The 104515-nt window shown below is 49.5% G+C and overlaps 1 protein-coding gene across 12 annotated transcripts; it reads right to left on the bottom strand.

Annotated features, from left to right (window-relative positions):
- Positions 1–4594: 4594 nt before the first annotated feature.
- On the bottom strand, positions 4595–92019 carry NLRC5 (NLR family CARD domain containing 5). 12 transcript variants are annotated; one of them, XM_045442838.1, is made up of 50 exons: positions 91903–92019; positions 66225–66341; positions 64856–65397; positions 62896–63202; positions 62022–62081; positions 57961–58029; positions 55203–56877; positions 54105–54188; positions 53875–53958; positions 52421–52504; positions 52211–52300; positions 51405–51464; positions 49599–49664; positions 49065–49148; positions 47185–47268; positions 46136–46225; positions 43999–44067; positions 43147–43215; positions 41676–41759; positions 41163–41246; positions 39558–39647; positions 38762–38806; positions 37712–37801; positions 36711–36794; positions 32387–32470; positions 29923–30012; positions 29673–29735; positions 27096–27179; positions 25374–25457; positions 24636–24725; positions 24248–24313; positions 22561–22644; positions 22397–22480; positions 19001–19087; positions 18428–18505; positions 17544–17627; positions 17134–17217; positions 15308–15391; positions 14598–14681; positions 12796–12879; positions 11271–11354; positions 10783–10866; positions 10399–10482; positions 10176–10253; positions 9370–9453; positions 9213–9284; positions 8854–8937; positions 6880–6963; positions 6493–6576; positions 4595–5666 (listed from the first exon to the last, which is right to left on the bottom strand). In XM_045442838.1, the coding sequence occupies exons 4-50, from the start codon at positions 63188–63190 to the stop codon at positions 5555–5557; spliced, it is 5604 nt and encodes a 1867-aa protein (XP_045298794.1). In that variant the 5' UTR covers positions 63191–63202; positions 64856–65397; positions 66225–66341; positions 91903–92019; the 3' UTR covers positions 4595–5554. The 12 variants fall into 12 exon arrangements, with proteins under 12 accessions (XP_045298794.1, XP_045298782.1, XP_045298784.1 ...); XM_045442826.1 differs by lacking the exon at positions 11271–11354 and having other exon boundaries at positions 27096–27182; positions 57949–58029; positions 61989–62081; positions 91903–92018; XM_045442828.1 differs by lacking the exon at positions 11271–11354 and having other exon boundaries at positions 57949–58029; positions 61989–62081; positions 91903–92018.
- Between the last annotated feature and the right edge of the window lie 12496 nt (positions 92020–104515).

The following is a 104515-nucleotide window of genomic DNA, read 5'->3' as shown; positions in this document are numbered from 1 at the left end:
GCCGCTCTAGGTATTGCCTGGTGCGATCACTCAGTTCTCTGGGCCTCAGTTTCCTCCTCTGTAAAATGTAAGGGTAGACTTGTATCTCCTTCTGGGGATGCTTGTGGGAATTCAGTGAGACCCTTATGTGGCTAGCACAGTACCAAGCACGCTTAGACACCAGGGCTGGTGCATTGTTCTGGCTATTTTTAGGTCCCAGGGCTGTGGTCACTATAATGCAGGGATGCCCCCTTCTCCGGTCAGGATGCCCGGGCTCCCCTGCCCTTTCAGTCAGCCCCAGACACCTCCATCGGACCCAACCTTACACTGAAATATTTGTGTGGGGGTGGGGAACCACAGAAGCAGCTGGGGAAACCGATGCTTCTGTCCTAGGAACTCAACCTGGGGACCCCAGTTGGATTGTTCTCAAGTGAAAGCTCCTTTTTTTGGTGGCCTCCTCCTTAGGGGAAAGGTCACTTTCTGGGCAGCCAGGGCAGGGCTGGAGTTTGTGTGGGATGAACGACAAGGTATGGTTTCCAAGGCCCGGGGTCAGGGAGGACGCCAGCTCTGGAAGCTGGGAGACACATGGGGTAGGGGCGGAGTGCTTCATCAGGGTGGCTGCGGCGGGAGGGCGGACCGGAGGATCAGCTGTCCCCAGAATTTCCTGAGACCAGCCCTGGGAGGAGCTTTACCAAAACAGCCACTGTCAGGTCTTTTCCAGGAAGCTCTGGATGTGTCCAGAGGGTGTGTCCAGCTCTGGGCGTGTCCAGCTCTGGCTGGGGTCACCGCCCTCTGGCCTGGCCTTGGCCATGGGAGGGGGTTGGGAGCACAAGGTAGACTGCACAGCCCTCCAGACTGGGGTGGGGGTCGTGGCGGGGGGTGCTCTCTGAGGAACACACAGACCTGTAGACCAGTTAAATCCCCAGCCAGGACCACCTCAACTTCCTGCTTGTTCCACGACTGGAATTGAAACCCCATTGAATACTCCCCGTGTGACCTTGGCAAGTCTCGTTCCTCTCTGGGCTTCCATTTTCTCCTTTGTAAAACAGGGTAGCTTGTTGCTGAGATTACGGCCTTGGGTCTGGAGGACGTCATGGATGGTGGAAATCCTACAGGACAATAACCAGGCAAGGCAGGTGACAGAGGGTTCAAAACCCTCCCCGAGGGAGAGTTAACCATCAGGTCACCTTTGCAGCACTTGTGAAAGTAGGTCTTTGTGCCTTGTCTCAGTTTGCTCATCCTTTCACCGTACAGATGGGGAAACTGGGGCTGCACCTGTGGAACTGAGTCACAAAATTGGGAAGTGGTTAAGGGAGTGGATCCTAGGAGCTTTCATCTCAAGGGAAAAAGCCATTTTTTTCTTTCTCAGTTTTCTTTGGTAACTATGTGAGATCCTGGATGTTAAATAAACTTATTGTGTTGATCGTTTCACAATGTATGCAAGTCCTTAGCCTACATGTTCGCACTCATACAGTGCTGTGGGACAGTTGTATCTCACTGAATCCCTCACTTGGGGAAAAAGTCATGAAACGTAGGTTTGATTCCCGGTGCTACCACTTACTAGCTATGTGCCTTTGGACAAGTCAGGAAAAATCTCTGGGTCTCAGTGTCCTCATCTGGAAAGAGAGGGCCCTTGGGACAAAAGAAGGGATCCAGGTATAAAGTCTTGTCTTGCCTTCCACACCCACAGCTGCACGTTAGCATTGCCTGGGGAGCTTTCTAAATAATGTGTGTGTGTGTGTGTGTGTGTGTGTGTGTGTGTGTGTGTGTGTTTTAAGGTGTATTTATTTATTTTGAGAGAGAGAGAGAGAGAGAGGTAGAGAGAAAGGGAGAGAACCCCAAGCAGGCTCCACGCTGAGAGCACGGAGCCAGATCGGGGGCTCGAACCCATGAACCGTGAGATCATGGTCTGAGCTGAAACCAAGAGTTGGATGTTCAACTGACTGAGTCACCCAGCTGCCCCTAAATACTATACTCTGTTTTTTTAAAAAGACATTTTAGGGGAGACTGGGGGCCCAATCGGTTGAGGCTCTGACTCTTGGTTTTGGCTGAGGCCATGATCTTGTAGTTCATGGGTTCGAGCCCTGTATCGGGCTCCACACTGACAGTGGGGATTCTCTCTCTCTCTCTCTCTCTCTCTCTGTCCCTCCCCTGCTTATACTGTTTTTCTCTCAAAACAAATAAATATTTAAAAAGGCATTTAAAAAAAGTTCCCCAAGTGATTCTAATGCACAGACAGGGTTGAGACCCACTCACTGGCAGATAGCCTTGCAAAGCTGAGTGTGGTCCAGCAGTATAGACATCACGTGGGGGCTCTTAGAAATGCAGCATCCTAGGCCCTGCCCAACACCTGCTGAACCAGAATCTGCTTGTTAACAAGATCCCCAGATGATTCGACGCACATTACAGTTTCTGTCACTGTGGTTTTATAGTTCAAGAAGCAGTGGCCCGGACAGTGGATTTCAGACGTGTGTGTTTGGGGCCAGGATGGAAGGGGCAACTGGGGAGGATTTGCGGCCTGTGGGGATAGGAAGGGAGATTCCGTGACGCCCATCAGAAAGGTGGATGTTCAATCTGTAAAACCATAGGACAGAGGCCAAGTGACAAAGTAGCAAAATGAGCTTCTCCCAGCCTTGCGGACAGACGAGAGTACCTACCAGCCGGCTCACATTCTTGGGGAGAAAATTCACGTACAGAAATCAGGAGCGAGCGCCATGTTCATTACCCTGCTCACTTGGCCACAGCCTCACTTTTCTTTGAATTGTATTTGTTTCATGCGTCTATTTAAACAGCTTACTTTTCGGAGGAAGGGGGCAGGGAGACTGGACCTCATCGGTGTTGGGTAGAAAAACAGTCCAGGCCTCCAGCAAGCAGGTGGCTGCCGAGGAAGATTAATAAAAGGAACGAGGTGCCTGCACACCGCCTGTAGCGGGCCCAGCCAGTTCTGCAGTGCCCAACACACGGTTTATCTCAGGGCAGCTGCTGAAAGTTTCTTGGGGTTTAGAACTTGGCCAGAGCTGAAAGGGAGAGAAGAAGGAAAACGTAAAACGAATAAGCAGCAAATGAAGAGCATCCCTGAGCTCCGGGCTCTCCTGGTGTGCATTTCATCTGGCCTGGAGCTTCTGGTTGGTGCCCTGTTCCTTCCTCAGCCATGACTTCCTGGGAAAGTCACCTTCAGGCTTTGAGGGACTCATACTCCAGTTTTGAGCACAGAGAGAGGACAGTACAAGCACCCCTCCCCCGCTTGGTATGAAGGATCCAGAGTCAACTTGGCATCATTTCCCAGGGAGGAGAGATAGCATTTGGGGTTCCAGTTTTCTGGGGAAACTTGTTAGAGCCTCTGCCTGCCCATCCCCTCCCCCATGACCAGGATCATGGCCCCATTCGGTGCCAGGTGTGCCCTGACCCTAGCCCGATAAGAGTGTCCTCGTGTGGGGTGTGGGTGCTTGGCACTTGGCCGGAGGACTTTCTCCTCGTGCTTGGCCGGGGACCGGAGACAACATGGAGAGCGGCAAAGGTCAGGACTGAGCCACCCAGATGAACCACTAGTAGGCAGAGTATCCCAGGATCCTAGGCCAGGTGGGACAGGCCCCTAGCATCACCTCTTCACTTCATTCTAGGTCCAATAGGAAGTAATCTCAGGAATCACCAGTGGGCCAACCTGCCCTCTAGTGGTGCTAAGCTGTAACTGCACCCTGTCTGCCCGCTTTTCACAATGGGGTGCAGCTCTGGGGGAAGGCGCCCTGTGATCAATTTGTTCAGCCCACAGGCAGGTGATGGAGAGTGGGTGCTATTCTCCTGTCATTTCAAGCATCTCTTCACCTCGTATATATTCAACCCTAAAAGGAGAAGGGAAATAGCAATAAACCATTACCCACTGCCTATTAGGGATTTTGTATACCATGCTTCCTGGGTGCCTCCAAAGGTCCTGGGTGTTGGGGGGCGGGGGTGGTTACTAACCCTTGTCCAGAAATAGTTCTTGTCTTCAAAGACCAGCAGCAAGGAGTCAAGTCACAGTCCATTCCATGCCCACCTGACTTCCAAAGCCATGTTCTTAATGTTCCACCCACCAGTGGGCCCCTCTAGGCCAGGAGATTCTAGGCTCTCACAAGGACTGCCAGGCAAGCCCCAAAAGGGAGGGGTGATACATCAGAGAGTGGTGGGGACTGTGGCAAACTGGGAGGTGTGTGTCATATCCAAAGGGCATGGTCATATGACTCCTCGGATTACTCTTGAGTGAGAATGTGGGACCAACACCTAACAAAAGTTGAAAATCTAGATTTTCATGTAAAAGTTCCCAATTTTAAATACTGACAATTGATTCTGAAAAGAGTTTAAATATAATGCAGGTCCAACAAAGAATGTTTCTAACACTTCGAGCTTCTATAATACCCGCATAGTACAGCTGAGTCAGGAAAAGAGAAGGCAACTTGCCCACGAGCCTGTGACCATATGGAGACAGAGTCTGGAGTTAAGCCCATGTCTCCTGACTCCCAGGCCAGTGCTCCTCTCAGTTCATCTCTCTGTCGTCTGTCCTACTCTCCAGTCCCTGGGGCAGGGGGTGAACCACTTCTGACCTTGGTGAGTTACCAGGATACATCAGACTCAGGGTAGAGGCTGTTAACACAATCCATATTTATTGGTCAAATTTGGCTTACAGTGTAGCAGGGCCATCCTTGGAAGCAACAAGAATATTTCGTAGCACGTGCAGCCCCTGGGAACTCACCCGGATCCTGCTGAGGTAGTGACTGGACCCAGTGGCCTTGCCTGATTATCTTGGTAGTGCCTATCCCCACACCCTTAGACCTGGCTTCTTCCCTTACATAGGTCAGAGTAGGCCTGTCCATTCCCACGGACTGTACCTAGCCCTGGGCCCAAAGTCCTTGGAAGCCAGTGTTTAAGAGGAGGGAGTCATCCCATTCACAAATGGGAAAACTGAGGCTTGAGGCGGGAGGGGACTCATCCAAAAGCCTCAGGGCTGAGTCCCTGGCTTGGTTCTCAGGCCACTGGGCTGATCAGTGCTTGGACACCTCTCCCCATCCCCAGTTCTGGGTGGAGGACATTCCCTAGCTTAGATGCTCTGGAAATGCAATATATAAATACATACTTGCCTTTAAAAAGTAATAAATTAGATTTTGTACCAGTCTGAGGGTATCCTGCCAGCACATATCCTACGATATGAGCAGCTAGCACATGCCATCTATGAGCCACAAATCATATGTCCTGCCACGTGTGGTGCTAGGACCCATGACACTGACCCCGAGGCCACACCGCAAGCTCTATGCAACGCTGCATAGAATTCTGCCACGGGCGACCTGTGTCACCCATCACATCACGACACTCTCATTGTGCGACATGTCCCTGACTGCTCATGAATATCACATGTGATGCAGGGTAGTCTATTGGCCACACCAGGCTTTGGGCCCTTCTTGAAGACTGTAGCAAGACAAATAGGCCCCGTCCTCCTAGGGCAGCATACAGGGGGACCCAGCTGCGGCTCTTTTCCCGAGCCCTCAGTCCTGGTGGGTGGAAGCTGGCTTCACTTGGCTGTATTCGAAGTACCTTGAGGGGGCCATCAAGTACCCCAAGGGGCTTTCGGCTGCTTGTCAAAGAAAGCGAAGTCCAGCCTGGGCTCCTGCCTCTGCAGACGCTGCACCGTGTCGGGGGGAATGGGGTTGTTCCAGAGGCTGCAGGGCACAGAGGCAGGCACTCAGGTCTAGGAGTTGCTCACTCATTCTCTTGTCTCCATCCCCCGTTTGATCCACAGATGGGGAGACCCAAGCCCACGAGGGGGAGAGCCATGCCCAGGGCTACCTGGCAGAGGCAGGTATTAGACGAGCACGGCCACCCTCGGGAGAGGGTGTCCTCCACACCCACCTCCCGACTTCTCCCACTCGGTCTCCATCTCTGGGCGCTAGCGATCCCAGCCGGGGCCATGCTCTTATGACACATTTGGGCGAAGAGGGAAAAACTATCTTCTTCAAGACACTCTACTTCCATCATTTGAAACTGTCATAAGATATCGATTTCCATAGCACAAGACACTTCACTACCATTTACTAGAAATTCAAAACGTCAACTATATAAATGATGTCCCTTAGTGGCAATGCCCTTGTGCAGTGCACAGCCTCTAAAACTGTACGTGGTGGCTCTGATTATATAATTTTAAGTGCTTACTACGTGCTAGGCATTGTGCTCCGTGCTTCATATAATCGTCTAGTCCTCCTAGAAACTTTCTGAGGTAGATACTATCGTTGACCCCATTTTACAGATGGGGAAAACTGAGGTGAAGAGAGGTTGAATTCCTGACACAAAGTTGCATAACTGGCAAATGGCAGAGCAGGGATTTGATCGAGGTCTGCTTGCTGTCTAATTCCTGGTGGAGTGATGCAATCCCCTCTGATAATCCCCAGCCCGGGTCTTGCCCCCGCCCACAGGGAGTCAGTCCCCTTACATTGTAGAGGTTGATGTGGCCTCCCACCCACCATCCCTGCCCCTGTGAGCCCTTGTTACCGAATGACTTGGATGCCAGACCCTTGCGCCAACCCTTCAGCCAAGAGCCAGGCTCCACAAGCTGTGATCCGATTCTTCTCCAGGCTTCCCAATAGATAGCAGAGAGAAGGGAAAGAGAGAAACTGGCATGAGTGTGGGGGATGGGCTTCCCTATATGCCCCCACCCCAGGCCCAACGGAACCCAACAGACAACAGTGCAGCGGGAAAGCCAAAGGCAGGGACCCAGGGAGAGTGAAAGTCGGCACGGGCTTGGAGCAGAGTGTGCAACGCAGTGAGGGCTTCCTTGCAGGCAGGGGCCTGACCCAGTGGCCTCTCAGCTTTCCCCAGGATGCAGGTTCCCCTTCGCTCCCTCCCCTCCTTCTGGTTTCCCAGGAGGTCCCCTCATACTCCATTCTCTTCAGCCGGCCCATCTGCGGCAGGACCCGGGCCAGCTCGGCAGCCGCCTCGTCCCCGAGCACATTCCAGGACAACCTGCAGGGTAGGGGACCTAAGGTCAGTGGCAGGAGAACAGGGAGGCCGAGGGGTAGAGACAAGGCGTCAGGTGGGGAGGCCTGGTGGCCCACGATGGGGGGGGGCTGTCACGCAGGTGCCAGAAAGGCCAAGATGGAGTGCTTGTGTGGCCTCCCCCAAAGACTTCGGAGCGCAGGTAGTCCCTTCCACTCCTGAACCCCGTTTTCCAACTGGTCATCCCTCAAGACCCCAGACGGCTCAGGAGCTGGCTGTGCAGACAACTCAGAGCACACGGTCTGCAGCAATAATGCCAGGGTCCAAACCTCCACCACGCAGGTGCCTCTATCATAATTTTTGCTCTATCCATGCACCTCCTGTATTCTATTTTTTTTTTTTATTATTATTTTTGGGACAGAGAGAGACAGAGCATGAACGGGGGAGGGGCAGAGAGAGAGGGAGACACAGAATCGGAAACAGGCTCCAGGCTCTGAGCCATCAGCCCAGAGCCTGACGCGGGGCTCGAACTCCCGGACCGCGAGATCGTGACCTGGCTGAAGTCGGCCGCCCAACCGACTGCGCCACCCAGGCGCCCCCCCTGTATTCTATTTTTGTGTGATATTTTTCTTAAAGCAGTCCTCACCCCCACCCTGCTTTTTTTACTTCAAGAAATTAATCTTAGGGAATGGTTATCACCACCATCAATGGAAAACCTGTGTTCACAACCCTAAATAGGAGGTAGTTATGGGGCGTCTGGGTGGCTCAGTCGGTGAAGTGTCCAACTTCGGCTCAGGTCATGATCTCACAGTTCACGAGTTCGAGCCCCACATCGGTCTCTGTGCTGACAGCTCAGAGCCTGAAGCCTGTTCAGACTCTGTGACTCCCTCTCTCTCTGCCCCTCCCTGCTCATTCTCTCTCTTTCTCTATCAAAAATAAACAGTATAAATAAAATAAAAGGAAGGTAGTTATAAGGAAAAACCCAGTGCAGACAACAGTATTAACTTCCAGCTGGAACCTAGGTTCTTTTTGAGGGTGATGAGCCTGTGGCCTGCCCCCTGCTGGTTAAAAAGGGAGAATCATGAAGAGAAACTGAAGCAGAGAAAATTCCAACACTGGGAAATTTACTCTCCGGCACGGAAATATTTCAAGACCATGACAATGAGGCTAACTGGCTAATCTCTGATTTATCTTTGGTATGAAGTATCTGCTCCGTGGTCACATACAATATTTCTTGACTCATTAAGTAAAAAAATAAATAAATAAGGGAGAATGCCTTAGCACTGATCTGACACTTTGTCTTTGGTGTCATGTAATGAGAAGGATTAAAACCTTTACGATGCAAACCTAAAATCGTCTTAGAATCACTTGTGTCCTGTATTTCAGGAGACAGCATTTTCTCCCATTGTGTGGTCAGGGTCCCAGGCTAGTCCTGGCAGTGTAGTGCTCCCCAAGGTCGGGGCGCCTCTGATTGCCAAGAGCAAGGTGCACATGGCCCGCGGGCAGGTCAGGGGCATGCTGGTTTGGGCCATTCTTCACTACGAACCCGTGGTTTGTAAATGAAGGCCCTGTAAACCGGGTGAGGTGTTCTATCCAGCCGCCTCCCAAAGGGAAGGTCAGGGGCAAAGAGCCTTTAGAGAGGAGCCAGCCTCCCTCCCTGCCCCACCCAGCCCCACCCCCACCATTCCAGAGGTGGGGAAATGGGCAAGAGAGGCTGAATGAATTTGCCCAACATCACTCACAGCCCACATGTTGAAACTTCCTCCAGAAGAGGCTTAAGCAAGAATGGCCTTCCCCGTTTATAGACGGGGACCGGCCAGGGAGGGAGGGGCCAGCTCTAGGCTGTACAGTGACTGGCAGGCAGGCCAAGCTCCCGATGCCTGCTTTTCCCAGCTTAGGCTTCTTGCAAGCACTCACAGAATTTCTTCCAGGGCCGGGCAGAGAAGCAGGCTGGCAGCGAGGGGCTTGGCAGTGTGGTCGTCAATATCACATGAAACCAGGCTGGGGACAGAGAAGGGGATGGGATGGAGGGTGTCTGAGTCGGGGGCACCTCCAGCCAGCCCGCCTCTGCCCACCTTGCAATCAGAACGGGAGGGAGAGGAGTGGCCAGGGTGCGGGGCAGGGTGGGAGTCTTAGGAAGGTGCCCCTTTTTGCTCCAGACTCTCCTACACCTGAGGCCCCTGTCACTTCAAAGGCCTTCCCAGGTGCCAGAGAAGGGTTCCCCCCACCCCGTCCCAGCCCCCCTCCCCCCCAGGTAGTCAGGAGAGGCTACTTACTCTATCCGCCTGAGCAGTGGGAGCCCCTGACAGAATTGTGGGATCCCCCTGGCCAGACTGTTCTCTGCCAAGCTGTAGGGCAGGGAGACACCTGTGAGAGGAGTCCCCAGATCTCCCTGGCCTGTCCCTCTGCCCAGGCTCCGTGGTCCCTACTCACCTGACCTCTTCCACATATGGGCACCCATCCAAGGCCTGGCTCAGGCTCAGCGCCCCCTCTGGGCCCAGACGGCTAGATGGCAGGCTGGAGAAAGGGGAGGAGGTGAGTGGAGTGTGGGGGACCGGTGTGGGAATTGGGAACCTTCCCAGATCCCCCACACTCAGCATTGTTTCAGGCCGCACCATCAGACCTTACATGGTCTCTGGGTGCCTGCCACGCCCCGACCGCCTCCCCATCCACACAGGACCTGGGTGGGTATTAAGGGCCCTGGCTTTGGGGTCTGAGATCCCAAGTTCAAGGCCTGGCTCTTTCTTGTGTAAGTAAGGTAAGCTCTCCATGCCTCTCTTGGCTTTAGTTCCCTTGCCTGGAAAATGGAACAACTAGAAACCGCGGCCGCGGGGCTGCTGTGAGGCTCAAACGAGACCGTGGGCACGAACTGGGGTTTTTCTCCTGAGTCACCCTTTGCCGACGCGCCCTCACTCACCCTCACAGACTGGCTCAGAGCTGAGCCTATTACACTTCTTTTGCAGATGAGGAAACCGAGACTCAGAAGGGGTAGTGGCTAGGCCAAGGGCCAGTAAGGGGCTGGTGGCGACCCGGGACTAGGCCAGGTCTCCTGACAGCCCTGCCCCGGACTCCAGAGCCAGGCGAGGAGCGGGCAGGGTGGGGACAAGCAGCCCCAGTACATGTACCACAGTCTGACCTAAGGCAGGGCAGCTGGGCCAGTGGGGGCCTTGGTCCCCCACTGCTCCCAGGGAACCCCTCCCTGCTAGCCCTGCACCAGCCCCAGGCAGAGGGACACTCACTGCAGGATTCTCAGGTGTTGAGGCAGTCCCTGGGCCAGCCCCAGGGCTGTGGCATCCCCCAGGGCATTGCAGCCAAGCCTACAAGAGGAGAGGGAGGAGTCTGAGCAGGGGGCTGGTCTGCTCCGGACCCGTGCACTGCCCTGTGCCCACGTGGGGGACACAAAGGCCAGGAGGGCGGTGGGGACGCAGAGGGCAGAGGGCAGCCACTGGCACTCATACTCACATCAGCTGCTCCAAGTGCCTGCAAAGGGCGAGAGATTCTGCCAACTGCGCTCCCCCAGCTGGGCCAATGCCATTTCCTGAGAGGCTGAGGGCGGGGCAGGCGTTAGGCTCTTGGACACCCCATGGTCCCCCACCTGCTTAGGGCCCCAAGAGCCAGCATCCCTGCCACACACCTTCCCAGCCTGATGGGGGCAGAAAGGACCAGAGAGGAACGGGGCCTGGGCCAACTAAAGGTCCCAAAGCTGGCAGGGCCAGGAGGCCACCCAGCCCCACCACTTGCACACTGAGGTCTGGGGGAGGAATGTCAGCCCGAGGCGGGGGCCAGTGTCCACCCCGGCCGTGGTGTGGCCACTGAGGGGCCCTGTCAGCAGGACCAGCCACTCACTCTATCTTCCTGAGCTCCGGCAGCCACGGTAGGACGGCAGCTAAGAGCTGGGCACCGGTGTCTCCAATCTGGTTGTGGCTCAAGCTTGGAGAGAGAACAGGAGATGATCTGGAACCAGCAGCCTGCCACCCATGTCATTTTGTCCGTGCCCCCACCCCCTCCCAGAACAGAAGAGGAGGCTGAAGTCTGGAGAGAGGCCTCAGCTCACACCGAGGGAGTCCCCTCACTCTGTGTTGGGTGAGGACTTCAAACCCCTGTCTTCTGTTTAGAATGTTCTCCCTGATGTCTGACCTGAATCCCTCTTGCTGCAATCCACACTCGCATCCTATCTCGGGGTCTCCTGGTGGTCTTGGCCTGGGGTCATGCAGTGGGGAAGTGGGTGAAGGTCATGGGACTAAGCAGGGAAGCGTGCTCTCAGGGAGCCCCTTGCTTTTATCATCTGACCCTGCCAAAGTTGTCTTGGGTTGGGGGAGGGACAGGCAACTCATTCCAGCTCCTCCAAGCTGGTGGCAGCCCTGAGAGCCACGGAAAGGGGGTGGCAGCCGACATCACAAACACCGTTCCTGCTCAGACTGGAGAAGCAGAGGCCTTAGTGGGGAGCAGAGGCCTTTGCAGGTGCGGCGCTAAGAACTCTACAGTTTACAAAGCTTTTACACATCCAGGGGCGCCTGGATGGCTCAGTCGGTTAAACAGCTGACTTCAGCTCAGGTCATGATTTCACGGTTCGTGAGTTCGAGCCCCACATCAGGCTCTGCACTGACAGCTCAGAGCCTGGAGCCTGCTTTGGATTCTGTCTCCCTCTCTCTCTGCCCCTCCTCCACTCATGCTCTGTCTGTCTCAGAAATAAACAAAACATTTAAAAAAACCCAAACAAACACAAAGCTTTTACATAACCAGGAACCCATGTGCCCGTCACTAAACCTCAGGGGTTGGGGAGGGGGACAGGCGAGGTGGGCATGACTGTACCCAAAGTCCGGATGAGAAAACAGAGGACCAGGGAGGGGCCATGACTGGCCAAAGTCTCCTAGTGACTCCCAGGCAAAGTGGAAATGAAAGCCTGGAGCCCCCCGCTCCTGGAAGCAGTGGCCACATTCTCTGGTTGGGTCAAGCTTTGCCTCAGCCTCTGTACCAGGGATCTCCAGCCGGCTGAATGCCAAGTTCACGTGGGCTCTGCAATTCAGGCAAATCATTTCTCTAGGGCATAGGTGCTCTAATCTATGCAAATGCTGGGCTTTTCTATAAAGCCAGTTTATTGTCTTTTCTGCACCCTGACCTTGCCCTGCCTCCATGAGGGGGGAGAAACAAAACGAAACAAAACAGCTGAGGCAAACTGTCTTGGCCCCATGTTGAGTCTTTGAAGATTGTTTTGTTTTCTTTCATTTCACCAAATCAACTTCAGTGAAGTGCCTTTCTAGAAATTAATTTTGGATGGAATGACCTAGTCTCATCTGATATGCTTCCAGAACTCTCTGACCGTGCATTTACCACCCACTCCATACCGCTAGCATCGGGGGTGGGGACTTGGGTGAAAACAAAGCAGTGTTTTGTGCTGTTACTGGGGTTTGTTCTTAGCCACCACATTTCATATTTTGAAAAAAATCACATGAAAAGGAAGTGTTATATCTGTTAATCAAGGTGGCCAGGGGTCCAAGGCGAGAATGTCAAAGTCACCAGATCTGAGTCTAGACCCTCATTACTCAACGTGTGTGGTCTGTGGCCCCCAGACTTGGTATTACTTGGGGGCTTGTCACACTGGGTGAATTTGTGCACATTAAGGGTCGTTCCGGGACTTGGGCCCGACCCCTTCAGGTCACTTCCGTAGCCAGGAGGAAGCTGGTGGCATCCAAAGGCAAGAGGAGTGGGCACCAACCTGGGAGGGCAGCGATGTCCCCAGCAGAGGAGCCACAGAGGGTCCTCAGGAAGTCCCCCTGGTGCTTCCCTGGGTGGGTGGTCCCAGTGGAACTGGGGAGCATGCCCTCCCACTCATTCCCTCGGGCTCACTTGGTCACTCACCGGAGGCTCTGCAGGAGGGTCATGTGTCTCAGTCTTTGAGTGAGCTCGGCCAGGATGGAGCCGCCCAGGGGGAGATGGCTGAGGCTGGAAGAGAAGAGGCCAGAGGAGGGCTTGGTATGGCTGGGGTTGGGTCCCAGGGGCAGACTGAGGCCCTGTCCGGTCTGGGGGCTTGAGGCCTTGGTGCTAAGCAATGCCCAGGGACGCCCAAGATAGCCACTTACATCCACAGCGAGTCAACACGTTGTACAAAACGAAACTGCCTGGGAAATCCAAAGGCCATTTCTCTGCGTGGATTAAGGCCATCCAGGCAGCAGTTCTATGTTCCAAATCACACTGGACCCAGACTGTTGACCAGGAATCAGAGCAACTACTGTATACTAGCATACTATTACTGAGCCCATACTAGAGGCTAAGCACTGAGCTCAGGGCCGTCCTGAGAGGTGGAACTCTTATCACCCCCATTTTACAGATGAGGCGCACTGAGGCTCAGAGCATTAGAAAACTTGTTCAAGGCCACACACAGAAAGTAGAAGCCCTGGGAACAGAAGCCAAGGCTACAGGACTCCCATTCCTGGACCCCAACTACCTCTTACCCATGGGATCACACTCCTTAAGGCCCCCTGTCTGGGCAGGAGAGAGGAATAATAATAATAATAATAGTCAATACTTGTAGGGTGTGAACTCTGTGCCAGGCTCTAAGGACTTAATACGTATTATCTCATTTAATCGTTATAACAACCCACGGAGGTAGGTACAGCTGTTATCTCCAAAGTCAAGATGGAGAGAAAAGCACAGAGAAGTTAAGTAATTTGCCCGAGCTCACACAGTCAGAGGTGGAAGCAGGAGGTGTCCTGGGTTGCCTAGATTTATCTTTGTGCTTTGCAAATTTCCCTATGCTACGTCGTGGTGTTGAGCTCTTTTTGTTGATTTTAAGGGGCATTCTCTGTGCCTCCCAGACTTGAATGCCTGTTTCCGTCCCCAGAAGAGGGAAGTTCTCAGCTATCATTTGTTCAGATAAAACTTCTGCCCCTGTCTCCCCACTCTTCTTCTTCTGGGATTCCTATGATCCAGAGACTGTTTCCTTTTATGGAGTCACTAAGGTCTCTAAGTCTCTCTTTGTGATCTAAGAATTTCCTCTCCCTCTTTTTTTCAGCTTCATTGTCCCCCATAATTTTATCTCCTGTGTCACCTACTCTCCTGCTTCTTCAATCCTCATTGTGACTGTATCCATTCAGTTTTGCCTCTCAGTTGTAGCATTTTTTATTTCAGCCCGGCTGGTTTTTGGGTCTTTGATCTCCACAGCAAGGGTTTCTCTGGTGTCTGGCTTGCCTGGATTTGAGGGGGTCTCCAGGATGCGGGACTTTCAGCTCTGGGCAAACCGGGACAGGCGGGTCACCCTACCGAGACTTGAACCCAGGTGGGGTGGCTCCTAACCAGGGTCCGTGCCTCTAATCACTTGGCCACGGATGGACAGGTGGAAGACATCAGCTGGAGAGCTCAAGGAGAGCTGCCTGTCAGGGAGGAGACCCTGGGAAATGACAGATCTGAAACCGGAAGAGGTGTCTGGGCAGTGAGGATCCATCCCCTTTGTGGCGTGGGTCAGTTTGAGCGAGTATCTATTTCCAGCGACCAAGCACTTTGATGGCACTCAGAGCCAGGCGGGGAGGTAAAAGGGAGGGCATTCGGCTCACCTGCATCCATCCAGGGATTTCACAGTTTGTGTTCGCAGGAGATGGAGAGGTTCCTGGCCATGCTCCCGATTCCTCCCCACCTTCCCCCCTTAACCATTCACCACCACTTACTCCAGCCTCTTCAGCCAGCACTTGCCCTCGAGGACCCCCATCAGCACTCTGGTGCCCTCCTCGCCAAATTGATTGTTGGACAAGCTGGAAGGGACCGGGTACGAGGTGAGTGTTAGATGAGCCCCCTGGCTCCTGGAGCTGTCTCATCAGCCCCCTCCGTCTCTCAGTGCCCCCCCTGGAGGGCAGCTCTGGGTCTGCAGATCCTAGACCACCGTCTTTGTCCAGGCCCCGCCAGGGCACTGCTGGCTCTAAGGGCCAGACACGGCCATCACGGCTGACCCAGCTGAGAAAGGATGCCTTGGATGAGGGCTGCAAAAGGGGAAGCCGGGGACAAGGGACACACACGCACACACACACGCACACATACAGTGATCCCTTCCACCCCGGAGCCCTCACTGTACCCTGGTACCCACAGCCACCCCAGGCAGAGAAAGAGGATGACCCCCATTTTACATTTGACATGAGACAGTCCAAGCCCAGAGAGGCACAGTTATTTATTTGTCCAGGGTCACCCTGAGTGAGTGGTAAGTTGGGACCAAGGAGACAGTGCTCAGCTCCCCCAGGCCACACTCAGGGTTGCTGGGCTTCATCGGGGAGCAAAGTGATAGGTGGAGTCCCCCACCCACCTTATCAGAGCCTCAACTGTCCTCACCACCCTCATCTGGGTCACCCCTTCCCCCCACCTCCCAACTCCCAGCTCCGAGACTCACTCCAGCTCCTCTAGGTGGAGGCAGTGGCTCAGACCGGATGTCAGGTGGGCCAGGCCCTCGGACCTCACACAGCTGCAGGTCAGCCTGTGGGGGTCAAAGGGCAGCAGGTCAGGTAGGGGCTGTGGGTCTTGAGAACCCCGAATGCCGGTAGCAGAGAGTAAGGAGGAGGGGTGGGGCGGGGGGAAGGGGACCTCCTTCCCTTCATAAACCTCCCTGCCACGGAATCATTAAGCTGAGGTATAGCTTGGAGGCAGGAGCATGGACTAGTTGAGCATTTCCCTAAACCGTATTCAGGTAGCAGCTTCACAATGTGAGCCACGAAGTCTAGCTAGCTACTATCTTTGACCATGAGCTCTGCCTCTTTAGTTCAACAGCAAAAGCGAGTAGCAAGTACTAGAGAGGTGTTAAAGATGTCCTGGCACCAAACAGACACTTTCTCCTTGATGCAATCAGTTGGATTCAAAGAGAAGGAAAAGTTAGAAAAGCTCCATTTTGCAACCATCGTACTGATACTTGACCCAGGCAAGAATTATCAATGGAGGTTGAAATCTGTAGATTTCAGATGGAAATGTGAGGAAGGGCAGGATGTTTACACAGTCTTCAAGTATCGCCCTACAAGATACAGGTTAATTAGAAAGGGGAAAACAGGGGCGCCTGGGTGGCGCAGTCGGTTGAGCGTCCGACTTCAGCCAGGTCACGATCTCGCGGTCCGTGAGTTCGAGCCCCGCGTCGGGCTCTGGGCTGATGGCTCGGAGCCTGGAGCCTGTTTCCGATTCTGTGTCTCCCTCTCTCTCTGCCCCTCCCCCGTTCATGCTCTGTCTCTCTCTGTCCCAAAAATAAATAAACGTTGAAAAAAAAAAAAAAGAAAAGAAAGAAAGAAAGAGGAAAACAGTCGCCTTGCAAGGGAAGAAACCTGGCAGACACCAACTTAACCAGGTGATCCCAGTTACCCGTCACCAGTCAGGGGACAAAGAGACAACATGTGCCTCCAGGGAAAAAACGCAACATCACCTCTGTGATATTTCTGTTCCACGCGCAGAACGTAAATCTGAACATGAGGAAACATCAAAGCCAAACGGAAGGACGTTTTACAAAATCACTGGCACGTAAATGTCATGACAATATCATGCGCAACAAAGAAGGCCTAAGGACCCTTCCAGATTGTCAACTAGTGTTGGCAAATAACAACTAAGTGCAGTGTGTGATCCTCGGTGAAATCCAGGACTAGGAAAAAAATGCAACAAACAACATTAGGGGGACATTTGGCAAAATGGGCACAAAAACGGTAGTTCTGATAACAAGCATGTGCCAATGTTACATTTCCTGCATTTTACACTTTTACTGGGTCATGGGAGAGCATGTTCTTGTTCTTAGGAGATTCCCCGAAATAGTAAGGGGGGGAAGGGGCAGGTTTATGCAACCGCTTCCAAATGGCTCAGAAGAAAGAGAGAGGGAGAGAGGAGAAGAGCAGAGAGGAGGGATGAGGAAGGAGGGAGGAAGGGAAAAAGAGCAAAGGTGAAAAAATATTGACAAGGGGTGAATTTGGGAAAATGGTATATGGAACCGCTTCTCGGTCTTTTATTAGTTTGCTATTATTTCAAATAGGAAAGAAAAAGAAAAAGAAAGTATTGGAAAGGAAATCATTCTCTGCCATACGGCCATGTGGATGACCACACACCTTGACTTTCCAGCGCCACGGAGTGGTCCCAGCCCCCAGGGTGGGGGGCGCAGAGTTAGTTCCTCTGAGCCCAGGGCTGGGGAGGGCGGGAAGTGCGGGGGCAGAGCAAGGGGGTGCAAGGGGGCGCGTGAACATCTTGTCTGCATACCGGAATGTCTTCAGCTCAGAGAGGGACGGCAGGAGGCTCTGCAGCAGCAGGGAGCTGGTGTCGCAGAGGTTCACCTGGGACAAGCTGAAAAGGCGCAAGCATATTCTGGAGGATTTCAGGTGGGATGCTCCTCAGGGAACATCCATCACATAGAGATGGGGAGGCCAAGAGGGGGAAAAGAGCCACCCAAGAGTTCCCAGTGGGGGCACCTAAGCCACCCTGGAGCTCTCCTCAACTGGCCAAGTATGATTCTCTCCTGCTTGGGGAAGCAAGAAGGCCACGGAAAGCAGTGCTGCCCCAGGCTCTGCTCCTCCCCATCACAGACTGGCCAGCCTCTCCCGTGTGGCCTGGACTGGGTACGGGGGTGACCAGAGACCTCGGGACCCTAGGAGGTGTTTCAGGGTTCTGACCTGAGCTGCCGCAGCCTGGCACATGTCTCCATCAGCTGCCAGACAAGAAGATTGTGGTGGGTCCCAAGGTCACAATGAGCCAACCTGGAGGTAGATAGGGAGGCAGCAGTTTCTGAACACCTGGGTTACTACTGGGGACTCAGTCCCTGCCTACATGGAGCTTACCTTTTAGGGATAAATAAATACTAATGAAATAAAGTCCCACAACTTTCTATTCATTTATGGGACGTGCTATGAAGGAGAGGTCCAGATGGGGCAGCTGGTATGGCTGTGCAGGTTGTGCACCGCACAAGGGGACCCAGCCAAGAAGGTGAGCTGGGGCCGAGTTCCAGCTATGATCTATTTCCCAGAATGTACACATGCAAGGCTGTGCATTCACCTAAAAGGGGTGATGTTTTAGTTTCCAAAGTGTGCTGCATGGATTCGGGGTGCTGTGAATCCAAGCATCTGTAGGAGTGGATCACGGGAGAACCTGATTCTTTCTGGGGGTTCAGAGGGGCCTTCCTGAAGCAGTGGTGTTTAAGCTGAGACCTGGAGAATGGGCGGGGGGCGGGTAGCCAGGTGAATAAGAAGGAAGAGGGTAGGGGGAGAGAGAACATTCTGGTCCAGGAACAGCCTGTGCAAAGGCCCTGAGGTCAAAGGGAGCAAGGTGGTGTTGGAGGAAGTGAAAGATGGTGGGGGTGACTGGAGCTGAGACTAAGATCTGGGGTGGGGATGGAGAGCATGGAGAGGCAGGTTGGGCCGGCTTTCACTGGCCACCTAGACACTTTGGACATCAAAGGACTCTGAGCGACGCATGAGAAATATTGATCAGAAGCAGCAGGTGCCCCCACCCCTACCCCACCGCCGGCTACTCGTCTGGGGGTCCAGGTACTAGGTCCCACCTGAGGGCCACGGCCTCTGGGTTCTCCTGGCGGGGAAACTCCAGCTGGAGACAGAGTTGCTGCTGGGCCTCGGCAATGCTGAGGAGGGAAGGGGTAGCCAGCGTGAGGGCTGCAGCTGTCTCCCATGGAGGCTGAGCTCCGGACTGAGGCTGCCAATCGACTGACTCTAAGCTCCCAGACCCGGTAGGGACCAGACTCGGGGCAGCGGGACCCCACAGCCTCTGCTCTTAGCTGCCCTGTGTCATCTCTGTGGCCTCCGGTCATAGAGCCACACTGCGCGTTACTGTCATCCAGGGGCCGCTACCAGGCAAGCGGCACGGCCTCTTGGCCGTGCACCCCCGAGATCCAACAGCTCTGTGCATCCGCGGCTGCCTTCCTCTTTCTGGCACGGTGGCCTCATTACTGCATAAGTCACGACACGTGTGTGTAGCCCCTGCCATCTTGGGGATCCAGAGAATTTGCTAGTGACAGAGCTGTTAGCTCACAGGCCAAGAGACCGATGTCTAGGGTAGGGACGGTCCCACCAGTCTTGAAAAGATGAAGCATTCAGAGCGGCCTCCTCCCTCGACTCACCTGATTTCCGTGATGTTGCCTGAGGCCTGGGTGCAAACTTCCAGCAGGGCGAGGACCCCGGCTTTGCCTACCCATGGTTCCTCCACCCTGTCACAGAAGCAGAAGGAGATGAAGGTCCCCCAGGCTGAGCAGGGGAGGGCGTGGGAGGAGGGCCAAGGAGGCTTTTTGGTTTGACTTATTTAAAAACTATAAAATTACACAACCACGCACAAACATAAAACAGGAAATTAACATCATCCTTGTTCCGACAGTTACTGTAACAATCCTAACAGAAAATATTCTTTTTTAAACAATAGCTTTAGACTTAAGGAAAGGCCTATATAGCATTATGTGGCAAAGATAAGGAAATAAAATTGTATATAAAACATCCCAATTTGTATTTAAAAAAAAGAAGGGGTGCCTGGGAGGCTCAGTTGGTTAAGCATCTGACTTCGGCTCAGGTCACAATCTTGAGGTTCATGAATTCGAGACCAACGTCGGGCTCTGTGCTGACAGCTCAGAGCCTGGAGCCTGCTTCTGATTCTATCTCTGTCTCTGTCTCTGTCTCTCTCAAAAACAAATAAACATTAAAAAAATGTTTTTATGTTTATTCATTTTTTTTTGAAAGACAGAGAGAGACAGAGCACAAGCAGGGGTGGGGCAGAGAGAGAGGGGGCGGGGGACACAGAATCTGAAGCAGGCTCCAGGCTCTGAGCTGTCAGCACAGAGTCCGACATGGGGATCGAACTCACGAACTCCGAGATCATGACCTGACCCGAAGTTGGATGCTCAACCGACTGAGCCACCCAGGCGCCCCAAAATAAATAAACATTTAGGAAAAAAATTTAACAAGGAAAAATATGAGAGGGGAGAAAACATGGAGAGAAACAGAGAGACAGAGATACAAGAAAAATATATTAAATGCTAAAGCTGGTTGTTTAGACGGTAGAATTCTCACAAATGGTTTTTCCCCTTTTTCCTTAGTTTCCAATATTTTCCAGACTTTCTACAATGTGCATGCACTAATTTAGAAGCAGAAAAAAAAAAAAAGAGTTGTTTAAGATATTTCTGCTTTTGAAGTTATGTTGAATTTTTTTTTTTCAAAGTACTATTTTCTTATGTTCATCTGGATTTTCCACAAATCTCTACGAGTATGTGTTATTTTTAGGGAACGGAAAGTTTTCATTTAAAGCATTATTTTGGGTGCTCCAGCAATTCTGGGTATATACCCAAAAGAATTGAAAGCAGAGATACAAAGAGAGATTTGTACACTCAGGTTCACAGTGACTAATACAGTCACTGTATTGGCCACAGTCACTGTGGCCAAAGGGTGGAACAGCCCAGGTGTCCACGGACGGATGAATGGATAGATAAACAAGATGTGGTGTGTCCCTACAATGGAACGTCAGCCAGCCTTTTAAAGGAAGGAAATTAATGGGGAGCCTGGGTGGCTCTGTCAGTTGAGAGTCCTACTTCAGCTCAGGTCATGATCTCGCGGTTCGCGAGTTAGAGCCCCGCGTCGGGCTCTGTGCTGACAGCTCAGGGTCTGGAGCCTGCTTCGGATTCTGCGTCTCCCTCTCTCTCTGGCCCCCACCCCCACTCACGCTGTCTCTCTCTCTCTCTCCCTCAAAAATAAACATTAACACATTTTTTTAAATCAAATAAAAGGAAGAAAAGTCTGACATGTGCTACAACATGGATGAACCCTGAGGATCCTGTGCTGAGTGAAATCAGCCAGTCACAAAAAAGACAAATACTGTACAATTCCACTTATAGGAGGGACCTAGAGCAGTCAAATCCATAGATTCAGAAGGTAGAATGGTAGTTGCCAGGGGCTGGGGAAGGGGGAAATGGGGATTTGTTCAAGGGGCATGAAATTGCCGTTTTTCAACCAAAGAGGTGCGGTTGAACAACAACGTGAACGTACTTAACACTCCTGAACTGTACCCTTAAAAATGGTTAAGATGGTAAATTTCACGTTATGCGTATTGTACCGTAATTAAACAAGGATGTTATTTCGGGGGAACAACCAGACTCACACGCCTCATGACTGGCTGTGCTGAGAGGTGCACAGCACTGGCCACAAAGGAAGTTTTTTGGACACAAAAATGCAACTGAATCTCACGGAGCCTCTTCTGATGTAACTCCCATTCCAGGAAAGTCAGGGATTTAGAGGAACAAACACAGTGACGTCACAGAGCCGGCAAGGGAGTCTATAGCACACGGCTGGTTTTGTCCGCAGGTCACTGGCATAAAAGAGGAAAGTGGGGAAGGGGATACAGATTAAGAGTCCTAAGAGCCCCCCCATGCCATCACGGACCTTGCCTGGATCCTGGGTCCAACGAGCCAGCTGCCCCATTTGGGGACGATGGGAATTTTCAGACCGGATTGGGTAATCACGACACTAGGAACTGCCACGGACTTTCCTGGGTGTCCTAATTCAACCGTGATTATGTACAAAATGTCCTCATATTTAAAGATCCATGGTGAAATACTTAGGAGTAATATATATTTTTTTAACGTTTATTTATTTTTGGGACAGAGAGAGACAGAGCATGAACGGGGGAGGGGCAGAGAGAGAGGGAGACACAGAATCGGAAACAGGCTCCAGGCTCTGAGCCATCAGCCCAGAGCCCGACGCGGGGCTCGAACTCACGGACCGCGAGATCGTGACCTGAGCTGAAGTCGGACGCTTAACCGACTGAGCCACCCAGGCGCCCCAGGAGTAATATTTTATGGGATCTATGGCTTATTTGGAAACACTGTAGCCAGAAAAACAAAACTAAGATATGAAACAAATATAGAGAACCCTGAACATCTGTCAAGCCCAGGTGATAAGAACATGGGTCTTCAAAATTAGTCTACTTTTTAGTATCCTCAATGCTTTTCTGAAAGTTTTAAAATGATCATAGCAAACATGCACACATGGTATTTGTTATATATTATTATTTTTAAAATGTTTAATGTTTATTTATTTTTGGGAGAGAGAGAACGAGTGCGAGCAGGGGAGGGGCAGAGAGAGAGGGAGACGCAGAATCCGAAGCGGGCTCCAGGCTCCGAGCCGTCAGCACAGAACCCCACGCGGGGCCTCGACCACGAGATCGTGACCTGAGCCGAAATCGGATGCCTAACCAACTGAGCCACCCCGGCACCCTGTTATATATTATTTTTGACCTCAGCTGGGTGTCCTTGGGGGTTTCCTTTTTTTCTTATGTTTCGAAGCATAGGCCCCACCTCGAGGAGGGCGGCTTCTCTGTGTGCTAAGGGGGTTTCTGGGACCACTGTCAGGATCCAAGTGGTGGGGTTTGGGTGCAGGAAATGCCTGGGGCCACAATCCCGGGGGGCCCATCCTCCAGTAGCCACCCTGACCCCATTCACGCCACAGCCCCCTCCCAGGGCCACAGAGGAAGACAATACCTGAGACTGAACAGTCCCACGGGCCACCTCACCAGACTCAGGAGAACAGTCAGCTGCTTCAGGCCCAGGCAGCACTGGGTCAGCCTGGGGACAGAGGTCCATTACTGGGGTGGCTCTCACAGGGAGTCCCTGTCCCTTCACCTCCCTTGTGCCGGGTCACTCACGTGAGCGCTGTCGGCTTCAGGGCCTGGTTCAGGCCGGTGGCCAGTGTGGGCACATGCTCTGGCCTGAAACTGCACTGGCTCAGCCTGAGGGCAGAGGGGAAGGGGCAGAGCCCAGGTGAGGCCTGTGGGAACTGCTGTCCTGCTTCCTCCTGTCTGCCCCAGGGTCTATCGGGAGCCCCACCCTGAGTGCAAAGGCCTGGAAGCCAGGCCTCAGAACAAAGGGGCAGTTCTTGCTCTGGGAGCTTCCCGTCTCCTGGGAGAGGTCACCACCCCCACCCTGACCCCGCCAAGAAGGGGCCAGGAGTGTCACTCATTGAGCCCTGACTATATGCCAAGCCGTGTGCCCGCTTCTGGGTACACCGGGTAAGCTCGCCTTACGTGCAGTATCTCGCGGAATTCCAAGCACATCGTTTACAGGCAAAGAAACCAACTAACCCGGGGCGCACAGCTGGTGAGCGGTGAGGGCAGAATCGGGTTGCAGTCTGGGTCAGCCTGACTCCAGACCCCAAGCCTACCTACCGCCGCAGCCCTACTCCCCAGTACGGCTTTACTCCGGGCTCCCTTGGAGGGAGGAGGCCTGGGACTCTGGGGGGGGGGGGGGGAGGGCCCACCCTCCTGGCACTCTGGCCCTGGGTGGCCCAGGGCAGTTCACTCCCAAGGGACAACAACGAGGCTTCCACGAGAGGCTGACATCAGCTGCACGTTAAAGGACAGGGGGAACTTTATCTCAGAAACCACAGGGAAGAGAGTGTCAGGCTGAGTGCCCCGTGGGAAGGAGGCTTCAGCGGGCCATGTGTGCTCTGAACAAGGAGTGAAGGTCCCGTGGGCTGAATGTGTGGGTGCATGTGTGTGTGTGTGTGTGTGTGTGTGTGTGTGGTGTGAGTGTGGTGTATATGTGTGTGATATTGGGGGGCGAGGAGGAACACAGTAGGAAGTGGCAGCTAGATCAGACTGTGAGGAAAAGGCCAAGCTGAACAACTTGAAACCTATTCTGGGGACACTGGGAGCCACCAAAGGGCTTGGCACGATGGAAAGGGCACAGTCCGATGTGTGCTGGGAGATCCCTCTGGCTGCTGGGAAGTGAATGGATTGGGGGAGGCCTGGCCAGAGGACGTGGACCGGTTCAGAGGCCATGATCACAGCTGAAGAAAGACATGTAGGGGAAGTGACCCAAGACAGTGGTGGTGAGGCCGAGAGGGAGTGAGCCCAAGGCTACTGGTGGGTAATAACAACTGATACGGCACTCGCGGGCCAGGCCCTTTCCGAGCACTTTACGCTTATCAACTCATCTAATCCTCATAATAACCCCAAGGGTCTGTCTTACTATTATTCCCATCTTACAGATGAGGGACTGAAACAGAGAGGTTAAGTCACGTGTTCAAGGTCACCTGGCTGGGATTTACCCTCAGGTGGCTCCAGAGTCTGAGCTCTTAACCACGATACTCAGAAGCTTCCGGACTTAAGACATGGCTAAGAGGCGCAAATACAACGCGAAGGCCTGGCCGCAAGGACTGGAGGTGTGGGGGGCCTGGGGGCAGATCTGGGGGAGGCAAACCTAAGCCGTGAGCATGACGCTGGGTGTCTGAGGGAGGAAAGGGCCCAGCGAAGGAGGCACGGAGGCTGCTACGGGGTCAGCCTCTTCTTCCCCATTCCCTCCCCTTTATCCTCACCCCAGACCAGGAATTACCGTAATGTCTTCCCGGCCTCCTCTTGTCGGGAGAAGTGGATCCAGAAGCTTTGCTCAGAGCCCAGGCTGCAGAGAGAAGGGTGTGGGAGGCCCAGCATCCTGAGACCCAGACACCAGGGGGTACACCAGGGAAGGGGGCTGGGCCCTCAGGGGGAAGGCAGACCAGAGGAGACCCCCAACCCACTCTGTGAGGGACACTGAAGCCCGGCCTTCTCCATCCTGTGACCTCCCTGGTCCCTATGTCACGCAGGCCTCAGAGGATGGAAACTATGATCCCCCATTCAGTGAATGCTGAAAGGGGCACAAGTTGCCCCAAGTCAGACAGAGGGCTGCTAAGCGTGGGACCTTTGCTTCTCCCCCGCATCAGCAAGTGGCACCAATCTCTTACTTCACGGAGGCCTCCCGGACGCGTGGGCAGGAGGGGAGAGTCTTCACCAGGCACAGAGCACCTTCCACGGAGACGCTGTTGTGACTCAGACTGGAAGAGGAATGAGGCTCAGGATGGGGGCGCACCTCAGGGCAGCCCTGCCCGGCCCCCCTGTCTCCTCTCTTCCAGCTGTCATCTCTGGGAGGAGAGTCCTCAATGTCCAGATGCAGACTCTGAGGTCCAGAGAGAGGCCAGAGGGGCACTATCCCTGGCGGGTCAGACACCGGGCCCTGAGTCCTCAGGAGTTGGGGCTGACACAGGGTCCTTGTGGTCTGAGACAGGGCTGATGAGGCCAGGCCGGCAGCTCCAGCCCCAGGGGCTCAGGGAAACCCAGAGCCCAGCTCAGCTGCCTAGCGACCTGCTGTGTCTGGCCACCACTCTGTGAGTCACTGGGGTATCGGCTGAGAGTGTGGGTGACTTCCTAGGGGCCCTCCCTGCTGTGGGAACATCTCCAAATCTGTGTCCCGTAGACTTAGTCAAGGGGAGCTGCAGGGACAGGATGGACCAGAGCCAGGACAGCTGGTGTCCTGCATCAGCTGGTTAGAGACAAACTGTCACTTCCCTGTCCCAAAGTCAGCTTGGGTCACCACGCTTTAGTTATAGCTTCTCCTGGATGCCTGGTGGGGGCTCTGCCTATGGTGGGCAATGAGGGAGAGAGGGGCGGGTATGGGGCTGTCCCCCAGGCTGCTCATCACTTACTCAAGAGAAGCGGAGATGGGCAACTGAGGCAGACATTCCAGTAGGCACTGGAGCCCGTCATCACCCAGCAGGTTTGCTGAGAGGCTGCGAGAGAGGCAGGAAGAAGTCGGTGGTGGTCAGACGCGCCCCCTCGGCCGGGGCCTTTCTCTTCATGGTTACTATCACTGCTACCCACCCCACACAGGACTGCTTCCGTGCCAAGGTCACCATCATGCTGTTGCTGTGGCGGGACAGCACCATGCCCACCTCCATCGCACCATAATCTCTGGCACCCCCTGCACAATCGCCCAGCACACAACAGCTCCTGCAATGCCCACTACCGCCCTCTGACCAGCACCGCAGGCTAGGGTCACCTCACCTACTGGGGCCCCTGGGCCTCCAGCAGGCTCCCCGGAGTTAGAGAAAAACGAACTTGCCTTTACTGTGCCCTTGGCCCACATCAGTTGAGAAACACAACTTTTGCACAAGAGTAAATTCAGGAAAAAGAAAGATGTTTGGAGGCTGCGTTTACCCAGGAGATTTCTTCTTTTAATTCGGGAATGTAATATCGGAAATTACACTTGAATACTTTATTTGCTCTCACTGAAGCCTCCTATGGTTTTAGCTACGGTTGCAGGAACAGTATGATCAGCAGGCCTGGAATATCCGATTCTTGTCTTGCATCTTTGAACTCATTTTGTCCCTGATGATGACTCTTTTGAGGCTTGTCTTTTTCGGAGAGACTTTAAAAATTAAAACTCGGTGTGTCTCATAAAGCCACTTGATAAAGTAATCTTTGCAATTAGAAAAATTTCCCTCCACAATGAAAAACAGGAAAACTCAAAGCTGTACTGCTGATTTACCTAATATGTGATTTCCACCGGCCCCATTTCTCTTGGCCACATCACAATAGGAATTTAAAGTGTGTGTGTGTGTGTGTGTGTGTGTGTGTGTGCGTGCGCGCACGCACACGTGCTTTTAGACAGCTCTCTTTATGTCCCACTGGTCCTAAGCTGGACGCCTAGCCGTTGTGAGCAAAGACTGCATCATCCTAGCTATGTGACCTTGGCAAGTCCTTAAATCCTCCCTGAACCTCAGTTCTCTCATCTATAAAATAGGGGACAATAGCACCTAGGGTTTGGGGAGGGCAAAAAGAATATGTAAAGCACTTAGCACAGTGGAGAGAGTGCTCAGGAGGTGTTACCGATTTTAATTTTTCTACCCATCTGGGGGTTGTGCTACTTGGGCACCCAAGACAGGTCATACAGGTGCCACCTCTCAACAATATAAGGGCCCATGAGGCCTCACCCCAGCTGGCTCCCGGACCCTCCTCAGGCTGAGCCATCTGGTACCTTTAACCACTTGCCAGGCAGACCAAAGGATCCTTCGTTTTGGTTCCCATCTGCCAGCAGAACTCCAGTGTCTTATCATCATGAGGCCAAGGGGCTCTTACAGCCCTGTTCTGAAGAGCTCCCCAAATTAGATCAAGGGGCGCAAGCTGAACTAGCTCCACCATGGCAAGAGTAGGGGGTGGAAGAGATAAATGGGTACAGGGAAATTTTATGAACGTGACCCAGGATGTGTCCCAGGCATCCCTGATAGCTGGCCCTGAGAGGTGTTGAGTGCATGAACACACACACACACACACACACACACACACACACACACACACACACACAGTTTTATTGCCACCCAGGCACGTGCTCCCATGCTCCTCTCCCTCCTCCCCCATCCCCCACTTACTCCAGCTGGTTGAGGTCCTCGCATTTGCTCAGCAACCAACACAGCGGCTCCACATGCTCCCGACTGAGGGCACAGTCCGTGAACCTGCTGGAGGAGGGGGAGCAAGCCTGAGGAGGGGGGCACTGAGCCGCTCACATCTGCTCTGCCCTGACTCATCCTGGGTGTGGCCTCTGAGTTCCCACGGGGCCTCACCCAAGGTTGGATTCTCTGGAACTGTCCATCATCCACCACTTCCGCCTGGCTCCCAGCAGAGCTCACCTGGCGCCCACAGGCTCCCTCTGGGGAGGTGGCTGTCGGAGCGTGGTCCCTGACCAACCACACCCGCAATGCTTGGGAACTTGTCCAGATGCAAATTCTAGGAAACCAGCCCAGACCCACTGAACCAGAAATTGTAGAGGCAAGGATCTCCCGGTGGCTCTGATTCAACCTCAAGTTGGAGAACTACAGCTCTTGGGGTCCTGTTAATGACCAGATGTGCAGGGTGGGGCGGAGGAGAAGTGGGGGGGGGGGGGAACGTCTGCTCTTGCCTTTGATATTGGAATTAAGGTGAAAAGAACTCAGAGGTACAAACTCCCAGTTATTGAAATAAATAAGAATAAATAAGTCAAGAGGATGAAAAGTACGGCATAGGGAATATAGTTAGTAATGTTGTAATAATGTTGTATGGTGACAGATGGTGACCGTACTTATCACGGGGAGGACTGCCTAATGTACAGAGTCATTGAATCCCTAGGTTGTACACCTGAAACTAATACAACACTGTAGGTCAACTATACTTTAATTAAAAAATGAATAAATAAATAATGAGGCTACACAAAAAGGTAAATGAGGGATCTGTAACCAGCCAGCAGCTTAAAAAAAAAAAACCAAAAAAAAAAAAAAAAAAAAAGAAAAAGAAAAGAAAAGGAGGAAGCATCTTAAAACGAGAAAGTACCTAAAATCAATATCTCAAATTTTTATCACTGGTCCTGCCCTTCATGATCTTTTCCCTGTTCCTAAATTCCTTATTACAGTAGTATTCACTTCCAATTTTTAAATCAGCTCATTCTTTTGACTAGACGCATTTATTATAAAAGGAAACCCTGTTATCATTCACTCAAATGGAAACATTACACGTGGTGCCACAAACAGACCATAAGCACAAGAATGCATGAAATGAGAGCAAAATAGCATCATTAAATTTGAGCCAGAATTTCCTGGACAAGGGCTCTCTCTCTCTCTCTTATTAAAAAGGGGGCTCAGCAAACATTAGAGTCAGGCCACCGCCCAAGCTCGACTTCCTCTTGGCCTTAATCACGTCGGGAGTCGAAAAGGGAATAGTGACCTCACTGAGGGGCTCAGTGATGATGAACTACTCTGCCAGCTGCCCCGCCCCCTAGAAAACCATCCCATCCTGTCTCTGTTCTACATTTTGGAAACCGCTGACTTAGAAGCTATCAAGGCATTCTAGAAGTCAGGGTCGTGTTGGGCTAGATCAGGATGTGGAAAACTACGGCCCAAGGCCACCTGCGTCTTGCAAGCTAAGAATAATGTTTCCGTTTGCAAATCGTTGAGTAAAAAAACCAAAAGAAGAATATTTCCTGACACAAAATACACGAGATGCAAGTCTCAGGGTCTGTAAACGATAGAGGAGTTTTCTGGCACGCAGGCATGTGCCCTGGTTTACATATTGTCTCCGCTGCTTTCAAGCTACAAAGGCAGGGTCAAGTAGCTGTCGCAGAGATTGTGTGGCCTGCAGAAACCCAAAGTCTTTACCATCTTAACTTTTTACAGGAAAAATCTGTCCATCGCTGGGCTAGGAGCACTGCAGACCTTCTCGGGTTCGAATCCCGACTGCCCCCTACTGCCAACTGACCACAGCTGTGAGGCTTACAGGGCAGTAATGTGCAAAAGGCAATAGAATGGCACCCTGCAGATATTCAACGTATCTTGATTCTTCTATTTATTGTCACTTCACGAGTGGGGAGGCTGGGGCCCACAGGAGAAGGGTCCGGTCCAAGATCTCTCAGTGAGCCAGTGGCATCAGCTACCAGAAACATGATTTCTGCACTTGAAGGCTGTCCTCTTGCCTCGTCATCCTGCCTCCGGTGCAGCACCTCCTCCCTCTTACCCAGGCAACCACAGAGCACTGGTCCAGGAGTCAGCAGGGGAAGGACACTGGCATCTGTAAATACTTCACGCTTTACACACTGTCTCAGTTAATCCTTGCAAACATCCTGGCAGTTCCTTTGCAGCTGCGGAAGCTGGGCATCACAGAGGTTAAGGAGCTTGCCCATGGCACCAGGCCCTGTGGAGCTGCGATTTAAAGCCTGGTGGGCAGGTTAGGAAGTACTTTTCCTTGGACCAGGCCCCTGAGCTCTGGTGTAGTCTGACAGGTACTCCTTATTTGCCTTTGATAAAGCTTGGTCCTCTCTGGCCCTCTGCTTCTCTATGTCAGAGGAAACAAGCCTCCTTGCAGGGGCCTTTCAAGGGGATGCTCTACAGTTGGCAATCTGTATCCAGTTCTGGGCATCCAGGAGGCAGGTCTTCTTGTCCCCAATACCTACCGACTGCCAGGGCACAATTCCAGGGACTTACCCACAGTACTCGCCTTTCTGCTCCTCGCTAGACCTGAAGTGCAGGGTTGTGTGATACAGGGACCTGGAACGGACAGCACCTGAGTCAGCCACCCTTGGCTACAGCCTCAGGGGGCCTCCTGGGGCAGGCTTCCTTCAGAAGCCAAGCCTCTGACTTGGCTTTTACTGTCTCCATCCAACCCCCACACACCTACCAGACCCTAGGCACAACCCTCCAAGACGAGACCCAGTTGTCCTAGGGCAATGCCCACCTGAGATCCACCTTCTGAACCTGCGGGCACAGGCTGAAGAGGTCGGCCAGCAGGAGGGGGCTCCTTGGGGACAGCCTTGTCTCACTCAGCCTGGGAAGGAAAGGAGTGGGACCATAGGTGAGCAAGTAGGAGCCAAGCGAGAGCAGACAAGGAACCTGGATGGGCTGGAGGGGAAAGAGAAAAAAAGGATGGGGAGGGCTGGCGGGCCAGCAAGGCGATAAGGAAGAAGGCACGGCCTCAAGAGGGACAAATAGGAGCTTAGAGTCAAGGAGACTTGGGTTTGAGCCCCAGTTCTGCTTATCGTCTGTGTGTCCTTGGACGCATCACTTAACCTCTCTAAGCATCAGCTTCCTTCCCTAGAAAAAAGGACTACTCATAGACCTTCTTCTAGGGTGTCGTGAGGGCCTCATCCTATCAAGCTTGTGCACTGCCTGGCACGACACCCAGGCTTGTTTTCTTATTATATTGTTTCTTCCCTCAAGCATGGACCAAACAGGCCAGTCCTGCTGACAGGGAGTGGGAGGCGCTAGGCCCTTCGAGTCGTTTCTCACTGATTTGGGGCTAGATAATTTGTTGGTGTTGGGGGCTGTCCCGTGGGGTGTTTAGCAGCATCCCAGACCTCTATTCGCTAAACACCATTCGTAGCTCCCCCTCTCACCGCCTGCCTCCCTCTGCCATGACCAACGGAAATATCTCCGTTGCCATATATTCCTGATGGGCAAAATCACCCCTGGCTGTGAACCCCAGAAAGTGAGATGAGCCTTTCAGAAAGTGAGATGGCTCCATCTTGCCCTCAGAGGCATCCTTGGTGCTTCCATTTCCCTTGCCCCACAAACTCTCTATCAACTTGTCGCGTCTGTTCCATTCTCAAGTTCTACCCTGGATCTGCCTACTTCTGCCCTGGCCCCCAATCCCCAGCCCGCACCATCTCCGACCCTGTACAGCCTCTCCCTGCTCTCACTTCCACTCTTGTCCTCTAATCCCTTCTCAACCCAGCAGCCAGACTGAACTTTTGAAAACACACATCATTCCTCTGCCTTTCAAGCCCCCTTGGACACAAACCCCCAAGCTCCTCCCCATGGTTCCCAGGCCCTGTGTTGACCGGTCCAGGTCCCTCTCTCTACCTCCCGTCTGGCAACTCTCCCTGCCTGCCCCAGGGTGCTGGCCGCATTGCCCTTCTGGCTGATCCTTGAGCCCACCAAGCTTAATCTTGCCTCAGGGTCTCACATGTGCTCTTCCCTCTACTTGGAATGCTGTTCCCTTCTCTTCACAAGCCCGAATAGTCCCTTTTGTCCTTCAGGCCTAACCTTAGCATCCCTTCTTGGAGGTATTCCCTGACCACCCTCACCGTTGTAGACACTCTTGACCACGTTACCTAGAAAAATACCTCATCACTGTCTGAATTTGTGTTAAGTGCTTTTACTTGCTTATTGTCCAGCTCCCTCTACTACAAGGTAAGCAAGCTCCAAGAAGACAAGGACCTAGCCTTTCTTTCCCCCTCTTTGCTGTGTCTCCAGCCCTCCAAACAGTGCCTGGCCCACTATGGATTGAGTAATACAAAGCGTGAGCCCTGGTGAGGGACAAGCTGGCCACCTCATTCCAAAGACGGATGAGAGCTGGGGCCGATGCTGTGTGACTTGGGCATGGAGAGGTCTCTCTCTGGTCCGGAGTCTCCCACCTGTTCATGTCAGCCTGCCACTTTTTGTGTCCAAAGGAGCCCTTCCCATTGTGGGTGCCGTGGGTTGAGCCGCCTCTGGAGTGTCACACGTCTCCTCCTTCCCGTCCCTACAGGACTCAGGGATAAGCAAGATCCTGATGTGAAGCAAACCGTCTCAGGCATCCCAGAGAGCCTTGGCGTTAGTACTTATGTTGCTGTTATTAATGGTATGATTTAATTTCCTGTTGTATTTTTCCATCTCAGCTGCAGCTGCCTTCCCCCCTGCTAGAAGAGTATTTAAAGTAAATCCTTTTTAAATTCTAACCAGTCTGAGCCAAAATTAGAAAGTGGAGTTTTAAATACTTTCGAGAATGCTGCTTAAGTTACCCTTTTACGGAGTTAGATGGTGACCTTTAAACATGGGTGGGTGACATATATACAACCCACATCTGTGAAGTCCCTTTCTAGGAGTTGGTGACCTTTTTGTGGGCGAGACATACAAGAGCCCATTTGTCACAGACTTTCCGTTCTTCAAGGCGCCTGTAGAAGAAGGCGTCTGGTTTGAGTCCCGACCCTGCAGGAGGGGTCGGGGAATATTAGTCCCATTTGTCAGATGAGGAACGGCAGGCCCAGAGTGGTCAAATAACTCCCCCGCCCCACCAAGGTTAGCAGGGTATTAGTGACGAGCTCCCGGTTGTGGCAGATAAAATGAAAGAGCCCAAGAGAAGGAGCGGCAGGCAAGGAGGGGGATGGCTTTGGAACCCAAGCCCTCAGGCCAGGCCAGGGCAACGGGGAAACCAGTCTTACTGCAGCAGGCTTAGCTGGGGGAGCCGGGGCAAGTGGTTCAGCAGGGTCTCCAGGCTCTGGTCACTCAGGACCTCACAGGACAACCTGTGAAACAAAGCATCTGAATGAGATGGGGAACTGTGGGGAAAGCTAGGAGCACTCCCTCACAGCCAGAGCCTTCCGGAGAGGGGTTCCCCAACGCGCTCCCTCCAAACGCTGGGCCCTTGAGGTATCATTGAGGCGGGAGGAAAAGGAAAGTCACAGAAGTTTGGGAAATGCTGGCTAAGCCAAATTCAATAGTTTCCTTTGCTGCAGGACGTCTCAGAGTTTGAATATGCTGCCGTGCATCGTGAATTTCCATGGAGCTCTAACGCTTTCTCCCACATGTTGTGGACTAGCGGGATTATTATTTCGAGGGCCATGAAGATTGGTGCTCGGCGGAAGACACGTGTTAAGAAGAGAATGCCCCCTTAACCCGTGGTAAAATAATAGTGGAAGGTCAGGCCTGCAGCACGTCGGCAAAGGATCTGAGATGCCTGGGTCTCTGTCTGTCAAAACCGGACCGAACAGCTGATCATTGTCAGGATAATTTGTCGCCACCAGGTCCCCTTAGGGGAAATGCTAGATACCCACCCTTCGGGGTCTGCTCTGGCTACAGGACTCGGGCAAGCAGGGTGTCTAAGCGCCCTGGGATTTACATAGCCTCCCCAGGTCTATGTCTGTCCCTTCTCTCCTCTGTCCCTGTTCCTTTGTGCCCTGCAGACTGCTGTTTCCTCTCACTGGGCCCTCCAGGGGCCTGGCCCAAGCCGCTGCATTATTTGCTGGTTGGGAGCTACCGTGGGAGAGGCAGCCTCTGATTCTGGAGCTGGAGCCTCAGGGCCGAACCTCTGCCAGGGTCCAGGCACCTCTACACCCTCTGTCCCAGGATGGGGCCAAGGGCTCCAAGCATTGGCAGAATAGGGGGTCTTCACAAAAGGCGGGTCCATCTGCAACCCCTGCCCCCCCACCCCTACACACACACATGGTTTCTCACCAGGCCCCAAATACATGGTGTTGTGGCTTCTGGTTGGACCAATGTGGACTTTACACACTTTTTTTTTTTTTAGGCAATAGAAATGTTACCCATCACAACACCTCACATGGAATACTGAAATGTTCACAAAGTAGATGTAAGGTGGTAGAATCTGGGGAGGGGGCCAGAACCCATCACCTTCCCTGGCATCCAAATTGCTGGAGTTGGGCATTAAGGACCTTGATAACAATATTCTCATACGTGGTCCCAGCACTCTACAGCTGGCAAAGCGCTTTCATGCTATAATCTCATTTTTCCAGCCACAGCTGGGGGGGGGGGGGAGTGCTTAGACCCTCATCTGTGCTCAGACCACTGCCTGAGATAGTTTACATTGTCTCCCACTATGGCGGGTGAGCCGCAGCAGGCAGTGATGTTCAGCCACACTTTGCTCCCTCCAGGGCTTGGTCCGGTGTCTGGTATACAGCAGGTGCTTAACAGTGAAATAATGGAAGGGTGCTTTTTGCAGTACTGGCCGCAGTGCTATAAAAAACACCACCAGCAGCAGCCTGGATGTCTGTCTAGACTCTAGACAGGGGTGGTTGAATCACCTGTGGCATATCCAAACTGTGGAGGGTTAATATTAAAAGGCATAAGTGTAGGGGCGCCTGGGTGGCGCAGTCGGTTAAGCGTCTGACTTCAGCCAGGTCACGATCTCGCGGTCCGTGAGTTCGAGCCCCGCGTCGGGCTCTGGGCTGATGGCTCGGAGCCTGGAGCCTGTTTCCGATTCTGTGTCTCCCTCTCTCTCTGCCCCTCCCCCGTTCATGCTCTGTCTCTCTCTGTCCCAAAAATAAATGAACGTTGAAAAAAAAATTGAAAAAAAAAAAAGGCATAAGTGTAAAAAATAAAAGGTACAGATATACAAACGCATTAGAAACGCATAAAAACGCATTAGAAACAATCAGGATGATTAAAAATTCATGGGCTACTCCATGATTTTAATATGTCATATAGTAATGTTAATATTTCAGGTCTGATAATGGTTTTGTGGTTATACAAAAAAATAAACAGTACTCACTTTTCAGTTTCGCATACTAAAATAACTACAGATGCAGTCGTAAGGTGTCTGGGAATCACTTCGAAATAACGTCTGTGTACACGTGTGTGTTGGGGCCGTGACGTGATAATTATTGAGGCAGGTGGAAGGGACTGAGGGCCCACTACAATATTCGCTCTACTTTTTTTTTTGAGAGAGAGAGAGGGCGCTAGTGAGTGAGGGGCAGAGGGGGGTTGGGGAGAGAGAGAGAGAGAGAGAGAGAGAGAGAGAGAGAGAGAGAGAGAAGGAGAGAGAGAATCCCATGAGGGGCAGAGGAGGTGGCTGGAGAGACAAAGAGAAGCGGGGCTCACCAAAAGCAGGGAGGGAACTTACCCGATACAGGGCTCAAACTGTCAAACTGTGAGATCATGACCTGAGCCGAAGTCAGATACTTAACAACTGAGCCACCCAGGTGTCCCTTATTCATTCTATTTTTATATATGTTTGAAAGTCCCCATTACAGAAGTGTGTGTGTGTGTGTGTGTGTGTTTAATAAAAAAGTAACTTCACAGTAGGGAAATCAGACAAATGGTATCTCGGCCAGGCGGTCAAGGTCAACATCAACAGTGCTAAGTCAAGTCCATAGCATGCACCTCTGAGACGCGACGAGAAGGATGCTTCACTTCTGTGGTCTTCTTCCCCCCAAACCCATAACCCCAGTTCATCCGTGAGAAAAACATCAGACAAAACCAAATTGAGGGGCATTTCACAAACCATGTCACCAGTACTCCTCAAGGCTGTCAAAGTCATGAAAAATGAAGACTAAGAAACTGTCACAGACCAGATAGACTAAGGACATTGACTAACTGCACTGTGGGATCTTGGACAGGATTCTGGATCAGAGAAAGGGCCTTCGTAGAAAACTGGTCACATCCCAATCAAGCCTGGGGTGCAGTTAATAGTCCTGTAGCAAGGTTGATTTCTCAGTTGTGACAAATGTACCATGACAAGTGATATAAACAGCAGGGGCAGTGGGTGGAGGAATTCTCTGGACCAGCTTTGCAACTCTTCTGGAAATCAAGTCTTAAGCTATTCTAAAATAAATGGTTTATTAAAATGTTTACTGTCGGGGCGCCTGGGTGGCTCAGTCGGTTGAGTGACCGACTTCGGTTCAGGTCATAATCTCACAGTTCGTGAGTTTGAGCCCCGTGTCGAACTGACCACTCAGAGCCTGGAGCCTGCTTCAGATTCTGTGTCTCCCTCTCTCTCTGCCCCCACTCATGCTCTGTCTCTCTCTGTCTCAGAAATAAATAAACATTAAAAAAATTTTTTTTAAACAGTTTACTGGCTCCATATTCCAGGAAAGTCACGAGACAAAAGCTCGTCGCAGAGACGTTACACGGTAAGATCCTGTGTTGGTTAACAATGTCAAAACCCCCTTGTTCTGTGTCCATAAGCATTTGCACACGGAGAAAGGCATGGAAAGACGGATACCAGGTGATGAACATGGATGAGCCTGCTGCGAGGGTCAGAGATGGGGGTGGGAAAGTAGGAACAGAGACCATAGTGAGTGGGAGAATCATGTCAGTGAAGCTGTCGAAGGCAGTGGGTCTGTGACCGCAGATAGGTAAAAACGGAACATGTACACGGATGAGGAGTGGAGGGTCCCGGGGACAAAGGACAGCACTGACTAGATGAGGAGAGGGGCATATTTAGGTGAGGCAGGCTTGTCTTGGATTTCTTTACTTTAAGGTAATTACTGTCAGAAGATGACAACGATGAGGACCAAAGGAAAGGCCGAGCATCTCTGCAGATGACAAAGCTGAGGCACAGGGAGTTAGAGCCATTTGCCCATAGTCACCCGGCCTGGAGGTGGCTGGGCCGGGACTCCTTTGATTCTAAGGTCCAGTCTCTGGTCACAGACCCCAGTGTTCTGGGGTGGGTGAGCTGCTAACCGGGAGAGGGAGGCCCAGAGGAGGGGCCTTCAGAGGTGATCTGCTTTAGCCATGGAGGCAGCCCGGGGGGTGGTCAGGGCTCCAGGGATGGAGGGAGCAGATCGGGGCTCCCAGGAGCCCGGGGTTGAGCAGATGGGGAAAGGGGAACAGCCTCTCCCAGGAGGAGGGGCAAGGTGCCCTGTGGGACACAAGGAGCCCTCCACCAATAGGTCAGGGGCGGGCAGGGCTACAGGGTCTGGTGGGAAGGGACCAGCAAGGACTCACCTCTAGCCAGGATACCCCCACCCCCACCCACGGGGCAGATGCCCACATGGTGTCCTCTAGGGCTGCGTCCTCCTTACTTACTTGACTTCCAGAGGCCCAGGGCACTTCTCCAGAGTCTCACAGAGGTGGGTGAGGCTCAAGGGCTCCAGCAGACACTGCCGGAGGCTGAAAGGGAGCAGTGGGCGGGGCAGGGCGTCAGAGAGGACCCAGGGCCCTTCTGCAGCCCCAGGGCCCTCCCCTTCTTCCTCTGCCCCTCCTCCTCCACCTCTAGGCTGCAGGACCCTTCCCTTTCAGGGCATGCTCTGCATTCCAAGTGTCCCCTATAGCCCGATCCCCACCACTCAGACAGTGACAGTAAAGGACCCCAAGTGCCTAGCTGTACTTGCTCAGTTCCAAGGCCTCCCCACTGCCACTGCTCTTGCCTGAGTCCAGGCCACCACTGTCACTTGCCTAGACCACTTTAACACCCTCGAACTCCCCTCTGGCCTCCATGTAATCCTTCTCCACCTGCCAGTATCTTATCTCTTAAATGCAAATCTGACCATGCCTCTCAGGAGCTTAAGTCCCCTGTGGCTCCCTATTACTCTTAGGCTAAAAGCAAAAAGCCTTTTCCATGGCCTCACTTGCCTTCGCTCACCTCCACTTGCCCTGTATATGTCCCAGCCACACTGACATGCTGCCCAAGAACCAAGCTTTCCCTCCTCAGGGCTTTTGCCCAAGTTGACCCATCTGCCTGGGACACCCCTCCCCACTCTTCCGCTGGATAACCCTGTTTGGGCCCCAGCTGAGGTGGCTCTCTTCCTAGGTGAGGAAAGCAAGGGCCAGAGAGGGGAGGGGCCCAGCCATGGTCACACAGCGCCCTAAGGCAGAGCTGGGAAGTCTTCTGAGAAAACAACGTGGTGTCTTTTCTCAAGGGAGAAGTCTGGGCCCAGCAGCCCCCCTCACCAGCCTTCATACTGGCCCTCTTTCTCTTCCCTCAAACTCCCTCTCCCCCAGCCCTAGCTCCCTTTAGCCTTTCCTCACTCCCCGACCCTTCACCCCTATCATGGTTACCCCCAAATAAGAAGTGGGTAAGACAGTACCAGACGCTCCTGGGGATGCAGCGCTGATCAAACGCGGAGAACCGGGCTCCCGCTGGGAACTCTGGCAAAGGTCCACCAGCCAACTGATCCCTTGGGGTGGGGAGACCGTTTTGAGAGGGAAGTTCAAATCGTGCACATTGGAAGAAAGACTCAGAAGTCAGGGCTGCAGGGGGCCTAGGGACAACCAAGGCCCTCACTGCACAGATGGGGAAACTGAGGCCCATGAAAGGGAGACCAGAGTGAGAAAAGCCAGCAGCTTACACATGGTCCAGGTGGCAGCACCTGACTAGGTCAGGGGGAGCCAGGAGGGAGCCCCTCCTCTCTCTGATCCCCAGTGCGGCATTCACGGACTTCACCTTCCTGTGCCTCCATTCTTTAGGCTTCAAGAACCCAGAGTCCCCAGAAACGGAGACCTGGGCCCAGGATGTACGACCACCCGGGCCTTGGGCCACTCTAGCTTCAGACGGCCCAGCTGGTCTGGCAATGCTTTCCCCTGACATCTTAGCTGGGAACACCTTCTGCCCAGCTGCTGGGCCCACATCAGGCCGTCCTGGGGCTTGCCAACCTCCCACAAGAGCCCAGGGTGCCCGGCCCCACTAGGGGGCAGCCAGAAATATCTGCGCAGAACCAACTGTCGTTCCTTGTTTACTGCAAAGGTGGGGAGACTTTGTCGAGCACCAATGGTTCTTGGCTTCTCAAATGCCATACTCACACAAGGTCAGAAGTCTGCAGAAATCTGCCAAATGTCTCCAGGGACGAAGCCTCGCTGCCCTCCCTCCCCCTCGGCAGCCCTGAGCCAACGCCTGCTCTGGGCTGTAACACCACCACTGTGGCCTCCCTCCCCAACTGCACTGCCTCCTTCCAAGAGAGACCTCAGCGGCCGATGACCACAAACCTATTGACACAGGGGTACATGCGCAGGAGTGGTGCCACATCTGCGTGGGTTACTCTAGGGCTAAAGGCATGGGGCTGGGGTGGGGGGCACCCGGAGGAAATGGGGACCGGGGGGAGAGGGGAGCCCACACTACCCCTGGAGCTCTCCCTCCTCACCTGCCTCTTCTGTCACCTCTCAGGACGACGTGCTGGCTCTCAGAGCTGCAGAGAGAGAGGAGGCATCAGTCTGACTGAGACCAGGTGGCCTGGTCAAGGAGCGCCTGGAGAGCGGTCCACTTTCTCAGCAAATACAACGATACGTATACTAAGCATAACTACACTGATTAGGGCACATCCAAGGTGCAGCACTGACATGATTCCCTTTTATTCTCACAGTGCCGCTGTGAGGGAAGGAGGGATTCTTACCTCTCTTTGATAGATGAGGGAACAGGTATGGAGAGGCTCAGCGACGTGCTCAAATCTGCACAGCATGTAAGTGGTGAGCCTGGATTTGCACCTGATCTGTCTGTGCTCACACCTCCCGCTCTTGGAAGGGGAAAGGGGAGGACTGGGCAGACCTCACTGAAATCACGGCTCCTCTGCATGGCCTGGCTGGGTGACTTCCCTCCTATTTTTTCATCAGCTCCAGAGACCCCATGAGTGAGCGCTCAATGGCCACCAGGGAGCTCCCAGTTTCCGTAAAAGTCTCCCAGGATAATCCAGAGAGTGAGCAAGGGAGAGCTGATGGATTGTGTCCCATGGCAAATTTGAAGAGATGTGAGAGTCCCAGGGCGACATTCATTCATCCGTCCGTTCACTCATTCTGCAGACATCTAGCACATGCCCACTGGACCTGGGACAAGGCAGGGCCCCGAGGAAGCTGCACCGTGATTGTGACAGACAAGGAAGTGCGGTGGGAGCTGATGGCCTGTGCGGTCAGAGGGTGGATTGGGGGTCCCAGAGGCACACTCACTTGACTTCCAGGTGGAAAAGCCACTGCAGAGTTGAGAAGCACTGGGTCAAAATGAACACCGAATCCAGGGACAAGCCGTTCTCACTGAGGCTGGAGAATCATAGGGGTGACGTTAACAGAGCTCACCCAAGACTCAAAACCTCCCCGTTTGTGGTGAGAACCCAGGGCAGGGGAGAGCTGTCCCTGAGTCCAGACGACAGAGCTCACTGAACCCCAAATGGTCGGAGGGTGACTCTTCTAACTCCCTATTGTACAGATGGGGAAACTGAGGCCCAGAGAGCAGCAAGGTCTTGCCCAAGGTTATGAGACATGTCAGTGACAAAGCTGAGAATACAAGTCTGGTTCCCTGGGTCTGTGATAAATCTGGGGAGTGCTTTCAGGCCGGAGTTGTGCCTCAATTTCCCCACCTGGTAAAAGAAGGGCGGTGCCCAGTGCCAAATGAAAATGCAGGGGTTCCTGTTCAAAAGGCAGGAGCAAAGCTTTTCCTTTCTTTTGGGTCTGTCAACCTGTCACGGTGTTTTTTTATCTGCCGTTTAACGTCGCACTCCTCTGGCATGGGTACTGGTAGGTGAGTGCGGATTCTCATGGGTCTGGGGTCAGAGTATTTCACAGTACGGAGGAGGTCACGTGGAAATTTGCCCCCATCTACATATAATTTGCCTGCAGTGGTGAGGCCTACCTCCCCACCCACATGCAGGCCCAGAATAGGAACAGAGGCCACCCCTTCTTCCCAGATCCCACAGCAAGACCGCAGGGAGGGCCCTCAGGCCACAGCACTCATTCTAAAGTTGTAGACAAAACCAGAGCCAGCCCCTCTTATAGTTTAGGTGTTAACTGGGAACCAGGGGCCCAGAGAGGTGAGGTAACTTGCCTCAGGTCACACAGAGAACTAATAGTTGTGAGCTCTCCCCAGGGGCTCCTCTCACTGTAGCCCAGAAGAGCTCAGGAGGAGGAGATGGGTATGTGGGAGCCTAAAACACAGGGGTCTTTTAGCATCCAGAAACTCTAGTCTGTTGCAGGCAAAGTCCTGGGGCTCCTGGCCTCTTTCTAGGGCATCCCTCCCATACTGAACATCTTCCCTCTTTCTGCTCTCCAGCTTCCCTGGGCACCCTGCTTGGGTATCCTGTCTGCCACAAATCCTCCCTGCCTACCAGCTTGTTCCCTATCAACAGCCCCTCCCTACACCCCAAGGCCAGCATGGTCGCCAGTCATTAGGCTAACTAATCATTAGGTGACACTTCAGCCATGCTTGACCAGGTGACCTGGGCCTCCCAGAGAGGCTGTGCAGAGACACAAAGACAGGTTCAAGAAACAGAACCTTAAGTCAGCAGCTGGATCACTGAGTCACAGAGGCCAGTCTCTGTTAATGAGAATCACAGCGTAAGTACCCTTTTTGAGCACTTACCATGTGCCACGGACTGGACTAGGTTATTGACTTGCATTTTCTGATTTAATCTTTACAATAACACAGGAGGGAATGAGACGGGACACAGAACACACCCCCCCACACACACTCTCTCTCTCTCTTTCTCTCTCTCTCTCTCCCTCCCTCTCTCCTTCTGATGAGGACAAGCCTCAAGAGGCTTTGCCTAGTTAGCTACTCACTTCAAGGACTGTAGAGTGCCCAACCCTGGGAGCAGCTGAGCCAGCTGGGCCGCGCCTTCGTCCCCCAGAGCGTTGCCTGAGAAGCTGGGAGGGCAGAGGGGAGAAGAGGTTAATGCAGGATCGGATTGGGGCTGGTAGGAGCTTTGTCTCTCCACTCTGGTCACTCAGTCACTTAGCTTCTCCTGAAACTGGGACACCACCCTGAGCTGCCAGGCCGGATCTCAGAAGGTCCCACACGGGTCAGCCGCAGTTTCCCCCAGGGCTCCTATCCTGAGGTCTGTGATGCTGGGGAGTCAAGAATGGACTTCAGAGGGGGTCGTATGTGGGGACCTGTATTTTAGGGGGAAGGGGTAACCCCTCGCCAGATTCTCTAAGGGGTTCCTGATTGCAGGAAGGAAAGACTGCCGATCTGAATCTTAAAGAAAACAAAACCCAGCACGCTGACACCCACTGCCTGATGGGCCCCTCGGGCCCCTCCCCCCGCCCACCCACCTTCCAACAGCAAGCACTCACTCAAGGTGACTGAGGCGACAGCTTCCTCCCAGTGCCCTGCAGAGCTGTGCTAGGTGCTTGGCTTGCAAGCCACAGTGTGTCAGCCTGCAGAGGGGGAAGCACAGCCCTGCGGTGTCTGCCTCTTTGAACAGAGGTGACAGTGGCCACCACCCCCACACACATAGGAGAGGCTTTCAGGAGAGGGACGGGGACGCATCTGGGATCCAGACAGAGGGACCAACGCACACCACACACATCAGACATGCCACACATGCGGCATCTGCCGCATGAGGCAGTAGAAAGCCAGAGACAGAGACACAGGGAGGCAAGCAGACTAAGTCGGAGAGACACTAAGATGAGAGACAGAGGAAACAGATGCAGAGATACACGTGCACATGCACCTACACACCCATGCACATGCAGGCATGTGCACATACACATGCATACACATGCACTCACACACATGCATGTACACACACACATGCACATGTGCACATGTATGCACACGCACACATGTATGCACACACGCATACACATGCACGCACATGCACAAGTATGCACATACACACACAAACATGTGCGTGCACGCACATGCACTCACACGCACATGCATACACATGCACACACACGCGCACACATGCATTTACACACGCACACACACGTACACACGCATGCATGTGTGCGCACACATGCATGCGCTCACGTATATGCATGCACACACATGCACACACGCACACACATGCGCACACGCATATGCATGCACATGCAGATGCATGTAAAAACATGCACGTGCACACACACGCACGCGCACACACGTGCATACACATGCACATGCATGCACACACGTACACACATGCACATGCACACACATGCACACACATGCACAAACATGCACACACATGTGCATGCACACACATGCGCACACATATGCACACATGCACGTGCATGCACACACACGCATATGCATGCACACACACATATGCAGGTGCACATATACACACAGTGCCAGGAGAGGACAGACAGACAATGAAAGAAAAGGCAGCAAAGACAGAGAAACAGGAAATAGAAGAGAAACAAGAAGCAATAGAGACAGGGAGAATCAGATGGACCTAGAATAAGAGAGAAGTCCAGAAGAATATTGACAGGAGCCCTGTGGGGGCTGAGCTAAGTCCCAGGATGAGGAAGGAAGGAGCCACATGTCCCCATTCTCTCCATCCAGAGTCCCCGCAACTCATCAGCTGCTGGAGGTCAGGGGAGCTAAGAGGAGTGGGGGCTCCCAGGGAGGGAAGGTAACTGAGGGGCTGCCTCGTGAGCCCTGGGTGGGATGGACTGGGCAGGGGAGGTGGGAGGCAGGGAAGCCAGGCCACAACTCCTGGATACAACAGGTCGTGTCTTCCAGGGAGCACCTGAGGCCAGAGGCCTGGGGACAGGCTTCGAGCGGAGGAAGGGATGAGCCTTGAGACACAGCCAGGCCTGCAGGCCAGCACCGTACCTGATCCTTGTGGAGTGCGGGGGCAGCTCACAGGGCATCTGCCGCATAAGGCTGTCATGGAGTGCAGCCCTGGAGGGACACACACCAAGGCCAGGTTGAGCAAACTCCTCAGCCACTATCTCCAAGCCCACCCTCAGCCTCACCTCCCGCCATTCAGTCTCTACACGAGGCCCGGGGACAGCCAGACCTCGGTTCCACTTGGGCTTCTTGGCTTCCAGGCTGCGTGGCATGGGACAAATCACGTAGCCTTTCACTGGGACAACGCATGTGAACTGCCTGAATGTGCTGCTTGCTGCATGCACATCATAGTAAGTGCTCAGCTAACCTTGGCTGTTAGTATCATTAATCTCAACAACATCATTAGTGCCTTCAGAGATGTCAGTCTAGAGCTCAGACCTTACATAAGACATTGTAGGAGACACTGAGGGGCCAAGAGCTGAGTCTCTGCCCATATGTTGGGCTGGGATAATCCAGGCACCTTGTAGGCGGTAAACTTCCTCTAAGGGGTCCTCATGCCAGAGGGAGCCAGAAGTTCTGACCAAAATCAGAGCTATAGACCAAGAAATCCGCAGTCCTTGGGTTTAGGCTGAAGGACCCCAGGCTCTGGTGCTCTGCTGTGTGGCTATCCCATCCCCACCCCAGTACACCATTCTGTGTCACGGGGCAAAGGGGAGGCAGTCTGTCCTTTGACACTCCCTCTCAGGGCTGCCTCCCTTGCTGAGTCTGTTGGCTTCTTAATCCTTCGTGAATCTGTCAAGGTTCCCTGGCAGCTGAGTGATGTTGTCCAGCTGTGGAGGCCAGGGAGGATCCGGCCCTGGCTAAGGATGTGGCCAGGGTGAGGCTGGGCCCTACCTCTCCTGGATCCCTCCCTGTTCCTCCTGCTTCGGGGCAAACGTGAGGACCACGGTTTTGTGCAGCAGGCTGCAGAGAGAAGAGAGGAAGGAGACAAGAGGCTTACAGGGGGTCCTTGTGTCATTTTATAACCTCGCCTGGAGGGACCTAGAAGGTGTCACCTCCCGCCTGTAGCTGCAGCTACTTGCTGTCACTTCCTGAGTTTCTGGGCTCCTGAAGGCTTTCTACAACAGAGATTTTGCAAACTGATTAAGCCCCATTTCCTGACAAGTCCTTCAAAGAAAGCCTCAGTTCTGCTTTCTCTCTGGTGTGGGCCTCAGGTTGAAACCCTCCTCCCTCTGCTATGTTTTCAGAGCATGCTCTGTCGAGGGCACTCACCCCAGCACAGCGGGGTCACTGTCAGGTCCGGGACAGGCACCGACAGTCCACCCGAGGCTGTAACTTACAGCAGGAGCATCCCTAACCTCAGCTGTATAAACTACAAGCTAAATACACATTTCTCATTGCAGAGGTCATACTTCTTCTGAGTGGAGAACTTACAAACTTTAGTAAAGTAGGAAAGAAATAAAGAAAACCACCAACCATCTTTTCTACCTATCAATGACTGCTGATAATACTTGGGATTATCAGTGGGAGACCACTGATAATACTGGGAGTTCTCCAAGTCTTTTGTTTTTTTGTTTGTCTGTTTTATTATTTTTTTTAAGTTTATTTATTTTGAGAGCGCAAGCAGGGGAGGGACAGAGAGAAAGAGAGAGAAAGAGAGAGAGAGAGAGAGACAGAGAGAGAGAATCCCAAGCAGGCTCCACATTGTCAGCTCAGAGCCTGACACAGGGCTCAAACCCATAAACCATGAGATCGTGACGTGAGCTGAAACCAAGAGTCAGACGCTTAACCCACTAAGCCACCCAGGAGCCCCCCCTTTTTTATATGCAATTAATGTTCCTTCTTTTTTGCCTTTTTTTAAAAAATGAGATTAACTTACAGATTCTCTTTTGAAAGTTCAGTTTTTAAAGGCACAGGTGAAGCCAAGGTGACAAAATGTTGATAATTATTGGTGGGAGCTGGGGTGTTCAGGCACCATTCCTTCTACCTTTTGAGTATGTTTGAAAAGCCTTACTGTAAAAGCAATGAATCAAAATTTTTGTTTATTTAATATGCCACAGTCAGCTCTCCATGCTATAATTGTACCTATACCACTATTTTTCATTGAGTTTTTCTCTCTGAAGATAACTTAGTTTACTTATCTAATATTCAACTGTTACACATTTAAAGTACGTTCATTTTTTCCTACATAACCAATGCTGAGGTGAACATCCCTGCATCTAAATGTGTTTGTACCAGCAGCATGATTTCTTTACTATAAATTTCTAGCAATAAAGAGCGTCATTCGGAATGAGCTAAGGATCCCTTATCAGATCATTATATACAGTGAACCAAGGTCTCTTAATCTCTCGTTTGGGTTAATTGGCGTCTCTCTCCTCCTCAAAGGAGGGACCACCCTACTCAGTGAAGAGCCCTTCTGGGTGGGGACTGTGTTGACTGTGTTAGCATCTGTTCTCAGCTCCTAAGACTGAATACTGAGACTTACAGAAATAAGGTTGGGCCCTGTCTTGGGTCAAGTTCCCTAGAAGCAGAGCCTGAGCCTATGAATGGGGCAGTGGCTCAAGTGTCACCTGATGATCACTTGTGTGCGTGATGTACTAAGGGCCTGCTCTCAGGAGGAACTGGGAAGGGAAGGGAAGCAGAACAGAGCAAGTCCTCAGCCTGATCCCACAGGGAGCTCTGGAGCATGAATGGCACCAAAAGTTTGTCCCACCTGAGGCCAGAGGGCTGGAGAGTGATATCTCTGCCTCTGTCATTGGCCACTCCTGGTTGGGGGAATTGGGAGGGTTACCTCCCAGGCATCGCTGGCTCCTATCAGCCCAGGATAGTTTCCCGGAGAAGTTATAAGCTGTGAGTAGCCAACACCCAGAGGAGCTGGGAAAAGAGCGTTTAGGCGCGGCAGCACATTCTACAGGTCCCAAAGGCCTGGGACCAGAAAGAATTCTAAGGACTGAGAGAGGATGATGGGAGAGTCCCAGAGCTCTAGGCTGGAGGTAGGAGTGGGTAACAGTGGTCCACTGGGAGTTCCTACCTGATGTGTAACTCTGCGAGGGTCTGGCACATGCTCACTGCGCTCAGGACACCATACACCCCATCCACAGACAGCCCGTTGTCGCTGAGGCTGTGGAGAGGAGGGATAAGGTGGCAATCAGCCGGCAGCCGACGTCCTCAGCCCTAGACCGCTCTGGTCCCCTCCTCCTGGCACAGTAGGCTTGCTGACTGCCACCCTTGGGATGTCCCGGGTCCTTAACCAGGGTGTCTCAAAGGATTCTGGCCCATGTGGATGAGCCAAGAGATGCCTGAGCCCCCTGCCCCACTCAGAGAACAAGATTCTACAGCTTGAGCGATAAGCACTGACTCACTGTTTTCACTTCTCTGGGCCTGTTTCCTGGTCTGTAAATAACCACCATTTTAATCCCATGTTACAAGTGGAGAAACGGAGGCCCAGAGACATTAAATTCTGTTAAAGCTACTAAGCGACAGAGCCAGGAATGAAATCCAAAGCCGAGGCCCCAAACCACTGTTTCCCAACCTCAACCTTTCACCCACTTTTAACCCACACTTGGGCTAAGACCCCAACACATCCCAGCCAAACACCACCCTATGCCATACCACGTAACACCACAGCATACCAACAGCCTACTACTCGTTCTGTCCACCCCACAGCCCCAACAACCCACCCCTTTCCCTCAGCACCATACCCCCACCCAACACACCTCTCCCCACTCCAGTACCCCACCGCCCATTCACCCGGTGCAGTACCCCACCCCACCCCACCCCACCCCATCCCACCCCAGGGCTGTCGTAAGGACAAAGTGAATGCAAGCCACTGATATACAAGGAACACGGTCTACACAGGCAAGGAGTTTTAAGAACTGGAACGAAGACAGTGGCTCATGCCAGACAAAGGCAAGTCGAGGCCAAACCACTCCAGTTTTGCTGGTACTGGGGAGAGAGTAGGCGTGGCCAGTGCGGCAGACCTACGTCTGGTGACTGTGGGCACACGGACCCGGGTGGGAGGGACCAGCAGGGGCTCTCCGGGGCCCTCCCTGCTACCCCACGGTGAGGCGGGCAACTCACTCCAGATTCCTGGTGATGTCCAGCTGGGCTGCAGCCTCTGCCATCAGCCGACAGCCTTCATTGTCCAGCTGGTTCCCTGAGAGGCTGAGACAGAGGGGCCTGATGCTCTGTGCTGCTAAGGCGGGGTCCCCCCAGCCTCTGCATGCACGCCGTCCCTCCTTGACTTCAGCCAAAGCATCACTCTGATAAGTGAGCCTTAATAATAATGGGTGCTGCAAGACTGTGCACTACATGTGCAGCATCATCCCAGCTACTTCTACGATTATTGGGTATTTAATCCTCATAACAACCCTGTGAAGCAGGCCCCATTATTGTCCTCAACTTACTAAGCAGCAAACCAAGGTACAGAGTGGTTAAAACACCTCCTGAAAGGGGGACCTGGGATTTGAACCCAGGCAGCCTGATTCCAAGGCCTCGCCCTCAGCTCTTTCTTTACGCTTCAATCGGCAAAACTGCTTCTTGTGATAAACTCCTTAGTCATACCGGCATCAGATCTACTCTGGGGATCAGGGAAGTTTCCCTGATGTTTGAACGACTTGCTTGAAAAAACCAGGAGCTCGGTAGGTAAGGGGTGGGCGAGAGATGGGGGAAAGGTGATCCCGGTACTGGGCACAACTCATTCAAAGGCCCTGTGGCGTAGTACACAGGAGGACCTGACAGGAGGACAGTGTGTCAGGATCGATGATTTCAGTGGCAGGGCAGGGTCAGCTGGGGCTCGGGGTGTTGGAGGCAGCGTTCCGGATCACACAGGATTTTAGCATCCGGGCTTTATCCTGAGCAGTGGGAGGGAGTGAAGGGGGCAGGCAGCAGTGGAGTGCAGTTCACTCTCTACCCGGTGGAGGTGGCCAGTGTGGAAGCAGGGGACCCAGTGAGGAGGCTGATGGGGTCATCCAGGTGAGGAATGAGAGCGGTTCAGACTGGAGAGGTGGATGAGAAGAGGGTGGTTTTGAGAGCTATGTGAGGGGTAGGTGGACTTGGCATGGACTGGTTATGGGGGGAGGGGAAGGGAGCTGAGAGGTGTTTGGTCTGTGTAGCCAGGTGGGTGATGGGGTCACACTGCAGGTGAGAGCACCGGGGGAGGGGCAAGCTTGGTGACGGCCAGGTGGGTGGAAGCATGCGAGTTTGGTAAAAACACCTAATCCTGTCTTGGTTCTCCCAGTAGGACCAAGTCAAGGCTCAGGCTTTGGTCACCAAGGCCCTCACCTGTCCATCTTTCCCTGGGGTGGGGCCACTCACCTCAAAACACATTATGGCATTCCATCACTCCACCCTCGTGCCCGTTTGATTTCCTGGAATGGTCTTGGCAGGGGTCCTCTCCGGATGACACAACAGGACCTCTACCAATCCCCAAGCCCTACTCTCAAGGAGCTGGACATGAATGGAATTTCTCCAGCCCCAAAGGAGAAGGTGGTCTCACTCTACTCTGGGTGAGGGAAGACAGGGTGAGGGCACCTGAGAGTTGTGGTCCAGAAGACAGGTGCGATGAGGCTTCTGCTCTGCAGGTCTCGATGACACTGGTTATGGGGACGAGGCCGGTGGGAGTCATTGTCTGAGCTTGAACCCTGGCCTGGACTCTTCCTAGCTGTGTGACCTTGTGCAAACTTACCTCTGTGTGGTTTAACTTCCTCTCCTATGAAATGTGTGTAGTAAACAGCACTTACATCAAGGAGATGGGGAGATTAAATACGAGGATGTTTATAAAAAAGCCTGGCCCAGGGCAAATGCTAAATAGTGGTAGCTGTTATGATATTTGCGTCCCCCAAATTCTTCATGAGGCAACACGCCCTTCCTCACACCATGCTCACACACACAGTAGAGGCCCTTCAGACCCTGCCCTGCCCACCACCCTTCTCCGCCCCAGAACTTCCCATGATACTCACTCCACTTTGTCCAGGTGGGGGCCTTCCTGGAGCTGGGCTATGAGTTCCTGCACGTCATGGACCCTGAGCTGACACTGCTGAAGCCTGAGGTCAGGGTGGAGGCAGAGGGGCTCAGGGCAAGAAGCTACACCATGCCTCCTCCGGCTCCAAGGACCACTGCCAGGTGTGGGAGCCAGGAGGCAGACAGACCTGGGGTCTCATCCTGGCCCTGCTTCTTGGTAGCTGGGAAATCTTGGACAAAGTACTTAACCTCAGTCTCCTCCTCTATAAAATGGGAAGAATAAAGCATACTTTGCAGGGTTTTCAAATGAATTACAATGAGGTAATGGATATAAAATACTACAGTGCCCAGCAAGGGCTCATCTGTTGTTATAACAGATGCTCCTTGTTCAAGCCGGGATGGGTTATTCATGTGCTTTCTCTGCTCCATGCCTTTATCCTTTATCCTCCTTGCCCCTGCTACGCCTCTCCTGGGAAGGCACCTCCTTTCATATTATATCCCTCCCCTTAAGGCAATGGAGCCCACAGAGGTACCTGAGTGCCAGGCTTCTGCTCTGAGCCTCTTTCCTCTGGCTGGCATTTCCCTGTAGGTCTGATGCCCTGCAAAGAGCAAATCCAACACTGGCCTTGGCTTAAGAGTCTAAGACCTGATGAGCCAAACCTCTTATTTTAGGTTCTAGGGGCTGAAGACCCTGCAGCATGACCCAAAGTGAATGAGTAACAAAGACAGTTGTTTGAAGGTGCTGAAGGTGTTATTCAGCAGAGCAAGGAGAGCAAAAGGTCGGAGGTCAAATAGGCTTTATTCAAATTCTGGCTCTGCCTTATATATAGCAGTGTGGCCTTGGGCAAGTCACTTCACCTATCTGAGCTTCCACTGTTCTTTTCCAAAATGGGACGACAATATCTAACACAGAGTGATTGAAGGATTAAATGAGATGATGCACGGTCAAGTGCCCCGCATAAGCACAAAATTGAAGCTTAGTAAAAAGAAGCTGCTATTTCAATGTTGAAGCTTTCCATTTGTATATGTGCTACCTGTAGTTCAGAAGGTTGGAAGCATGGACTGTGTGTGGGTCCAGGTTGTGGGGGCCAGGGCACACCCAGGCTCTCTCTCACTGGGCCAGGGGAGGGTTGGAGGCTGCCGAGAAGCTGGAACATTATTAGCTACGTTTTCACAGACCTCTAGATTGGCATTGTCCAAAAGAACTTAACACGATGATGAGGATGTTTTATATCTGTGCCACCCGCTGCGGGAGACACTAGCCTCCCATGGTCATTGAGTACCTGAAATGCGGCTAATGTGACTGATAAATTCAAAGGTTCACTTTACTTCATTTTAATTAATATACATCTGAATCACCACATGTGGCTAGTGGCTACCATATTGGGCATCACAGCTATACAGTTGGAGGAGAAAAAGACATTGGTCCTACCAGATCATTGTATGGGCGAGGAAAGTGAAGCTCAGAGAAAAGACTTGCCCAAGGACATAAAACATCATCTGTCTGTGTGTCTCAGCCAGGGAGGGGTATGAGGAAGCCTAGTTGCAATGTTCTTTCATGGAAAGGCAATTTCCCTTTCTTCACCCATGCAGGATTAGCCAAGCTGGAATCCACGCACAGCTGGAATAGCCAGCACCTGAGTGTCACCTGGATGTCAGTAGTATTTTAAGGACATTAAATGCGTTAATTCATTCAATCCTCAGAGTAACTCTGAGATGTAGGTATCATTGTCTTCTCTTTTTAAAATTTTTTAATTTATTAATTTATTATTTGTTTATTTATTTTGAGAGAGAGAGAGAGAGCACACAAAAGCATGGGGGAGGGACAGAGGGAGACAGAGAGAGAGAGAGAGAGAGAGAGAGAGAGAGAGAGAGAGAGAATCTTAAGCAGGCTCCACACTCTGTGTGGAGCCCGACATGGGGCTTGATCCCATGACCCTGGGATCATGACCTGAGCAGAAATCAAGAGGCAGACACTCAAGTGACTGAACTACCCAGGCCCCTTTTTTTTTTTAGATGGAAGAGTTTTCCAGAGTGTTCTCCACATACTAATGCCAACCTAACAGTATATTCATGCCTTCCCTAAGGGCCTGCCTTGCTCTGAGACTTCTGGGGATGCTCCCTCATCACAGGGGCCAGATGTGGTCCAGATATGCTAGAGGAAGTTAAAGTTCTTTGCCAACTCTGAGAAGTAAGTCATTTCTCAGGGCAGCCATAGCAAGAAGCAGCCCCACATTCCAACTCTTCATGTGCTCTCTTGCCCACCTTTCCCTGCAACTGCTTGACTCCAGACTGCTCTTAAGAATGAGCCCAGACTCACTCCCTTTCTACGTTCTTACCCTTGAAGTTCTGCAGCTGTCTTCGTGGGCGGGGAAAGAAGGAAGATGAGGTCCGCCTCCCTGCAAGAGTCAGACACCGAGCCATGAAACCAGTGGACTGGAAACCAGCACAATACCCCCTGCCTGCACACCCCTTGCTGTTCCAAACATCTAGAAAAAGTTGATTTTGTAATCAACAGAGAAACAACTGGCAAAAGTGCCCCAAATCAGAAATTAAAATTGTGACTATGCTGTTGCTTGATGAATACTTAAAGAGTGTTTTTAAAAGTCAGGAAAGCAATTTTTACAGAGATGACTTTTTTTTTTTCCAGAGAAGACTTTTAAAAATTAGGAATGCAAAGAGTTTTTATGGGAGTTACAGTATTTTAGGTTTGCATGGCACTTAACCTACTCCATAATCCAAACAGGTATCCCTAGTTCAGCACCATGGAGAGCAACATGCGGCTAATTATCCCTTGGGCTAGGCCTATGCTTCCTAGATCTGTTGATCCATTCCTTCAACCATCTGTCCATCCATTCATCTATCCGTCCATTATTCTACTCATTCAACCATCCGTCCATCCGTCCTTCCGTCCATCCATCCATCCATCCATCCATCCATCCATCCATCCATCCTTCTATCCATCCACTATATACTGAGTACCAGGTGCCATATCTGAACTAGGCTCTGGAGATACTGATATGAATAAAACAAATTCAGGTGCCCACACATGTAGGTCTTGCAGACTAGGTGCTCCTTTTCCCACCCACTACCTTCCCCTCCCCTTTTCTCAAGACCCTGAGGCCCAGATTCCATTCCTGCTCACCTGACCTGCAGCATCCTGACAGCAGGGCTTGTGATTGCTACCTTTGTCAAGCAGAGTAAGGTTGACATGGAGACACTGTTGCGGCTCAGGCTGCAAGATTGTGGCAAGGGTGTCAGGAGTGAACCCTATATCCCATGGGCTCCTGAAGAGACTTTCTTCGCTCTCCAGGGAGGAGGGTGACTCAGGCAAAGGGGTGGGAAGACTGCTTACTCAAGCTTCTGGAGCCGTGGCAAACGAAGAAGCACCTCCACAATGTTCAGCAACACCCCATCCTTGAGCTGGTTGTCCTGAAAACTGCAGGGAGACCAAGGCCCAGTCCCTCAGCCATGGAGTTGGGGGATTTCGGAGCCCCAGTTGACAGGTGATATGGCTGCCCTTATGCAGGAGACACAAGTCATAGGCCCACAAGGTGTTGGTGGCCTGCTCCACAGTATCCAGTAAGCCCAGCTAAGTGGAAAGGCCCTCTGCCAGCCTCACTTCTGTCCCTATTCAGCCCCAAAGGGGAGCTCCTGCCTAGGCTCAAGAGATCCAGATAATGGGGCTGTGAAGGCCTCATGAAGCGGAATGAGGACACCCAGCACCCTGCTCTCAGGGCTATGTCTGGGATGTGCCTGAGGCTGGAGTTTATTAGGGCCTCTCGGCTCCTAGGTGATGAGCAGAGTCTAGACTGGATAAAGGAGATGCTGCCTCCAACCCCAGCTCTGGCCTTGACCCCTAGTCCGAGCACATTCTTTCCAGGCTCACATTCTCCATCTGTCAAATGGAGTCCACAACCCAGCCTTGCCTGAGTTCCTAGCTGGAGGGACAGAAGTGTGAGGGTACCTTTGTGCATGATTGCCCTGGTCAGCGCAAAGGTTTGGAAATGTGAATTGTTAACGCTGTTTTTCCTGATTATTGAGAGTGACCTTAATCTTTTCTCCTATCACCTAGTGATCCCACATAAAGGCACTCAGCTGTGGGGAATAGGAGCTGAGGTCCTACACTCCACTCAACAACCAGTACAACCTAGTGCCAGGCTGCATCTCTCTGGATGAAGGGATGCCTTTTCTAAGTCTCATAAAGGTGCCATATAAGCTAGTGATGGTTCTGCCAATGAACTGCTGAGAAGGTTCCCTGGCTCCACCCCTCTCAGGCTACTCATCACAAACACAGGGCAGGAGTATATTTGTGCTCATGTGCTTAGTTAGTGTGTAACTGCATCTAAGTGTGTATGTGGATCTAAGTGTGCATGCATGTGTGCACACCTATGAATGTGCAGGTCAGGAGAGCAGGAGAGCGCAAGTGTGAATACATAGGTGCACGAGTGTGAAGGTATGTGTGTGTTTCATGCACTTACTTGTATCCACAGTGCCCAACACCTGCCTACACGCTGCTATCCCTTCTCTCAGGGTCACGGAAAGAGGGCCTCAAAATTCAAGCTCCTTAAAGATGGAGCAAAATATTAGATGAGGGAAGCAGTGCTCTAGGGTCTTTGGGAGCCTTGTGTTTGGATCCAGCCCCACACAGTTCTTGGATCTATGCCTCCCCTTTCCGGGTCCCATTGAAAAACAACTGGCCAGATCCTGATGGAATATGCAGGATTCATCACAGGCTCCAGGGGGTGCACAGGGACCTGGGAAGTGACTTGTCCCCATAGCCAGCAGGTCTTCCTGGAGATCACTCACCTGACCTCTTCCAGCTGTGGACAGAGGGGCAAAGCCTGCACCAGGCGGCCGATGCCTTGGGCAGTGATCTTACTTCCCGCTAACCTACAGGATAAGCAAAGAGGGTGGGAAGGAACAGAGATGGGAAAGGGGGTAGGCCAGGAATCTGCCCTGTGCAGGGTTGAAGGGAGAGGGGAGAGTTCCAGGCATCTCTGGCTGAGGATTCCTCTTGGACCCAAGCCCTGGCTCACCCCAGCTTCTTCAGGCTCCCCATTGTCGGCAGGCTCCGGGAGAGGGCTTCTGCAAAGGCGTCCCCACACTTCCTGCTCTTAAAGCTGCCACAGGAAGAGGCAAGATGGCAGAGGATCAGCGCGGAACAGGGCTTAGAGGCCATCACCCACCCCCTCCTCTGACGGATGGAACTGAATACAGTTATGTTAATAGTGGTAGCAGTAGTTGCTGTTCGTAGTAGTAATAAATACATATTATGGCAGACACTGCTAACTGTCCATTGACACCCATTCTCCACTGATAGAGCTCCAATTGGGAACGTGGTTTCCCAGTCAGAGATGGCATTTCCAGCCTCCCTTGCAGCCCAGGGTGGCTATATGACTATGTTGTCACCACTGGAATGTGAGTGGAAAGAATGTGCTCTGTGTCCACGTGTGTGGGCTTTAATACACTGGGTGTATCGAGTATATGCTCCCCTTCCCTTCCCCTAAGCCAGAACACGGATATGCCCATGACCCAGCTTTGACCATGCAGATTCAGACGCCCAAGGAGATGATGGAGAGACAGTGGGAGGGATCTGGGTCCCTGCAGGACCACACAGAGCTGAGCCATCTCACCGACCTGGACCACTGACCTCTGGGTCTCCCGTGGCAGCGAAACAAAATTCAACATTATTTAACCCACTGTATTCGGGGGGGAAGGGTTCTCTGTTATGAGCCTCACCTTTTCTCCAGCTACTACTACACATACTGAGCCTCCACCATGAGCCAGGCACTGGCTAAGGAGGGTCTTCCCCGTATTCTCTTACCCCCTCTCCCAACCACCCCACGCAGTTGGTATTACCACGAATTCATTTTAGGGAGGAAGAAACTCAGGCCGAGAGGTTAAGTAGCCTGCCAGAAGTCAAACCACTTCTGGACGCGGAGGCTCCAGCTCACGGCTGAGAGGGAGGGGGAGACTAAAAGCCTAGCAACCTCAGCAAAAGGAGGGCCAACTGGACCCTAAGGTCTTGGCGAGGCATGGAGCTTCCCCACCGGCTCTCAGGCTAAGCGGTAGTTCAGACTATCTGTTCTGATGTTTGAGATTCGTACCCAGCCTCCCTCAGCAAAACAGCTCACCTGAGATTCTCTACCTGCTTACAGCCTGCCAGGGCCTCAGGGCAGTGGGGCTCCAGGGGGCAGCCTTCAAAATCCAGCTGGATGGGGGCATTCCTGTGCCCCAGGATGTTGTTCAGGGAAGCCAGGTCAGCATAGGTCAGTGGGAAATTGTGGAAGGACAGGTGACAGGGGAGGCTTTGGGCCACGAGGCTGGCCAGCTCAGGCTCCTGGGTCTCACCCACGCAGTGACAGAGTGCCACAACCTTCGGTCCCGTGAGTCTGCGGGTGGCCAACTTCCTCAAGGCCTGCATCACCTCAGCCTGCCTGGCACCCACCCACACCTCGTCCCTCTGTGCCACGTGGCTGAGGAAGGGACAGCAGGCACGGGATGCCAGCCCAGCCAGGAAGGTGGGGAGGTGGTCTAAGAGGCCCAGTCTGGCTTTGGTCCGCAGCACCCAGCGAGAACTGAGGGTGACATAGTGGGCAAGTGCATTTTTGTCCACCTCGGGGCTGGCCATCAGGTGCAAGGCGGCAAAAAACTCCTGCAGGCTGAGGTGGGTGAAGGCATAGCCTGTCTCCTGGTGCCCAGGGCCTGTGCAGATGCAGAAGGAGGTCAACAAGCCGAGGGCAGCCCCAAAGGCCATCATGGGGGGAGGGATGTCTCCTACAGAGAAGATGACCTTCCCGGTCTCCAGACCCCTCAGGGCCACCTCGCTGAGGCCCAGCAGGGACTCGGGAAGCAGGTGCCCACGGGGGCCGAGGGTAGATACCATCTGCACATAGTTCTGAGTCACGGTGGGCAGAAGGGCCGCAGATTGGCCTGGACAGCTGCTTGGGAGCAGATGGTAGAGGCAGAGGCAGGTGACTTGGCATACCGCGGGCACCGCGCACATGCTCTGGAGATGTCTGTTTTCCCTCAGCTCTGCCAGGGCTGCCTCCTGCCACAGCTGGTTACTGAAGAAGCGGCCCACGTACTCCTCCACCCGCGGCCTGTCAAAGCCCCACATGTGGACCATGGCCGCCTCTGTGGGCAGACAGTCGGGCAGCTTCCCTGGACGGGAGGTGGCCAATACCCAGCAGCCAGGCAGGAGGGTCCCTTTGCAGAGTCCGGAGAAGAGGGCAAGGGCTGGACTTGGGGCCTCAGGACCTGCAGTGTCCTTGCTGGAATGGGGGTAGAGGGCCTGGTCCAGTCCGTCAAAGATCAGCAGGACTCCCTTAGCATTCTTCTCCAGGTACTGGAAGACCAAGTCGGGGCCTGCCTCGGGGCTCAGGTACAGATCAAAAAGAAGCTGGGGCAGCGTCAGGAACTCTGTGATCAGGTTGAGCTGGCGGAATTCAAAAAGGAACAGGGCCTGGAAGCGGTCCAGCTGGCCGTCAGCCCACTTCTGGCAGAGCCGGTGGGCCAGTGTGGTCTTGCCCATGCCCGCCTTCCCCAGGAGCACCGTCACCCTCGGGCCCTTGTCGGCCTTGGTGTTGAAGAGGTCCAGGATGCTCGCCTCAGTGCCATCTTCTGCCTTGGGGTCCCCCAGGATGGCCCCCTCCTGAGTGTTGAAGGGTGCTGTGGCCCGGCTCCACTGCAGGATTGGCGGGATATAGGCCTGGTGGAAGGCAAGGGGTTGCCCTGGCCGGCGCGTCCTGCTGCCATAGCGCTGCTGGGCAGAACTCCTCAGCAGCTGCAGGTACCTCTTGGCCAGCTCTGCAAGGGGCAGGGAGAGGCATGAAGGCTGGAGCCCCCCACCCCCAGGTCCCCTCACCCCAGTACCGGCAGTTGGGAGCCTGTGGCCTCAGCTGTGTATATATAGGTGTGGGAGGGCTGGCAAGAGCGCACAGGGGCTGTTGTACCAACCAAATCCCTAGAAGGAACTGGTTCTACAGAAGCACAGGTTCTGTAGAATGGCCTTTGGGCCATTTAAATAGGGAAGTCCGACCGGGGAAGCATAGATCGTGGTTCCCTTTGTTCTGCAACAGTATACGTGTAAAGCTTTCAATGAGATGGGGAGGAAAAGTGGAGCACTCCCTTTGCAGCATCTTCTTGGAACAGACTGTGTATCTCAGTAGCCCATTCCTCTCCCTAATATTTCGGGGCTGCAATGCCCAGGGGTGAGCACTAATAACCTGTAGGCCCAAGCGCTGACCAGTCGGAATTGGAGCTGGGCCCTTACTGCACGAGGTACTAACTTTTTAATTGCTGGATCACTGGGAGATCTTGGGTGGCCCAGGGGAAGGACTGGAGCCACTGCCAGGGGATACTGGGGACAACTGGTTGAGAATTAGGACCCTTCTGGACAACTGGTGGAGAAAAGAGAGCAGTTCTGTCTTTTCCACTCCCTCTGGCCTAGCTGGTCCTCAGCCGTCCCCAGGCCTTGCGGTGGTGCTGGGGTCTCCCTGGTATCCCGCCTATGTCTAAACTGGCCACTGAGGGTCCAGGTCTGAGGTCATGCTGGTCACCTCCCTGAGGTTCCCTCAATCCTGAGGAAATGGTGTCCCCGTAAGAGCCCAGATGATGAAGCTGCAATCTACTGGGGGTGCTTCAAGCTCCTTCAGCTGCACCATCTCTGGAGAAGGCCCTGTGGCCTCCTGTGGGGGAGGTCCTCCTTGCCAGACCCAGCCTCTCCTCTGCCCACCCAACACCTCCAGTCCATATCTACCAGAAGCTTGGAAAACAAGAGTCACCGGGCCCTTGGAGGCTTGTCAACAGGGCACAGAGTCCAGGATCTGTGCCCTAGCCCCAAGGTAATCCAATCCTTACATCTGGGTCTCTCCTCACCTTCGTACCCACCTAGCTGCTGCTTCCTACACTGCTTCGGGCGGGGTGAGGACCCACAGCTCTGATGAGGCCGCTTGAGGCCTGGAAAGAATGAAAGAAGGGTAAGGGATGACATTTGGGAGCCTGGGCTAAGGGGGCACCAAGCACCTTTGGGGAGCTCCAGTCCACAAATACGTAGCAGGCAGACAAGTGTCTCCACACCCAGGGACTGAGCGACGGGCAAAGGCTGCATCAACGCCAGCTTCTCTTTGCAGAAGTGGGTCTCAGGCCTGTGTTAGAGGCCTGGAGGCTCTGGGCTGGGGATCTCCCAGGCTGCAGGGAGCTGGGCCCACAGCCAGCAGCCTTGGGAACACGTGGCCCCAAGCACTGCATGGCTTGGGAAAGACCCAGGTCTGTCGAGGCCACTGCTGGTTAGAAAAGTGGAGTTTCCAATGGGCCAGGCCTGTGCCCTCTCTCTTGTGCCCGTGTGTTTTATCGCCCTCATTTCACATCTTCCACATTTGGTTTAATGCTTCCCTTAATGGTTTCACGAATTCTTGTCGGTTATGGATTGTCAACAGTCACTTTAATGCCTTTCTAAAGAGGTTGGGAAAGGAAGAAAGGGAGAAGGAAAACAAGAAGGAAAGGGAGCGAGAATGGAGGGGAGGAAGAAGGGAAAGAGGACTTAGGGAAGAATTTGAAGAAGTAATGTGGGATATTCCTACAGCCAGGCATTAGTGACCAATCAGAGCAAGCCTGACAGGTCCCTTGCATTGCCAGGTGTTAACTTAAAATTTTTTTATTATTTATTTATTTCAAAAGATTTTCTTTATTTGTTTATATTTGAGAGAGAGAGAGAGAGAGAGAGAGAGCGCTCATGCATGCACAAGAGTGCAGGAGAGGGACAGAGAGAGAGAAAAAAATCTTAATCAGGCTCCACGCTCAGTGTGCAGGTGCTGAATCCCACGACCGTGAGATCATGACCTGAGCCAAAATCAAGAGTGGGACACTAAAAAAAAAAAAAAAAAAAAAAAAAAAAAGAAGAGTTGGACCCTCAATGACCGAGCCACCCAGGCACTCCTTGGTTGACTTTTTATAGGTGCTGGCTTACAGGAGACTCGGGGATCCCAAAGAGGAACTGGAACCTGTTTGAAAGTATTTCAATATTCCAATAAGTCCTCTATTTAAAAAAATGTTTATATATTTATTTTGAGAAAGACAGAGCGTGTGCCTGTAAGTGGGGGAGGGGCAGAGAGATGGAGAGACAGAATCCCAAGCAGGTTCCACGCCATCAATGCAGAGCCCGATGCGGGGCCTGATCCCATGACTGTGAGATCATGACCTGAGCTGAAATCAAGAGTCAGACACATAATCGACTGAGCCACCCAGGCTCCCCAAGTTCTCTATTAATAAGGGACTCACTGGCTAAATATCAATCAGGCTTGGCCATAGCCATGTGATAGTTATGCCAGTTCAATGATTTAAGCCAGAAGGGACAGGGACCAGGACAAATAGTTTTGATCTGCTGGGGAGCTGGGATTATGGAGTGGCTGTTCTGTTAAAGCCTGTTGATGTTAATGCCAAGCACAGCTATAAGTACAAAGCCCATACTTCTACAGAAATAAAAGGCATCTAAATTGGAAAGGAAGAAGTAAAATCTGTTTATGGATGAGAAGATCTTATATGTAGAAAGCCTTAAAAACTCCACAAAAAAGTTTTTTAGAATAAATGAATTCAGCAAAGTAGCCGGATACAAAGTCATCACACAAAAATGAGTTGCATTTCTACACATAATGAACCACCTAAAAAGGAAATTACAAAAGCATCAAAAGAATAAAATGGTTAAGAATTAACCACCAACAGGTGGAAAACCTGTACGATGAAAAGTAGAAAACATTGTTGAAAGAAATTAAAGAAGGCATAAATAAATGGAAATATATCCTAGGCTCATTGGAAGACTATTCTTAAGATGGCAATCTTACCCCAAATGATCTATAGATTCAGTGAAATTCCCATCAAATCCCAATAACCTTTTCTGCAGAAATAGGAAAACCTATCCTAAAATTCATATGGAATCTCAAGGGACCCCAAATAGCCAAAACACTCCTGAAAAAAGAAGAACCTTGTTGGAGGACTCACATTTCCTGATTTCAAAACTTACAAGCAAGCTACGCAATCAAAACAGTGTGGCACTGGCATATAAACAGACATGACAGTCCAGAAATAAACCTTCACTTATATGGTCACATACTTTTTGACAAGGGTGCCACGTCCATTTAATGGGGAAAGGACAATCTTTCCAACAAACGGTGCTGGGGAAACTTGACATCCACATGCAAAACAATGAAGTTGGACCCTTACCTAACATCCTATACAAAAATTAACTCAAAGCGGATCAAGGACTGACATATAAGGTCTCAAGCAATAAAACTCTTAGAAGAAAACATAAAACAAAAGCTTCACGACATTGGATTTGGCAATGATTTCTCAGATATGGCACTGAGGCACAGGTAACACAAGAAAAAAACAGACAAACCAGGCTTCATGAAAGTGAAAAACATTTTGTGCATCAAAAGACACTATCCACAGAGTAAAAAGAGAACCTACAGAATGAAAGGTATCTGTGAAACCTGTATCTGAAAAGGGATTAACATTGAGAATATATAGAGACCCCCTAAACTCAACAACAACAAAACAAACAAGGCAATTAAAACCACGGAACAAAGAACTTGAAGAGACTGGTCTACAAAGACGACACACAAATGGCCGACATCACCAATCGTTAGGGAAATGGAAATCAAAACTACCGTGAGATGGGTACCGCCTCACACTCATCACAATAGCTACTATAAAAAACAAACAAACCAGGAAACCACAAGGGTCGGCAAGGATGTGGAGAAATTGGAACCCCTGTGTACTGTCGGTGGGCATGCAAAATGGTGTTGCCAATGTGGAAACAGTGTGGAAGTTCCTCAAAGTATTCAAAATAGAGTTACCATATGACCCTGGATTCTGAACATATACTCAGAAAGAACCGAAAGCAGGATTTTGAAGAAATATTTGTTTACCCATGTTCACAACAGCATTATTCACAATGGCCCAACTGTGGAAGCAAGCCTAGTGTTTACCAGTGGTTGGATGGGTAAGTCAAGTGTGGTACACACATACAATGGAATGTTATTCAGCCTTACAAAGGAAGGAAATTCTGCCACAACATGTAGGAGGAACCTTGAGAACATTATGCTAAGTGAAATGAGCCAGTCACAAAATGATTCCATTTACAAGAGGTACTTAGAGTAGTGAAAATCATAAAGACAGAGAGTAAAAGGGCCCAGGGGCTGGAGAAGAGGGGAATGGGGAGTTAGTGTTTAATGGGGATAGAGTATCAGTTTTCCAAGACAGAAAGAGTTCTGGAGATGGGTGGTGGAGACGGTCCCACAATAATGAGAGTGTACTTAATACCACTGAACTGTGTGCTTAAAAATGGTTAAGATAGAAGTTTTATGTTATGTGCAATTTACCACAGTTTAAAAAAAAATGAACATAAAGGTTTGGAGAATAGAGTGAATAAATCCTGAGGTGGTCACCATTTAACCACTGACCCCCCCCCCCACCACCCCTGCCGCACTCCATCAAAAAATCAGTCAGAGGTTCCAGGGTGTGGACAGTGGTCCGTGGGTCAGTGTCATGCCCAAGGTATCTAAATGAGGAGGAGGCCTGAGTCTGTGGGTTTGGAATATGAGGCCCTGAGGCTTAGAGACAGGGAAGTGAGAACACACTTCCCCTAGTGAAACGAGACATGATTCTGGCAGGTGCCCAGGAGCTGTCAACTTCAGACTCTCTCGGGAGGCTCCAGCTTAGATCCCCTGGGAACAGGTTATATCAGAACAGGCCAAGGCCTTAACAGGTGCAGAGGGAGAGGAGGCGGGACTAGGAGCCACGGGGAGGGGCGGGGATACAGGCAAATGTGTTAGAGGGTGGAGGAGGCTGGTTTAAGGGAAGCAGCTGGCTGGCCACCACCATCCTCCTCCGGGTTTGAGGTGGGGACTTAGCATGCTTACCACCCCCTCCTGCTCCACAACTCCAGCTCTCACCGTGGTGGAGCTGAGATTCAGGTTGGCTTTCTTCACCAGTTTCCAGCTGGCTGGGGAACCCTGAAAGAGAAGGGGAGAGTGCCACATGGTCTAGGGATGCAGCGGGATGCCCTAGGACCAGCTCTCAGGGCTCATCCCTCAGGGCAGGTCCCCAGCAGGGGAGCAATAAAGTGGACGCTCCACAACCTGTGGGGGACACAACTGGTGAAGGCAGTTGCCGGCAGAAATGTGTACGTATGTGCAGGTCTGTGCACGGATAGGTATGGGCTTATGCTTGCATGTATGCATGTTTGTGCACAGGTGTGTGTGATCATACACCTGCATGCGCACTGTGAACCCCCCTGCATATCCTACGCTCTGCCGTGTGCTAAGTTCTTCTATGAGTTCTCACTTCCTCCCCAGGAACATTGTTGGCCCTCAATGTTTTGTTTCCGCACGACGCTGTGTAAGTAGAAGGTGCTAAGAAACACCCACAGAACTGAACAGCGTTCAATGCACCTGCCCACCCGTAGAGGTCAAAGGGCTCTCCCCACAACTGCTCCTGACCGTGCTGAAGAAAGAAACGTCTTGAGAGTTATGGGCTATTTGCAATTTCTTGCTTGAAAGTAGGTACTGGTCCTTTCTCTCCTTGCATCCAGCCTTTCTAGGCAACTGGGGTGAAGCAGAGTGGAAGAAGGGATCTTCCAGGTCCCCAGCTGATATGGTGAAAATAGGGAATTTACTCTGGAAAGTGCTCAGAAACATAGAATTTTGTTCCTGGCTTGACCATGTCGTCTTTGTGTAACTTGGGTGGGTCCCAGCCTTCCCCTGGCCTCCCTGGCTCCCATGGCAGGGGGCTGGCTGGCTGCTTTGTGCCTCTTATGTCTGCCCTTACCGTCTCCATGGCCCCAAGTGCTCAGCAGTGGCACCTCCAGGTCCAGCGGCACGTCAAGTTCCATGCACACACAGTGGATGAACGCCTGCCAAGTGGCCTGACCTTGAGTGTACAGTCTGTTGAGCTGTAGCATGACACCCTGCGTGGCATCCTCGGCCTTGTTCCTGGAGCTCAGGTCCATCTTGGGGAGGAAGAACTTCACCTTGGCATTTAGCCATTGTGGGTCTTTGCTGAGCAGCCTCACAAGCAAGCTCCACAGGTTCTTGGTGCCCAGCTGGAGGCTAACGGGGTCCATGAGGAGCTGGCCCTGCAGGGATAGGGTAGGCAGGTGAACTGTGGAGCAGATAAGTTGGGGCAGAGGTGAGCTGGGGGGCAGGTGAGTTGGAGGACAGGTGAGCGGGGGTGGGGGGGCAGGTGAGTTGGAGGACAGGTGAGCGGGGGTGAGGGGGCAGGTGAGTTGGAGGACAGGTGAGCGGGGGTGGGGGGGCAGGTGAGTTGGAGGACAGGTGAGCGGGGGTGGGGGGCAGGTGAGTTGGAGGACAGGTGAGCGGGGGTGGGGGGAACGGGTGAGTTGGAGGACAGGTGAGCGGGGGTGGGGGGGCAGGTGAGTTGGAGGACAGGTGAGCAGGGGTGGGGGGGCAGGTGAGTTGGAGGACAGGTGAGCTGGGAGACAGGTGAATAGGAGGACAATTCAGCCGGAAGGAAGCCAAAGAGGGTAGTCAAGAACCACCTCCCATATCTGGGGGGCAGTAAATAGGCAGACAAGTGGCTTCTTTATGGAGCCTCAATGCCTGTGCCCAGGGATTGGTCCCAGAGAACGGTTTGCTTCTTTTCCTCATCCCCCAATTATCTGTGCCTGTGTCCTGGCTCTGCAATGGGCCAGTTTATCTCCTGCAGATGGTTCCCGAGGATGCTTTAGTTTTTCTTGTTTCCATGGACCTGTTTGTGCTGCTCTCTGTCTGAGCTAAGCTCATGGCAGAGACAACTAGTTGTCCTCCAAAATCTGTTCTTCCCTTCTTCCTTAGGACCAGAACCCCTGAATATTTCCTGGTCATCTGGAATAGACTTTATTTCCCAGCCTCCCTTGCATTTAGAATTAGCCATCTTACTAAGTTTTGGCCAATGGGATATAGATGGAAGTGTTGTACATCTTTCTCTGTTTCCTCCTATTGGTTGGAATGTCAGCATGATGGCTGAACTTTGGGCAGCCATATTGGATCATGAGGCGGAAGCCAGTGCAGAGAAGGTATAAGGTAAGCCTTTCCACCCGTCCTGAATTTCTCTTACATGACAAGGAAATACATGTCTATTTAAAGCACTATTTTTTAGGGCTTTTTGCTACTCAGTGAAATCGAATCCAATCTAACACAAACCATCGCTCTCTCTCTAAGCAACTTCTCCTTTTCTAAACTGGCATTCTCAACCTGCTGGTAGGAATACCAATATAAGGCCAGGAGCACTTACATAGCAAAGCTTAAAAAATATGCAGTCCCTTTGATTCGGCAAGTCTGTTCCTAGCACTCTAACCTTAGGATATCATTATAGGTGTGCATAAAAGTTTTAATTGCAAAGCTGTTCGCCTCAAGACTTTTTATATACATAAAATTGGAAACAACATTAGTTGTTAACTAATTAGTTAACTAATTGGTGGTCCATGATACAGTGGAAAATGTTGTAACATTTCCAGATGAACTTTCTGGCATTATTTCCTTAACAACAGTAGCAAACACTTAGAAAGCACATACTATGTTCTAAGTGCTTTATGTGTCTCATATAATCCCCACATCTATGGAGACCCCACTTCTGAGAAGAGTGGGAGGCTCACCCAGGAGCAGCCTTAGCAACTCCCAGAGGCTGGGGCACAGGACTATGTGTCCTGAGGTTCAGACGGCAGCTGTTCCCTTGAGTCCCACCCACCAGAGGCCTCTGGGCACGTGTCCCCCGTCTCCTCTGGTCATACCTTGGCAACTGGACTGATGGCAATAGATCCTCTCTCAGACACAGAGCTTCAGAATTCATGAAACATGCTCACATCCATGGGGCAGGCAGGGATCACCATCCCCACTGAACAGACCGGAAGACTGAGGCCAAGAAGGGGAAAGGATGTACCCAAAGTCATACTGAAAGTCCATGACAGAGCCAGGCTCAGAATTGAGATTTATCGCCTGTCAGGTCTGTACATTTCTGAGGCTTTGGAGCCCTAGATGGCACCAGACAAGTCCCCGGACTTTGTGTGATCTTGGTAAGAGGATGTGGTTATGGCCCAGGGTGCAGCTTCTTTTCCGGGCTACAGTGTTCAAAGTCCATGATGTCCATAAAGAAATCAGCCAGGACAACAAGGCGTCAGGCAGAAGTGAGGTGCGCCTGGACGGTATCATTTCTGTGGAAGTCCTTTCATCTTCAAATGTGTCCTCCTGCCGGTCTGACACAACGCCTTTATCTCTACCATTAGTGCTCGATCCCCTCGGGGTACAGCATCAAGCTCTTTAAGGGTAACCATCCCTGGGAGAAAGAGCACATTACATTATGATTGGTCATTGAGATTTCTATGAAAATAGCCTTGGAGACAGAGGATTATAGTAGAAAGATCTTCAGCCCCAAAGTTAGGAGACGAGCATTCTTGACCCGGCTCTGTATCTAATTCTCTGTGGTCAGCATTAGGCCCGTTCACAGATATTCTCTTTCTCCTCTTTCTAGGCCCTTGGAAGGATTGCACTTCCCTGCTCTCTTGACATCAGGTATGGCCACAACACTTGCTTTGGCCAATGAAATATGCTGAAGAATGACACATGTCATGTCTGTGCAGAAGTTTTAAGAGCCAGTGCGTGATTCACCATGCTCTCTCTTTCCCTCTACCACAGGGACCAGCAGTATTCCAGATCTTGGCTGCTCCTTTAGCCTGGGTCCAGCAAGAGGATTATGCGGAACAGAGGTCCCAGTTCATTGACGATAGACAAGAAGTAGGATCAGGAAGTAAGCTTTTGTTGTCATAAGCCACCAGGACATTGGTGGTTGTTTGTTATTGGCCTATCCTAGCTGATACACTCATAGCATAGCCTTGAGCAAGTCTATTCTCTATCTGGGCCTCAGTCACATCATCTATAAGGTGGGTAAATCAGATGCCGTCTCAAGGCCCTTCCTGATTTTCTGTGTCTCATGACTTTCACTCTCAAGCTGAATGGTGGCTAAGGGTAGGCTTGTTATATCAGGGGCAGCCCAGAGAGGTAAACCTGGGTAATCTGGGTAGGGAGCAGCTGGTAGGGAGTAGCAGGGGAGTGAGGGAGTGGGTGGGAGGGTAAGAGAGGGGGCAAAGGGTAGAGGTCACCTACTTGGCTTCCCGGTTCATCCTAGATGTTCGAGGGTGTCCGCAGAGATGGTCTCATGAGTACCTGGGCCAAGTCTTGTGCTATGAGGTGATTTTCAGGTTGTTTCCATAGGGCAGGCTGCTAAAGAGAGGAGACAGGGTGCTCTCCTCAATGTTCCAGATCCCAAGAGGAATGCTGTTTGGAAGGCACCAGCCCTTACCCCTCCTCTGGAGATACCTCTGAGGTAGGTGTTCGATCCAGAAGAGTCCCCTTGCCCTCATGCACCGATCTTGTTCTTCCCCAACCACGGCTCCTCTTGTCCCTGGATTGTGTATAGCCCGACCCTCTCTGGCGTCACCTCCTACCACATGTGGCCCAGAGGCTGCCCCTCTTCCTCCTCCAACTTGGACATTCACCCCACAGTGACTTGTGGCATCAGAGTGTACCCTTCAAATCCAGCAGACTTATGACAGCCAATTCATTTGGACGAAAAAGGAAGAATCCTCACGACAGATGCCAATTTCCTTTCCCAGTAAAACTCCCAAAAGGGTATGATTTGCGGTTTTCTTTCTTATTACATTTGATGTATTTTTTTTAGGCGGTCACAAGTAAACCTTCCTCTTCATGAGAAAACCCAGAGGCATGGCCCGCTGCCTCACCAGGAACACAATGAAATGACAGTCTGGCGCACATGCCTAAGAGACGCTGTCTAACAACAGAGGATGGGCAAGAAGAAAGGTGGCGGAGAAGTACATGGAAGAAAGCAAGCAAGACAGAAGATGAGTGTGTGCCCTGACTGTGTGTCTATGAAGTGAGGACTGTAACTTACCAAGCCCCAGGGCTTTAGGTAAACCCACATAAATATGGCGCCCTCTCACATAAACAAAGGTAAGTAACAGAGGGGCGCCTGGGTGGCTGAGTCAGTTGAGCTTCCGACTTCAGCTCATGTCATGAGCTCACGGGTTCGTGAGTTTGAGCCCTGCACGGGGCTCCCTGCTGTCGACAGAGCCTGCTTTGGAGCCTGGGTCCCCCCCACCCCTGCAGCCTTGCCTTTGTCCCTCCTCTGCTCATTCTGTCTCTCTCTCAAAAATAAATAAACTTAAAAAAATCTTTGAAAAAAAAAAGGTAACTAGACAGGTTTGTGTTCCCCCCCCCCACCCCATTTATACGTTAAAGCCCAAATTCCAAGTGTGACTGTATTTGGAGGCAGGGCCTTTGGTTCTTGGGTCATGAGGACGGAGCCCTCATGATGGATTCAGAGAGCTTCCAAGAAGAGGCAGGGGAAAGCCTGCTTCCTCTCTGGTCCCTGCCACACGAGGATACAAGGAGAGGGTGGCCATCTACAAAGGAAGAGTGGCTTCACCAGATACTGGATCTGCTGGCACCTTGATCTTGGGACTTCCCAGTCTCCAGAGCCATGAGAAATAAACGTGTGTCATGTAAGCCACCCAGCCTGGGGTGTTCAGTTACGGCAGCCTGAAATGACTAAGACAAACCTGGCTATGACCAGAGAGAGTAAAAGAAAAAAAAAAAAAACCCTCTAAGTAAATATGTAGATTTAAGGCAGAACCACTTAAATTACAGCAGGATACTTTGGATAGCTTGATAAAATTACAATAACAGTCATTTAGAGAAAAAAGGGCAGACACGACAAGTGTTCATATGCCTTAAATATTTCATAATAAGTATTTCGTAATAAACATATTAGATAAAACAAGAAAAAAATGAAGGCAATTATATCAAAGACTATTTGTTGGGAGAGGCAGGCAATAATGGGGAGGCTTCCAACCATCGTAAAACATCTTATAAAGCACCGATCATTAACACTTTATGGAACGGTATTAAAAATAGAAAAAAAACTGGCCACAGGAATGGAATCAAATTAGCTTCACACTCACTTAAAACTCACCAGCGAATCAACGGTATGAAGAGAAGACATATGGAAAAACACATAGTATTAACACACACGGTAATACAAGTGGTTTAAATTTAAGGAATTATTTTTTTTAATTAAGTAATTAAGTTAAAATGCTCTGTATGGAAACCAGCTGCCATTTCACACACCCCCTCCCCCCGAACGGCCATAACGAACGAAAGGACCATACAAGCGTCTGTGAGGATAAGGAGACATGGGAAGTTTACATGCTGCTGGCGGGGACGTGAAATGGAGCACATCCACTTTTTGGAAAAGTGTGGCAGGTCCTTAAAATGTTACCCCCGAGAGTTAACACATAACCCAGCAATTCCACTCCCAGATCTCCCTCCAGCAGACACGAAAACAGACGTTTGCACAAAAACGTGCGAACAAATGTTTGTTATCCGTAACAGCCCAACGGCGAAAGCCATGCAAATGTCCAAAAGCTTACAAACGGAGAAGCAAAATATAGTACATTTACACAGTGCAATGTGATTCGGCAACGAAAAGGAGCAAAGTACGGACACATGCTACGAGGAGGAACCATAAAAATGTTACGCCAAGGGAAAAAAGCTCCAAAGTATATCCTTATAAGTAAATTCAAATGTGTGTGTATTTGCATACACAGAGACCCACTCTAGGCCTATACAACAAACTGGTGACCGGACTATGTCCGGGCAGGGGACGTGGAGAACACAGGCAAAGGAGAACCCTTTACGCTGTACTCTTTCGGACCACTTTGACATTCAAACTTTAAAAACAATTTTTTGTAATGTTTATGTTTGAGAGAGAGAGAGACAGAGCGTGAGCAGGGGAGAGAGGGGCAGAGAGAGAGAGAGAGAGAGAGCGGGAGACACAGAATCCAAAGCAGGCTCCAGGGTCTGAGCTGTCAGCACAGAGCCCGATGTGGGGCTCGAACTCATGAACCTGAGCTGAAGTCAGACACTTAACTGACTGAGCCACCCGGGTGCCCCTCAAACTTTTTAATAGGCACATTTTTACAAACAAACAAACAAACAAACAAACAAACAAAACCGTAAAGACATTTACATTAAAAATAAGAGTAGACATTTCCCCAATGTGTAAGGAAGATAAATACATGGTGATAAATGGGCCAAGAAATTATCAGTGTTGGCTCATAGAAATGGCAGTTCCCTCCATTATGTTAAATAATAAAACTAAAATAGAGGCAGGAAGGCAAGCAAAAAGGATAAACACGTGCATTAAGTATGACAGAGAGAGGCTAAACATTCAAATCAAAAAGTAATTCATACATATGGAGGACATATTTTCTTCTACATGTTAGTTGAACGTTTGCATGTGTGTTATGGGGACCAAACGCCACGTTCGATGGAAAGAACTGAACATTCAGCACAAAGAATACGGGCTCAGTGCCAGGCAAGGGCCTTTCGGCCTCAGCGGTTTCAATTCTCACAACTACGCCTCTTGGATGTCCTGTATGCATTTTAAAATGTCCCCCGCTCCCAATGGCAATCCTGGCCTCCCTGTCCCCCTCCCAAACTGCCTGCGTGCACCACCACCGTCCCCAGGTCAGTGAAGGGCGGCCTCCTGTTTCTTCGAGCTCAGGCCAAAGATGGGAACCTGGCACCACCATTTCTCACCTGGATTCCTGCACCAGCAGACCTGGTGCCTCTCTTCCCTGCCCCGACATCCTCCACAGAGGGCCTGGGATCACTGTCACACTGTGACCCAAGGCAGGTGCCTCCGGCACACAGAGCCGCCCCCCTGACCCCAAGTGAAAGCCAAAGTCCTTTTCAACGCTGTTCAAATTGTTTGAACGGTTAAAAAAAAAAAAAATCAAACTTGACAACTTAAAATTTTCATTTGACACTTATTTTTTATTAACTTTTGGCACTTTATGTTTTTGTGAGAAAACTGCATTTTGCCAAGAATGTTCAAACTTTAATAGAGCACACACTTGCAGATGATATCTTCCTATACTTAGAAATCTTGCATCTTTCACATTTAATTTAGTTTATTTTGCTTTGTCTTTTTCTACTTATTAGATGGGCCAGCAGCTGCTATCTCTTATGTTTAAAAGGAGAAAACACACTTTCATGTTCATTTATTAATTCTGTAGAATTTTTCCTTTTTTCCTTTTATAATTTTTTAATCTCCTGACTTATCTTCCCTGATTTACTGAGAGTGTTCCTTGTTAAGCTTATGAGTCAGTTTATTGTTTAAATCAGTTCTAGTCTTTTAATTAAAAAAAAATAATAATAATAAGAGAGAACACTTTTGGCAAATTTCCATAAATTTATGTCAAGTTTATATCAAATTTATATCACGTTACTAGTAGATTATAATTTTAAACTGACTCATTTAATAGAGGGGTGAGATATGTTTTAAACCTTTGCCATTAATTTTTTTTTTTACTGTACCGTGCAAAGAATAAGTTCTATGCAATTTCTGCTTTAGGGAAATATGTTGAAATTTTCCTTTTTTGCTTGGCATATGACAAATTTTAAAATATTCCATGACATTTAAAAAGTTATTCTTTTTCAATAAATATGGATTTCTGTCCCTCGAATTATGCCAAAATAAAGTCTAAATGAGGCCAAAATTTAAATGTAAGAAGTTAAACCATAAAGGTACTAGGAGACTACAAGTATTCAATTTATAACAACTCATGAAGCTCTTGTTGAATTTCCTGCATTTTTTCCTATGTGCTAGATTTGACAACAAAGAACTTAAAAATTTTTAAGTGCTGGAGAAACACATGCGGAAAAGCCTATCGACATAATTTCGGAGTAGAGAGGGTCTAGGGTCTGACACCATAAAAGAAAAATGGAATGAAATTGGTCAGATACAAATTAGGATTTTTGTGTTGCCAAAGAACATGGCAAATAAAGTGAAAAGAGAAATGAAAACCTGGAAAAAATATCCGCAAGTTATCAAAGATTGAATGTTTTTAATATATCAAGAGTTACTGCAAATCAATAAGAAGAAAGTCCAATGCAGCTGACAGAACAGTGGGCAAAGAACACGAACAGTTTGCCGTAAAGGAAATACAAATAGTTCTTGAGCATTTATGAGAAGATGTTTGACTTCACAGGAAATGAAAGAGATACATGCTAAAACTACAACAGACATACCATTTTCTAGCTCTAAGATGGTCAAACTATAGAGCTGGCAAGGTTGTGAATTAACAGGCATTTTGATGCACTGCTAGTGGGAGCATGTACGAATACAACTTTATCTATGGAAACTTCAAATGTCACATAACCATACCTAGCAATTCCATGCTCAGGCACTTAGCTCGCAGATATATTCGTAATGTGCAAAATAACTTATGTTCAGGAATACTTAATGTGCCCTTGTTTATAACCGTAAAAGTTTAGAAAAAAAAAAAAAAACCCTAACTGTCCGTTGAAAAGAAACTGGTTAAACTGTGGCACATCCATACAACAATGCAGTTCTACGCAGCCATTAAGAGGGAAGAGGCTGAGGGATGTGGGATGACACGGAACAGCATTCATATCACGCGTGCACATTCCTGTGGCCAGAGCTCTCTCTAACACTCAGCTCTGGTCTGGCCTCGTTTCTGTCTGAACCTCCTATCAGCTTCCCAACACCTCTCAGATAAAGTCACAGCATGTTAATATGCCTGCCCCAGAGTAGGTACACGTCAGGCCACCAGGAAAGGTTCAAAGTATGAATAAATAAATTGTCCCTCCCCACCTGGTTGCTGGCCACCTCCTGGCCCTCTCACGCACCTGCGGCCCTGCCCATGGGCAGCGCTCACAGCCCCACCTTCCCATCTTCCTGCTTGGATCACATGACTTCCTCTCCCTGCGGTGCCCCTTCCTGTCTCTTCTCACCTGTGCAACTCCTCCTCCTGCTCTCTTCTCCAGAAAGTCTTCCCGTCTGCCCTCCGAGACCTTGTCATGCCCCCGCCCCCTGCCACTGGCCTTCACCCCTTAGCGCTCTCTTCTTTCTCCTCCACAGCAGATCTTGTGCCCTGTCATTTTCTCTTGGCCCACCTGCTTCCCTCTGCGTGTTGGTGATACCTTGAGGGCAGGGGCAGTGCCTGATTCCAGATAAGAGCAGACACCTTGCACCAGGGCCCTGGATCTGAGTCTCTACTAGTTGCCAGTTATATGGCTTTGGTAAGGTTACTTAAGTCTCTTGCTGCCTCAGTTTCTCCATCTGTAAAATGGGGATGTTGTAGATCAGGCTTCTAGAAGCGGAGCTCAAGACAAGAGGGGCTCCTGCAAAAGTCATGTATTGAGAGGGTAAGGGAAGTCTTGCTTCAGCCTAACACGTGGGGTGGGACAGGGTGGGGGGAGCTCTGGAATGTGAACGATGCCACAGAGTCTGTCCTGTTAAGAGGCAAGGAGGCTGGGTCATTACACCCCCATATCAGTCAGTCATTGGCTATGGGTCATACCCATGGTGTGGGGGAGGGAGGCATCTCTGTATGAAGTAATTCCTGTTAGCCAACGGCAACCCTTCCAGAAGGGTGCTGATGTTGGTGGCCTGGGACCACAGTGGATGGGGGATGGGTGCACTGGCTGGCTAGGGGCAAAGCAGGTGAGTGAGAGGGAACACCAACAGTGTCTGTGATGGGCGTCCTAATATCTACCGGGCAAGGTTGTTGGGAGATGAAGCAGGCAAAATCCCTGACATGGCTTCCGGCCCACTAGACAGGCTCGAGACAGGTTAGCTATGATTACAACTGCGTTGTTGTTGTTTCCTCCATAGCCCCAGCCCGTAGCAAGGGTCCAAAGAAGGAAGGGAGGGATAGCAAAGAGGACACAGCTTGAGTCCGAAGCTTCTCAGCCATGTTCCTTTGGCTTCTTCCCTCTTCCTGACTCCCCAGGCATGGATTATGGGGGAGCACCCAGAAGGCTGGGTAGAAAAGGGAAACGGGGGGCTGACGGGTCCACTGGCTTGTTGGGTCCCGTCTCCTTGTCTCTACCAGGGGGTCTCCCACCTGCCTTCCCTGTTCCCGGGGCTGGTGGGAAGGGTCAGGCCAAGGAGAAGGGCCCATGGGAGGCCAGAAGCCTCGTCCACACAGCACCGGCAGGCCTGGGTTCTGCCCCTGGGCCCGGGTGGGAGAAGAGAGGACAGAAGGGGGAGGCTGAGGATGGCCAGTGAGGAGAGAGGGACAGAGGTAAAAAAGGGTTTGGGTTTAGCCTCAGCCCCAGAAAGGCCGTGGTTGGTGGGGTCATATGAAAGGCACCCTCTGTCAGGACAGAAACCTTAGACACGTGGACAGAAATATCCCGCAAGTGAGAAAGAAAAATGCCGCTGAAGTTGGCTTCTCAGGACTGAGTGGACAGTCAGGCCTGGGGACCCTGGGATGGACCCGACCCACAGAGGCCCTCAAGCCCTCTCAGAATGCCCAATGCCAAGCCCTGAAAGAAGTAACGAGATCTGGGCCTCTGCCTTCCCTGAAGGGTGGCTGGTTACAGTCTAAGGCTTCAGAGGATGTCTCAGCCTGGGTGCCTGACCCAGTGACCCAGACTGACCCAGTGGGCTCTTTCTAGAAGGCCGATGCAGCCCCACCCTAGGAATGGCCCTCTTTTCACTGGAGGGTTTCCTGGGGGGACACCTTCAGAAAGATGGTAGCAGAAGGGGCACCCGGGTCGTTCAGTCAGTTGGGCATCTGACTTAGGCTCAGGTCATGATCTTGAAGTTCATGAGTTTGAGCCCCACAGCGGGCTCTGTGCTGACAGCTCAGAGCCTGGAGCCTGCTTTGGATTCTGAGTCTCCCTCTCTCTCTGCCCCTCCCCCACTTGTGTTTTCCCTCCCTCCGTCTATCTCTCTCTCAGAAATAAACATTAAAATAAAGATGTTGGCAGCCATTTCCTCCCTCAACCACAAAAGCCAGTGGAGCAGACAAGAGGGGTCCTTGACACAGGACCCCTGTGGGGGGATGAGGACGTGGGGGTGACTGTTCCTTTGAAAACCACCATCTCCATTATCCTCACAATGTCAGGCTCCTCCAGGACTTAAAACTCAGTTACAGGCCTTTATTGATGCAGAAACTGAGGCTCCCAGCAGTGAGGGGGATCTGCCCAGGCCACTTCTAGAGAGCCTGCAGGTGAACAAAGGTCTCCTGGCCTTGCAGCCCCTCTAGGGGGTGGGGTGCACAGGTGGGGGGTGGGGAGGGATCCAGAGAGGGTGGAGCAGCCCAAGCCTACACCCTGGGCCTCAGGCCTGGGTGGTACCTGTCCCAGATCCAACGAGGCCTCTCTCTTCTCCTCACTGCAAACTGGGGAATCTGGGTCCCAGCCCGTATCACTAGGCTCTAAGTCACCTCCTTCACCCCTACCACCTTCCTGCTCAAAAGGCTTGAGCTCTCCTCTGGGATCGGGGTCCCCTAGAGCCAGCAGGGGACCAGGTAGTGGCCTTGCCTCTCCCACTCAGCCCTGGCAGCTTGGGCCCAGCACCCACATGAAGTGGCTGGTGACGCCTCCATGAGGCTTTTACCCAACATGTTCCTGGGCCTCCAGAAGGCTCTCCTGGGATCTGTCAGGTCACGTCAGGAGTTCACAAATTTGTTTGCACGTTAGAATAATGGGGGGGGGGGGTGCTTTCAAAAATTCCAAAGGGCCACACCCTGGGCCAATAACAGCATTGTCTCTAGGGGTGGAACATCAGCATCGGTACTTCTGGAAGCTCCCCATGTGATTCTCATGTGCTGACAAGCTTGGGAACTAATATTCTAGGCACGATGACACCAGTTCTCCACTCCCAGCTGGGGGAGACTGGTTCTGTGTTCCCTTGCACTTGGCACCCTGCTTCTCCAGTAAACCAGACCCAAGTGATTCTTGCCCTCTGAAAGGTTGGGGACAGGAAAGCCACCAAGACAGCCGTATTTAGACGAAACCCTGTGGGTATCCCCCAATGACTAACACTTCCGCCTCCAGCCTGTTCCTTGGCAGGCTCTGTGGCTCTCCCAGCTGCTCTCACACAGGCCCAGGCTCAGCACAGTTCCACCAAACTGGAAAGGAAGCCAAGGTCTGGAAATCCCCACTTTGTCTCCAACCATCCTTTGGTGAGAATCCCAAAGGAATTTAGTTTCGGGATTTCTGCGGAACAAAGTCAGTCAGAGAAGGGGAAATACCGTAGGATCTCACTCACACACGGAGTTAAAAAAAAAAACACAAACAAAAAAAACCTAGCCAGCCAGCCAGCCAGCCAACCAACCAACCAAACAAAAGATCCAGAGAACAGATTAGTTGCCAAGGAGTGCTGGTGGGGGTGGACAAAATGGGTGAAGGAAATCAAAAGGTACCGACTTTTGGTTATAAAATAAACACATCACGAGGATATAATACACAGCAGGATGACTACAGTTCATAATATTCTACTGCATATTTGAAAATCATTAAGAGACCGATCTTCAAAGTCCTCAACAGAAGAAAAAAAATTTTTCTGTAACTGTAGGGATGGATGTCACTTATTGTGGACACCATTTTGCGATATATATCAATACTGAATCATTAAGTTGTCCACCTGAAACTAATATAATGTCCTATGTTAATTATACCTCAGTGAAAAACGGACAATTTTTAAATAAATGGGTAAAATAAGACCTATCCAGAGACTTTTTACTAACCGAAGCACCATACTACCTTCAACAAATGGTCTTCTTTCCAAAGGAAACTCCCATTTCCATAGATCTTTATTATCTTTCTGCTTACAAAAAATAACCAGTCGCTTAAGAAGTCCTAAACATTGCAAAAATAAAACTTAAAGTTTATATCTCACGATTTCGCCCATTAGGGAGAGGCATACAATTTCTATGACTCTTTACCCATAGTGGAGGACATTTTTGCCTGATCCGAGAATCAGAAGAATGTCACTTCTTTAAAACTTTTCTAAAAATCATCTCCCATTTAACTTTATTTCTAAACTATGGCTCACCATGAACAGAAGATAACCCTCAAGAAAAAAAAAAAATGGTGCTGTTGAACTAGAAGAAGTTACCACCTGCCCAGGGCTCTGACCTGGGGCCTGGACTCCCGTTGCTGAAAAGGAGACCAGGAGTGTGAGAAGCACTAATTCAGCACCAACGGAGACTTTCTCCTTGACTAATCAGGAAGGATTAATGAGAACTGAAAAGATGACAATGTTCTCACTTTATGATTCAATTTGCATGAAAGCCCTGACTGCACACCTCCTAAAATATAATCGTATTGACTCCTACTGGGTATGTCTCTCTTTGGGGCAACACTGACCTGTCCATTTCAAGAGGAGGATGCTGAGGCCCAGCAATACGCAGGACACCCTTAAGAACTCAGGGAAGAGACTACCACGAAGACACATAAGTAGCAAATTATTTCTCTTTACAACAAGATCCAAATGCCTCAGAGGACCAGCTTCCCAGGGTTTGAATGCTCCCTCCATTTTGCCATGAGGAGCAGAAAGAATCACCAAGGCAAAGGACTGATGGGGATTGGGTGACGGTACAGGCTCTATCCCTCCACCAAGGACATGGGTGTTGGGGCATCCTGCAATTTCCCGGCTGCCTGCAGCCTCTACATTTGCACAGGAGAGAAATTTAGAAACAAACAGTTTAAAAATAAAGGTCAAGGAGAGGATTCTGGAAGATGGCAGAGTAGGAAGCACCAGGACTCTCTCTCCCCACCTAGACAACACTTGCACGGGCACCATCTGTCTGATGGAATTGTTGGGGAGCTCTGAAGTCTTTGAAGAAGACTTCCCACTTCCAGGGGAAGGCCTCGGTGGTAAATTGTGGTTAATTTTGGTCAATTCCAGCTCTAAGCACAGTAGCGGCTCTCCATACCCCAAACCTGGTCACATGGCAGACAGCTGTGCATATGTTCCTGAAGCAGCCTGCACACAGCCTGGAAGAATCAGGGTGAGTAAAAAGGACCTTGTCCTCCAAATATTGGAGATTTGTGCTCTGATTGCTGATTATTGCTTCTGATCACAGGTGCAGAAAAAAAAAAAAAAAAGGCAGGTAGTCGTTGTTGTACCTCCCCTCATTGTTGCAAAATCTTCTCCCTCCAGTTAAACTGTCAGGAGATTTAAAGGGCTAGACCCCTTTGATCCCACCATTATTTTTCCCTTCTCCCCTTTCTGGAGCTAGACTTTAAAGACTAGGACACAGAATCTGTACATAAGGAGAAAATTAGAAAGTGACCACATATGCCCGAGGAAACCTCAGCAAAAACACAAGAAGACATTAGATTTACACCTCAGACTGCTCGTCAGCACAAAGACAGCGCGCACACACACACACACACACACACAAACGATAACCAAAAACAGTAACAAAAATCCCAGAAAACTCTGGGGAAAGGAGAGAATCTGATTTCCAGAGATACCACATTATTATATTCAAATGTCCAGTGTTCAACCAAAAAAATCACAAACCATACGAAGAAACGGGAAAGTATGACTCATTCAAGGGGGAAAAAAAACACCAACAGACTCTCCCTGAGAAAGACTTCATGGCAGATATCTCAGACAATGATTTTAAAACAACTGTCTTAAAGGGAGCCTGGCTGTCTCAGTCAGTGGAACATGCAACTCTTGATCTTGGGGTTGTTAGTTCCAGCCTCACACTGGGTGTGGAGATTGCTTAAAAATAAAATCTTTAAAAAACTGTCTTAAATGCTCAAAGAACTAAAGAAATAGGTGCAGAAATTCAAGAAAGCGATATGTGAACAAAATGGAAAAAAAAATCAATAAAGAGATAAAAAGAAACCAAAAAGAAATTCTGAAACTGACAAGTACAATTACTGAAATGGAAAATTCACTAGAGGGATTCAAAGGCAGAAGAATCAGTAAACTTAAAGACAGGGCAATGGAAATTATCGAAGCTGATGAACAAAAAGAAAAAAAAGATTGAAAAAAAGCAAACAGAGCCTAAGGGACCTGCACATCATTAAGTGGACCAGCATGCACATTGCGGGAGTCCCAGAGGTGAAGAGGGGGAAGAAAAGAGGGGCAGAGAGAATATTTGAAGAAATAATGGCGGAACACTTCCCTAATTGGATGAGAGGCATGAATATAAACATTCAAGAAGTGCAACAAACTCCAAGTAAGGTGAACTCAAAGGAATCCAACCAAGACACATGATAATCATATTTTCAAAAGCCAAAACCAAAAGTGAATCTTGAAAGCTGCAAGAAAGAAGCAAACCATCACATACAAGGGATTCTCAATAAAATTATGTGTAGATTTCTCATCAGAAACTTGGGAGGCTAGAAGACAGTGGGCAGATATATTTAAAGTGATACAAGAAAAAAAAAAAAACCCTATTAACGAAAAACCCTGCATCTGGCAAAACTGTCCTTTGGAAGTGAGGGAGAAATCATGACATTTCCAGATAAACAAAAGTTGAGGGCATTTATGACCACTAGACCTGCCTTACGAGAAATGCTCAAGGAAGTCCTGCAGATGCTACACATTACTCTGAAGCTGTATGGAGAAACAAAGGTAAATACATAGGAAATTATAAAATCTATTATTGTAATGATGGTTTGTAATTGTACTTTTTGCTTTCTACAGGATTTAAGAGTCTAGTATATTTAAAGGAAAACAATTATTGGTGTAAAAGCTAGTATCATTGTAACTTTGGTTGGAAACTCTAAATCTTGTTTTCTACATAATTTAGGAAATGAATATATTTAAAGGAATTAGTTTATGTTTTGGGGTACACAATGTATAAGGTTGTAATTTTGTGACATCAACAACCAAAAGGGGTAGGGACAGAGCTGTAAAGAAGCAGAGTTTCTGTATGCTACTGAAGTTAAGCTACTATAAAATCAAATTAGAATGTTGTAACTTCAGGATGTTAAATGTCATTCTCACGGCAACCACAAAGAATAAAGCTATAGAATATAGACAAAAGGAAATTGAAAAAAAATTTAAACATTTCACTACAAAATATTAACTAAACACAAAAGAAGACAATGCAAGAAGTGAGGGACACAAAAGCTGTAGAGCATATTAAGAATAGTACAATGACAGAAATAAGTCCCTCTTTGTAAGTAATCATGTTAAATGTAAATGGATTAACTCTCTAAACAAAACACAGAGATTGGCAGAATGGATAAAAACACATGATTCAATTATATGCTGTCTACAAGAGACTTACTTGAGATACAAAGACAAAAACAGATTGAAAGTAAAAAAATGGAAAAAGATATTCTATGCAAATAATAACCAAAAGAGAGTAGGAATGGTGATATTAATATCACAGAAAATAGACTTTAAAACAAAAAAGGTTATAAGGGACAAAGAAGGACATTATATAATAATAAAAGCTTCAACACAGCAAGGAGATGTAACAATGCCTAACGACAATGCCTAACGACAGACCACCAAAATGGAGAAATAGACAGTTTTACGATAATATTTGGAGATGATAATGCCCAACTCACAATAATGGATAGAACAACCAGAAGAAGAGACATAAGGAAATAGAGGACTTAAGCATACAATCAACCAACTAGACAGACATATATAGGACACTCAACCCAACAACAGCATACACATTCTTCTCAAGTGCACAAGCAACATTTCCCAGGATAGACCATATTTTAGGCCACACATTAAGTCTCAGTAGATTTTATTTTTAAAGTTTATTTCGAGAGAGAGTGTGTAGGTGTGTGAGCAGGAGAGGGGTAGAGGGAGTGTGTGTGTGTGTGTGTGTGTGTGTGTGTGTGTGTGAGAGAGAGAGAGAGAGAGAGAGAGAATCCCAGTAGGCTCCGAGCTGTCAGAGTGGAGCCCAAGATGGGGCTTGATCTCATGAATCATGAGATCAGGACCTGAGCTGAAACCAAGGGCCAGACACTTAAACAGACTGAGCTACCTAGGTGCCCCAAGTCTTGATAGATTTTAAGAGATAGATATCACACAAAGTATCTTCTCTGACCATGAGATGAAGAGAAATCAATAACAAAGAAATTGGAAAATTCACAAAATTGTCAAAATTAAACCACACACTTTTTTTTTTAAGTTTATTTACTATAAGAGAGAGCGAGAACGGGAGGAGGGAGGAGGGGATGAGGAGTTGAGAGAGACGGAGAGAGAGAATCCCAAGCAGGCTCCACACTTGGATGCTCAACCAACTGAACCACTGAGACTCCCCTAAACCACACACTTAACCAATAGAGCAAATAGGAAATCACAAAAGAGATTAGAAAATACTTAGAAATAAATGAAATAAAAAACATAACACACCAAAATGTGTGGGATCCAGTGAAGGCAGTGTTAAATGAATGCTTACATTAAAATACAAGAAAGGTCTCATATCAACAGATTAACTTTATAATTTAAGGAACTAGAAAAAGAACAAACTGAAACCAAAACCAGCAGAAAAGGGGAAATAATAAATATTAGAGCAGAAGTATAGGAAATAGAGAACAGAAAAACAATAGAGAAAAATCAATGAAACCAAAGTCAGCTCTTAAGAAAGATCAACAACACTGACACACTTTTAGAAAGATAAAGAAAAAAAGAGAGAAGATTCAATTTACTAAAGTCATAACTGAAAGTGGTAGTATTACTACCAATTCTACAGAAATAATAAGGATTATAAGAGAGTACTACGAACAATTATATTTCAACAAATTGGGAAACCTAGATAAAATGGAGAAATTTCTAGGAACACACAACCTACCAAGACTAACTCATGAATAATAGAAAATCTGAATAGACCTGTAATCTCCTAATAAGGAGATTAAATCAGAAATCCAAAGTCTCCCAACAAAGAAAAGCCCTGGACCTGATGGTTTCACTGGTGAATTCTATCACACCTTTAAAGAACTAATACCGGGGCGCCTGGGTGGCGCAGTCGGTTAAGCGTCCGACTTCAGCCAGGTCACGATCTCGCGGTCCGTGAGTTCGAGCCCCGCGTCGGGCTCTGGGCTGATGGCTCGGAGCCTGGAGCCTGTTTCCGATTCTGTGTCTCCCTCTCTCTCTGCCCCTCCCCTGTTCATGCTCTGTCTCTCTCTGTCCCAAAAATAAATAAACGTTGAAAAAAAAAAAAAAAAAAAAAAAAAAAAAGAACTAATACCAATTCTTCTCAAACTTTTCCAAAAATTGCAGAGGAGGATACACTTCCTAACATACTTATGAGGTCAGCATAACCCTGATACCAAAGCCAGGATACAGACACTATAAGAAATCTACAGACTAATATTCCTTATAAACGTTAATGTGAAAATACTCAAAATAATAGCAAGACAAATGCAAAGCCTATTAAAAGGATTATACACCATGACCAAGTGGGATTCATTCCTGGAATGCAAGGATGATTTACCACATGAAAATTGATCAGTGGAATACACCACATCAACAAAAGGAAGAAAAAAACCCCACATAATCATCTCGATCGATGCAGAAAACGCATTTGACAAAATTCAACATGGTCTCATTATTTTTTTTTTTAAACTCAACAAACTAAGGGGGTACCTGGGTGGCTCAGTCGGTTGAGCATCCAGCTTTGGCTCAGGTCATGATCTCATAATCTGTGGGTTCAAGCCCCACATTGGGCTCTGTGCCGACAGCTCAGAGCTTGGAACCTGTTTCGGATTCTGTGTCTCCCTCTCTCTCTGCTCCTCTCCTCCCCTCCCCTGCCTCAAAAATAAATAAATACTAAAAAATTTTAAAACTCAACAAATAGGGGCGCCTGGGTGGCGCAGTCGGTTAAGCGTCCGACTTCAGCCAGGTCACGATCTCGCGGTCCGTGAGTTCGAGCCCCGCGTGGGGCTCTGGGCTGATGGCTCAGAGCCTGGAGCCTGTTTCCGATTCTGTGTCTCCCTCTCTCTCTCTGACCCTCCCCCGTTCATGCTCTGTCTCTCTCTCTGTCCCAAAAATAAATAAAAAAAAAAAAGTTGGAAAAAAAAATTTAAAAAATAAAAATAAAAATAAAACTCAACAAATAATAAAAAGCATAATAAAAGCCATAATAAAAGCCATAATACAAATAAAATAATAATAATAATAAAATCCCTGAATGAAAAAGTCAAAGGAAACATTATATTCAGTGGTGGAAGATTAAAAGCTTTTCCTCTAAAATAAGGAACAGACAAGGGTGTCTGTTTTTCCCCACTTCTATTCAATATAGTAGTGGAATTTTTAGCCAGTGAAATTAAGTAAGAAAAAGAAACAAAATGCATCTAAATCAGAAAGGAAGAAGTGAAATTATCTGTTTGCAGATGATATACAATATTATTGCATGTAGAAAATCCTAGACTGCACAGATAAACCATTAGAACTAATGCATGAATTTGGCAAAGTCGCAGGATATAAAGTCAACACACAAAAGTCAGTTGCATTTCTAGTCACAAACGATGTAGAATCTGAAAAGGAAACTACAAAAATGATTCCATGTACAATTGCATCAAAAATAATAAAATACTTAAAAATTAACATACGAGGTGAAAACCATGTACAATGAAAACTACAAAACATTACCAAAAGAAATTAGAAGCATAAATGAATGGAAACACATTGTAGGTTCATGGAATGGAAGACTTCATAACGTTAAAATGTCAATATCATCCAAAGCAATCTACAGATTCAAGAAAATTCCCACCAGAACCCCAATGATGTGATTTGCAGAAACAGAAAAACCCATCTTAAAATGGAATCTCATATGGAATCTCAAGGGACCCCAAATGGCCAAAAAAAAAAAAAAAAATCCTGAAAAAGAAGGTCTCATAATTTCTGATTTCAAAACTTACTACAAACTAAATCAAAACAATGTGGTATTGACATAAAAATAGACATATAATTGACTCTTGAATAAGATGGGTTTGAACTGCATGAGTCCATTTCTACAAGAATTTTTTTTGATAAATACAAAATTTATCAATTTACAGTACGGTACAGTACTGTAAATATATTTTCTCTTCCTCGTGATTTTCTTAACATTTGTTTTCTCTAGCTTACTTTATCATATGAATACAGTATAGAATACGTATAACATACAAAATATGTGTTAATCGACTGCTTATGCTATTGGTAAAGCTTCTGCTCAACAGTTTGCCATCAGTAAGTGGGGAGTCAAAAAGTGATACACGGATTTTTGACTGCCCGGAGGTCAGCACCCCTAACCCCCACATTGTTCAAGGGTTAACTGTATAGACTAATGGAATAGCATAGAAGGCCCAGAAATAAACCTTTGCATATATGGCCAAATGAGTTTTTACAAAGGTGTCAGGTCCATTCAATGGGGAAAGGGCAGTCTTCAATAAATGGTGCTGGGGAAACTGGACATCTGCACGCACAAGGATGAAATTGGACCCTTACTTTATGCCACATACAAAATTAACTCAAAATGGGTCCAGGGCCTAACTACAAGACTCAAAACAGTAAGACTCTTAGAAGAAAACATAGGACTAAAGCTGAACCACCATGGATTTGGCAATGATTTCTTGGACATGATCCCAAAGGCACAGGTAACCAAATATATATCTTAGACTTCACAAAATTATACTTTTGGACTTCATGAAAATTTTAAAACTTCCGTGTATCAAAAGACACTAGCCCCAGAGTAAAAAGGCAACCCACAGAATGGGAGAAACTATTTGAAAAACATATATTTGATAAGGGATTTATCATCAGAATATATACAGAATGCCTAAAATTCAATAACAAAACTAAATGCCTGGAATTGAACAACATTAAAAGACAATTCAAAATTGGGCAAAGGATTTGAAGAGATGTTTCTCCAAAAAAGGCCTATGAATGGCCAATAAGTGCCATCAGGGAAAGGCAAATCAAAACTATAGACACAGATACCACCTCACACCCATTAGGATGGCTACTATCAAAAAAAAAAAAAAAAAAAAACACACACACACACAAAACTGAAAACAACAAGTGCTGGCGAAGACGTAGAGAACTGGAATGCCTGAGCACCGCTGGTGGGCCCGTAAAATGGTACAGCCACTGTGGAAAACAGGATGGTGATTCCCCCAAAAAACTAAGAACAGAATTACCATATGACCCAGCAATTGTGCTTGTGAGCATACACCCACAAGAACTGAATGCAGAGTCTCAAAGAGATATTTGTACACCCATGATCATAGCAGCATTATTTGCAACAGCTAAAACATGGAAGCAACCCGAGTGTCCATCAATGGAGGAACGGACAAGCAAAACGTGGCATATTCATACAGAGGAATACTATTCAGCTTTAAAAACGAAGGATGTCCTGCAATATACAATATGGCTAACCCTTGAGGATATTATGCTAGGTGAAATAAGCCAGTCACAAAAAGACAAATACTGTATGACTGCACTTATATGAGGTACGTCGAGTATCAAATCCCTAGAGACAGAAGGTAGAGCGGTGATGCTGGGGACCGGGGAGGGGTTGCTGGAGAGTTACTGGGCAATGGGCATAGAGTTTTGGTTTTACAAAATGAAGAGTTCTGGGGGTGGATGGGGGTGATGGCTGCACAACAGTGTGAATGGACATAACACCACTGAATATTTCAAGTGGTTAAAATGGTTAAGATGGCAAATTTTATGTTATGTGTATCTTAACTTCATAAAGTCCATATATGCCTTTAGAAGTCCACCCTGAGGGGCATCTGGGTGGCTCAGTCAGTTAAGCAGCAGACTCTTGATTTCTGCTCAGGTCATGATCTCGCAGTTCATGGGGTCGAACCCCACATCGGGCTCCACGCTGACAGTGCTCAGAGCCTGCTTCCGATTTTCTCTCTTCCTCTCTCTCTCTGCCCCTCCCCCCAGAGCACTTGCTCTCTCTCCAAATAAATAAGTAAACTTAAAAAAAAAAAAAAAAGTCCACGTTGAGAACATAGCCTAAGGAAATAATCCAGAACGTGAAAAGCTCTAGCTGCCAGGATGGTCATCACAGCGCTGGATGTCAGACACCTTTCTGGATACAGATGCACTGGCTCAGACACCAAGCCACCTGGAATACTGTGGCCTTGGGAAGATTAGGGTCTGTCCAGGTCTCCCCGCAGGGGAGGGGATGGGAGGCTGTAGTCATGAGGTCGCCTCCAGAGCAGGTCCAGCCTTTTGTAAATTACACGCAAAAAATTCATTCACAAGAAGCACTGTGAGCACAGAGGACTTTAAACTCCTCTTTCTCCTCCCCTCCCTTTTTGCTTTTTGCCACAGCTTCTGCCTGGTTCCCTCTTCCTCCAGACACCATAATGGTTCATGGCTCCCTGCCTCACTCCCCCCAAATGTCCCAGGTGCCCCTCATGAGAAGGCCACGCCTGGCGTCTCCACACACAACCTTTCCTGCGCCCTCCGCCTACCCCCTCGCCTACCTAGTCTTTCTTTATCACGGTCACCGCCTCTCCACAACCGCACATCTCCGTGCAATTGTTCGTTGCCTTTTTTCTGTTGGCACATCAGTGAGACTTTGTCGTGTTGTCAGCTGTTACCGAGTGCCCAGCACAGGACGTGACATGTTACAGAAACTTGTGCTGAGCGGGAAATTGATCGCTGGGCGGAGCCAGGCGGGAATCTGTGCTGGCGGTACCCCCCTTACGTGGAGAAGGGGGCATCACCCCACCAAAAATGCCCTCTGGCCATCCTACCCCCAAGAAGTTTCTGGGAGGTCTCCTCCCTGGGTGGCCCAGCCTTGTCTCCCTCTCCTCCCTTCTCTTAGGAGCAAATACAGTACCCACCCCTAGTGCCCCCACCCCACTCACATGTTCCATGCAGAGTCTGTCCCATCCCCCACACCCTGGTCCTTACTGACCACTTTGTACCCAGGCCCCACTCTCTCCAATCCTATCAAGGTATTTTCCCCAAAATACTTCCCTTCCTGAGAGGAATCTGGGGCGGGGGCGGGGGGAGGGCTGGGAAAGAATTAAAATGTCACATTTTGGGGGGCGTCTGGGTGGCTCAGTCGGTTGAGCGTCCGACTTCAGCTCAGATCATGATCTCATGGTTCGGAGTTCGAGCCCCGTGTCGGGCTCTGTGCTGACAGCTCAGGGCCTCGAGCCTGCTTCGAATTCTGTGTCTCCCTCTCTCTCTGCTCCTCCCCCGCTCATGCTCTGTCTCTCTCTCTCTCTCTCCTTCAAAAATAAATTTAAAAACATTAAAAAAAAATTCAAAATGTCACATTTTGTTTTTCATATAAAAGAAAGGAAACAGTCCACATGTAGTAGAAGAAAACAAGACCAATGCTTAAAAAAGTGGATATGGTTCTGCCATTCTATGGACAACTATGTGGCCACTTAAAGTTCCAGTATGTTCATATTACAGACAACGAGCCAATTTCCTTAATATGTACAGTGGTTTTATTTACAGCTAAGTAGGAAAAAGACCAACAACCCAGCGGAAAGTGGCCAAAGGGTACGAAGAGGCAGATGATGGAAAAAGAACTACAAATGACGCTTAAATATTTGAAAAGATAAGAGAAACTGGGGGAAAAGACACCATTATTCATCTCGCAAGTCTGCAAATATGGAAAAGTTTGATAACACGTGTGTTTGGGGGGCGGGGTGTGGGAAGCAGGTCCCCTCACACATAGCTGCTGGGAGTGAGCATTAGTCCAACACGTAAGGAGGGTAATTTGCCATATTCATTAAAGCTCAAACTGCATATTCCCTTTGGCCTTGCAAATGTTGCATATGTGAGAATACGCACACATGATGACTGAACAGAGATATTCACTACAGCACTGTTAGGGACAGCAAGAGACAGGAAACACCCTAGATGCCCAATAATGGTTAAATTAATTGTGGAACAACCACAACAGAGAAATACTATTTAGCCGCTAAAAAGAAAAAAGCAGATATTTTTGTTTTGTGGTGATGTGGGAAGATTTCCAAATTACATTAGATTTTTAAAAAGATAAAGGGGCACCTGGGAGGTTCAGTCGGTTGAGCATCCGACTTCGGCCCAGGTCATGATCTCACAGTCTGAGTTTGAGCCCTGCATTGGGGTCACTGCCGTCAGCACAGAACTTGCTTTGGATCCTCTGTCCCCTCTCTCTCTGCCCTTTCCCTGCTTGTGCTCTCTCTCAAAAGTAAATAAAACATTTTTTAAAACCCCCCCAAAAACAAAAAATATAAAAAACACTATCTAGAGCATACCACTATTTGTGAGAAGGGGGGGAAATATATATATATTTGTATATATACAATATATGTGTGTGTATACATACACACACACACACATATATACACATTTATACACACACAAACACAAATATATATATATTTGTAAAGGCCCACTTGAAGTATCTTTGGAAGGAGACATAAGAACCTAATAACATTGGTTGCCTTCAGGAAAGTAACCAGGTGGCTGGGAGAAAGAGGAGGGAGGGAGAGTTACTTTCCATTATATACCTATTTGTAGGTTTTATATTATTTTACTATATGAATGTATTAGCTAAAAAAGGAAATAATTTAAAAAATGAGATAGGATGTACTTTTCCTGTAACATATAATTCCATTGTAGTTTAAAAGGTATAATTCCAGGGGCACTTGGATGGCTCACTTGGTTGAGCATTTGACTCTTGATTTCGGCTCAGGTCATGATCCCAGGGTCATGAGATAGAGCCGTGCATCAGGCTCTGTGCTGGGCATGGAACCTGTTAAGATTCTCCCCCCCCCCCCTCTCTCTCTTTCTCTCTTCTCCTCTGTCCCTCTCCCCCACTCATACTTTTTCTCACTGTCTCTCATAAAAACATTTAAAAAGTATATGTATATTTTTACATATGAGTCTATTTAAAAATATGAATATACACACATAGAAAAAAGACTGGAAGTAACCAAAGGGAAAACAGAGACGATCTGAGGTCAAGCCAATGTTCTCTCAAGGCTCTTTGAAGTTCTCCTTTGCCAAACATCAGAGCATCTCAGCGAGAAGGGCTGTGCAAAACCTTTCTGGGGAAGACTCCTGAGTCTGAGAATTTACCAAAAGACTCTGGAGTGACCCAAAGGGTGGAGCAGGAGTCCCATCACAGAGAGTCAGGCTGGAAGCAGCACAAATGAGTGAACTCACATTTCCTCAGGCCTCTCATCCCCCTATCCCAGGAAAATGACTGGTTTCATGCCTTGGTCCACTAGGGAGAAAGGATGTCCACAGAGCGGAAGAAGAGTCTGGGGTCAGAGATAGCCAGAACTAAGATCATACCTACCTCCACCCTCCAGATTCACAGAGAGCTAAAGAACACTTGGGGCTTCCCAAAGGAACAGAAGGGGGGTCCGTGCCAACTTCACCCAGCTCTAAAGGACCCAAGTACCCCAGATAGCAATGCAGGTTACACAAGGATGCCTGATTTACAGGTAACAAGTCCCACATGTAACCAAGCACTTGTCTGCCTCACCGCTTTTGCAATGGTTTTAAGTACAGTGTGTGGGAGAGACATGTTCTCCAGGGTGACCAGAGGGACCAAAAATCTTCGCTTCTCTAGAAATCCTACACCCACAGCCAAAGTGATCAATTTTTCAATTCTTTGTTTCTTCGCAAATCATCTGGACCTTTTCCTTGCAGACTAGATTTCAGCCAAGGTAGACCTGTGGGCTACCAGCAACACAAAAATAGACCTGGCAAAGGACACCAGTAGTTTGTGTCCTTAGAACACCTACAACAAGTTTTTATGGGGCGCCTGGGTGGCTCGGTTGGTTGAGTGTCTGACCTTGGCTCAGGGGGTGATCTCGTGGTTCATGAAGTTGAGCCCCACATCGGGCTCTCTGCGGTCAGCGCAGAGCCCGCTTCAGATCCTCTGTCTCCCTCTCCACCCCTGCCTCTTCCCCACCTGCACCCTCTCTCTCAAAAATAAGTAACATTTAAAAAAAAAGTCTTTACAAAGTATTGGCACTTGTATCAATTTGCTTAACCCTCAGTGGACTCTGTGTGGAAGGCAGAAGAGAGGTTTGGGGATGGTGAATTTGCTTCCTAGCTAGGCTAGACTTGTAACAAAGTATCCTCCAGGGGAAGATCCTTCCTTGCCTTTTCTGGCTTCTGGTAGTGGCTGGCAATCCTTGGGGCTCCTTGCCTTACAGATACATCATTCTGACTTCTGCGTCTGTTGTCACATGGCTGTCATCTCACTGTGTGCTGACCTCTTCTCTTATAGGGACACCAGTCATAGCGAATTAAGGGCCCACTTACTCTGGTATGACCATCTTAACCAATGGCATCTGCTACGACCTTATCTCTAAATAAAGTCACATTCAGAAATACTGGGCGGCGGGGGGGGGGGGGGGGGGGCGGGGGTGTGCGGTTAGGACTTCAACATATCTTTTTCAGGGACACAACTCAATCCATAACAGACAGGAATAAACATACTAAGGAGTTCTGTGGAATTTTCCTCAGCAGGGCACTGTATGTGCAGAGACTACTTGGCCTGCCAAACATCCAGTCACCGCTGCAACTTTTTTTTTTTTTTTTTAATTGTGAAACACTTCCAGAGACTTTCTCCTCTGCTCGTCCACCTTCAACATGGCTCTCCGCATGCTTGTGTGGTGCTTTGAGGTTTGACCACGCCCTGGGGCAGGTCTCATCTCATCTAACCATGAAGCACCCTCTGCAGGACACATTATCATCCCCATTTCACAGATAAGAAACTGAGCTTCTGAGAGATGTTAGTTCATGGTCACCCCGCAGATACAAGGTGCTGAGAGCCCTGGTCGGCCCGCCTCCCCCGCCAGGTACCCAGCTGCGTGCCGTGCTATGGAGACAAGGCAGGTGGCCACGATCAATGGCCAGTTGGCACTAGAGTTCAGCCATGTTTGAGGAAGGCATACTGGGGAGGATCTTGGATGCACCCTAAAATAATCAGCTTTCCCTTCTGCTGTGTTCTCCAGTGGGGGACCCAGCCAAGTGCCTCTCTGGGCTTATTGCTTCTTAGAAGGAAAAGCAGTTTGGAGGGATGAGGCTCTCGGTACAGGCCTGGGGTACATCCCACATCCCACCACCCCCAGGTTTGGGAGACTAGGAAGTGCTGATTTTCAGACTGTGTTTTTTTTAATATTTATTTATTTTTGAGACAGAAAGAGAGAGAGAGAGAGAGAGAGAGAGCATGCGTGCAAGCGGGGGAGGGGACAGACAGAGAGGGAGACACAGAATCCGAAGCAGGGTCCAGGTTCTGAGCTGTCAGTACAGAGCCTGACATGGGGCTCGAACTCACAAACCGTGAGATCAGGGCCTGAGCCGACTGAGCCACCCAGGTGTCCCTTCAAACTGTTTTTTGAGTCTCCAAACCCCCAATCTTTTAAAAAGGAAATGTAAGGATCCCCAACTTATAAAACAGATGCAAAGCATGCTTCAGGTAGGGATCTCTCCCATACCTCCCCAAATGGCCACCTCAGCAAACTCCATGTCCTGACCTCCTGAGTGAGAAAAATGTCTAAAAACCACATAAAGTGCAAAAAAGCAGATAACAAAATGCTCCTATGTCTTCACTTACTATGGGGTTAAAATGTTCACTAGAAATAGGCGGGAAATTTGACATTAAGAAATTACTGTTAAAATGCTTACAGTCTTCAGATGGTGTGGTTATTATTATTTTTTTTTAAGATTCCTTATCTTTTAGTACATTCTGAGATATTTCAGTTGAAATGCTGTGATGTCTGTTTGAAATTTGTTTCAAAATGAGGTGTGGTAGGGGCGCCTGAGTGGCTCTGCGGGTTGAGCAAGCCACTCTCGGTTTCCACTTCGGTCATAATGATCTCAGGGTCTCAGGCAGAGCCCCATGCTCAGCGGGGGGAGCCTGCTTGAGTCTCTCTCTCTCCCTCTCCCCCCCCCCCCTTCTCCCTCACTCTCTCTTTCTCTCTAAACTAAAAAGATAAATAATGAGGTGTGGTAGAGACGAAAATGGGCTGCAGAAGGTTGCCGTGGTGGTTACATGAGGCTTCTCATCTGGCTCAACCCAACTCTGTTCCCTCTATTCTGTAAGTGTGGCATGGTAACAAAAAAGCATTTTTCGGCTAAAAAGACTGAATTGTGCGTAACGAGCAGCGTGGCTTCTGTAATTCTTTTTAAAAGAAATTATTATCGAAGTACAGTCGGCATACAATGTCATATTAGTTTCAGGTGTACGACCTGGATATTCCACCATTCTCTACACCTGTACCTGCCCTTTGTCACCATTACAATACACATCACTTTTCATCTGCGTGAGTTATTTTGTAACTGAAAGTTTGTACCGCTTTTCTGTAAAGCACTTCAGTGAAGTATGACTGACACAGAAAAAGCTGTGTATATTTAATGTATACAACCTGATGAGGTTGCAAGAAAATATACACCTGTGAGATCATCACCACAATCCATGCCATAAACCCACCATCACCTCCAAAAGTTTCCTCTCGCCCTGTGTGTGTGTGTGTGTGTGTGTGTGTGTGGACTATAGGCTGTATGCTGTACAGAAGGTCTCTAGGACTTATCTTGTGTATCCAAAGCAAACTTTTAGTACTTCTTAATTACCTTTATGTATTTCGTCCACCCCCCCACCCATCTCCCACATCTTTAATTCTTTTTTTTTTTTAATTCTTTAAAAAGCAATTAAAAGTTAAAGTTCCAGGAGGTGATAGGGGCGTTGGGAGGGTGCGGAGAAAGGCGAGAGCAGCCGCGTCCCCCGCCCCTCGGCCCGGGGGGGGGGACCCCACCTGCCTTCCTCTGCGGTTCGCACCCAATGCCCCAAACTTCTCCGGGCGGCAGGCGGAGCGCCGCCCGGCCCCGGGCGCCCCATCTGTCCACCCGTCCGTCAGTCCTTCCACCCGGCCAGCCGGCGACCTTCGGGGTCTCCCGCCCAGCGCTCCGGGGCACCGCCACCTCCCCGCGCCGCCCACCCGGCCTGCGCCGCGGCCCCCGGGCGCGCTCGCTACTCACCGGTTGCGCTCCTTCCCCAGCGCGCTGCGCACGAAACTGAAAGCCAGCGCGGAGAGCTGCGGGGCAGTGCCGGGAGCCGGAGGCCGCTGCCGGGAAATCACGTGGACCCGAGGTGCGGAGACCACGCGCGCGCCGGCTGGGCGGGGGCGCACCGCCGTTCCTGCGCGCCGCCGGCGGGGCGGCGGGACCCGGGCACACCCCCGAGGGGCGCGGCGGGAGCTCGCCGCTTCCGCGGAGGCGAAACTGAGGCAGAGGCGCGCGCGCGCGCGAAGGGGTCAGAGCGCTGCAGGAGGACCCCGGGATGAGTTCAACGGTCCGCTCTCCTGGGACGCTAAGGAGGCGGGGACGGGGTGGGAAAGAGGAGATGGTGGCGGCGCGCGAGGACATGGAGCCCACCCGGCCTGGCTCCTGTCCCTCCATGAAAGGAGGGAGAAGGGAATAACGGCGACAAGCGGTCTTATGAACTGAGCCTTTGGCTTTCTGACACGGTGCCAAACACTATCTAGGAGTTTCCCTAATCCTCAAAAGAACCCTAAAGCGCAGGTGCAAGCGTGACCCCGTTTTACAGATGCGCAAACTGAGGTCGAGCGGAGAGAGGTGAAGGACTCTGCCCCCAGTGGCACAGGCAGAGACAGGAAGAGAAAGGAACCAGGAGCACTGGGAGGACAGAAAGATGAGCTGGTTCCCCCAGGAGGGGCTCAGCAGCAGTCCTGAACGGGGCGACAGCAGTGGGGGGAGTGGTCCGACTCCCCTTCCAAAGCTCCACTAACAACCTCCTGGCTTTTTGCACCCCTCCCGGGACAGGGAGCTCCCTTTCTCCTGCAGGGAATACATCCATCCCTGGGTTCCACCCACGCCCGGGTGACACCCCTGCAGCGAAGAAGCCTTCCTCTCATCACTTTTGTCCCCCTGCCTCCCAGGCCACGTGTGTGAGGGTGTGAACATGGGGGTACGGCAAGGTGGTGGTCATGAGCACAGCCACATCAGTGCCAGGCACCCCTGGATTTATGCCCTTCTCTCCAACTACTGGCCAAATACCTTTACTCAGGACTCAAGGACTGTGACACCACCTTGACCCTGCGAGAAGCACTGCCTGACAGTCCCGAGGAGTGCTCCTGGTCAACTTAGTGAGCCTGACCCTTGCTTTGGGCTCCAAAATAAAGAGAAAGCAGCCCAAGAGAGCATTGGAGGGGACAGAGCAGGGGTCGGAAGGAACCTGACTCAGGAGACGGTGGCCTCCTGACAAATCTTCCCAAACCTGAAGGGGCATCCCCCTGCCAAGCGCCATATCAGCCCTTGCCTCCTAGCCATCAAGATACAGGCCAGCCCCCCTTTGGCACCCTCATGATGTGGACCCTGACCTCATCTCTCTCCCTCTGCTCTTTGTTCTCTGTACTACGTCGGACTCCATGTAGTTTCCTGAGTCTGTCATGATTCCTTCTTCCCAGGGACTTTGCACATGCCAGCGTCTTGCTTTTTTCCCCCCATCCCATTCGGCCAACATGGCAGGAGGGATTTTCTTCATGCATCTTTCCTGGAGCCTTAGTCCCTCCCAAGACCGGGATGATAGAAACCTTTCATACTACAGCCTGAGGGTGGGAAGAAGACCTCTGATCATAATAAGGTGGTCCAGCTGAAAATATGCTTATGAGAGATTTTTCTTCCATGTTAACATCTGATTTACTTTTTAGGGGCTCCGTCCCCCTCTTTTACCAGAAAGCAGACCTCTGTGAGGGTCCCTTACTGCCCCCCCCCCCGCCATCTTTAGGATCTGAAGCCCCTCGTGCCCCCATAGGTCCTGTCCAGCACTGGAACCACATGGAACAGAGGAGTGACAACTCACGCGGGAAGCTGGTCAGGAGAGGAAACGGCACCTTTGATGGTGGGTAGGCAAAGAGGCTGAAAGGAGCCAGCGCTGTGGGGGAGGGGAGAGAGGGTCTGAGAAATGCTCTCTGCTGACCAAGGGGAAGGCTAGGAGACCCAGCCAGGGCCATTCCAGCTTCCACTCTTTCCTCTCTCCCAAAGCCACATGGGCAAGCAGATATTCACAAGAAAAGCAAAGCCAGCGCACGTATCCTGTGGGGAAGGGAGCAGAAAGCTGTCAGGGCCTTCTCGGGGCCTTCCCCTCGGCACACCCCAGTAATGGTGTCTGAGACTCCGCCATGAGCGTCACCTCATATGGATGAATATCCTACAATGTCGGAGAATTTGGAGAGCATCAAATCCAACGCCCCCATCTTATAGGAAGGGAAACTGAGGCTCAGGGCTGGGCTTGCACCAGGTCCCAGCCTTCCAGCCCACAGCTCTTTCTGTCACACCAGGTTGCCAGTAGGGGACCTCTGCCCTTAAAGTGGGTCGAGCCACCCTGTGTGATGGCAGAGGTAATATTCTCCGGGTCAACCCAGAAACAGGGCTCCATGCTCTGGCTGGGCCATCAGCGTGCAAGGCCACCAGTAGGAAGAGGTGCCTTGAAGGAAGGGAACCCGGGGCTCCTAGTGGCTAGGGGGTCAGAGGCATTTGCAGCTCTGTCTGAGGAGAGCCTAAAAGGTGAATGAGTGCGTCCCCATGAGGTTCGCGTCCCCCAACAGCTCTGGACAGACTTGAAGCTGCTGTGCCCGTCAAGAGAGCCACTGTGAGTGCTCCCTGGGCACTCACGTGACCAATGCTGCAGGGGACCCTACGGCCTGGGCAGGCATCCATCTGTATGGCTGTGATGAAGTCCATCCCAACCCACACCTCTCGTCTTGCTCCCCACCTCATGTGGTACCTCTCCTGAGAGAGGCCCCAGGGTGGCCTCTGACTGTCCACAGAGGGGAATCCAAGGCCCAGGGAACAGCCTGCTGGCCATTGCTCTCCTGCCCCCTTCAGCCCCCTTAAGCCATACCACCAGGATCCCCTTCCCAACAGACACTCAGGGAGAATGGCGGGTCCCGGAAAGAGACAAGGGAAGGATCCTGGGGTCTTATTTCCTTTGGTCCTGTTGCCTGATTTTCTTTAGGGTCTTCTGTCTGCTTTCTTTAAGACATGAGGTACTTAAGGGGCGCTTGGGTGGCTCAGTCAGTTGAGCACCAGACTCTTCATTTTGGCTCTCACAGTTCATGAGTTCGAGCCCCGCATTGGGCTCGGTGCTGACAGCTCAGAGGCTGCTTGGGATTCTTTCCCTCCCTCTCTCTGCCCCTCCCCCAAGTGCATGTGCTCTCTCTCTCTTTCTCAAACTAAATAAATAAACATTAAAAAAAAACAAAAGACGTAAGCTACTATAGGGCTTAGCTCTCCCCGTCTACCCAAGACCCTTTCCCTCTCTCAAGTTGGAAACAGTCTTCAATATAATTCTGAAATCAAAAAGCGATGAGAATTTGGCCCTCCGTTGGGCCCTCATGCCCCAGAAAAGAAACTCTGGGAATAATTCCAAGTGCTTCTGCCTAATATTTGAGGCCCTTCTTAAGAGAGCCCTTTTGAGCGCTCTCTTGAGATCTGCCTCCAGCCTCCAGTCCTTTGCTCAGGTGGTCCTTTCCTCCCACCCTGCCCTCCCTCTGGTCTTCATGGTGATTCTTCCTCCTAATTAGGAGTCAAGGTAGAAGGGGGCACCTGGCTGACTCAGACGGTAGAGTGTATGACTTGACTCGTGAGTTTAAGCCCCATGTTGGGGCCGAGCTTACTTACAACAACAACAAAAAAAGTCTAGGTAAGATCTTGTCAGGTCATAAGTCCTGGAGTGAAGAGACCATATTTCCCCACCGATATCTGTGCCTGTCCCCAGGGGGGGCTGGGGAGAGATCTGGGGAGTCAACCACCCCCTCCTCTCTCTCTCTCTCTACAGCACATACCAGGAATCCCAGAGGCTTAGGAAGGGTTTCTTGTTGGAAAGTTGTTGTTGGTAAGTGTTGTCAGAGTATACTGAACTTTTCAGATTCCTAAATAATAAACAAACAAACAAACAAACAAAAAAGTAAATAAAATAATACAAAACCTTAAGAGGTGTTCAAAAGGCTAGCTGCAATGTGCTATCCTGCATTGGATCCTAGGACAGAAAGGGGTATCAGTGGAAAAAGTCTGGAGTTTGGTTAACAGCAACGTACCAACATTAATCTCTAAGTTATGACAAAAATACAAAGGTTAGGAGTGACTGTGGGGGGCAGTACGCTTTTCTCTATTTCCCATGATGTACCTGCATTCCTTTCGTCTTCAGCATTTGTGCGTTAAGAAATATTGAAGATACACATAGTCCTTAGGCTCGATTCCTTATCTACAACGACAAAAGCAAGTGAGCTCTGAAAACTGCACATTTTTTCCTTCAGTCTGTCAGTAGACCCTGCCATTTGGATAGGGGGCTATCTATAGTATTTATCTCACTTCTCGTGATGTGGAGAGAGACCAGTGTGTGTGACTGTGGGGTGCCACCCCACATCCCATAGAGGGTGTCCTGCCATATATCCAGGTCACACACACGGTGCTACCTTTCTGAAATCCACAAGATTCTGAACGTGGAAGTTCATGTGGTCTTAATGGCCATGAACAGGGGGTTGTGGATCTGTGTGACAAACCCCCCACGTCCTACCTCCGAGCCTAAGAATGAAATGTTACTAAAATGGCTGAAACCCCATGTGTGTCATATGGTTTTGATTATCAGGAAGATGCCCATGTTTTTAAAAGCAGTCAGTTGCAACAGGGGTGGTGAGAAGAATTCGGAGGTTTTGGAGGCCCCTCTGTGGGCTGGGTCCCCTATTTCCCCACCTCGCCCCATACCCTCCTCGCCTCTTCTAAAGCATAAGCCACCAAGAGTTACCTGCTTGGGCATGGGAGGAGTTATACTATCACAAAGGAACTGCCCATGACCTTGTTCTGACAAGCAATCTTGGGCATCCTAGAGCAGTGGACAGTTACTTGAGGATGGATGGTGGAGAAACCAGGGAAAAGCTCTAGGAGACATAAGGGGTTCCACGGCCAGGACAGGGACCTGTCAGAACAGCTGTGGTCACTTCCCCCAGAGATGGGAAGAATGCGTTGTAATGGGGTCCCCATGGCTGGGAAAAGAGGAAGCAGCTTGGGGCAGGGGCTGGGGTCTAGGCTGGGCTCTGTGGCTTGAGTCAGAGGCCGCACTCCACCACTAATTTGCCACTGCTGACCTTTGCCCTCTCTGGCCCCTGGCGCCCTCATCCATATGACAGTGAAGCAATCCCTTGCCTTGTCCACCTGTCAGGGCTTGGCAAGGATGCCTTTACTTAGCCTTCTGTGACCCATCTTCCTCTGCAAAGTGAGGATAGTAATAGTAGCTACCTCATAGGGTTGTTGCAAGGATAAAATGAGATAATCCACATAGAGAGCTTAGAACAGGATCTGCTGCATGGGAACCCTCCAAGAGATACTGTTGCTTTTTCCAACAATACTCCTGGAATAATGACTATACTTCAGCCCTGGGTGAGAAGGTGGGGTACAGCAAAGAGGTGAAAAGACATGGTCTCTACCTTTAGGAAGCCCAACATTCATCTGCTAACCCCAGAACCAAATGCAAAATTGCACCTGAGCAGTATTTTAAAGGAGAAATGCACCAAGCTGTGGTTTGAGGACCCTGAAGAAGAGATCTGACCTAGTGTGTGTGTGTGTGGAGGGGCTTTTCCTGAGGATGAGGAGGAATCAGATGGGGGAAGAGAGAGAGAAAGCATTCAGGGTAGAGGTAATAGCATGTGCAAAGGCCCTTTGTGTGGGGGGAGCATAAAGCATGGCTAATGCAGGGGATGGGGTTGGGGAGTGTGGCCTCAAGTGGCCTGGGAAGGTCAGCAGGATCTCCAGTTTACAGACTGTTGGGCTAGGCTCTGGGAGACCTCTCTCCTCAACAAACAATTGAAATAATGGCTACATTACAACAAAAGGTTTTATTTAATACGCAGCTCAAAAGAAAGAAAGGGATAATCCCAGGAACTAGAGATGAACTAGGAACTGAGAGCTAACACTAAGTAAAGTAGCCCAGAGAAACAAATTTGAAGATGTGGGTTCAAACCACACTGGCCTCGGGTTTAACACCCTCAGAGGGAAAGAAGTGAGATGAAGAGGTGGAATAAATAAATGATATTAATATCATAATAGTAGGGGACTTTAACACCCCACTTAGAGCAACAGATAGATCATCTAAGCAGAAAACCAACAAAGAAACGATGGCTTTAAATGACACATTGGAGTGGATAGACTTAACAGATACATTCAGAACATTTCATCCTAAAGCCGCAGAATACACATTCTTCTCCAGTTCACATGGAATGTTCTCCAGAATAGACCATATACTGGGACACAAATCAGCCCTCAGCAAGTACAAAAAGATTGAGATCATACCGTGCATATTTTTAGACCACAACAATATGAAACCTGAAATCAACCACAAGAAGAAATTTGGAAAGACCATGAGCACTTGGAGATTAAAGGACATCCTACTAAAGAATGAATGGGTTAACCAAGAAATTAAAGAGGAAATTATAAATTCATGGAAGCCAATGAAAAGATTAACACGACAGTCCAACACCTCTTGTATGCAGCGAAGGCGGTCATAAGAGGGAAGTATATAGCAATCCAGGCCTTCCTAAAGAAGGAAGAAAGGTCTCAGATATACAACCTAACCTTACACCTTAAGGAGCTGGAAAAAGAACAGCAAATAAAGCCTCAAACCAGCAGAAGATGGGAAATAATACAGATTAGAACAGAAATCAATGATATCGAAATAAAAAAACAAACAGAACAGATCAATGAAACCAGGAGCTGGTTCCTTGAAAGAATTAACAGGATTGATAACTCCCTAGCCAGATTTATCAAAAAGAAGAAGGAAAGGACCCAAATTAATAAAGTCACAAATGAAAGAGAAGAGATCATGCAGAAACACATACAATAATAATAGAATATTATGAGTAATTATATGCCAGCAAATCAGGCAACCTAGAAGAAATGGGAGAATTCCCAGAAACGTATGAACTACCAAAACTGAAACAGAAAGTAGAAAATTCAAACAGACCCATAAACAGGAAGGAAATTGAATCAGTAATCAAAAATCTCCCAAAAAACAGGAGTCCAGGGCCAGATGGCTTCCCAGAGGAATTCTACCAATGTTTATGTATGTATGTATGTATGTATGTATGTATGTATGTATGTATTTTTGCTTTTATTTTTTAAAATTTATTTATTTAATTTATTTTTTTATATTAAACATGATCTATTGTCAAATTTGTGTCCATACAACACCTAGTGCTCATCTCAACAGGTGCCCTCCTCAATGCCCATCACCCATCACCCACCTTCCCCTCACCCCCACCCCCTATCAACCCTCAGTTTGTTCCCTATATTTGAGAGTCTCTTATGGTTTGCCTCCCTCTCTGTAACTTTTTTCCCCCTGTTTCCCTCCCCCATGGTCTTCTGTTAAGCTTCTCAAGATCCACATAGGAGTGAAAACATGGTATCTGTCTTTCTCTGTCTGACTTATTTCACGTAGCATAATACCCTCCAGTTCCATCCACATTGCTATAAATGGCCAGATTTCATTCTTTCTCATTGCCAAGTAGTATTCCATTGTATACTTAAACCACATCTTCTTTATCTATTCCATAAATTTGGCTCTTTCCATAATTTGGCTATTGTTGAAAGTGCTGCTATAAACATTGGGGTACATGTGCACTCCTGTATCCCTTGGGTAAATTCCCAGTAGTGCTATTGCTGGGTCATAGGGTAGTTCTATTTTTAATTTTTGGAGGAACCTCCACACTGTTTTCCAGAGCAGCTGCACCAGTTTGCATTCCCACCAACAGTGCAAGAGGGTTCCCATTTTTCCACATCCTCGCCAGCATCTATAGTCCCCTGATTTGTTCATTTCAGCCACTCTGACCAGTGTGAGGTGGTATCTCAGTGTGGTTTTGATTTGTATTTCCCTGATGAGGAATGATGTTGAGCATCTTTTCAAGTGTCTGTTGACCATCTGGATGTCTTCTTTAGAAAAGGGTCTATTTAGAAAAATGTCTTTAGAAAATTTTCTTCTGCCCATTTCTTCACTGGATTATCTGTTTTTCAGGTGTGGAGTTTGGTGAGTTCTTTATAGATTTTGGATACTAGCCTTTTATCCAATATGTCATTTGCAAATATCTTTTCCCATTCCGTCAGTAGCCTTTTAGTTTTGTTGATTGTTTCCTTTGCAGTGCAGTCTACCAAACATTTAAAGAAGAGTTAATACCTATTCTTTTAGAAGCTGTTCAAAAAAATAGAAACAGAAGGAAGGATCCCAAACTCATTGTACGAGGCCAGTATGACCTTGATTCCAAACCAGACAAAGACCCCACTCAAAAGGAGAATTAGAGACCAATCTCCCTAATGAACACGGATGCAAAAATTCTCAACAAGATACTAGCCAACTGCATCCAACAATACATTAAAAGAATTATTCACCATGATCAAGTGGGATTTATTCCTGGGCTGCAGGGCTATTTCAATATCTGCAAATCAATCAATGTGATACATCACATTAACAAAAGAAAGGATAAGAGCCACATGATCCTCTCAATAGATGCAGAAAAAAGCATTTGACAAAACACAGCATCCTTTCTTGATAAAAATCCTCAAGAAAGTAGGGATAGAAGTAGGGAAACCTCAAGATCATAAAGGCCATATATGAAAGACCCACAGCTAATATTATCATTAATGGGGAAAAACTGAGAGCTTTCCCCCTAAGGTCAGGAACACGGCAAGGATGTCCACTCTCACCACTGTGTTCAACATAGTACTGGAAGTCCTAGCCTCAGCAATCAGACAACAAAAAGAAATAAAAGGCATCCAAATCAGAAAGGAAGAAGTCAAACCCTCACTGTTTGCAGATGACATGCTATTCTACATGGAAAACCCAAAAGATTCCACCAAAAAACTGCTAGAACTGATCCACGAATTCAGCAAAGTCACAGGATGTGAAACCAAGGTACAGAAATCGGTTGCATTTCTACACACCAATAATGAAACAGCAGAAAGAGAAATCAAGGAATCGATCCCAATTACAATTGCACCAAAACCCATAAAATACCTAGGAATAAACCTAAGCAAAGAGGTGAAAAATCTATACGCTGAAAACTATAAAAACTTATGAAAGAAACTGAAGACACAAAAACAGGGAAAAACATTCCATGCTCATGGGTAGGAAGAACAAATATTGTTAGAATGTTGATACTACCCAAAGCAATCTACATATTCAATGCAATCCCTATCAAAATAACACCAGCATTCTTCACAGAGCTAGAACAAACAATTCTAAAATTTGTATGAAACCAGAAAAGACCCCAAATAGCCAAAGTAATGTTGAAAGAGAAAACCAAAGCAGGAGGCATCACCATCCAGACTTCAAGCTGTGTTACAAAGCTGTAACCATCAAGACAGTGTGGTCACTGGCACAAAAAAAGACACATGGTTCAATGGAACAGAATAGAGAACCCAGAAACGGACCCATAAGTGTATGGCCAACTAATATTTGACAAATCAGGAAAGAATATCCAATGGAAAAAAGACAGTCTCTTCAGCAAATGGTGCTGGGAAAACTGGACAGCGACATGCAGAAGAATGAACCTGGACCACTTTCTTACACCATACACAAAAATAAACTCGAAATGGATGAAAAACTTAAACATAAGACAGGAAGCCATCAAAATCCTAGAGGAGAAAGAAAGCAAAAACCTCTTTGACCTTGGCCACAGCAACTCCTTACTAGACATGTCTCCAGAGACAAAGAAAACAAAAGCACAAACGAACTATTGGGACCTCATCAAGGTCAAAACTTCTGTACAGCAAAGAAAACAATCAACAAAACTAAAAGTCACTCAACGGAATGGGAGAAGACATTTGCAAATGACATATCAGATAAAGGTTTAGTATGCAAAATCTCTGAAGAACTTACCAAATTCAACACCCCAAAACCAAATAATGCAGTGTAGAAATGGGCAAAAGACATGAACACTTTTCCAAAGAAGACATCCAGATGGCTAACAGACACATGAGAAAATGGTCAACATCACTCATCATCAGGGAACTACAGATCAAAACCACAATGAGATACCACCTCACACCTGTCAGAATGGCTAAAATGAACAACTCAGGAAACAATAGATATTGACAAGGATATGGAGAAAGGGAAACATTTTTGCATTGCTGGCGGGACTGCAAACTGGTGCAGCCAACTCTGGAAAGGAATATGGAGGTTCCTCAAAAACTTAAAAATAGGCCTCCCCTATGACCCAGCAACTGCTCTACTAGGTATTTAGCCAAAGCATACAAAAATGTTGATTTGAAGGGGCACATGCACCCCAATGTTTTAGCAGCACTATCAACAATAGCCAAAGTATGGAAAGAGCCCAAATGTCCATCAACTGACAAATGGATAAAGAATATGTGGTTTATATATACAATGCAATATTACTCGGTGATCAAAAAGAATGAAATCTTGGAGCTCCTGGGTGGCTCTGTCAGTTAAGTGTCTGACTTCACTCAGGTCATGCAATCTCACAGTTTGTGTGTTCAAGCCCCACATTGGACTCTGTGCTCTGACAGCTTGTAACCTGGAGCCTGCTTCAGATTCTGTGTCTCCCTCTCTCTCTGCCCCTCCCCTGCTTGTGCTCTGTCTCTCTCTCTCTCAAAAATAAATAAACATTAAAAAAATTTTAAAAAAAAAGAACGAAATCTTGCCATTTGCAACAATGTGGATGGAACTAGAATGTATTATGCTAAGCGAAATAAGTCAGCCAGAGAAAGATAAATATCATATGACTTTGGTCATATGTAGAATTTAAGAAATACAACAGATGAACACAGGGGAAGGGAAGGAAAAATAAGATAAAAATAGAGAGGGGGGCAAACCATAAGAGACTCTTAAATATAGAGAACAAATTGAGGGTTTCTGGAAGAGTGTTGGGTGGGGGGATGGCCTAAATGGGTGATGGGAATTAAGGAGGGCTCTTGTTGGGATAAGCACTAAGTTTATATGTAAGTGATGAATCACTAAATTCTACTCCTAAAACCATTATTACACTATATGTTAATTAACATGGATTTAAATTAAATTTAAAAAATAAAAATAAGAGAGGTGGAATGAAGGCATCTCCCCTCAGTGAAAAAAAGAAAAAAAAAACGAATAAGGAAGCCACAAGGAGTGTTAGGTGGGTCTGGGTGTGGGTATAAATTGAAAACTCAAGCTCATGCACATGAAGCAATAAAGTGTGTATTTATACTGCCAGCAGGGTGCAGGACTTCCTGAACTGAGTAAGTAACCTGGAAACACATCCAGACTAATGACTAATGCAAACTTTGAGGTTCCAGGCAGGAATAAGTGCAAAACCACCCTTGAAGGAAATGTGGGTAATCCAGAGAGCACGCTGTCCACAAGACACCCAAATTCCACTCAAGATGAGCTTCCAAGTAAATGAAAACTTCAAGCCATATAAGGAAGCCATCTACCACAAGAGAGAGCTAGCAAAACACAATCAGTAAGAAGACAAGCACCCCCAATGTTCTGATGCAATAGAACAACCTGGACGAAACTACAAAGGAACTAGTTTTTCACTGATGAAGGAAACAGAACCATAGTGAAATCGTAGGACTTCAGGGGTTAAAAAAAAAAAAAAGAACAGTTAGATTGGAAAATGAATTCAATGGAAATTTCTAGAAATAAAAATTATTGATGATAAAATGAAAAACTCAGTGAATAAGTAAATGGATTAGACACAGCTATAAAAAGTGAGAGAATTGAAAGAAGTATCTAAGGAAATGATCCAGAATTTAGCAGAGAGCTCATAAATAAATGGAAATTATTAAGCAGATCAGCTAAGAGGCATGTGGGATGGGATGAGAGGGCCCAACATATGTCTAATGGAAATTCGAGAAGTTATGGGCCAATAGAACAGGGAGAGGCAGTAACTGGAGAGACAGTGACTAAGAAATTTCCAGAGCTGATGAAAGACATTGACTCCAAAATTGAACAATTATGCTGGGTCCAAAGCAACTAGGTTGAAAGGCAGACAGGGGCCAGATAATGTAGGACCCTGGAGCCCATGCAGAGAATTTTGCCTACATCCTAAGACTCTCTTTATTCTTGCTGAGTTTTTGGCATGCAAGTGAATGATCAGTTTTGCTTCTTGAAGCTGCTGTGGGGAAGAGATTGTAGGGGATGCCACAATGCAGGAAGACATCAGGATGCAGAAGGCTATAGATGGATCCCCATAAGAGATCATGGTAGCCTGACCTAGGGTGGAGATGGAGACAGAGAAAAGTGGGTAGGCTGGAAATATTGAGGACATAAGATGGACAGGAGTCACTGAAGGGAATGAGTGAGAAGAGCAGGTCAAGGGCTGCATGCAAGGGAAAGAGAGACATTCCTAGAACTGAACTCAAGGGCTGGAAGGGGTTGGTCTGCAGGACCATGCTCTGTTAGAACAGAAGAACAACAGCAAGTTGGGTGTGTATGGGTTACAGGAAACAGGAAGATGAGGGAGAGGTTCTGTTGACCACACTGCCCAGCAATCTGGAAAGTAGGGCACAAGGCTGATTGCAGGGAGAGAGCTGGGAGATAGATAGGAGGGGGCAGCTGCAAATTTCAGGATGGTGGAGAAGGATC

Source organism: Leopardus geoffroyi, chromosome E2, assembly GCF_018350155.1.
Source record: "Leopardus geoffroyi isolate Oge1 chromosome E2, O.geoffroyi_Oge1_pat1.0, whole genome shotgun sequence".
NCBI classification, from domain to species: domain Eukaryota; kingdom Metazoa; phylum Chordata; class Mammalia; order Carnivora; family Felidae; genus Leopardus; species Leopardus geoffroyi.
Note: the sequence above shows the minus strand (reverse complement) of the source record. Positions and strands in the feature narration are given on the sequence as shown.

Excerpts from the sequence above, each read along its gene's own strand:
- NLRC5 (XM_045442838.1), bottom strand. The coding sequence starts at position 63,190 with ATGGACCCCGTTAGCCTCCAGCTGGGCACCAAGAACCTGTGGAGCTTG. Across the intron at positions 54,189-55,202 it reads AAGCAGGTAGAGAATCTCAG|CTTTAAGAGCAGGAAGTGTG; the intron begins GTGAGCTGTTTT and ends TTCCTGTGGCAG. Across the intron at positions 18,506-19,000 it reads GGCAACATCACGGAAATCAG|CATTGCCGAGGCCCAGCAGC; the intron begins GTGAGTCGAGGG and ends TTCCCTCCTCAG.